The 121,896-nt window shown below is 54.7% G+C and overlaps 1 protein-coding gene across 1 annotated transcript; it reads left to right on the plus strand.

The window, feature by feature from the left end:
* The first annotated feature begins 20,924 nt into the window (after positions 1-20,924).
* RXRA (retinoid X receptor alpha) lies at positions 20,925-105,289 on the plus strand. Its single transcript, XM_088525330.1, has 10 exons — positions 20,925-21,094; positions 69,750-70,015; positions 75,291-75,441; positions 76,434-76,613; positions 89,782-89,951; positions 94,623-94,752; positions 99,028-99,160; positions 100,236-100,327; positions 101,537-101,642; positions 104,921-105,289. The coding sequence occupies exons 1-10, from the start codon at positions 21,067-21,069 to the stop codon at positions 105,066-105,068; spliced, it is 1,404 nt and encodes a 467-aa protein (XP_088381456.1). The 5' UTR covers positions 20,925-21,066; the 3' UTR covers positions 105,069-105,289.
* Positions 105,290-121,896: the final 16,607 nt, after the last annotated feature.

Genomic DNA, 121,896 nt, shown 5'->3' on the forward strand with positions numbered 1-121,896 from the left:
AATCCTTATCAAGCTAATAGAGCGTCTTCGCGGAGGTGCGTGCATGAGGCAACATGTTACCATAATTAACGAGCAGCTGGAGCTGGCACCGGGCTCTGCTGCAGCTGCTCCATGCGGCTCCCAGCTCCTTTCCCAGGGCTTCAGAGCTGGCTTCCCGGCAGGATAGCAGGGAATGATGCTGTGCAAGGCTGGTCCTTGCTTTGCAGGGGATGGTGGTTGCCTCCAACCACTGCCTTTAGTTGATGATGCCTCTCCAAAGCCCAAGCCCTGCTGGAAATTAGTTCCTGCATCTGTCTCTGCTCGGCCTCTAGCAGAGCCTCTGCACAAAACCTCCCCATCCCTGCAAATTGCCTTGACTTAGCTGGGGTTGGAAAGTTAGGGAGCTCATCTCAGCAGTAGATGTTTGTACCATGACCTACATTGCTATTGGGTTTTAAATATATATATTTTTTACTGTGATATATGCTAGCTTCCCACATGCAAATTGCTCTGAGTGAACCATTTATCTGGGAAATAAAGGTTATGTTCTCAAGAAGACATTTAGTTCCCTTTCTGAATGATTGAGCTAGTTTTCTACTGAGAAAACAAAGGTCTTTAGCACAGTCCAAACCACTGACAGGGGAAATAGGTTCAGGTAAAACCCCTCTATTTATTTAATGCCTCCCTCTCCTCATCCCTATTTACAAGTTAAAAGGGGCTCCATCAACCCATTAGAGCTGAAATACATGTCCTGTCTTCAAGGAAAGTAAATCCCATCTGGCATCTCTGGAGGAATATAACCTTAACTCCAGCTTAATGCCACATTAGGGTATCTTACAGATTCTGCCAGAGATTTACCTGCCTTAAAGGGAGATTTATTTTGGAAGTAAACAGTCTCAGGTGACAAATCTCCTTCTGCAGGTGATGTTGGGGAGGAGACGAGGGTTATCCGTGTCTTCCTTGGTCCCAGCATCTCCATCCGGATGCCTGGGAGACAGTGCTGCTGGGGGATAGCTTGGGGGTCTCGGTGCTGTGCAAGGGGATGGAGAAGGTCTTGGTGGGTGGATGTGAGTCCCAGCTGCCATGAGGGGTGGGATGAGTGGTGTTTTTAAGGAAAGAAAACCTACTTCAACACCTGTCCGAGCAGTTGCACTGCCTGGGACATTGGGGAGTTTTTGGTGTCCGAGTCAATTTGTAACCTTTGAATGTGCCAAGCTTTGGGTTTGCAGCTCTCCGGCGGCGTGCGTTGCAGCCGTTGTGTTTCTGCAACACCTTCAATGCACTGGCAATAAATTATACTTGCAATAAATATTGCTGTTATAACTAATAACATTTCACCCGTGGTTAGCAATTGGTCTATTCTTGTTGCTATGCAGATGTGTGGGCAACTGCACATCTCCTTCTGCGTCTTGTCATGCTCCAGGGCTGCAGAAACCTTTGTGTCCCCCAGCAGCACCCCAGGAGAAGCCACCTGTGTGGCATGGGCTACCTGTGCCCGTGTCACCTGCAAGAGGCACGAGTGGGGGAAGCTGCAAATGCAACTTGTCCCCAAGGGGCATTGGCCCAGGAGGCACTTGGGTGGGTATCGGATGAGATCCTTGGCTCTTCCCTGCATTCCTGTTGATGCACAAGGCTAGATGCGTGTGGCATGGGAGGGATGCAGGGGGAAACTTGTTCCCATGGAGAAAGAAAAACGAAACAAAACCAAAACAGGCACTTTGGCAGCGGATTTTGAGACGGGGGTGCCTGCTTGCAGCGTCACGGATGCCAGGAAGGGCGCAGGGCCCTGTGCTGTGCGTTACCTTCCTGCATCTCCTGGCGCCGCGGATGCGCGTGGCGGCTCCGGGTGGAGAGACCCATCTCCTCGCCACTCAACTGGCCTGCCCGACTGGTTTGGTATGATTATTTCTTATTCTGTCTCCAGTTAGGCAATACACTTGCCTGTTAGAAATTTTGCCCTGGGCTGCCAGCTCAGCGAAGGAGAAAAGTGTGCGTGTTTTTTTTTTTTTTTTTAACCAAGGGGAGGTTTGGGAATTGCCTCCTACCCCAGGGTGGGCACCTGTCCCCTTCCTTGCAGCTGCCCAGACCCCCAGCTTCAGGTTACTCCCTCCACCAGGGTCCTGGGGTGAGTGTCCTTGAAGGGGGGTTTTTAATGCATCCAAATCCCGGGCATTCGCAGCTCTCTCCAGCCGGAGGATGGCTCGGCAGGGCTTGCCGAGCTGGAGCCGCTGGATTTCAGCCCAGCTGGTAGTTGGGGATCATTAACCATCAAGGTGCCCCTGGGAAGAAGCAAAAAGGTATTTGGGAAAATTTGCTAACAGACTCTAATGACTTAATAATCCCTGCCGGAGAGAGCGCGGCGGGTTACGTGAATGTCAAGTTTGTTTGCTTTGCAGCCCGCCGGCGGCTGGTTATGTAAGGGGAGGTGTGACCTCCCGTGCGGGGGATGAGGGATGGAAAGGAAAGTGCCGGAGAAGCCCCCGGGCTTCCCGGGAGTCCTGGTGGAGCCGCCACTTCCAAGGAGCTTTGCATCCGCCGCTGTGTCCTGGCACCGGGATGCAGGCAGCGGGCGCTGCCTTTCCCTGCGCCGCTCTTCCCGGTCGTGCTCCGGGTTGCACATTTGCAAACAGAGCCCCGGGCCACGGGATAAAAGGGAATGTCCCTTTCTGAACTGGGATGTCCTGGATGTTGGAGCTGCTGCAACCGGAGGAGAAAAGGCAGCTCTGGGATAGTGTGCAAAGCACGCCTCTGAAAAAGGAAAAAAAGGAGAAAAAAGGAAAAAGGCTTCTGAGGCTTAGAGATGGATATTTATACACTCAACAAAAAGGATATTTCTGCATTGAAGTAATAAGCGTGACTCAGGAAACCAATGGGGAAAGGGTATTCCCTTTGCAGCAAAACCTCAAAAGATCAAAGCGCGTCTTGAGCGGTTTAACATTTCGAATGTTGAATGAATCGGTTTCTCCTCCCTCTCCCCTTCACCCCTGCCTGAAAATTTTGAGGAGTAAATGGTTTAATTTAGGCTGAAAGGGAGCGCTTGGGAAGTTCAGGCAAAGTGCGGAAGCGCTCCCGGCACGCGTGGGCCGGCTTGGCGGGATGCAGGCGTGTTGGGTCTCTGTGCTTGTGTTTTTCCTGCTGATTTATGGTAATTTGTCATTTTTTTCCCTTGCTGGCACCTTCCAAACCTGTCCCTACCTGCCCAGGTCGGAGGTCTTCCCTTCTACCCACGTAACACTGAATAAGGGGATGCTCAAGTCCTGGAAGTGCAACTTGCGTGTCCCCCCTTACAAATAGAGTCTCTGGGAAACATTATCCTGGATTTCATAGGGAAGCAGCACTGGGGGGGGCTCAAGGTGGGGGGATGCTCCAGGGCTTCTGACCATTCCCATTAATGCACGTGGAAAAGTTCAGCTTTAGGCACAGTGGAGCATGCTGCTTGGCTGTTGTTTTGGTGCATGTGAGCCCAAGGCTTGGGAATATGCTGGAAATGCTGGCAAACGCTTGGGAAAAAACATGGGAAAAGCAGAGCATTGGACCCCAGTGAGCTGTTGTCTTTGGAGAAGCATCTCCTGGCATTTTTTTTGCATGGAAGCAGCAGGGTTCAGGGCGCGGGGCTCAATGGAAGGAGCCGTGTCGGCGCCTCCCGCACCCGCATGCTGCCGGGATCGATAGTCTGGAGTAATATATAGCAGCAAGATAACAAATCACTTCGCTTATTGGGTCTTAATTAAGCCTCCTTTATCTCTGTGACAGCCACGCACCTGGGTTGCGGCCGTGGCGCCGCGGTGGTGCCGGGGACCGTCCCCTGGGACCGAGGACCGCACGGAAAGGTGGGTTTATCCCTGCAAGGGCCCCGTTTGGGTCTCCCGGGTAATGGATACAGTTGTTAGAGCCCCTGACAGCGCGAAATGAAGACCTACATCACCGTAACGCGCCGGGCGCCCGCGAGCGCACCGCGGCCGCGAGATGAATGAGGGCAATATCGCTGCCGAAGCCGGGGACGCCGCGGACGGGGCTTTCGCTCCCGGCGCTTTGTGCAAAAAGGCATTTTTCACCCGTGACGCAGGGGGTGGCGGGTCCCCGCGGCGCCGGGCTGCGGGTGGGAGCGCTTAACGAAGGGCCGGGATGCTCCCGCGATGAGTTCATGCGGCGGCGACGTAGCCGTGTCCCCGTTTCTCTGCCAGGCAATTTATGGGACTGGGGCTGGAGAGATTGGCACGGGTTTCCGGAGATGTGATCCAAGAGGAGAGAGGGACCTGCTGGATCCGGGTCCAGCAGGAACCGCGTGTGTGCGGTGACACGTTGCATTAGCTGAAAGTAGGGCAGTTTCTGCTCTGCCGTGTCGCTGCTGGGGCGCCCACAAGGAGAGCTGGGCCCGAGAACCAAGCAGCACCGCTTCCTGTGCCCAAACATTTCGCTGGAGCCCGGGATGCCGGTCGGCTTCTCATGCAGCAGCAATTTGCAGCCTTGTAGTGTTAATCGCTACAGAGCAGCGGGACACGTCGCTGCTGCTGGGATGGGCTGAGCGGATGGTGCCCACGGCCGCTTCGGCCAGCTGGGCTTTTCAAAGCACCTGAGATGTTTTACCCTGGCAGCTGGCACAGCGCTGCTGCTTGAGATGCTGAGAAACTCAGGATATTAAGGGAATACAGGTGGTGGGATTTTCCTCTCTATTTTTGCCCAAATATCCTCCTCTCATCTCAAAAACACCAGGTCACTGGGAGCCTTTGGCATCTCCTCCCTGTTGGGTCTTGGCATTTTCCCACCATTGCGCCTCTCCCTGAGGATGTCCCATCCAGGATTTGATGCTCCAGGCAGCGCAGCACCAGCCAAGGGCGGCACCTGCAACGATCCTACCTGGATCCCTGTGCCAGGAGGCAGCCGGAGCAGGACCCGGCATCGGGAAGCATCGCTCCGCTCCCGTTCATCAGCACCTTCCAGAGAGGATCGCTGCGCAAGCAGGATCTAATTAAGCAGGCTGCTCTGAAGGAGGTACTACATCTCCATGGAAAACTGCTTCAGTGAGGCTGCTGTGGATAATAAACAAAGCACTTGGGCAGATGATAGGGCATTTAAGTGTTTACTCTTCAGAGCATTAAGTGCTAAATTTGTTTTTAGCTCCCTTATGAAAAGCCCTTGCAGAGTGGAAGCGCACAAGGGTCTCAGTCATACGGAGCGGACGCATCCAGCCTGGCACCGCGGCTCTGTGCCCTGGGGACACCGGGATGCATCGGGCACGATGGTCCCCAAGGGTCCCCAAGGTTCAGTGTGACTGCGAGGAAAGGAAAAAGCAGGAGAAAAAGGGTTTATTCCGTGAAGGGAAAGGGAAGGGGCAGCTTGCAGTATTATATCACCCACTGCAAGGAAAATCGGAGAAGGAAGATGAGACCATGCACGGGATGTGCTCAGGGCTGGGCAGTTCTCCTGCCCTAAGAAACGGAGTGAAAAAACAGCAGAAAAACTTGCCCTTTGCAAAGCTCGCGCCCCAGCAGGCCAGCACAAAGGCAGAATTAGCAGCCAGCGAAGAGAAACCCAGCACCGAGGAGCCCACAAGCTTGTGGATCTGGCGGGGCTTTTTTAAACCAATTTTGGCATATTGGAGCCCGTGCAGGATGGCTCCAAAAACCGTTCGGATGGGGCTTTCTCCAACGGGAAGGGAAAGGGCAAGGGAGTAGCTCTGCTGCCCGCGCGTGGGGCCTTTTCAAGACGAAAGCTCCGCTTTTAGCCCAATTTGGGACGTGTCTGAGCACGCTTCCTCTGCACATCATGGATTCAATTACGCCGCGCCGCGTTGCAGATTTCTGTTAAATTTTAACTCGTTTCACATGGGTTGCGTGAACTTTGCCTGACATTTGGAGGCAGGCAACTTGTGTCATCAGGTTACGCTCACACTTATCTCTGCAAATATATCCCTTGTACCCGGCGCAGCCTCCCCCCGGCCCGCGCACCCTCCTCATCCTCCTGGGACGAAGGCTTTGGAGCACGTGAGCGCGCTCCGGGCTTGGGCTGCGGGAAGTGGCCGGCCCCGCTGATCAAAGGCCTCGCCACTGTTGTTTTAGAGGTGACGTGAACATTTAAGGGGCTTTTGAAAGCCCCGTCTTGCCGTAAAAAGCCAGACACCAGGCACTGAGCGACTCCAACGCGGGTTTCGTGATAATGAAACAGCCTTTTGTTCCTAAATTCAAAGAAGAACCACAAACCTATTTATAGTGTTTATAATAAAGCCTGCGAAACCTTTTACACATAATCCGGTAAACTGATACCTGCAGGCTCTGGTGTTGCCGAACGATCCCCAGAGCAGGCGCGTGTGCTGCTCGCTTGGGTTCTTGGCCGCCGCCAACGCTTTTCTTGCTGACGGAGCTCGACTTTCCCAGAGCCTCCCGGGTGTCTCCGGAGGATGCGACCGATATCGAGCCGTGCTGCAGAGCAAGTGACGTGGCATGGTTTGGCCTGGCTTGTCATGGCATGTCTCGACATGGCTTGGCACAGCCCGGCATGGCATGGCACATCTTGGTATGGTTCAGCATGGCACAACATGTCTTAGCATTGCTTGGCGCAGCTTGGCGTGGCTTGGCACAGCTCAGTACGGCTTGACACAGCTTGGCATGGCATGGCATGATTCAGCATGGCTTGGTACAGCTCAGCATGGCTTGGCACACCTTGGCATGGCAATGGCATGGCTTGACATGGTAGGACATGACTCAAGGTGGTAGGACGTGGCTCAGCATGGCTTGGTACAGCTTGGCATGCCTTGGCACAGCCTGGCATGGCTTAGCACAGCTCGGTACGGCAATGGTAGAGCTCAGCATGGCAGGACCTGGCTCAACATGGCTTGGCGCAGCTTGGCATGGCAATAGGATATCTCGGCATGGCAGAACACGGCTCAACATGGTAGGACATGGCTCAAATGGCTTGGTAGAGCTTGGCATGCCTTGGCACAGCTTGGCATGGCTCAGCACAGGTCGGCATGGCAATGTCACAGCTTGGCATGGGAGGACATGGCTCAGCATGCCATGGCATGGCACAGCAAGGCTCAGCACAGCATGGCACAGCTCAGCATGGCACAGTATGGCTTGGCACAGCTCGTCAAGGCTTGGCACAGCTCCATACAGCTCAGCACAGCCAATCCACCCACCCTGCTCCTCATCCTGTCATGTCTTAGAGCATCTTGGTGCCTCCCATTCCCATATTTCAGGGCCTGGCCTGGGTACCTGGAGGCACCAAACCCCCATTTGCACCCCGGGGCTCCCAGCACATGCAGGGCCCGGACACAGCGGCCACGCTCCGACGGGCGCTCCGCTTAGAAACAGCCTGGAAAGGGGAGCTGGGCAGGGAGCCGCCGCGGCTGGATCCGAAAATCCCGTCTCCGGCGCTGCCCTGTCCCCGCCGCGACGCGCTCTGCTGTGTTTTACCTTGCAGCTCCGATAAAGGCAATTGCACGTGCGCTCTTTATCACACGCGACTGGAAACATCAAGCAAATTCCCTCGTTCTGGAAAGGCTTGGAGAGCCTCTGCCGTGCAAACGTGTTCGCATGACAGCGTGCTACATCAAAGATCTCTTCTTTCCCCTCCTCTTCCCTCCCTGATGCGGTAAATAACGCTGGGGCCTAACCATATGCATTCCCAGAGTGAGGGAAGGGAGCACGGATGGAAATGGGAGCTGGGTGCCTTCCATTTCCCTAGGGATGGGGCTTGGTACGTCCATGGGGAGAGGACCCGCTGTCCAGCATTCCCAGGTTCCCCGCCATCCAGCCGGGACCTCCCGCCCGGAGCAGGGATGGGACCCGGCGGCTGCTCTTGGGAGCCCGGATCAAGGAGAACTGCTCCGCTCCTGCCTTTTCCAGGGCATGGCCAGCTAAATAAATTAGGAATGGGAATGTGCGGGGGCGGGGGAGATGGGTGAGGGGAGAACTGGCCGCCTGGAAGTGACCCAGACCCAGGGAACAGATGCAACTCATAGCGTTAATGAGGTTTTTTCCTTTTTATTTTTCTTTTTTTCTTTTCTTTTTTTCCCTCTTCCAAAAGGCACCACACAGTTGAGAACCAGGGGCTTTCTATCCCATGGCAACACCGAGCGGGGGAAAAATGGGCCCGGCTTTTATTTCATTTTTTTTGTCCTTTACAGGAATCACCGGCAAACAAAAGCCTCGAACAGATTTATCATTTTTCTTTCTCCCCCACCCCCTCCTTTTCTTTCCTTTTATATTTTTTTAAAATAGGGTTAGAGCAAGATGGATGGTTCCCCAGGCCCAGGGAATGAGCAGAGAGAGGCAACCCTGTCGTCTTCGGCATCCCATTAAGCCGAGCTCCGGGAGGAGGCCGCCCCAAGACTTATTAAACCTGCCCCAGCCCAGACCCTGATCCCTTCTCCCGGTGCCTCCGGCGCCTTTCCCGCGCATCCCCCTGGGAACGCTGCCATCGGCAGGGACTTCTCCAGCCCGGCGGGGTGACGAGTGTCTGGCAGAGAGGAGGACAAAGGGGAAAAGAGGCAAAAAAGGGAAAAAACAAATAAAGGGAATGCATCAGGCCGTCGGCTGAGGCCGACGGGGACAGGTAGGACGGGGTCTGCCACCAGCGCCATGTTAACGCTGCTATTTCCACTTTAATACTTAACAAGGATTTAAAACCCGCCCATGGTCGGAGTTTGTTCTTAGCGATAAATTTTGAATAGCTCATAAATTATGGACGTGTCTCCGTCGGGGAGGAAGGGCCGCGACGCCGGTGCAAAGCCGGAGCAGCCGGCATCCCCGGAGCTGCGGCCGGATGCGGCCTGCCCGCCGGGATATAGCATTACCGTGGCGATAGGATCGTATCGCATGGCAAAGCACGGCCGCCTCCGCTTCACACCTCGGATAGGGATCGCCCGGGATGCGGGAAATCACAGGGCGGAATCGCAGAGCAGCCGGCGGTGCCATGGGCTCTCTCTGTCCATAAGCGCAATGCGTACACCTGCATGCATGCAAGCACACGCTGTGCATGCACATATATGTCTGTGTGCATATATTGATAGCCACGTGCACGTGTTTGCATGGAGAATATGCTCACATGCAGGGGTCGGATTGCCCTGCTCCCCTTGCCTTATGGTGACAGCCACCCCCTGTTCCCACATTCCCGGCCAAACACACGTCCCTGCTGCAGCAGCGATGGAAAATTCAGCTAAAAACAACCCCAGCGGCCGGGAGGCTCCATCTACCACTGGAACCCCTGTCTGCAGGAGGTGATTTCATCTCCCCACGGAGAGCACGGGCTGGTGGTCCTGGAAAAGCCGGGCGGATGCAGCGGGATCCCTCCCTTTTCCCTGGCGTGGCCGAGCAAGGTGATCATTACGTTCCAGCATCATTCACGCTTGATTTCCAAGCAGAATGGCCAATAAATGTGCATGAAGTTTGCATGTGTGTCTGAACCACGCAAAAACTGGAGGAAAATGGCCAGTTATCACTATGCTAATTCATAAACCAGGCTGTTACAATGTGGCTCCTTACCTCATTCATTATTCCTATTTACTAGGAAAAGTGATGTTTTTAAACCAAGGATAGGGCCCCCGTTGAGCCAGATTTAATAACAGAAAAGTCTCTGCAGGAGAGAGCACCGTAATGAAGTAACAAGCGCGGAGCTGAGCACAACCCGCGTCATTACTTGCAATAATATTTTATTTTGCCTTTCACTTTCACAACACTCCCGGCATCTCCAATTACCCCGGTTTTGCCGTGTTTATAAGGAAACCGCAGCTCCATGCTCGTCAGTAGGTTATGAAAAAAAAAACACCTCTCAAGACTGAAAAATAACATGGGCACCTGAGTGAACAGGGGCTTGGGTTGTGCAGAGCTGGGTGTAACGGGACAGCTTTAGCACAGCAGGTGCAAAAAGGTCTGGTCTGTTCTTTGCATAAAAATGATGCTTTTCATTTCACTTCATTTAATTTCATTTATTTTCACACCTTTGGCTTCTTCCTTTCCCCTGCTCCAGGCTTTGTGGATGCTGCTGGGTTAGTCCATCCTGCTCCCAAAAACTGCAGCCCTCAAATTGAACATCGATGAAACACTGAATAAAAAGGGAGCAATAAATAGGTGCAAAAATAGGTGCAATGGGAGCAACATCTGCACCGAAAGGGGATTTTGAGTGTGTGAAGGAACGATCACACACCACGAGTGCCAAAGCTAATTGCCAGTCCTCGACCTTGTGTGATCGGCTCCGGAGCCACGACATCCTGGAGCAGGGTTTGCATGGCAGGAATATCTGGAGTGATGGATCCTGGAGAAAAAGTGGAATAACCCCATGCCAGCTGCAAAATGGTAGCAGCAGAAGCAAGGGCAGATCAGTTGCTTGGGACTCCAGTGAGTCGCCCTTTGCTTTCCCACTGCTCAACCCGCTGCTGCTGAAAATACCTCCTAATGCACCAAGTTTTTTTACTGCTATTCCTGAAATTTCTTCAGCGCGATGGTGTTTCCTAGCACGGGGTGGACTGATGACTGGCATTTCTGTGGCCTTTGCAGCAGCGGGACCTGAAGGTGCTCCGAGCGGCATTGGAAGCAGATGTTCCCGAAGGAAGCGCTACCTGGGCCGCTCATCAGCCCGTGATGTGACAGTTCGGTGCCAAATGCTTCTCCGTTCACGTGAGCCTCGTTGAGGAGGAATTTGGGTCTGTCACATTTATGGAACGAAAACGCTGCAGATAACGTTACAAACCCTTCTAGCTCTTGGGAGGGTTAAGGTTAACCCAGAGGCTGAAGCCCTGCAAAGAATTGTCCCTCCACAGTAGCCAAGGCCCCTTCAGCCTGGGAAGTTGCTTCCAATGTCCCGTAGCGGAAACGGCAGCAGGATCTGGCCCCCACATGCGCCTCTTCCTCCCCTTTTTCTGCCATCTCTTTCGAAATGTTTATGTTGGATGGGCTCATCATTTACACTGGAAATCCGTGCAATGTGTGTCTCTCATTGAACTCTGCAGCGTCAGCAGCTGGTGATCCGAAAGCCCGGGCGCATCTTGGAAAGGCAGGCACGGAAGCAGGGATGCGGCGACCAGGCAGCTGGGAACAGGGGTTGCTCTTTGAGAGCAAAACGAAGCCCCTACGATCCTAAATGCCAGGGAAAGGGAGCACAGGGTCTCCCTTCCTGGCCCTTGGCTGGAGCCGAGGGAGGATTTTCTGGCAGAGTTGCTTTTCTGCTGGGAAATCCCAGTGAGCTGCAATTGCAGCATTGCACGGAAAGGCCTGCTGGGATGTGGGCTGGGATGGAGAAGGAAGAAACAGGGAATTGCACAGCTCAGCAGCCAGCATTCGCTTGCAGGCTGAGACCTGGATTTATTCACTCATGCTGAGCCGGGCAGGACAAGACCTCCTGCCTCAGGGTACATCCCGATCTTTCATCCGAAATCTAACACCTTTTCATGAGGAAGAAGGAAAGATCTCTGTTTTTTTTTGCCAGTGCAGAACAGGAGAAAATAAACTCTGTTTTGGGGATGTCGTGATTTTGCTGGGATCTTGCAGGGGAGAGTTTGCATCCTGCCCGCGGGGACGGCGAGGGCGCCGCCGGCATCAAGCCTGACCTACTTACAGGCCGGGCCCTGGGACTTTCCCGAATCCGTCCTCTTGGAAGCACAAAGTATGATTTGAGGGCACTGGAAATGCAGGCTGGGATCTCACTGCAGTCCCCACCAGGTCTCCGACTCCAGGATCCCTTGACCTGCCTCCGAGGGCGCTTGCCGCTGCATAGCAATGCACAGGCTCCATTAACAAATCAAATTGCCACTGATATGCTTCTCATTACATTTCAGGCCATACGCATCATTATTTCATTTAAAACACGGAATTTGTTTTCTCTTCCCTTAATTCGAGGCCCCAAAATCTCATTAGAGTGTTGCCGCTCGTTGCAATTTGGAGCAAATCGTGCCTTAATCCAACCTGCCAGGGAAGCTGATTGCCCTGCAAAAATCTCCTTGAAGTCTCCACGTGGAGGCAAGGCAGAGAGGGGAGAATAATAAAAAGACATCAAATTAGAAGGTGTTGAGGCTTATTTGAGGGAAGAAGAAGAGGCTGTGGCTATTGACAGGATAGCAATGCAAATCCCCTTTGGAGCACCCAAAGAATCAACCTAAACGGATTAATGCACGGACAGAGAAGAAACGACTTTAGCTGTTTCCCTAATTCAATTCCATTTGTTTTCGTACAGCATCTTCATACAAAGCATCTCACAGATGCTTCACCCAGAAGAGAAATAACAAAGAAACGTCATTCTAGCAGGACTGCACAGGCGTCTTGCATGGAGGAAGGAATAGGAGCGCTGGTCCTGAGGATTTGATTTTCCAAAACCTCTGGAAATCACAAGCCATTTTTGCTCCTCCCAATTTCAAAATTACTAATTTCCCTAGGCTTTCTTCAAGCCATCTCTCTAATATACTGAGACGGATTCTAATCTCATGCTGCTTTTATAGCACTGTAATTCTGATCTCACACTGGTTTTATACTGGTACAGTCCCACTTATTTCAACTGAGTAAATTGCTGATTTATGTGAGTGTGAGCGGCAGGCGGAACAGGCCCTTGGCTTTCCCAGGAGCGCCGCAGGATACTTGTGCTTTTTTTCCGAAAAAATGTACTGTATTGGTAAAATCACACATCTGAGGGAGAGGCTCATCAAGGAGTGGAGGTCAGGATGTGTGGCCACAGTTTTCATCCCGCGCTAACATTGGTAGAACTGGCAGGTCTCAGCCTTCATTCAGCTTCACTTAATGGAAAAAAATTAGTCTGTTCTCCCTAGCTGCTCCAGATCCAAAAGAGCCACAAAAGTCCATTTGTTACCTCCTTGAATTGCCCCCATCCCCTTGTCCCCAGGTCCGGTTCTGTCCACTAAGGTCCTGCTGCCTTGGATTAAATTGAAATGCGTATGTCCCGTTGGCTTTAAAAATATTAAAACGTAATCCCGAGGAGCGAAATCCCCTCGGACAGCAGCGTGATGGGCTGCCCGATGGCGCTCGAAGCGCATGCAGAGGGGATCCCAGGCAGGCTCCTGCACCAGGACACGGTAGCGCAGCTCTAATTAATTAATTTGTTAAGACTACACACTAACGAGCTGATCCCAGCTTTGCCCCAAGGTCTGGCTTGTCGGGAGCCTTTCTCCTCGCCTTGATTTGCGCTCTGTGATGCGCAGGGTGGAACCAGCATCACAAGCCCTCACTCAGGAGCTGCTCCTTTGCCTTGGACACGGGTAGGGGCACACGAGGAGTTAATTCCTGAGCTCGTTTCACAACACCTGATTGCAATCAGGCTGGTGCCTTTATAAGCAAATGCCCTGCACTCAGGGCAGTGCTGCTGGATTTGCATGAGGGTCCTTGTTATCAGCCCTGGAGGAGACCTGTGCTCCTGGATCCCTTTTGTGGTTTTGCAAGACTCACATGGGCTCTATCTGCAGGAACCTCTAGAGTTACTGGACTCTTCATCTGGGCAAGCCTTTTTTCTACCCACCGAGTCTTGCTCCTGGAGGAAAAAGGGGGCCTGATGTAAGTAATGTGTGGTGGTCACTGAGTGGCCATGGGCTGGAGTGTGTTTGCCCACTTACTTCCCCTTGGATGAGGCTTGGTGGGAAGATTGGGAGGGGAACAGGTTTGTAGCCAGGATGGATGGGGAGTTTTCCATCCTTGGAAAGTGATGGGAGGCGGTTGTCCATGCTTGGGTGCTGCTCAGACTTCATGGGCAGTGGTCTCCAAGCATGAGCTGGTCCTTCAGCTCCTGCCTGCCTCTGTGCTGTGCCTTTCATGAAGGTTTGCAATGGTTGAAGAGCAAATAATTCAGACTGTGTTGTCACCCCTAACTCTCCTGGGTTCTGGATAGGTGGGTGCTTGCTGGTGTGTGCAAAAATTCAAAGATCTTGGTTACAAGTGGCATCTCCCTGGTCATCCTTCCTCTGCCATGAAGTGATGCAAAGAGGAAAGTGAAGCTGTGATTGATCCTTCCAGGATCCTTCCCGGCTGGGCCGGCCTGGTGCACACACAGTGCAGGGAGGAGGATCCAGCCATCCTTGCTTCCCCCTCGAGCTGCGAGACCCCGGCTTGGGAAGCCCCGCGAGCGTAAATCAGCCCGTGCCTTGTATTTATGGGGCTGTGCTGATTTACGCCTGCTGAGGACCCCTCGCTGTTGCGGCGGAGGGAACAACGTTGCACATCCTGCTGGATGCGCATCCTGCCTTCCCACCCACAGACCAGGCGCTGCAGCCGCTTCTCCCAGCCCCTCTCCAGCCTTTCCCTCTTCCAGCCGGGAATGCACCACAGGTTCATCCCTCCTGGCTGTTCCCAAGTACTTGCAGCCTTGGGGCGGCTTTGACACCCCTGGGGCTCTGCAGGGACCCCCTCACTCACCAGCCCTCCCACATTTACCCAGCCAGAGTCTGGCCGGAGAGACCCAGGAGGCTGAGATGCCACAAACTGACATCAGCAGAATAAAATAAGGCCTTGGTGGTAATTTGATAGAACCGGATGGTGATTTTCTCTTTTGGAGGGGCAGAAGGGAGGAGGGGGGAAAGCAGGCACTGAAAATGCACTTCCTTTCAGTGTATTGCTGGGAAGACCATCAGGAAAACCACTAGATTATTTTTCACATTCTTCAGCGCAAAACTACTGCATTTTATGACCACTATCAATAACAGCTATCATATTACTAATGCTACAGTTGCCACATATATAATATTTAAATCACATTTGCGGCTGACAGAGACCTATGGATATTCTCGATCCCAACAGGCTATTACAGTTCATATCATGTCTGTCATATAAATATTATGAATCATTTCCCGCTATCTTTATGGGGGGCTACGCTGACATTGTCAAAAAGGCTCTGGGTACTGCCAGATACTGGCTGCATATTTATATACACCTTATGTATATGTATGTGAATGGAGGGAGATTTATACAACAATCGTCGGTAATAAATGCCCATGATAAAGCATATTATCTTCACACTTCATTTGCAAAGTGTTTTGTATGCAGGCGCTAGGAAAAGGCTAACAAGGAAGGTGCTGGTAGAAGGGACTGAGTCACAACTGCAAGCTGGTGTAAATCAGCTCGTGCTCTGCAAGGAGGTTGATTTTCATCCTGTTACAACTCCCACCAGTGGGTAACTGATGGGGCGGGAGCCTCAGCTGGTGCTGAAGCCTTGATCTGGTCTGTGCTGATCCACCTCGGCTGAGGGTTTGGCTCGTGTCCTGCTTGCTGCATGGGTGATGTTCCCCTTGCTTTCCCCCAAGAGCTGTAAATCTCCTAGTTCACATACTACATTTCATTTTCCATCAGTCGCTGCTTTCCTTGCTGGCTTCCTTGGCAGTCAGGGTTTGGTCTAGGTGATGAGAAGGAGCAAAGATCTCCAGGTGTTATAAAAGGCAGATCTAGGCTTTCCATTTGCGCAGCCTTCCTGCAAAGCAGTTAATTAAACTACTGTCCCTGCAAACCAGGTGAAACATGTTAAACCCAATCTGCCTGCAAAGCACAAGGGAGGAAACCTCTGCTAGGATTATTCAAGCCAGATCCAGACTAGAACCAGGTGTGCTGCGACCTCATCCCCAGACCTGTTTTAATGACTTGAACACTTTATTCAGACTTAGTCTATATGCAGAGACGGACAAGAACAAATGCAACTTTATGGCTTGGAAGTTAGGCGGTCTCTAATAAGCATTTAATGTCCTCTTCTGAAGCAGCTGATGGTAGAGCACAGTATTTCTGACTGTGCAATATGTTATTTTATCTGAGCAGCCTCCAAAAGAGGAGAATGCGGTGTCTCTCTGCCTGTCCTTGGCGTGGGAATGCAGCTCGCAGCTCCAGCAGATCAAATAAATCATGTGCATTTCACTTCATAAACAAATATCATCAGCCTGTTAAATGCTGCTGGGAAAAACAAAGCAGTGGCTTTCCCCCTCCGATGCTTATGGAAATGCCTCAGTTTTGAGTTTCTGCTGGTTTGCATGTGCAGTGCCTCCCCTAGGGATGGGGGCCCACCTTCTGCAGATGCTTGGGTTTGCAAGGATGGTTTGTGGAGCTGGTGGCAATGCTGGAGCTGGGGACTGGGTGCATGCTTGGGGACTGTCCCTGCGTGAGTAAAAGGCGTCTATTCCCTGGCTACATCCAGTTTTCATCTCACACAGGCAGTTGAATTGCTGAAGTCACCTATAGTCTCCTCAAGCAAGGATGATGGGGCTCTGAGCCTTGTTCCCATCAGCGCTGGCCCAGTGTGGCTGCAACCCTCCTTGCACCCCTGCATCAGGGTACCCATCTCGCCTTGTCCCCAGGGAGAGGAGCCTCCCTGTGCTGGGGAACAATGAGCCCAGATGCAGCCCTGGGAGCTTCTGCATCTCTTTCCTCACTCAGACTTTTAATTTACTCTTAAAATTGTAATAAAATGCAGCTAGGGAGGGAAATGCATGCTTTTTGCCCACTGTGTGAGAGGGTATGAAACAGCAGGGAGCCACAGCAGGTTTTGCTTTTGTCCCATCAGGTAAATCTGCATTACAGAAAAGAAGCTGGAATCACTTAGCAGGGAGGGAGGGGAGAGGAACATGAAGCTGGGATTTGCAGCTTCTCTTTTTGGGTGCAGATACCCATTTTTCACCTGCCTGTGCTCTCAGCTCTTGGTCTCCAAAGCCTCCCTCCTTCTGACACCCTCAAGCACCCAAATCCCTTGGCCCCAAATGCCTCGAGTGCCCATGGAGGTGATGGAGAGCATGGGGGTGGAGGGAGAAGCTTTTGCTGCTGTAAAACGCAGCCTGGGGTGTCCAGGCTGCTGCTGGGGACCAGCTTGTCCTGTGGTGTGCAGCAAAAAGCAGCGCTTCCAGGTGTGCCCATCTGCTTGGGTTCTCTGGTGTCTAGTAAGTCATTTTGTGGGTTCCACATTGCTCAGAGATGGGGGTCAGCAAAGGCATCCCCTCAGGTGGAGCCTGGCACAGGGGTAGGGCTGAGCTCACCCCACAAGCTGGCACCTCTGTAACTCATCTGGCTTCTACTCTGATGCAGCAGGAGGAAACCTGGTTTCTACTTTGTGAAATTGCTTTAGAACTGGCCAGCTGGGATCAAAAGCTGCTCGGATGAGGACAGAGACCCCCAGTCATGCTATTGCATGAGCTTCCTTTCCTTGGATCCCAGGCTAAACGGCATTTGCATTACTCAAGGGCAGAGAGAATAAGGGGCCACTTGAAGAGTTTTACGAGATGATGCTCTGAGGTGGTGTAGGACCTTCAAGTGTCCCCGTGTCAAGCAGAAATACAAGCCAACGATCTGCAAAATTTATCCTGGGTACCCCCCTGCGATGATGGAAGTCCTTAGCTAGGAAGCGCCACGCTGAAGTTAAGCACAGCATTAGGCAGCCTGGTGGAGCTTATTAAATTAATAGTGCATTAAAGAACTGGAGGGAGGTGGGCGGCAGGGGAGGAAGGGAAAGAAAAGGTTTGTAACATCACAGAAATATCCTTACTACCTTCTGGCATCTTCAGGAGACTGGAAATGTGGGACTTTATCCAGCTGCCTTCTCTGGGGCAAAATTCCTTTGGCTTCTGTGGGAGGTTTTACCCAAATAAGGACTGCAGGATCAGACCTGTTATTGTCACTGCAATTAACATTTAGATCCACATCTAACATGAACTGTTACAGGCTGGTTAGGGAGAAATTTAATTTGCTCTAAACAGCTTGATGGGAGAGGAGCATGAAACACACACTACCTATGGTAATTTCATGTTTTGGAGGCTACAAAGGTAGGTTTTCCAGCCGTGGGTTTAATAACCCTGATATCTGGTGTAACTATCAAGCCAGGCATGCTTTGGGATCCTGAGGTTTGGAGGCAGATCCCCAGCTCGTGCTCCGTGCTGGAGTAAGCTCTTTACGCCAGCTGGCAGGGCTATCGGGTTGCCTTGGGCAGGCTCCGATCCATAAAGATCTGGGCTTATCTTACACTGCTGGGGGACCGGTGGGTCAAATGGCACGGCTTTAATGCAGGGGGGAGCCTCAATCTGCCCCAGCAAAGGTGGGAAAGGGCAGAAAATTGCACCTTGATTATTATTTCCCCCCCCCTTCACATGCAACTGTGCTGAGATGCAACTCATGAGCTTTGGTTCCTGCTGAAAGTTTTTCCACCTTGTTTTAGTCAGGTAGCCCCAAGCTCTGACTTTAGCATTAAGGCTTTGGACCTGCTTTTTCTAACAACTCCTCCTTTCTTTTATATTTATGTATTTCTTCCCTGCCACACACTCTTCTCCTAGGACTTAATGCAGCTCAGCCATAAAAACTAAGCTGGAGATGAAACTTGGCATATAAGGTCCCAGCCCGGGAGCAAATGGAGTTACCAGTTATAAACACACACCAAAATCTGTTTGGACATGCTGAAATTACAGGAGCTGAGGATAAAAAGGATCCAAGATGTTTTATTTTGCTTTAACTTCAGCAGTTCTGCGTGAGTGTCAGTTTGCAGCCGCTCGCCTCTGATGCAAAATGGGCCTGGTTGGCATTTTTCTTGTTCCTATTGTAATTAAAGCCACTGAATTGCAATGCATCGTTACTGCCTGGTGTGCCAGGGGAAGAGGCAGGGGTCTGGAGCTGCTCCGGAGGAGGATCCCAAAGGAAAGGCCAGACCTGTCCCCTGGCAGATGCAAACAGAAGAGCAGGCAGGGATTGAGAGCAATCTGGGGCCTTTTCCTGGCCTCTCCTGCGTGAAGTGAGATATCACAGCAAAAGGTTGAGGATAGGCCCATAGGTGCATGCAGGGAGATGGCAGGGAAGGATAGTGAAGGGATTTGCTGGAGGAGGTGCTAGACTGCTGATATTCATGACATGAGACACTTGGCCAATTCAAGAATAAATCACACAAGATAAGGGGAGTCTCGGGGATGTTCCGCAGCCTTGTCTGCCACGTGGATCAGGACAAGGGGCTGCAGAAAAACCTTGTGCTTTGATGCAACTTCTCCCTGGTGTCTGTACCAAACCAGCGATCCTGGAGCCTGGCCCGATGTGGGGCATTGCTCCCCTAATTCCCCCCAGGAGAACAGGGCTCTGCTCAGGGCCTGTTTTTGGGAACTCCCAAGCCCTGATGTACTTCAGCCTCCCCTCTGATCTGCATCGCTTGCTCCTGCATCCTCGTCGTGCGCCTGCTTGTTATGCACGTTACGGCCGTGGCGAGCGCGGGTCGATATGATGTTTAATATGCTCCATGCATAGCAGAGTCGCTTTGCTCCATCAAGTCACTAATACGCATTCTTAAAAGGCCGAGTGCCATTTATTAAACGTGGGGACGCGCTGGGGAGGGGGCCCTGCTGCACAGCAGCTGTGGGAAGCGGCCGGCCATGGGGCGCTGGACGTGGGGTGGTACCTGTGGGGCTGGAGGTAAGAGTTTGCAGGAGTTGCTTGTTGCCCCTCACTTAGGGGAAAGGAGAGGAGATGCGTTGGGAGCAGCGAGGGGGCTTGGGGCACAAAGTGAGAAAAGGGGTGTGCGCAGCTCGGGGTGCTGGGGCCTCCTTTGGGGCCTGGGGAGCAACGAGCCGGGTTGTGTGGCTGGGGCTTCAGCTGGGGTGTCCTGGTGGGGTGCAAGGGCTTCCCCAACACCCCCTAAAGCAGAACCCCCAATTTCCCCCGTGTTCCCCCCCTCACCGGTGGGGTGCAAGGGCTTCCCCAACACCCCCTAAAGCACAACCCCTAATTTCCCCTGTTTCTCCCCCTCTCACCAGTGGGGTGCAAGGGCTTCCCCAACACCCCTTAAAGCAGAACCCCCCGTTTCCCCTCCCACCGGTGGGGTGCAAGGCCTTCCCCAACACCCCCTAAAGCAGAACCCCTAATTTCCCCTGTTTCCCTCCCCCCCACCGGTGGGGTGCAAGGGCTTCCCCAACACCCCCTAAAGCAGAACCCCAATTTCCCCATGTTCCCCCCCTCACCAGTGGGGTGCAAGGGCTTCCCCAACACCCCCTAAAGCAGAACCCCCAATTTCCCCCATGTTCCCCCCCTCACCAGTGGGGTGCAAGGGCTTCCCCAACACCCCCTAAAGCAGAACCCCCAATTTCCCCCGTGTTCCCCCCCTCACCAGTGGGGTGCAAGGGCTTCCCCAACACCCCCTAAAGCAGAACCCCCAATTTCCCCTGTTTCCCCCCCTCACCAGTGGGGTGCAAGGGCTTCCCCAACACCCCCTAAAGCAGAACCCCCAATTTCCCTCGTGTTCCCCCCCTCACCAGTGGGGTGCAAGGGCTTCCCCAACACCCCCTAAAGCAGAACCCCCAATTTCCCTTGTGTTCCCCCCTCACCAGTGGAGTGCAAGGGCTTCCCCAACACCCCCTAAAGCAGAACCCCTAATTTCCCCTGTTTCTCCCCCTCTCACCAGTGGGGTGCAAGGGCTTCCCCAACACCCCTTAAAGCAGAACCCCCCGTTTCCCCTCCCACCGGTGGGGTGCAAGGGCTTCCCCAACACCCCCTAAAGCAGAGCCCCCAATTTCCCCCGTGTTCCCCCCTCACCAGTGGGGTGCAAGGGCTTCCCCAACACCCCCTAAAGCAGAACCCCAATTTCCCCTGTTTCCCCCCCTCACCAGTGGAGTGCAAGGGCTTCCCCAACACCCCTTAAAGCAGGACCCGCACCCCCCCAATTCCCCGCGCGCCAGCCGAGGCCTGCCCGCGCACTCCTCTATCCCCCCCCCTCCCGTCGCTATTTACCGATTTGGATGTTTTTAACACCAATCCGGCGCTCGCTGCCGTTCCGGCCTCCCCCTGGCGGCGGCGCGGGCGGGCGCGGCGCGGGGCGGGCGGGGGCGGGCGCGGCGCGCGCTCCCCCCTGCGCGGGCCCCGGCGCCGCGCGGAGCCGACACAAGTGCCCGAGTTACGGGCTGCGGAGTTTGCAACAACTCGCGGACCCCGCCGCTGCCAGCGCGAAGCCTTCACCGCCCCCTCCTCCTCCTCTCCTTGTTTTTATCCCCCCCTTTATTTTTTTCCTTTTTCCCCCCCTTTTTTTGCCTCCCTTCCCCCGTCCCTCCCCCTGTTTCGCTTTGATTTCTCTCTCCTCCCCCGTGCGCGCCGTGTGTGTGTGTGTGTGTTTTTTTTTTCGCCTCCGCCGAGCTTCACCAATCCCTTTGGCATGAGTTAAACACCAGCTATGGACACCAAACACTTCCTGCCGCTGGGTGAGTTTTGTTTCGGGGAGAGAAAAAAAAAGAAAAAGAAAAAAGAAAAAGCTGCTTAATTCCTGCGGCGCGGGAGGAGGGGGGGGGAATTAAGGGGAAAAGAAGAAAAAAAAAAAAAAGGAAAAAAAATCGGCGTCCGAACTCCCCCCTCGTCCCCGGCGGTCGGGGGGGCTCCGGGGGGATGCGCTGCCCCCCGGGGGGATTCGCGGTGTCAGCGACGGGGCAGCGCCTGGGAAAGTGCGGCCGGGCCTGCCTGAGCCGCCCCGCTTTGTGTATTTTTATGTATTTCGGTGATTCTGTGTTTTTTTTTTTTTTCCCCCCCTTTCTCCGCCGCGGGGCTGGGGCCAGGGCCGGGGCCGGGCGCGCGGCGGAGGCAGCGCGCGGCGCAAGCGGCATTTTCAAACGGGGCACCGGGCGAGGGGCTCGGCCGGAGCGCCGGGTTTTCACCCCGCCTCGCTGCTTTCCCTGGGGTTTTCTCTCCCTTTTATCCTCCCTCGGGCTTTTTCTCCCTGTTTTCCCCCCTCTCCTCCGTCCCCCGCCGCGTGCGGGGCGCGCAGGGAGCCCCGTCCCCGCTCCCGGGGCTCGCAGCCTGCGGCCGCCTTGGCTCCCTCCCCCTTTGCTGTTTAGTTACATTTACAGTCTATTTCTAGCCGGATTTTGCCTTCGTTTCAGTGGCTCTGAGTCAAGTCTTGGCTTGTAAGGGCAAATGCCTCCTTGTGTCTTGGTTTCAGGAGTGATATTCCAGAGCTTGCGGGGATGGGGGGAGTTTTAGTGAAGTAGCCGGGTGCCAAGTGCGAGGGAGAGGGGGCCAAATCCTGCTCCCTGCATTGGTTCTCCTTCTTCCTGAGCCCCGCGACTTCTCTTGGCTTTAAACAGGCCCCCAACCTTGGGGCTTTATTTTATTTATTTACTTATTTTCAAGCCTTGCAGTTTAAATCGCTCCTTTCTAAAAGGCGCAATAAACACAGACGCTTTTGCAACCGCCCCGGCTGGCCCTGCCCACCGGGAGCGTTTCCGGCCCCGCTGCGGCCGGGGGGCTCGGGCTCTCCGCGGCCGTCACCGCTGCCTCGGGCCGCTCGGCCGCGCCATGGAAAACGCTGGGGGTTCCGCTTGTCCCGAGCTGCCGTCGAGGCTCGGAGCGTTTCACCTGCAGGGTCAGCCCCCGCATCCGAATTTTGAAGCCAAAGCGACTCGTTTGGGGGGGATCGAGCGCAGGTGTCTGGAATGGCCCCTCCGCCACGGAGCGGTTTCGTCTCGGTGGGGGGATACGTGATGTGTTAACGTCGACTTGGGGCTTTTGGGGGCAGAGAGAGCCCGAACGCGCGGTGGGGATGGGGCAGCTCCTGCGTGGAGCCCGCGTTTCCTCCCGGCCTCGCCGCGGATGCTAAATCAAACGCTGCGCTATTAGTCATGTTGACTTTGACGGGGGCGGGAAGGGGGGACGTGTGTCACCTTGCTGCGCTCTCGCGCAAGGATTTTCACGCTGGCGCGAAGGGAAAACAACGGGTTTATCTGCTCGCTCCGAAGTGTGTGCGTGGCGGGAGCGAGACGTTCGGGAGCATCCGGAGGGAAAGCAGCGCCGGAGGGGCCGGGGGCGCGGGTTGTAACTGAGCGTTATTAGCAGGCTCTGCTGCTCGGAGGAGCTGTTTAAAATGTACCATTGGGGCTGGCACTGCCTAAACTTTATCCGCTGGGTTTTGAGGGCTAGAAGAAGACTCTGGTTTTGTCATAGGGTCGCTGGCTGCAGCGTGCTCGGGTTGGTTCCCTTTCCCTGGCAGCAGCAGCTCTGGAGCTGGAGAGCTGGAGCAGACGGATTCTGGCTCTGTCGCTGTGCGGCACCGGCAAAATCTGCTCAATTTGGCCTAAAAAGGGGAGCGCGGGGGTTCCCGGCCAGGCACTGCCTGCGCTTCGACTCGGGTGACCCGGCTCATGTCACGGCTTCCGGCAATGTCTCCTCTTCCTGGCGCTTCCCGATGCGGGGGGCAGTGCCAGGCACAGGACGTCGTGTCCCCGTGTGTCCCTGGGGCTGGAATCGAGCTGTGTCCGGCCTTGGGACACCTTTCCTTGCTGCTTCCCGTTCTCCTGCCCATGTGGAGGTGGTGGGTGCTGAGGATGCCCTTCCTCGTGAGGATGCCCATCCTCGAGGGTCGGGCTCATGGAAGGGAGAAACAGCTCATGGGGCCTAGGTCATGGGTGGGAAAAATTCCGGGTGGATGGGGCAGAAATGGTAAAACATGGAGAAAACCGTCACCGCTCGCCTGAGCATCCCTGCAAGGACACAGGTTCAGTGACCCACATCCAGGGGAGGCTTCACGGCTCCTTGGGTCACTGCTGACACGTGGGATTTGGTCCCTTTAGGGGCACGAGGTGAAGGACGGGGAAGTTTGAGGCTCTGTGTAATGTGGGGCTTGACCCGGCCCAGCTGACGTGTGCCAAACAAGCCGGAAAGGAATTTTTGTCCATAGCCCAATCTTGGCTGTGGCAGTTGAATCCATCCTTTGAGCCCCCTAGTTTGCTTGGAGAGAGCTCCTGAGCTTCTCATCTTTAGGGCATCTTATTTATTTAAAAGCGAGCGGGGGAGAAAACCACAGAATTTTAGTTATTCATTGCAAATATTATTATTGGCATTTTGCTCCTGTTGGAAGAGAGAGAGAGAAAAAAAATTGAGGGGGAATCAAAACATTTCACTGGAAAATACACCCTGGCTCCCTTCCACCCACCTCTTGAATGTGAAAATAAATATTTATTAAGAAACAGGTTAAAAACCTTTCTGCTGGAGTATTGTTTTCCGGAGGCAGGGGTGGGTTCCCGTAAGTCAGGTTCCTGCTGCCCGACTGAGATTTATTTTGTTTTATTTTTGCAGGACAGGTAAGAAACCAAACAAACAAGCGGCGCCGCCGCGGGGCAGAGTGCTGGGCTGTGGGGCACAGCGTCGGGAGGCCCCGTTTTGGGCCGAAACAGCCCTGCTTTGGGCCTAAACAGCCCCACTTTGCAGCTCGGAGCATTGGTGCATCCTCCCTGTGTCCAGCCTCACCTCCGCTGGACAACCGTGGGATGAAGGGATGCGCTCCGTGTCCGGTCCATGGGGTGGGATGCGGCCCCGCAGCATTGGAATTGCTCCCCGGAAAGCCCTGGTGGGTGCTGAGATTCGGCCTCGCTGTGCAGCGATGGGGGAAGAAGCTGCCTGGGTGGTTTTATTTTAATTGGTGTTGTCAGGAGTTGCTGTATTTTATTACATTTAAAGACTAGACTCCGGAGCGACTTTGAAGGCTTGACATGCGCTCGGAAAGCGGCTTTCTGACGTCTTCCGCTTTGCTCGTCTCCTGTTTTATTTCTTCCCTCTCCTCCTCCTCCTCTTCCTCCTCCTCCTGCCATGCAGGAGGAGCGGGAGCCTGCGGAGGAGGGAGCAGCGCTCCCGGCTCTCCCGTGGCAGCATGGAGCAGGAGAAGCCGTGTTGGAAATGGGAATTCCGGGAGCTCCGGGAAGAATCCCGCATCGTTGGGTACCTCCAGCTGCTCACGGGTTTTCGGGCAGAAGCAGCTCGGCCTTGGAAAATGCCCTGTGGCTGAGATGGAAAGTGAGAACTTGCATTTTCTGTCGCTGTTTTGCTTAAAAAAAGGCAAAGCAGAGAAAATGAGTGCAGCAACCCGAGTTGTTTATTGTTTTGAACAGCGTGTTTACAAACGGAGGGGGTTTCCGAGCTGAGCGGGGAGAACAAACCTCTCGCAAGACAGGGAAGAAGCTCAAATTCAGCCCAAATGCGCCTCTACCCCCCTGCAATATTGTTTAATAGTGTTTAAGGGATGCACGATCCGGCGGGATCCGTGGGGGATGCTCCCCAATGCACCTCATCCCCGTGCAACTCTGCATCGCTCCCTGCTTGCTTAGAGAATTCCCTCCGTATCCCTTTCCAGGTGCCACGTTTGAGCTGCAGGATGTGCAAGACTGCGGCTCAGAGCATAATTTAAATGTTCTACCTGCTTTTCGCTCCCGTCTCTTTTTTGCTGCTTTCCCGGAGGTTGCAGCGGCTGCGGAGCAGCAGGGTGGCGGGGCGGGCGGCCCCGGCCTCGCGTGCGTGCGGCGCAGACAGCGAAATTGCACCCTAGAGTTATAAAGCAATTGTCTGGCTCGGTAGCAGAATGAGCATGAAATGGTGCAGAAAGCAACTAAATAAAATTGGGGGAGGCAGATGCGTGGAAATAACGGCATCTCCGTGCCGCCGTCAGCCGCACGCTCCCTCTCCCGTGCACAGAAAAACTTTTATAACGGAGCTGGTGTTTATTTTCCTGGAAATTGGGGTGCATTTCCACTCGATGTGAGTCCTCTCTGTTCCCTCCTGCCAAAACAGCGTTTGTGAGAGCCAGCCAGCCATCGTCCCTTTGCTTTTCCCCGTTTTCCCCTGCTTTTCCCCATTTCCCCAGCTCCTTTTCCCTTTTTATCTGTTCCGTAGGACTTCCATTCTCACTCAAACCCTGAAGCAATGACTTTTGCGAGTACGTTCCTGTCTGCTGCAGTGGCAGTGCAGGGTCTGGGGCCACCAGGAGCGGGTGGCACAAGAGGGATCGGATTTGGGAATGTTCTCCTAGCTCCTGCGCGTTTTCCTGCTTGCTCCGCTTATTTTTTGTCCCTGGGCTCAATTTTGTCAACTTTAGGACCCCAAACCCCGCCAGTTAGTGCGAGGCAGCTGGGGATCCCATTGCGTTGTCTGCTCCACGCTCATTTTCCATGGGCAAGCCCTGCTCCGGGCTGGTGGCTCCCCCTCGCACCCGGCCAGTTGTCCAATTCCCTTGGAGTGGCCGGGACATCAAAGGTGCTCCGACCCCGGGACAATTCCCTGCAGCCCCACTGAAGCTTTAGGAAGGCTGAGCTGTGATCCCGCCGGAGATATCCCGGAGATATCCCGGCTGCGGGCCAGCCGATACCTATTGTTTGTAAATGCGGAGACTTGATCCAAAGGCGGCTCGGGAGCCCCAGGGCCGCGTCGCTCCCGGCCATCCCTGCGCTCCGTGCGCGCTCCGGAGGCAGTTTTGTGCCCTTGGGTTTTGCCTGTGTTTGGGACAGGGCTGCGCAGGGGACGGGTGTTTGCGGTGGTGGCATTAGGGTCTAGCTCGCTTGCAAGCGGCCCGGGAAAAGGCCAGAACTCCGGTCGCTCCTTCTGCTTTGCCAAGGGGCAGGTTTGGCCTTGGGAAAGCGGAGGCTGAGGGTTTTGCTTTGGCCTGGATGCTCCCTTTGCCGCCTTCCCGCCAGGATGCTGTTGTTGGGAGGTTTGGGAGTCCGGCTCCTCTCCGATCCCGGCGCAATGCCAGGGAACCGGAGCCCAGGTGGGCATGGAAAACCCTCCCGGAGCTCCAGGAGGCCCGAGACTCTGGGAGATTCCAGCAGTGTCACAGGGCAGGTGTCTCTTCCCTGCTTCCCATGCAAGGATGAAGCCGGCGTGCTCCCAGATTGAGCGCACCTGGCAAGTTAATAAGGCAGAAGTAAATAAATAAAAAATCAGTGCGTTGCACTGCTGTAATTCCCAATGTGGGAATCGTGGGCACATCAGGGCTTGGAAGCAAGCGCTCGGACCCCGTGCCCTGTATCCGCCTGGGATGGAGCGCGCCGGAGCCCACGTGTGGCCTTGTTGGAGGGGCCCGGACCTGGGATCGATCCCATCGAGCGGCTCCGGGACCACCGCGATTCCGCCGGGTTGATCCGTGGCCATTCCCTTTAATACTAAGGTGGTAACAGGGTGGTTGACAGGGAGCCCATCCTGAGCATCCGCACGCGGTGGGGAGACATGGGAACAGGGATGGCAGCTCTCCCAGAGCGCCTGTTTGGTTGCAAAAAGGTGAAGTGCAGAACGTACCTAAAAAAGCATCAGAAAAAGAAAAAAAAAAAAAAAAACCAAGTTTCCATCCCGGTTCTTGGCCCCGCCGGTAGCTGTAGAGGAGGAATGCTATAAGGAGCTATTCATCACTGCAATTATTTTATTAAGAGTACACAGTGTGCTCGGGCGCTGGAAGGGACGGAGCTCTGGGATGTTTTCAGCATTATAAATACCGGTTGGTTACATCACCCCGCTTTTAAAAAATGGTATGTGTGGCCCTGGCGCGAGAGGCTCCGGGCGGCCCGGGGCCGAGCTCCTGCCCGGCCGTCTCCGGCGGCCCCGGCAGGGAGAAATCCCGGATTCCTGCCCTGGGCTCCCTGCATGGCGCAGGCTGGAGGCTGCGGAATGGGCTCCGGAGGGTCGTGCATCGCTCTGCAACGTCCCCCTTGGCAGGAAAGCGATGGCCAAAAGTTAAAAGCACCTCCTGGAGCCTGGGCTGCTGCTTTTTGGTGTCCTGGACGCCAGTTGTTTTCTCCCTTGCCATGCACTTGGTGTCCTTGGGATGTAATTCCAGCATCTTTGCCCTTATTCCTGCTCTCCTCTCTCTCTTTGCTCTCTTTTTTTGTGTTTTACTGTTTGCATTTTGGCAGTTTTTCCCGTGACTGGTTTTGGCAGTTCTGCCCCGCGCGGCCCTTGCAGCTCCCTCTTGCAGGGAGGGTCTCGGGGCATGTGCCCTGCACGCAATTCCCGGGCTCCAGAGCCACCAAGGCCAAAAGATCCCAACTTGTCCCCAAAAAACGACCCAAATGGCCACCGTGCCCCTGTCCTGGTGGGATTTTGGAGCAAGAAGGACTGTGCGCTGCGGGAAGTGATTTTGGGGTGCAATATGCCCAGTTCGAGCCCCTTTGCTGCTGGCAGAGCTGAGTCTGGGTTGTTTATCACCGGGAGCCTGGCTCTGCAGGTGTGATTTAGCAGGATTCAGGGTTGTTTTTTTCCCCTTTTCTTCTTTTTTTTTCCCCCCCGCAGTTTAATTTCACTTCCTCAAACTGGCAGGCCAGTGGAACAAACTTCTTTCGGATGATTTCCTCTATAGTTTTAAAGGGACGCCCCAAAATAACAGTGTCTCCTTTTCCTCTTTGGTGTCACTACCTCCGCGTGGTTGGGGAGGAAGGAGAAAAAACAAAAATGCCCGTAAGAAATGGTGGAAATGGAATCACAGCCTACCGAAACCCAGAGCACCTGTAGCTGTGTTTGACTTTGTTCTGCCCTGTTTTTCATTTTCTTTTCTTTTTTTTTTCTCTCCCTTTCAGCGAGCCGGGTTTCACAACCGTGTTCCTGCTTGCGAAATAGGGAGGTGGGATTTTGGCCGGGGCGTTTTTCCGGGGCTCGGCCTGCGGTGCAGCCGCGGCGCCCGCGGGATGGGATGGAGATGCCGCCCGCAAGGAATGGAGCCGCAGCGGAGCTTCCCTCCCCTTCCAGCCCATAAAAGCTCTGCAGGGAGAAGCAGCCCGCTAGGAAAAGCCTCCCCCTTTGCAAAACCGTGTGTCTAATCCCTTGGGAAAGAAAGGGAGAACATCGCGGCGTGTCCCGCGGCCGGCGCGCGCGGAGAGGCGGGCACGGATTTATTGTGCAAAGCAGGACCTCCTGGTTGGCTTTGTCGCTGTGGCGGTTGATGACTTTTTTTGCAGCAGCCTGTCTGGTGGCTTGATTTAATAAAAATCCACCCTAAAGGGCCGGGTTGAAGCACGGAGCGGCCGCGCTGCCCTGCGTCCCTGGTCCTGGCGGCTGCGCGGTGATAACCCGCAGCCAGCGGTGTCCTTGGTACGCTGCGGTTAGTTCCTGTTTAAAGACCAAAAAAAATCCTGAAAAAAATATATAAACAAAAACAGAGTTTGGGAAGGCAGTGTTTTCAGGGGGAAATCTGTGATGGGAGATGATGGTGATGGGGCAGTCTGAAAAACTGGGTCCTCGGTGCTGCTGCTGGAGAGGGCGCGAGGGCAGGGATGGAGCGCGATGGCTGCTCCGGGTGCTGCCGAGGGGGAATCAAGGAAAATAAACGGGAGCTGGTGCTGAGCCCCTTCCAGAGGCTCTTGTGGCAGGAGCCGCCGGGCACCGCTTGGATGCGGCGGGAGCCGGTGACTCACGGAGCCGCGGGATGGAGGCGGAGGGGAACGGGCTCCCGGGAAAGCCGGCAGCGACTCCGTGCCCGCAGTTCAAGTGAGTGTGACAAGGGACAAATTCCGCAGGGCTGGGGGGTCTCCCTGAGGCCTGTGGGTCCCTGCATCCCGCAAAGACCTCACGCAGCCGTGGGTGCAGCGCCCGCGCGCCAGCCTGGCTCTTTCCATGGATGCGGGCTCGGATGCGGGCTCGGATGCAGCGGCTGAGCTCGCCGAGGAGCGGAGCTTATTTAAAGCAGCCTATAAATAAGCCGGGGTGGCCGAGCGCGGGCGGGAGGTGACAGCAGCTCCCAAAGGGCCGCGCGATGGAGAGCAGGGAGCCCAAAGCGTCCGCGAGGTCCCGAGGGTGCCGCCGCGACCGTCACCCCGCGTCAGGCCTGCAGCTCCCGCGGAGCCGCGTCCGAATCTCGGGCAAACGTGCTGAGCGGACGGAAAAAAACCCAACCCAGTAACACCAGGAAGAAATGCTGGTGTGTCCTGGGCGGGTGAGCGGAGGCTCCTCGTGTGGATTCCTCCGAAGGGAGGTTCTCGCGCTGGCACCCGGCCACCAGCTGGGCCGGCCGCATTTTTCCCGGATTCTCTTACCGTTTGGGGACTGAACTTTTGCCTGAAAAAAAAGAACCCAAAAGTGTATTTTTAGCTTCGTTGTGCCCGAGGCTCGCCCGGATGGGGATCATGTCCCCGGAGTCCATGGGGGGGAAGGTTCGTTCTGGTGCAAAGAAAGGAGATTTTGGGGGTTTTGTCCCCTTCAGTCCAAAATAGGTGGTGGGGCAGTGCTGCTACAGTGGTGATGGAGATACTGAATGTGAGCAGCAGGAAAATCCAGCTTTTAGCATTGGAGCTGGGATTCAGCTGGGAATTCACAGCACTACTGGAGCGTGCAGGACGGAGGACCCGGCCGGGCGCTCTTCCCAGCACGTGCTCGGGAAGAGCCCCGCTGGATATCGCTTCCTCACGGAGCGTTTTGTCCCGTTGCTGCTAACGCTGCAGTTTGTTGTTGTTGGCTGCTCCGTGGCCCTGGGGAACCGGCTGGGGAGGGATGCAGGGATGCGGCTGGCGGGAGATACAGGGATGTGGTTGGGGGGGATGCAGCCGCCGGTGACTCCCAGGACCTGGCAGGGATTTTGGCCTGGGAATGCCGCTGCTGCCCAGGGAAGGATGCTGTTCTAGGGGGTATGGATGCTGCAGGGAGGGCACAGCCGTGCACATCCCGTGCTGCTGCAGAGCCCTCGCAGAGCTCGTGGCACCGATGCCCTGCGTGCCCGGAGCCGGCTCAGCGCCGCCAAGTCACGGCTCGGAGCTGGGCTTAGCAGGGCCAAGTCTGGCTAATGAGCGAGTGGCAATTAATTAACTCCTGGGCATTTTGCAAATATTAGCTAAGTGTTTTGCTGCGAGCAAGGTCTGCGCTGGCGGTTCCCGTGCGGCCCTGGCCTTGGGGAGCATTAACACCAGGATGCGGTGACAAACGGGGCTAATCCCGCTTCTCCGGATACCCGGCGCGTTGGGAACGGCTGCTCCCATCCCAATGTCCGCCTGGTTTCCGAGGGGCGCCGAGCGAGCCCCGTGGGCTTGCAAACCTGAGCATCGCCCGGGGCTCCGGCTCCTCTCGGTGCTGGCGATCGAGGCGTTTATGGAGGTGCATTTGTTAGTAACCCCCTGGAGCGGGCGGTTTGGGTTAAGTGCTTGCTGTTTATTTATTTATTTCACTTATTTTGGTGTTTTGCAAAGTTTGCAGGAGCGCTGCACCGGCGCCGGCTGTTCCGGGGGGCAGGCTGCGAGGCCCCCATGCGAACGCACCTTGTCTTGGGCGTTTCATCTTAAAATAGATGAGAGAGAAAAAAAAAGAGTCCTTTTCCCCGGGCCAAGGGGCTCTGGGGATGCAGTGCTGGGAAAGCAGCAAGTGGATGAGCCCCGGGCTCCCGGCTCTCCTTCTACCCCGCTCTCCTTTAGCTTTGGGGAAGTTTTCTCACCCTTGCGCTGGCTCCTCGCGGGCTGGAAACCATTTCGTGGAGGGCTCGTCCTCCTCCGAGCAAACTATTCCGGCTCTATTAAAATGCTTGGGATTTTCGAGCGAATCGAAGCCGCTCTGTGCGGTGCCAAGAAAAATTCAGCAGCCTCCAAAAACATCCTTCCCCCAGGATTGTTTGTTCCTCCTGCCAGGAGGACCGAGGAAAACTGGTAGGTTCAGGTGACTCAGGTGACCCGTGCGGCTGGACCGTCCCTTGCTGCGGGGACAGCAGCCTCCTGTGAGCAGAAAAGCGCCGGATTTAGGCAGATCTTCTGTCTTTTGATGTTTTTGCCCCCAAAATATACATGATTTTATTTTGGGAGGGGTTAAAGCCACTTTTGTGTCCCCATCCCCCTTTCTGCGAGGCTGTTGTCGGCAGCTCGCGCGCAGCAGGTCGATGTTTGCACTTGGAGGTATTTTTCCATATGCTTCCCATAGCTTCCATCATGTATTTTGCACATGGCATGCGAGGGAGAGGTAGGCTGCCTTAATATCATATGATAATATGAAATTAGATCCACTTTACATAACCCAAGTACACCCAGGCGCGGGGAGGGCTGGGTCGCGCCTGCCAGGGATTTCTTGCCCTCCTTCCCACTGTCTCGGAGCGTGTGAAATGCCGGAGGGCAGGATGAGCCCAGGGCAGGGCCCTGCGGATACTGGGTCAAACTGGGAGCCCTGTCCGGCTGTAGCAGGGCTAGGATGTGGGCTGGAAAGGTCGGGATTGGTAGAGGAAGGTGGGATTTGGTCTTTGTGGGAGAGGACATTGCCTCTTGCATGGGTCCAGCTCCAGAGGTTTTTTTTTTGGGATGACTTCCCTTGCCCAGGGTTGAATTTAATGGAGTCTTGGTGTTTTGGAGGAGTTGTGCAGATGGTTACCAGCAGTGAGGGCAGTTCCCACCGGCATTCCTGGCATCCCGGGCAAGGTGGGATTTCATGGAGGCACTTGGAAAGCCAGCAGGATGCCGGCACCCCCGGGGCAGGGATGGCATCCCTGGGATCCCGACCCCGTCCGCTCGTGCTCTTCGTGCTGGGGCTTTTCCCGCTTGGCTCCATTGCAAGCAGTGGGAGCGCTCCGGGATGTTTCCTTCCCGAGCATCCTCAGAGTGCCGCAAACTCCGCGTCATCCCGCGTGGGGCCGGAGGGAACCCGGGATCTGCCCTCGGGATCTGCTCCGTGCATCCCCGGGGGCTTTGCCTGGTAGAGATGTCGCCCACAGGAGCATCCGCTCGGATGCTTTTCCAGCCGGGAGCTTCCCGAGCTGCGTGCGGAGCTCGGAGCTGCCGGTGGGTGACGGCAGGGGAGGAAAAGGCCGGTACCCGGCAGCTCCTTCCCGTTAGCAGCACCCAGTCCCTATAAAGGGACATATTAATTGTCACTTGCTGCCTAAGCCAGCCTGCCGCAGCCTCCTAGAAACTGTTTGTTTTCATTTCCAGCGCTAATGCAAGGTCTGCAAGAAGGGCTGCAATTTCCAGACACTTTTGCTATTAGTGATAGGCAGGAGTTAACCATTTGAGCTTAAATTAATTGTGCTGTATGGGTGCTTTTTTTTCTTTATTGATGCATAATGTATGATGAGAAAAAGTGAAAAAATAATTAAAGTCTGAAGAGCGCTGCATGGATTCATTCATTATGAAATCTGGGTCAGCAGTGGAGAAGGAAAACAAGGCGGGGGGGCAGCTGGAGTGGAAAAACAGGAGTTCAGAAATGCTGCAGGCAGCAGAGGAATCCACGCGCGGCCCTTCGGAGGCAGCCTGGGAACACGCGGGCGCATCCGGACTGTTGGGATCGCGCGGGGATTCCCTCTGATCCGAAGGGATCAGAGGCCGAGGGGGTGGTCTGGGTGCTGCTCCCCACCCCGTGCAAAGCCGGGCTCGGAGCAGCCCCTTTGCAAAAGGCTCCCGGTGCCCGCGGTGGCTTCGCGCGGGGACGCGGAGCGGGGATGCTCCGTGCAAGCTTCGGGCCGAGCTAATTGAGTTGCAAAGCGCGTGGCCGAAACTTGGACTCTTCCGCCCTTGGCAGGAAGCGCAGACATTTCAAAACGTGCTTTTGTCCTGATTTAGGAGAAAAAAATATGGTACTTTCAGCATTTAATCGCAAAATGGAAATTCCCTTCTTTCCTCTCGCTCCGGCCGCAGGAAGCACGCTTGGAATGGATGGGGCTTTGCAAACAGCCGGAGTTCATCCTTGAGAAATGCCTTTGTCGTAAGAGCATTCATCCCGGAGAAATAGTTTTCCGACCGAGTCGGATGAAGTGCTCGTGAGTGCAGAGACTCGCCAGCCCCGTCGCTTGTTCAGCAGACGCGGTCCTGGCGGGAGCTCCTGGGCCTTTGCAAATGTTAATTATTGTAGTTAGACCCAGCCTCTTGTTTCATCCTCCCGACCGTGCGCGAGAGCCGACGGAGCCAGCGGTGCCGCCCGTGTCCAGTCCCCCGTGCGTCCCCGTGGGGCTGCATTCCCATCCCGGCGCTGTGCAGCTCAGGGCTCATCCCTGTGGATAATCCGGGTGGGTTGGAGGCCGCGCGGACGGCGCCGGCGCCGCTTCCCCGCGCCGCTGGCGAAGTCGCCGCTCGCTTTTCGCTGCCGGGATCTGGTTTCCCTCCTCCTCCTCCCTTCATCCAAAGGCCAATGTGATTTATTCCCGGGCTGCGCCAAGGGATGCTCGCGGGGGTCGGGAGCGCCGGGAAGAAAGCGGTTAAAGCAGAAAGCCGGGATGCTTTCCCACCCCGTGAGCAGTGGGGAGCACAGAGCGCCCATTGAATCAGAGGGAAGTAATAACGCTTCTAATTTTCCTGTGCGATTTAATAAAAATGTAAATTGACTTTGGCTGCATGACTCACGGTGGAGGGTGGGTGTCGATTGGGATTAATCGGCGGTGCCGCGAGCTCCGCTCGGGCTTTGTTCCTGCAAATGGTGATGCCTCCGTGCCCAGCATCCCGGATGGAGCGGGGGGACGCTGGATTTTGGGGCAGGATCAGGTGCGGCGTTGGCTGCCGTGGGGTTTCGGCTGTGTGGCCGTCGGAGCGAGCGCGAGCGTGCCAGGACACCGCACTCTGACCCGAGTTCAGCTCCGGACACTAATGGATTACAAATAACAATAATAAATTACAGGAGATGGGATAATCTACCTACTGTAATGTTATATTACCGTGACTGTTAGTTATATATTAATGCATAATTGTATTACATTAGCTACATATGCATAAAACCTCCTGCTCCGGGGCCTCCGCCGGCCTTTAACTCTCTGTGGTTCAGCGGGAAACTTCGGTGGGGGCCGGTTCCCGCACGGAGCCTCCCCGCAGCCGCTTGGCGTGACCGAGACCCAGTTCTGTCGGAAGGAATGAAGTGCGAGCCCTTCCCTTCAGTTATTTTTAATGCACCGAGCCCGGCGCCGGCTCTCGGAGCGCGCCGGGGGCGCTGGCGCTGGCGGGCCGAGTTGCTCCGTCCTCTGCTCCGTCCGCGGCCTCCGCTGCTCTTTTTCGCTGGCCTCGCTCCCCCTGGTCCGTAGCCAGGACTTTGGCTTTGCCCAGAAGTGGCGTTTTTTGCCCCTAGATGTTTCCAGAGGGGTTGGATGCGTTTGCAGCTTTGCGGGGCTGCCCGGTCCCGCGCGCCGCCCCGGGAGCCTCGCGCTGCTGCCAGATGGCTCCGAACGCGGCATCTGCAACACCCCATCAGGAGAAATTAGGGCCGAGTCGCTCGCGCTGATTAAACGGCCCGGCCAGCCCCGCTGCGACCAGCTGGGCGCCCAGGGCCCCTCGCGTCGCTCTCCCCAAGCCCTCGTGCATTTTTTCCCCTTGCAAAAGCAAGCGGAGGCGGTGGTGCCGAGCGGCACGAGCGTGCGCCCGCTTCCCTTTGCACGGGCACGAGCGTTCGCTTTTGCTTCCCGGAGCCCTCCGTGTGGTTTCATGCCTGATTTGCTGCCCTGGCACGGGAAGCGGCGGCCGGATTTCTCCCTAAACGCCAAACGGGAGGTTTCCGTGCTCTTAAGCACATGGGATCAGCCGCAGGAGGCAGCGGGGAACGCCCTAAATATCCCGGGAGCACAAGGGAGGCAGCTCCGCATGGTCTGGCATGGGATGCTCTTGGCCAGCGTTGCACCCAGCCAGGTCTTGGGCAGGTGAGAGGGGCCTGTCCCGTAGCAGGCACCCAAAAAAGCGCCTTTTCCACTCGCTTCCCACAGAGTTTAGCTGGAAGTTGTTGTTTCCGCTTGGTTCTGGTGGCAGGAGCAGCAGGATTTAGCAGGGGCTGCTGTTGGGTTTGCATGACGGGTGTTTGCACGGAGATAGATGAAGAAAAGGGCCTTTTTTGGAACAGAAAGTGCAGGACTTTTCTTGGGATGGGGGTGAATCCGCCTCCCCACGGTTCCCTTCTTCCCGTGATAACCCTGGAGCGCAGGAGCCTGGGTCGGAGGGGCGGAATCGTACACCTTGAGAAACATTATCCCTTTCCTTGCCCTCAATATTGCATGAGCAGATTAAAAATTTAAGCCCAAATGAGCCCTGCCATCAGAAGGGACCAGCTTGGTTTCAAGTTCTGTTTAAGTATTTTTCTTTATAATGTAGCTGTGTCAATTAGAAAATGACATTGCTATTTAAAAATGCTGTTCCGTGGCCCTCTTTAATTAAGGCAGCGATATAATACCTACCAATCTGCTCTCATTAATGAATTTTTAACAATCAAGATGAGAGTTGAATGACGCACGGGCGGGTTTTCAGCGCGAGGGTTTTCTCCGCTCCTTCCTTGGAGGAGGCTAAACAAACCCAGGAATTTCTTTGAATAATAATAATAATTAAAAACAAAAATAGCCAAGCGTGAAGGGCCTCGGTGCAGTCATTGCCGTGGCCTGTTGGGATGTGAACTTCTCCGGGCTTGCAGGGGGTACAGTGGGTTTTCCGCAAGCTGTTCCCTGTTCCACTGGGTGCTTCTCCATGCTGAGGATGATCCTTCATCATGCCGAGGATGAGGATGGTGGCAGGGCTGTCCCAGGAGGCTGGCTTTGCTCTGGCCATGTGATGCCACCATCCACGATGCTGCATCCATATTTTGGGATGCGGAGGTGGAGAAGGGCATAAAAATTGTGTCGGGGGCTTTGGGTGTCCCTTGGCCCGTGTCCCTGCAGGGGAGACTGCAGGATGCGTCTGCACCTCCCAGCCATGGAAGCTGCTTTTTTTTGGGATGCCCAGGGGAACCGCTCGTGACTTGCCCGTTCCCGTGCGAGGTGTCGTGACCGGCTCCCTGCTCCTGTCCCCTGTCCCCGCGCCGCATCCGCAGGTCGCTTCCCGGGCAGGGAACGAGCCAGCTCATCGCGTGCAGTTGCCGCGGGCTTCGCGCCGGGGCGTGGGAACTTCCTAATCCCGGGGATTCGACCGGCTCCGGCGCTGCCGCGGATGCGGGACGGAGCCGGCACGACGTCCGCCTTGCAGCGGTGGCCCTGTCCCCGTGCGGGGCTGGGACGCCCGGGGTGCAGCCTCTCCGTGCGGGGCCGGGTCCCTTGCGCCTTGTCCCCTCTCGCAAGGCTGCGCGCTGGCGGCTACGATGCTGATTAACACACTAATTAGCGCGTCTCTGCCGCTTCCGTGGGCGCCCGTGGGAAGCAGAGCGCGGGCGGCTCCGCTGCTCCGCGTCTTCATGTGCCCGGCGCCGGCTCCGGGAGACGATCCGGGGTTTTGCAACCCCAGGGAGGCTCCGGGCTGCGTTACCGCTGGAGCCGGGAAGGGACCCGTCGGGAAGGCGCCAGCTCGGGCTGGCTTGTGTGGCTCATTAGGGCGAGCTGGGAATAGCCCAGCGGAGGCTGTTGCATTTTGAAAGACGCCTATGTATTTTTATATATCTTTTTTAAAAGCAAAAGCTGCTGCTGGGGAGCACGTGAGCACGAGCCGTGACCTCCTCGCGACGCCGGGCTCCGTCTCCTCTGCGTGGCAGGGCTGAAATTGCCCTAAACGCTGCGATTTGTCTGCGCGCTCTCCGTGCCGGAGCGCGGTGCTCCTGCGCTGTCACGAAACGCGAGACGGGATAATTAAATTGCCCTTTCTCCCGGCAAAACGCTGCCGTCTCCCGCGGCGCCCATGCGAGGTGTGGAGCGAGGCTGAGGAGGAGGAGGAGGGTTTGGGGAGATGCTTCCTCTCCTGTGCGCGGGATGAGGATGCTCCAGGAGCCGGTTGTGCCCTGCGAGGTCCCGTGCTCTTGGCGTTTCCTTCCTCCTCCTCATCCTCTTCTGCATGGGGTGATGCTCCCTTGCTGGCTGCCGCACAGGGCTGATTCTCGAGCCTCCCTCCAGCCAAAGCTCCAAGCCTGCAGGTTTTCCGGCTGTTCCTCGCCCCTCATCCCTTGCTCCCTCTTCCTTTCCCTCCCTCCCCAGATCCATCAGCCTTATTGCTTTGCCGTGGGCGACGGCTCCCTGGGTCCCCCCAGCCCTCCCCATCATATTAATGCCACAAATCACACGTGGCAGGAGCTCGGCCCGAGCCCCTCTCGCCTCCGTGTGGGCTTTTCCGATTGTGACGGTGGCTCCGTGTTTTGGCCAGGGCTCCGAGAAACCCCCCTTTGGTTTCCCTTGTCCCAGGCCCACACCAGAGCCTGTCCTCCAGGCCCGGGAAAGCAGGCTCGGAGAGCAAACCAGCATGGAAATGCCGCAGGAAATGCTGTTTGTCCGAGATATCTGCCTTGGCCAGAGGTGGAAGGGGAAAAAAATAATGCAGATCAGTGGGATTTCTTGCCTGGCTGCAGGAACGGCCGCCGTTCGGGTGCACATTTGCAGGCAACTTCCCTGACTTTGGCCTTTTTTTCTTTTTTTGCTCATGGCAAACATCCGTTTCATCCCTCGGCGAGTCTATTATCGCCGGCTTAGCACACTGTGCAAACACGCGCGGCGCAGGGACAGGCGCAGCCGATGGTTCCCCGCGGTCCCTACCACGTTTCAGGCTGACGGCGAGGCCGGCGGGATGCTCGGCCCTCCGGGAAGGGGTGCGGATAGGGCGCATCCGTGCGCTCCCCATTGCTTTTCCCTTCCTATTCCCCCGTTATCGCCATCCATGGGGCTTTGCAAGCGTGTCCCTGCGTCAGCTTCATCAGAGGTGGGAGCTCGGGGCTGCACCGAGTGCTGGGGGGAAACTGAGGCCGCCCCTTGGAGAGGGCGGAAAAAATAATAGTCTGGGAGCCAGGAAAGCCGGAGCTGCCGGCAGCGTGTTTATCGCAGCGAAGAAAAGGGCTCTGTTCGAGGCCCTGCGCGGCGGCCGCTCGTCGCACGCAGAAGCGGCCGGGGAAAACGTTCCGCCCGTCCGCCCACGCCGCATGCGGAGCGAGGGCTTTCCGCGCCGCGTTCCCGAAATAAAACGCGCACGGAGCAGAGAGAGGGGGTTTGTGCCGGGGCCGGCGCGCGGCCGCTGCTCGCCAGCCCTGGCCGCGGTTCAGGAATTCCACATTATCTGCGAGCGTTTCCAGCTTCCTCAGCAGGGAACAGCTCTGCTTCTGTCTTCCTGCGGCCGCATCTGGAAAGCGTTAGGCGGGTGTCAGCCGCGGGGCCGGGCGCATGGCATGCGCTGCCCCCCGGCTCCGCCTGGGAGATGCCGCGATCCCTCCGGGAATCCCGCTGCTCCGGGCAGCTTTGGGCACCCGGGGCTGTTTGTGCAGCGGCCAAAGCAGCAGCGCGGCCCGGATTGCTGCTCCCGGCCACCGTGCTGCCTCGCGATCCCTGTGGATTTGCTCCACTGGGATTTCTCCGGGTGCAGCAGAGGGATATGACGCTTGGGTCGCAGCATCTCCTACCCCGGAGGTGGGGGGAGAGGGGGCTTTGCACCTTCCAAGGTAAAGCCGCGATGGGAGTTGCTTCCCAGAGGGTCCCCGGAGTTGACTTTGGGCTTTTTCCGTACCCTTTTCCTTTGGTTTTGCTTTTAAACCAGCTGGCCTGCCATTATGGGTGCTTTAAAATTAAAGCAGCACCCTCTCCACTGCCAAAAAAAAAAAAAAAAAAAAAAGAAAGAAAAGGCCGAAGAAGAAACCAGGCCCTGGTTTTATAGACCCTACAGATGCATCCGGCACCAAACTGATCCCAGATGCAACTGCGCTGTCAATAGTGTTACACGAGGGATCAATCCGATTCATTGTTTTATGTGGCCTCTACAGCATCATCAGCTAATTAAAGCTAATGGTTCCCAGAGCAGCACTGACAGTGCTGATCCTATCAGTGCGCGCAGGCGCTGGAGCTGGATGGGGCTGGAGCCGGATCCGGCGCTCCGGAGCCCGGCGAAGGCTTCTATTGACTGTGGGGATCAGGCTACGGATCAATGGGAGCTGCTGTTAAACAAACATTGCCGTATTAATGTCAGCTCCGCGGGGGAAGGAGGTCGATGGCTGCTAATTCGGCAGGGGCAGAGGAGGGGGGACGGGGACGCGTGTGGTGGCAGCAGTAGATGCAGAGGGAGCATCCGAGTGCCCTGATCCTGGTGACGGCCGATAAAATGCTCCATCTTTGACAGTGTCCGAGGGTTTCCCAGTCTTGAGCGGGTTTTTTTGCTGGCTGGGAAGGGCTCTTAGCTCCCAGTGCTGGAGAGCAGCTCCAGTGTCATCGCCTGGGGCATCTGAGGTGCCTGAATCCCCCTTGTTGTACTGGGGGGGACAGGGACCTGCTGGACCTTCCCCTGGGGATCGGATGGTTCCTCCTCTCCCTTTTTGCTCCTTTGCTGGTGCTTGGCACTGCCCAGGGAAGCTCTCCCTTCCCACATGCAGCCCTCCCCGCGTTGCAGTTATTCTCTTTTGGGCTCTCTTTTGCTTTTCCTGCCCTCCGAGGTGTCAAAGAAACAGAGCCACAGGGAGCTGGAGCGGCCCGACCAAAACGTGGGCAGGAAAGCTGGCCCGGCGGCAGCACCTGGGCTGCTCTTGCTGTGGGGCTTCGTACCCGCTTGGCAAGTTCATGGATAGGATGGCATCACCGGAGACCTTGGACGCTGAATTCCTGGAGGCTCCATGAAAATCCAGTTCCCTAAAATTAACTTTGTGTCCCTGTGAGGCAGAGTCCGGCCAGGGGAATCGTCAGTCACTTCTCGGTGCTCCGGGGAGCCGGGGCTGCCTCCCTGCCGGAGGCTGCAGCTCTCCTCGGAGCAGGTTGTTGCTCCTGGCGTTGCTCCCGTTCCAGCAAAATCTGCAGGGTTTGGTTAACAGCGAGCGAACGGGGCTGTCGGATCCATCCCAACTGTGTGTCAAAAGGCTGCTCTGTGCTTGGCATTGACCGTGACCTTGATGCTGTGACCTGGTCCGAGGGCCGTGATGGCCTCTCTGGGGCTATCGGGGTGCTGACCATCCTTGGGGCTTTGCCAACCTGCTGTTTCTCTTACTGCTCGGGACTCTGGTCCCCTTGGTGCTCCCTTTTTTGTGCTGGCCACCCAGAATAATGGGATCTTCCCATCTCCTGGGTGTCCAAGGCCCAGGAGGGACCGGCCGGAGGCCCTTGGCCTTATCCAGCGCCAGGCAGAGGAACAAGGAGGCAAAGTCCAGCCTGTCCAAAGGGCTGCGAGGGGCAGGTTCACAGCACAGCCCCGCGCCCCGTCCCATAAAGCGAGTTGATAATTAAATCCCGCAGCTTTTATATGAATTCCAGGGCATTTTCCTTGGGTCGGAGCCATGTGCGGAGCGCGCCCCACCTCTCCCTTTCGTGCTCTGTAGCTCTCTGTCCTTGCTCCTGGCTCCAGGGAGCAAATCCCTGCAGCTCCCGGGGACATGGAAGTGCTTCCTGGACGATGCCACCGCTCTGCCCGTTGTCACCGCGCGGTCCCCGCTTCCATGTCCTCGTCCGCAGGAAATGCCACCGGCTTCGCCAGCCTGCGCGTCCGCTCCGGCGACGCCGTTTTCTTCCATTGGATGAGGCTGCGGGATCACCCTTAGCCAGGGCTCCCGTCCAGCCTCACAAGGTCATCGCTGGGGGAAGTTTGCTGGGAACCAGCAGGATTTGCTGCTCTTTCTGCCTTTCCTTTCTCGCTTCTTACAGGTTTGGGGCCGTGCCAAGGGTTAGAGAAGTTCATCCCTATGCTGAAAACACGGACGCCACAGGGTTCCTGTGGGTCAGGGGCTGTGGCTCTAAGGAGGGTGTCATCTGCGTGTCCCCTTGGCCTCTTGTCCGCTCTTCCTCCTCGTGGAGCTTAGCAATGGTCCTGAGTGAGGTCTCCCCTCAGGTTTCCTTTTGGGTTGAAACCTCCAGGAATTCATGAGAGAACACAAGACGCGGGACCCTGTCCCTGTGCCACCAGCTTTGAATCCATCACCCCCTGCATCAGCTCGCTCGGAGGGGTCTCAACCAGGGTGCTCCCACTGAGGCTAGTGGGAATTTTGGGGAAGTTCTTTGAACTCCAGACTCAAAGGAGACGGTAGAACCGTTCCCTGGAGCTGTTATCGCTGCCGTCGCGGAGCTCCGCGGAGCTCTGGTGTCAGCGAGACGAGCAGTTGAAAGAGGAGGAGGTGGGAAGCCCCAGACACCTGCAATTTGGTTGATAAATATTTATTTGGAGGTGACAACCGCTCTTGTGGATGAAACGGAGCGAGCAGAAGAGGGATTGCGAGGGAGTGACAGGGTGTTATTTTTATTATTATTATTTTTTTAAAAAAAGGCTTGTTGCGGGGATGTTGAAACGGAACAGCTGATGAGCCAGCGTGTGTCGAAATGTGCGCTGGTTTCCCGGCGCGCGTGACGTCAGGCGAGGAAGCCGAGCATCCTCATCCTCATCGGCGCGCGGGGCGATCCGCCGGCGCTGCCCGGCTCCGGAGGGCTGAGCCGGACACGGCGGCGCCGGTCACCGGGGTGGCCTCTTTTGGCCACCCTTGGGCTCGGGGGTCACCAGTCGTGTTGGTAAGATGTGCTGGGCTGGATTGGAGCTGGGGAGGACGCGGCAGGATCCGTTATGGATGGCGAAAAGGCCAAGCGCTTGTTTGGGCATCGGCGATGCTGTGGGATGCGGGGTGGGTGGATTTGACTCTCTCGTGGTCCTTCATCTTTCATCCTCTGTCCGGTCCGTCCTGCCCATCATCTCTTGCACCGTGTTCCTCCCTCTTCCCCGCTCCTAACCCGTCGCTGTGATTTAGGGCTGCCTGGAGCGAGGAGCAGCCTTTTGGGGTTGGAAGGTGCTGTTAGGCTGAAGCTTTGTGTTTCCCTGGGGCTGGCACCCCTGTGCCACCTTCCCCATCCCGAAACCTTCCCCGAGGCTTCAGCCCTCGCTGCATCCAGCACTTTCAGTCTCCGTGTGAGGGCCTTAGCTGAGCGGGGGTGATGGGGGAGCTGGGGTTGGGCTCGTGGGGATCGTGCAGCAGTGGCCGGTGTCTCTGGTCCCGGGGGTTAAGAGCAGAAATGCCAGAATCCATTTTAGATGAGCGAGAGCCACTTGGCCCGCCACTTGGATGCGGAGATAAGCGGCAGCAATAGCCGCTCGTGGCAAAAGCTACTGGGCAGTTTGGGCAGCCGTGCTGCCGAATGGGCTCAAATCGCCCCTTTCCCCCTCAAAATCCCCCAGGCTCCCATGTAGGGACACGGCTCCGTGTCCTGCTGGTGCCCCCCGGCAGGGCTGTTGTCCCGTTCCCTTTCTCCACCTGCCTGAGGATGCGCACGTGGATGCGCCCGGCACTGGGTTGCACAACCGCGAAGGATCCGGGCTTAAGTTTTATTGGGCAGGTGGGTGTCCCGTCCTCGCTAAACCCTCCCGGTGTAATTACTGGGTTAAGGCCTGATGAGATAACATGCTGTTATATTCGTGCTGCCGGTGGATTAGAGGCGGGGGGATTTCTCCAGGGCTTTATCCCTGCTAAGGTCCGGGGTGGCCGGTGCGTTTGCACGCCAGGGAGAGGGATGCAGCCGAGGGGATGCGAGGCCCCGCGGAGCCGCCGCCGGGAATCTGCCTTTAGTGCCGTTCCAGCCCTATTAATCAATGCGTTTCTCCCGGCGGCTGGGAGCCAAAGGGAGGAGAGGAGGTGACACGTCCAAATAAACATGGAGGTGGGTGGCGCGGCGGGGCGCGGGAGGGCGTCCCAGGTGCCTCGTGCCGTGATTTATGGCCCGGGTCTTTGGGAGCAGCGAGCGGGGCCTTTGGGAGCTGTTTTGACGTCTCCTGGCCGTGGTACCGGCACAGGCTCCGTGTGGGTGGTGCAAATATCCCTGCAAAGAGCCGCGGAGCTGCAGGGAGCCCGGGCATTGCGGGCACCGATGCCCGGCCCTTCCGCGGTGTCCCGGGATGGTGCTCGCGGTGCCGTTCGGGTCGCCGCAGGGCAAAGCGCGTCCCGCTCCGTGGACCCGGCCCCGGGGAGCCGGAGCGAGGGAGCTGGCACCGGAGCCGGGAAGCAGGGAAGCAGGCAGGCTGGCCGCGGGCCAGGCCGCGCACTTGATCCAAACACAGCTGGAGCTGATCTGATGAAGTGAGAGGTTAAGAAGAGAGCATCTGTTATCTAAAGGGGACACGCAGTGGGAAACTGTAAGCTCTTTATTCCCCGGCTCCGCACGCCCCCTCTGTGCCGTGCACCGTCCCCGACTTGATTTCTGTGATTTATTAAGGAAGCCGATGCTTCCGGGGCTGTAATTAAGTGCCACTGTGTGAGCTTTGGATAGCGAGCGGATGATATCATGGGCTGCGCGCTCCCCGGCTGCTCAAGTGCTTTAGGATCTGGATGGGAGGGTTGGCTCGCGCTGGGCCGGGCGCTCCGGCTGCTCCCGGCGGAGCCGCAGCCTCCACGGAGGAAGCGGGGAAGGATGCGGCGGCCGCTGGGAGCGGCGGTGGAAACGCGGTTCAAGAGGGCATCGGTGACCCGTGGCGGAGCTGGGCTAAGGAGGGAGTTCACATCCTTCCTCTGGAGAAGAACATCACGGCATCGCCGCTGCCGGCGGCCCCGGGTCGCTGCTGCCCTCCTTCCCTCTTGTCGGGGCTTGGACAGGGATTGAGCTGGGATTGCTTTGGAGAACTTGGTCGTGGGGATGTGCCAGGGTCCCCGCGCGCTGGCACCGCGGGTTTCCCTCCGTGCGTGGCCAGAAGGAGCCCCCGGTGCCTCCCCGGCTCCTGGAGAGGTTCCAGCTCGCGCAGCTGCTGGAGGTACCGCACAGATTTAGCTGGGAATGCTGAACCCCTGCACCCCCTTGCACGGCCCCTGCGGGGAGGCTTTGCCGGCATCTCCCTGCACGGGCAACGGGTCCGAGTAGGAGGTATCGTTTCCAGTAGCCACGGGGAGAGTTTCTGCAGCCTACGGGGAGGCAAAGGGAAGGGGCCTCTGGTGCCTCTCAAATCCAGGAGCCTGCAGCAAGGGGCCCAGATTCCCTTCCCTGTGGACATCTCTTCTATGAGCCCCAGCATGAAGGACCCAGGCCCTTCCTTTCTTAGGAGAAATTATTTTCTTTTTAATATAAGGACTGTTTTTGCTGCATAAACAGGATTATGTTAGTGGCTTGGCTGGTGGGCACAGAAATGGAGAGCGAAGGATTCGTTCCTTGGAGAACCAGGCCAGGCCGCTGCGTTTCCCGTTCAGCTTCCGCCTGTGTTGTGTGTGGGAGGAGGAGGAAGGCATAAGGAAAACCCCCCACAACCCTACGTGTAAATAAACTTAAAAATAAAAAGTGACAGAGATTATTTGCCGCATAATGAGCTAAAACGTCCAACCTCCCACCGAGTGGCAACGTTGTTTATAAACTACAGAAAGGGCTTTATTTTAATGGGCAGTAAATCTCATTCATCCCGAGCGCTGGCAGTCACAAGCAGGCGGGATTAATAGGCTCATGCTACCCGGCCGGCTCGCTGCTTCCTCGCGCTCGGATTCCTTGGCTCTGGAAAGCACCTCGACTTTTTATTTTTTCCTTCCTTACTTGCATTTGCTGTTCTCCTCCCTTCCTCCTCTGCTGCTTAATCCCCTCTGTGATGCTGATAAACCGGGGGTTATCGGGCCAGGAAGAAGCAGGGATTTTGTCCCTGTGACTCCGCATGGCACATCCGTTTGGCGCCCGGGTTTGTTTATTCGCTTGGAAAATGTCCCCCCTCATCCCGGCCTCGCTCCGAAGGGGAATGACGGTGGCGGGGGCCGTGCGGACCACGCTCACCCGGCTCGTGGGAGCATCCCCGACATTCCCGATGGTACCCGGAGCCGAGCGATGGTGGGTGCCAAATCCCTATTGATGTTCTGCCTCGGGGGGATAATTGCACCGAATAAGCACAATCCTGCCTTGCATGGAAACGGAAACACGGGAGCTGCCGGGGGGAAATCTCGCTGCCTTTGCTTTAAAGGGACAGTGACAAGTTATTCCGAGCCAAAAATATCGCTGTTTAGGAGCTAATAAGGCAGCTTGTGCCATGTAGCTGTTATCGGGCGAGTGGGTTGCAGGAATGTCAGCTCTCCGGGCTCCCAAAGGCTTTGGGAAGATGCTTGTGGCTGTGGAGCGCTGGGAGCGCATCCCACGGCCGGGGGATCTGCAGGGAATGCGGATGACGGCGGAGCGGGGCAGCTGCAGGCCCTTGCTCGGAGCATCCCTGTTGTTTGCTGGGTTATTTCCTTAGCAGGGAGCAGCTCTGGGCCAGGTCCAGCCAGGCTGCAAGTTGCTTCCGTGCTGCTCCGTATGGATGCTGATACCTGGATCTACTGGGGAGCCTCCGAGTTCTCCCCAGGTAAATCAGGCACCTAGAAAACCCCTGGTAGTAACTCTTGGGGTGACGTCCGCCTTGTAAGGCAAGAAGGAAAACAGTAAGTTACCTGTTCCACTTGGAGTTTAATATCCAGAATCTGCCATTAATCAAATGAGGGCTCTAAGATCCTTACCTAGGCGTAATCAGTGCATAATGGGTTATCTACAGGAACTAACAAAGGGTAATTATCTATGCTTTGCAAGTCCCAATTACTGTACTTCTGTGATCAATTAATTCTGGTAGCAGTTTCCCAGATGCAGGGTGTGCACCAGCCCCAGCAAAGGCCACATGGATGCGGAGCAGCCCGGCCTCCCTTGGGGCTGGGATGAGGATCTGTGCGCGGCTCCTTGCTCCGTGCAAGCAGCTCTGTAGCATTTGTAGGTTCCTTCCATCCGGGATACTCATTGCCAGTCTTTTTTTGCGGTGCAGATATAGCAATCCTGCTTTTCCCTACCTTCCCATCCTATTTTTGTGCATGCCCAGCCCATCGACACGGGTCCCAAGGGACGCTGTCCCCTGCTTTCTTCACGTATCCCAGCCTGGCCAGCAAAGAAAACAACCCCCTGCTCCAAAGGCAGCTGGATTCAGTCACCTCCTCCTCTCCCCCTTCCCAGCCATTCCCCTTTCCTATCGGCAGCTTCTCCCGTGCTGGGCTGCAAAGTCATCAGAGTGTCTTAACGGAGGGGGAGGTATTCCAGCAATGCCTGTGCAGTTTTAGGAATGGCTTAAAATTACAATAAATTTGAGACACTTTACATGTCCACTTGGGGCCCAGCATTGTTATGGTAATTTGAAGCAGATTCAGGCAGCGCTTGTGGCAAATGGCAGATTTAAAGGGCTGTAACAGAAACCAGGGCAGGGAGAAGGAGAGGAGAAGGGAGAGAGGAGGAAAATGTGATTTGGGGGATGCTCGCGGGAGCTGCATAGCCGGACTTCCCAAGCAGCAGCAGTTCATCCCCGGACACCTCTTTTGATAATAGAGGCCTGACTTGGGGTGTAGAGTTTGCTTCTTCCTTCTCTTTTTCGTCCTTTTTTGATCTTCTGGACCTCATCCATTTTCTTCTGCTCTCACTGGATTTTGGGTGCAAGCCACGGGTGTTTGCACGATGGACAGGGAGGCACTGGGCACCCGGAGGGTCCAGGGAGCCGAATTACTGTCCCTGCTCCTGAGTTCCCAGTGCCAAAGCTATGGAGGTTGGATGGAGGGATGGCTCCTTGCAAGGGAGAATGGGAGAACTGGAAAACCTGTCTGTGTCAGGAGTGTCGGAGCCTTGATCCTGCTCGCGTGCAGATGGAAGGCCCCAAAAATCCCACTGGGAACATTTCTCTTTGATTGCAGCCTTTGCAAAGAGTTTCACGTCACTGCGAAGGCCCAGTTTGAAATGACAATTTGTTTCAATGCAGAACTTGTTTGTTTAAAAAATGTTGACATGGGATGTTCTGACAATTTCCATTGTTGTTCCCCCTCCTTTCCCCCCAAACTTGAAATTAATTCGCCCGCACCAGTCCTTTTCTGGGAATAGTCTTGCTTCCATTGACATTTTTGGTTAACAAGGAGAAAACAAACCCACAAAAGAAAAAAACACCCCCTGCTACAAACCCTTTGGGTAGAAAAAGAAATCCCTCTCCCAGGAACCATGTGACAACCACCGCTTTGTTCCCGGCTCCATTGATGTTGTTCCCATTTTGCACCAGGCCGGGATGCTCCCGTGACCTTGAGGATAGGAACCAGCTCAAAGCTCCAACCTCCCGTCCCTTTGCGCTCCTGCTCCGGCATTCCCGGGCTCTCTCCCTGCCCATCCCTGGTGTTCCGAGTGCCCATCCGCAGCAGGGAGGCACCGCGGGAGCAGACGCTCTTCGTGCTGGGGGGCGATGCTGCCGCACGCAGCCATTGCCGGCCCGACCACAGCCCGAGTTCTTTGGAGAACTTCATTATTTTCTTTCTTTTGTTTCTGTTTCTTGCTTTTTTTCGCCCTCCAAGCAAGCCACCACAGGCTCCTGCAGACGTTCCCCTGAAGATTTTTCTCCCGCTTATCCGTAATGCGTTTGCAAAGCTGAGGCTCCCATTGCTCCATCCCAACCTCCAGCGCCTGCTTTTCTTCTCTTGGCTCCCCTTCTGGATTGCGGGGATCAAGCCCGGACACGCCGGTCCCCATTCACAACATTTCCCTGCCTTTGATTCCACCTTTCTCCTGGCAGCCTGCGCCTGGAGCCGAGCTGCACAGAAGTGACTCAGTGGCTTGCGGGTGCCTTTGTGTGCATGGCTCCTAAATCTGCTCCATGGGGAGGTGAAAGGAAGGAGCCTGGATCCGGCTGGAAGTCCTGGTGGGAGGATTCCTGCTCGGAGCGAGTGTTGGTCCCCCGGGCAGCTCTGTCCTTCATCCATGGAGCTGAAGTCTTCCCTAGTTCAGCCCTGGCGACACTGGGGTGCGTTTGTGCTGTCAGGTAGTGCTTAGTATTAATTAATGTGATACTTCCTATTGCACTAATCATGGGCCTTACCTGGTTAAGAAAACAGGCTAGTTGGCACTGACTGGTAGAATTTGCAAAATGTGGATTCATGGGGTTGGCAGCAAGGCTATCAACTGCTCTGGAGGTAGAGCAGGAGTGATAGAGCAAGAGTTGAGCACTCTTAAAAACGTGCTGCCCATAGTGACATTGAATTTGCAGTTGAATAGTTACTTGGCAGACCCATAATAGTCTGTCCGGATTACGAAGCGTGTGGTTTGGCAGAGCTTGGCTTAGCACAGGTCCCGTGCAGACACACACACGCTGTAGAAGATCTTCGCGTTCGCTTTCTTGCTTTGTTTTCAGCTGAAACTCAAGCCTCTGCTCTGCGGTCAGATCCTTTCGGCGAGGCGAGTTTTGCCGTGCAGAAGTTGCTTAAGGAAGAGAGCGGATGCTGGATACGATGTAACGCGAGAGCAACCACCGTTACCACAAATGCTTTCCGACCTTCGCTAGCAAAACCGTCAGCCGCCTTTGCTTTGTTTCTCTATCTTCCACCCCTTTTTTCAGTGCTGTTATTTTGTAAGCCAGCCTTGCAAGCTTTATTGCTCCTGCTTATTATTTAACCAGCGCCAGGGGTGTACGCGGTGCTTTGCAAACACAGGGGAAGAAAAAGTCTTTACCCAGAGGAGTTTTTATTGCAATTTAGACGGTTGTAGCACAAGGGATTAAGCCTGGTGTGAGAGAAGGAGCAGAGGGCACAGGAGGAGGATCAGCATCGAAGCCCAAGATGTGGGTTGGGAGTGTGGAGGAGCCTTCCCGTGGCCTTCCCATTGGGAATAGCGATGCCGATCGTTAGGGAGGAAGGTGATGGGAAAGGCACCGGCCCTGCCATGCGCAGTTAGGCCGATGCCCCCCCGAATGCAGCTCTCTGCCTGTGACGGTGGCAGGATTCGAAAGGGAGAGAGAAAAGCAATCGAGGGCTTGCGCCACCCGGTAATGCACTGACCCAATTGTGCACTGCTGTGTGAGGGGAGAGAAATTCCTTCCTGACCCTTGTACTCATCAGCCTATGCCCTGAAGCATGAGATTTGATTTTCTTTATCTGGCTTTCCATAATTGCAGATGTCATGTTTGGTGCTCCCTGTATCCCACCCCTTGAAAACAGCATCTGCTGCATTTAACTCCGTGGACCTTCCCCCTTGGGAGTTTGATCCCGGCGCTCTTGTCCGGGTGCGCGGAGCTGCTCCAAGGAGCCCCGGTGCTGCGGACACACAGGCTTTTGCAAGGGGGTTCACTTGGAAAATGGTCTTTGCTGGTCGCCCCTGCACTGGGGGCGACAAGTGGCCCCCCGTGTCACCGGGCAGCCCTCGGCCTTCCCGCGAGGTTTGCCCAGGCTTTATTCTCGCTCTTAGAAAATTACGGAAGGAGCATAATTTCCATGTAGGTATTTCTAGGGGTTGCTCAGGGATTAGGATTGATCCCTCTGCTTGCTGGGGACCTGGGAAGAGGAGCGGGGCCACATCCAGGGCCAAGTCCCAGCAGTTTTCCGCACTCACGACGTGCCCAGATCCTGGTCCGGGGCTCAGGCTTGTATGTCCGGACCCCGGGGGCTCCTGCCTGATTTCCTGGACATTTTGTTTCCTGCAATGGGGCCCTCGGTGTTTTTATTTTAATTCTGGTTGTTTTTCCCTCTTGATGAGGAGTCACTTGAGGTGTTTCCTTGGCTTTGGTTTCTCAGGTGCTCAGTGGGGAGGGTCAAGGCAGCAAGTTCCCCTGGATGAGGATCTGGAGCCTGTTGCCACCCCGTTACAGAGCAGACAGGGCTCTTGGGCAAACTGCCACCTCTTGGGAGGATCCGGGGAATTGGGAGCCCTCATCCCGACTCTCCCAACAATGCGGGATGGGCTCTGGAGCCTGTGGAAAGGCTCCAAGGAAAGCAGAGTCTAAATCAAGTAGTTTCCCCAAAGAGATGCTCTCTGAACTTGATGTCGTGTGTTTGGGCATACCGATGTGATGGAGTCTGGGCTGTGGGCAGGAACAGCGCGTGTTGGGTATTGGATATTGGATAAACAGAGTAAAAGTGCTCAGCCAGCGAGCGCGGGCTCTGATTGCACCGATCGCTCCCCTCCGGAGCAGGGAGGGAAGCGGATTATTTGGGCAGAGAGCAGTGGTCAGCAGGGCCATGTTTTTCCTAACTGTCTTTTGCCAATAGTGAGTTTTATTCAGCCTCATCTCGGCTGCCAGAGGCGTCTTCTCTTCTACCAGCGCAGCTGAGGGTGTTGAGCAACGTGGTGCAAAACCCAGAGCGGCCCCGATCGAGCGGCATCGATCGCTTTTCGAGTTCCTGCTGCTTTGCAGCGGGCCGGGACGTTCCCTGCTCCCCTGCCCGGCAGCCGGAGCATCGCCGGGCGCTGGGCTGAAAGCCCCGGAGCAGCGAGCGGATCGACGGCACCCGGCGGGCGCATCCTGAAAGAGTTAAAGGCTCCAACCCCTTTGAGCCTGTGGAAGTGAAATTAGTCACGGCCTTCAGCAAAAGCGCAGGGCAGGTTATAAAAATGACTAATGAGCACAAATCAATAATGAAGTTAGTGCTGTCGGGGAACGCCGGGCAGAGCGCATCAGCGCGGGTGGTGCATGGCGCTCCATGAGGGCAATGTGCCCCAAAACGCCTGCGAGCTTCCGATGTTCCCGGGCTCCGGCTGCGCTCGGAGCGCTCCAGCGGCTCCTCCGAGCGTTGGCCCCGTCTCAGAGCCGGGAGGAATACGGGTCGTGTTTGGTTTAGCCCCATGGCATTGCTAACAGCAGCCCGCACGGCCCTGCATCGCGCCCGGGCTTGGACGGGGCTGCCACCGCCTGCTCCTCTAGCACCAGCCACCTCCAACGCAGCCCTGGGAATAACAGGGAATATTGATTCCAAATCCCTGGGGGAGCCGAGTGTTTGATTAACATTCAGGACACAGGGTAACGCTTCCACAGCCCTGAAGTATCTTCGGAGGCCAAGTTTCCTTCTCCGAAATGACTGTGGCATTTCGGAAAAGGAAGCAGGCTTCTAATTAGATGGCTTTGAAGTCTTTACTGTAGCTCATTAGTAATATATTAATCAGGCCATATTGAAAGGATTGCACTGCAAAATGGATATTATTATTATTATTTATTGTTCGGATATGAATGAGTTTAATCCCTTCCTTGCCTGGACCGTGTTCAGATAGTGACTTACATCCAACTGCTGATTCTCTAAGCTTCCCCCCTCTCTGTTTCTAGCGATTTGGGTTCTTTTCACCCAGTTATAGGTTACAAAAAAACATTCTTTACAGCTTTCTCCTTGTGGGAAATTGCCACATCCCTGCAGTGAGTTTATAAGCGGCTTTATATAATGCAGAGCGCTCAGGCTGGGTTTGGCCGGGCAGCGCGGGGAGGAATTTTGTGCCCAGCAGAATTGTTTCTTTTGTTCGGCCCCTTGTGCGTGGTGCTCATAGCCAAAGTCCAAGCGGAGGAGAGGCAGGGGTCCAAAATTCCCCATTTCCCTGCAAGCCTGTGTGTGCCCGGAGTGCATCCGGATGGAAGTTGTGCAGCCTTTGCCGCCTCGCTGCCGAGCTTCCCAACATCCCCAGGGGTGCCAGGAAGAACAAACACAAACTAAGTGTGAAGCCAGTGGCCTTCACCTGGTTCTGCATGAAAAGCCACCAAATTTCACGGTTTCCACTGCCGCTATAAACCTATCCGGGCCGTTTCACAGATTTTCTGTAAAACGATCGGACTGTGGCAACGGTGGCTTTAAAATGCATGAGCAGGATGGGGAGAGGAGGCCCAGGGATAGCAGGAGATGGGATGAGCAGGGGATAGTGTGAGGTTTGGGATGCGCTGGTGGAGCTGACAGTTTGGGCTTGCGGCAGGGGAGCAGCAGCACAGGAAGGTGTTGCATGTTTGCACGGCGCTTCGGGGCCGGTGGCTTCCCCGGCACATTAGCACATTTCTATAATTAATATAAACTTCCTTAAGCGGTTCTCCAAATGTCACGGATTGCCATCGCCCCCCGGGCGCCTGCTCGGGTCGTTGCGGATGAGGTTTCATTCTGAGCCGGTGCCCGGGAGCGCTGCGGAGCGGCCCCGCTGTCACCAGCGTGTCCCTGGGATGGCACCTTCACAGCCCTGTCCCCACTCTGGCCGCTGTGCCAGAGCCTGGAACGCAGGTGTGAAAACGCAGATATCGATCCAGCTTTGTCCTTTGCTGCTTGCAGTTGGCTGGATGAAGCCAGCAGCTCATGGGAGCACAGGAGGACCCGTTCACGTCGTGTCTCGGAGGGATGCAGGCACTTTTTGCACCGCCGCTGATGTTTCTGTAGCCGCTTTGCCATCTTTGCACGTCCTCAGCATTCAGGTGCCACCTTCAGAAGCCTCCCGAGCTGTGTCAGCTACTTTCCATCATGCAAAGTAACCATCAGCGAGGAGTCGGCGTTCGGAGAGCAAGTGCAAGGGGTTAATGGAGGATGAGGGTGATTGATACATGGGAAGGGCTCATCAGGGAAAATCGCGTTCCCTGAAGGAAATCGATAATGTGGGGTGCTTATGTTGCTAATTTGCAGGGGGTTTTCTTCATCATGCCTGCAGGATTTGCAGATGTGTGTTTGCACAGGCAGAACCTGCAGCTGTAGCTGGAGTTCTTAGCTGCGGGCACAGGCACACGTGTATTGCTGGTATTTTCCAGTTGAAAATAGTGGAGCTAATGTGAGCAGGTTATTCCTTCCTCCTCCCCCACCAATTAATCTCACAGTGTAGGTGAGAGTCTTACTGAGCTCTGAGCTTTTACTCCATCTAAACTGTTGGAGAACAGTGGATCCAGAGCATTCTTCAAAATGGACCTGAATTACGAGCTCTAACTCCAGATGTCCCAAGAACTGGATGTTTCTGGGCCCAAATTTTCCAGGTCATCTCCTGATTCCAAGATTGGAATGAAAATCCATTGCTAGCTTTATACCTTCCCCACTTTGTCCTCTCTCCATGGGTGATTTAGTGGCAACCATTCCTGAAGAGATGAGCAATGGGGAACTGGTCTCCTGGCCTGTACCCCAAATGCCATCCCCTGTGCACCAGGCAGCCCCAAGTGGCTTAGAGGTGACAGGCCACAAGCTGGGAAAGCAGCCTTCTATATTGGCTTTATTAAGAACAGCCTTCCGCGTAAAACAGCTTCTGGGGAGCTGGAGCAAGAATATGACCACGTACTTCAAAGGAGCTGCTCTTAAAACAAACAAGCAAACAAACAAACCCTCCAAACCCAACAGTTAATGCTTGGAAGGAATAAAACAATTCTTTGGCTTTAACTTTTGCCAGCTTCTCTCTGCTGTCATCGTTAATGCAGGTTGCTTTCCAAAGTGAAAAGCATGCACAGGAGGCCTGGCTGGGGTGCGTAGGGATAACAGCATTCCTGGGCTGTCCTGTTTTGGTTGGAGTATGGGATGGTGGGGGAGAAGTAGGGGTGAACTACGGTTGAAGAGAGGGTCCTGTTTTGGTTAGAGAATGGGGTGGTGGGAAGACTTTAGGACTGGCCGCTCCAGCTGAGCATTTTGTTCGGTGGCTTCTGCTGTTTTTCGGTGGTGTCTATTTTACTGCAACGTTGCCATGACAAAAAAAAACAGTTTGTTGTTTTTCAGGCTTTTCAGTTTGTTGCAAGGGTGAAAACCAGAGAGCGATCCATTAACCTGAATGCCACGGGCCTTGGAATTGTGCTAAGTGCAATTCCACCCGTTCCCACATGCACCTGGAAGCAATAGGCATGAGGCACGTCCCTCTGCGTGTTAAGGCATGTCTGGGCTACAGGTGCAGACAGACCCAGGCTGCCCCTGAGACGAGCCATGCTCTTGCCACGAGGCACGAACGCGGCTCTCCGGCTCCTGGAGCCCCATTGGGGTGATAGTGCAGCGCATTCCTCCCGCTTGGGCCTTTGCCAGCTCGGAGAGCTCTGCCCCACGTCCCATTGCAGGCTGTGGCACGGAGCCAGGCTCCACGCTAATGAGATGGCTTCAAATAAAAGTTAATCATTTGCCAGCTGAAGGCTGCTGGGGTGGATCTGAATTCCTCGCTCCTATAGACGCTCTGTCGTGTACTGGATTGTCATGCTCTGTCTGAAGGCCGCTGTACAAAATGTTTTGCAATAGAAACCCCAAACCACATGAAAGTAGTCAAGTTTCATATTTCACTATAACCCCAAATTCAGGTTTGCCTAGAGTTTCAGTAGTTTTATGAACCTTTCCCATGAACCTCCAGCAAAGCCTGCAGCTTAACCTGTTTTGGGTGAAAAACCAGGTGCAGCTCAGCTGCTTTTGAACAAGTTTTGAGGTTTGTGCAAAGCCAAAAAAATCAGGCCTGAAATTTGAAGTGTTTGAAGGTGGGGGGGGAAGTGAGAAAACCCCCAAATACATCAAAGCCAGCGAAACGCTTTGCATGGAGCCCTGCGTACGCTTTGGGAAAGCCACATTTTGCACATCTGGGCCCAAGCTGCAATTGCGTGTGTAGCTGCAGACACTGATTTGGGCCAATGCTCCCTGCACAGTGGCTTGGTGTGAGGGCCAAGTCGAGGTGGTCTCTGCATGGAGAAGACGTGGCCCAACGCCCTGGTGACGGGCTCTGCTGTGAACCCATTTCTTGGTGTAGCTGGTGCCCTGGAAAGTGTTGCAGACAGTAATGCCAGGTCGGGTTGGGAACAGCGTGGTGGCATCTCCCATTTAATGCCCAAGTGTCCACGGTCCTTTGGTGGTTTGGAGGTTTCCAGACCTCACTTTGAGCAGCTTCTTTAGGGCAAAAAACAGGCTAAAATCGGTGGCCCCCTGCGCCGAGCCCTGCTCCGCGCTGCGTCCCTCGCTCCGTCCGCACGCGCCCTCGCCTTTTCGGCAGCGCCGTCTTCCCTTTCTCCAGCAATTTCCTGAAATAACGTTAGGGAAATGTGAAAATCTTGAACTTTTGAACCTCCCAGGAGGACGGCGCGCAGGGGGTGGGGTGGAGGCGGCCGCCGGAGGGGAGGCCCGCGCCGGCCGCCGTTTATTTTGGCTGCGGGGAGGAGGAGGAGATGGAGGAGGAGGAGAAGGAGGAGGAAGAGGAGGAGATGGAGGAGGCGGATGAGAAGGGCCCCCCGGATCCCCCAAGTCGCCACCTCGGCGCTGCCCCTTATTAATGTCTCTCCCCTCAGTGGGGCGAGGAGGCAAAAGGAAGTTTTCTTTGGGTTTTGGTGGCCGGGCCAGGGGAGGGGGTGAATGGCCGGGGGTGATGGATGGGTCCGGGGGTTTTCGGCAAGGCGGCTCCGGCAGCTGAGGAAGAGCCGAGGGGAAGAGGAGCGAGGGGGGCACGGAGGCGGCGCGCCTGGAAAGTACTTTTCCCTCTGATGAACTTCAGCGCCGTATAAATCACTGCCAGGCCGCAGCTGCGAAACATGTGACCCTGGCAAATTAATGTCCCCTCGGAAAGCCGGGGCCGGCTCCGTCGCGCTCCCCTCCGCATCCCTTAAAGGCGCAGCCGGGATGGCCGCCATGAAGCCGCCGCCATGGCGGGTCCTTGAGGGAAGGGGAAGGGGAGGGGATGGCTGGGGCCCTTGTGATTCCCACCCCGGTGCCTGCCGGTCCTGTTGGGATCGGTCACCCGGATCCCAGCCAGCTCCCAGGCCACCTTGTCCTCTCCTTGCTCCTGCCAGCGGGAGAGGAGGGGGATCCGGCCATACCTGCCCCCAGCTGTGGGTAACTCAGAAACGGCCAGGCCACCATGAGGGGAGCCGAACTACCAGCAAACAACTCAAAATGACTGCATACTTCCCCAATATAATTACCCCCTAATATAATTATCCTATTTTCATGCTATTGCCTCGATCGCCACGGGGGCACGGCGGCGTGGCGAGGAAGACGGCCTGCTCCTAGCACACGGAGAGGTGCTCCCTGCTGCCAAGGCCCCAGGCGGAGGGGTTTTCCTCACGGAAAAGCAAGAAAATGGTTTTCCTGAGGTTGTCACCAGGGTTAAGCGTGAATAACAACTTGAGCCAGGTGTGGGGGTCCCCTCAAAGGAGGCTGCAGAACTGCTTTCCTGGTGTTCCCCAGCCCAATGTGGTTTTGTCGCCTGCCCATGGCTGTTTATGGTCAGGCCACTCTCAGGGTTGTGAGGCAGGAAAAAAGGAAAAGGAAAAAAAAAAGAAAAAAGAGATCCAGCCCATGTGGTGATTTACATGGCCAGGGGGAGATAAGTGGGGATTTAAAGAGAAGGGAATATCTAATTGAGACGAACGTGTAATCCGAGCGCGGACCCAAACAGAGAGATCGTAATCAGAAGTGTTAGGAGAAGCTGGGGTTTATTAATGAAACGTCTCATCTATTTGTCAGCTGAAGAGGAACAGCCTCTCCCGGGCAGCCAGGAATCGAGGGGGTGGACGCGTGGGGATTGCGCTTGGCATTCCCGCCGCGCGCCCGCGGCTCCGCGGCGGTCGAGGCTGCCATCTTCCTGCCTGCTTGGGCAGATTGATGGTGCTGAGGCCTGCGAGCAAAAGCAAAGGCTAAAGAAAAAGGGGGGGGGAAAAAAACCCTAAAAGCCAAAGCATGTGTTTTTCAGGAAGTTGGACATTATAATTTTCCTCTCTGTAATCTGTTGTAGAAGTCGGGAGCTGGCAGAGCTCTGCTGATGACAGCCCGAGCAAGGGCTGCTCCAAGCCTTGCTCACGTCGCCTTCCTCCTCTACATTTTGCTGCCCGTGCCTCTGCCCTCCCGTAGCCGTCTCCAAACCAGCCTCCCCACCAGTGTTACCTGTGGGACGTTTTTGTTTTCACCTGGGGGCCCCTACGCGGTGCCGGCTGAGGATCTGTCCCAGGAAAATTGGGCTGTTGGGAGGGAGGAAGGGCGAAGCTCGCCGTGCATCGCCTTGTGCAGAGCGTTTCTTCTATTTCTGGCTTGCCGCATTTGCGTAGGGGCCAAAATGGGAATATTTAGAGGGCAGCTTTGATTTCAAACATACGTCTAGTGATCCATCTGTATGGGGCTTTTCCACAGCTCCTGCTTTCTTGTGGGAATGAAGCACTGACACAACTAGAAGCCTGGGACCGAGTGCTGCCTTTTTGTCACGTCTGAGGACAGGCTCTGCTCTGGCTGTCCTGTCTAGCTAGTTTCTCAGACTGGCGCTCGTTGCGTCTTCCTTGCTGTTCTCCATAGCAGTAGCGCTTAGCTGCTCTCCGTCCCACCCCATGTTCCTCATCTGACTAAATCCAAGTTGTAATGCCCAGGCATGTCGGGGAGCTGCTGTGGAACATGTACTGGCAGCCTCGCTTGCTCGCAGAGCCATGGCTCTAACACACTCTCTGCTTTTACAAGATATAAAGTTGCTGGAGGTGGCCAAAGTCTACTGTAGACGCATCTAAGCCAGCTTTGGATGAGGTCTTGGTAGCCGTGCAGAGGGTGGAGCACATGCTGGACAGAACATTAGTATTTGCCCTGCTGCGTGGGTCAGTTTGGTCTGTATTGAGCTGTGTGCTGGGCTGATCTTGGTACTTAATGTGGCTCTTGGTGTGCTGGTGTCTCCTGGCGCTCCTGCTGGAGAGGTACCCGACATATAACCTGGAAAACATGCAGCATGAGGATCAAATTCTGATGATGAACCTGTTTCTCCTTCCATTTTTTGCATCCCTGGTTTGTTCAAGAACCGACCAGTAGGTTGGTGTCATTGGGCCTCTGTGTAAATGAGAGCAGACAGGACCTGCTGAGTGAGGCCGTCTCCTGTAGCAGCGCTACCGGAGACATCGGCAGTCGTCCTAGAGAAGGGACATCTCTAAATACCGTCATAAAGAGAACATGAGAAAATGAAAAGGCTAATGACAGCTCTCAGCTCTGCTCCAACTGGCTTTCTGCTCCAGCTGCTCCATGCTGATTAGCTGGGGGTAAATCAGCTGGAAGGGATGGAGGAGATAAGCCGTAATTGCTGCTGTCCAGGCCCCACCGTGCGTGGGGTGGGAGTTCCCTGGGCACAGTCTGCCTGGGTGCAAGTTGCAGAGGTCCAGCGAGGTTGCCAGCAGCTATTAGTAGGTGAAGTGTTGTGCACTAATCCTCTCCCAGGTTTCTGGGACAACTAGCTTTGGTTTAGCTATTTTTTGATAGCTGCTTGGCAGGGCATTTGGCTGATTTCCTCTTGCTGTATTGTTTTGTAGATCAGTTGAGCTGATATTATCTTCTGTACCATGTAACTCAGCAAGCAGCTAATTCTCTGAATGACACTGTGCAAAATGTCCATCAAAGCCTAGTAGATAGTTTCCCTGCTTTTATCCCTGTTCTCTTTTAGTTTTGTCCCAGTGTTATTCTCTGGGCATCTTCATCCATCATGAGCTTTCCTTGGGCTCGAGGAAGATGCTTGCAGTGTCCTCTGGGTTAATCTGGAGCTGCTTTGCTGCTCCAGCATGGAGCAGTTCTGTCCGTATGTGAAGCAAACATTTTTCTAGGGGTCCTTCCCCTTCCAGTCCCAGGCCTTGCTGGTTATCTGCAGGCGGACAACATGTGTGGAATGCAGAGACCCACTGGACGTTGACCTGACCGTACCGAACTCAATTAGCTGAGGCTATCTGATTGGACTTGGTGCAGCCTAATTAGCTCTGGACTCGAACCAGAAACTGAAGCCCAAAGGCCGCTTCCAAGCAGCGCATCCTTTGCTGCAGCCTGCCCGGGAATGGCATTCCCAAGCCTCTTTCCCTGCCTTCGGATGTGAGAACAACCTGGTGACCTGCCCGTCCGTCTTGGCAGCCGCAGGGCGAGTGGTTTTGGAGGGAAACATCAGGGTGGGATTGAGTTTTCCCTCCCGCCCAGCTCGTGTCCCCTAACCCTGGGAGGGTCACGTGAGGCCAAAGGCAGCTTCTCTTTAAAAACAGCGCGCGCTGTCTTGGCTTCCAGAGGGAACTTGCTTTTATTGAAGGCGAACTGGATCTGGCAGCTGCCTTCCCTATCTTGTCAGGCGTCTTCCTGCCGCACGTAGGCACCCGGTTCTCAGGCTCCTTCCCCTGGACCTCCAGCTGTGGTGCAAAGTGGGTGGTTTGGCCCCGAGGCGATCGCCCTGCTCCGGAGCGTGCTCCAGTTGGCAAGAGAGGAGCAAGGAGCTTGGATTGGCGGTGCTGCGGCTGAGATGGGAAGGGGCAGCAGTTCTGAGACTCCTTTGCCCATCTTGGGTTTCCAGCCTTCTATGCTCTTTAATTAAGTTTCAAGCATAAAAATGCTGGTGGGAGCGGGCTGATGGAGTTCTCTTGCTCAGCTTCCCACCTTGGAATGGGAGGTGGCCATTTCCCCAAGGAGGCCAGGAGCAAGGGATTCCCGTGGGAGAAAGTTTCAACCCTATGTGCCCTTGTACAGCTCCCGGTAATGAAGCTGTTTGGAGTGACAGCTCTTCCCAATCAGATGCTCGTGAGATGTCATCGGAACCGAGGACATCTTGTAGCCGAGCCAGGCCTGCCAGGTCTTCAGCATGAAGAATCAGGCGGGTCTTGGCCTTGTAGCCAGCTGCTGTGGTCCTGCATTTCACAGAATCCCAGAATGGTTGAGGTTGGAAGGGACCTCTAGGGATCACCCAGTCCAACCCCCTGCTCCAGCAGGGACACCCAGAGCACAGGGCACAGGGTGGCAACCAGGCGGGTTTGAAGATCTCCAGAGAAGGAGCCTCCACAGCCTCTCTGGGCAGCCTGTGCCAGGGCTCTGCCACCCTCACAGCAAAGAAGTTCTTCCTCACATGGAGATGGAACTGCCTGGGGTTCAACTTGTACCCACTACCCCTTATCCTGTCCTAAGGAGGACTACAGAAAAGCCATTATAATTGTGTGCGTGCATATATATGCATATGTAAACATATATATAGACGTGCACACAGACTAGCAAGGTCCAGACCCAGCCTTGGAGGCAGGGGACTCTTGTCTCGTTGCTCAGGAGCCCATGGTCTGCGTGAGGCAGAGGATGGGGCGGAGGAAGACGCTGTGTGTGGGTTGGGTGGCGTTTCCTCTTGCTGCTCGCGGCGCGGCCGGTGCCGAACGGCTTCAGGGTGCCTCGATGCCAGCTGCGTGCTGGTGGCGAGCGCTAGCGCCAGCCACGTTGGGTCGATTAAAGCCCATTATGCCAAGCAAATGACTGTAATTATCTCAAATCTGGATTAATGCGTGCGCCCAGCACCGGGATATAATCCGCCTGGCCGGTGCTTGGAGGCTGCTGTTCCTGAAAACGAGTTTCAGGAGGGAGGCCGCAGAACACGGTGGAATCTGCTGCCTGCCCCGTCCCTGTGCCAGCTCCGCGCTCCCCTGCTCGCGGTGGTGCCAACGGCACCAACCCCTTAACCAGGAGGCTGCGAGCGGCGCTTCTGCTCGCGGCGAAAACAGAAGTGCCAAGTTCCCCACTCATGGGGAACTCTCCTCGGCTGAGCTTGTCCCATTGATCAGGGGTTCAGCAGGACAGGGATGTCCTGCCAGGCAGGGACCCTTATGTCGGCTGCAGCTTTCGTTGTTGAGCACGGGCAGGGGCAGAGGAGCAGCGCGGCCGTGCGGAGGTGCCTCCGCTCCTAGCAGAGCCTCCAGTCAATCTCCACAGCGAGTAAAAATAGCTGAGGTTGCTGCAGCATTTTGTCTCCCGCCTCCCGGGGCTCCAAGATGCATCATCCGAGGGTTTAGCTTAGCTTTTGGTTTAGTTTTAGCTAAAACACTGGACTGGTGTGTTGGAGCCCTCGGAGCTTGGAGCCGGTGGCGGGGAGAGCTCCCCGGCTGCTCCCGCTCCCGGTCTTTCGGATTTGGCTCGTGCCAGATCTCTCCGAGGGAGCACGCGGAGAGCTCCTGGTTCTGCCTTTCCCCAGCTGCCGGCGGGGCAGCACGGCCGCTCTTCCAAAGGGTTAACCCTGCGCGGGAGCTGCTGGAAGCTCATGTTACCCGTGCGGAGCTCGGAGCACCAGGCACCTCTGCGGTGGCCGCCGCTGTAACCGATCTGTTTGCAGGAAGGCAGCCTGAGCGCGGAGACGAGGGGCCGAGTTTGCTCTCGATCTGTTCAATCAGGCCAGCTGGGCAAACCCTTCATCGGGGGACCCTGTGTCCTGTTTTACGTGGAAACTTTGCAGCATCCAGCAGTTGAAAGCCCTGCATGCTCTGGAGAAGGCGGAGGGCTGATTATTTTTCAGTGGGTCTCCAGTTCTTGCATTAGCTGCTTCCAGCCACATAAAGGTAGATCGCTGCTCTCTTCCCCGTTACTATTTAACATTTATTGTTTAATCTCACGAGCAGGGACGCGGGCTGAGGTCGCTCTGTGGCACGTGGGCACCTATGTGGCCACCGAGGAGCAGACCCTGGCCTAGAGCTTTTGCTCCGATTGCTCGGAGACAACATGGATTATCAGGCCCCTTTTGGAGGTGGAGGTACCCAGAGCTCGCAGCCCCCCTTCCTTGCGCTCCCTTCTTGCTGCTGTTTTTCCTGCCTTTTTTTGCAAGGGATTCGCAGCGGCTGGAAGCAAGCGGGATCTCCCGGCTGGGTGGAGCCCTCCCGTCCCGCCGCGATTCCCGATTCCCGGCTTGCTCGCGGAGCAGCACGTGCCACGTGTGCGGCTCCGTCCCGGGAGGCCCTGGGGGAGGCTCGACGTGAAACTAAACTTCTCTTTTCTGCTCTCCGAGCGAGCCGAATACTTCCAAGCTCCCCCTGTGTCTCGCTGGATCCTGCTTGGGTTTTCCTAGCTCAGAGCGTAGCACCCCCTCAAGGGCAATTAGATCACTTCCAATTTGCCCGTAAGCCCATAAAACCGCAATTGGATGTAATTAAAAGGCCATAACGAGCTTCAGCAACCTGCGGGACCACTGCGCTCTCGCCGTGCTTCTTCCAGAGGATGGGATAAAGTCACGGAGGATGCAAAGGTCAGCAGCCTTCGCCGGCGAGGATGAGGCGCTGATCTTCCTCCCGCAGGCGGCCTTGGCGGGAGCGGGGCCGGGCCGGACACGGAGCCGGCACCTTGGCACGAGGGACAGGACGCTCGGAGGCCGGTGCAGGGGGAGAAAGGCAGCGAGGCCACGATCTGGGCCACTTCCATGGCAGGAGCACGAGCTGGGGGGAACCGCGACGCTCCGTCCTCCCCGCTGCGGCCGGCAGCCCCCGGCCCTGGTAGCCGGCCCGACACTGCCCCTATTATTGCCCGTCCCCGCCGCGGGTTCCCAGCCAGTAAATTAGGGGCACTCGCCGAGGCGCTGACAGCAGAACAGAGCACATTGTGCGCGCGGGGCCGGCGCGGGCCCTCGAGGGCTGAAATCGGAGCCTGCAATTTCTCAGGGCTGTTGTGACATCTTTGCACAAGCGTGTGATTGAGTCACATCTGCTTTATCAGCAGAATCCTTGTTTGCCTCGCTGCGCCCCTCCTTCCTCCCCCTCCGCCCGCTCCCGGCCTCCGGAGCGGCCCGCGAGCCGCCCGCTCCCTCCCCTGCGCCGGCCCGGCCGCGCGCTCCGCGCAGGAAGCCGGAGGAAGCGGCGGCCGCGAGCGCTTCCTCCGCTCGCGCGGCTTCTGGAATATTCCCTCCCGGAGGCCTCGGGGAATGGGAATAGCCCCCGACGGCTTCCTTCCCCTTGTAGCGGGCTGCTGGCGCGAGCGGCCGCCGCGGGCCCGGCGGGCTCTCGGCTGCCCTCCCTGAGGCCCGGCCGCCCATGCGGGTCTCCCGCTCTTCCCATGGAGGCTCCAAGGCCTTCTTGGAAGCCCGAAGAAATAGGTGATGGGGTAGGGATGGAGCCCCCGGGGAGCCGCCCGGGCGCTTTGGGCAGAAAATGTGAGTGTTGCTAAGGCCTGAGTCACCCGCGAAAGTTGCATCAGAGGTTGCATGACACAGAGAGAGCCCCGAGCGGCGCCCGGCTCTCGTGAGCCCCAGCCCTGGGCCGCAACCGCAGGGTCACCCTTCCCCTTGGCGCTCGGGCGGCCTCGTTTTATCTGCGCCGCTCCGCCCAGCCCTGAGTTGTTTCCGGAGGACAGAAAAGAGCCGGAGAGGGAGGGAGGACCCGCGTTGGAGCTGGATGCACGAGGACCCAGACGGGGGGTCACGGAGGGGTTCCCAAAATGGCGCCGTTTCCGCGTCCCGGCGCATTGGTGCTCCTTCCCCTCCGCCCTTTCGGGAGAAAAGCGGCCGTTCCGCCGAACTCGGCGTTGGCCTGGGGGGAAAAGGAGAGGTTCACGGGTGGCAACGCTCCTCGTGGGCGCTGTAATTCCACACCCGACGACCCCGTAAGGCGAAACGCCGGCGGGAGGCGGCATCCAACACGGATAGCGAGGGGAGGCAGGAGGCCGGGCGAGCGGCGCGGCCGCTTTGAGGTTGTCGCTTGGTCAAAGCGAAACCCCGCGGCCGCCCCGGCGCGGCGGCCCCGTTTCCCAGCGCCCCTCGGAACCGCAGCGGCTCCGGCCAACGGTTCTCGGGGGAAAGTGCCGAGTGCGGTCGGCGAAAGGCGCCGAAATCACGAAGCGGCTTCTCAAAATAAATCGCGGGTTTTGATTTTTGAACGCCCACGGAAGGAAACATTTGCGTTTGCTCTCCCGGGTTAAGGCTTCAGCAGTGTCTGGAAGGGACGTTTTCAGGTTTTTCTGTGCGCTCAAGTCTAGAAATGAAAAAGAAGGGTTCACATAACCTTTGAAAATGCATCACTGCAGTAACCTGAAAGGAAATGCTGGGGCTAACGCACGTGGTAGCAGTACTTCTGTGCACCTTCCTGCGGCTTCTTCTGTGCCCACGATGGCTGCAAAGGGGAAGAAGCATCTCTTGCTCCATCCTCATCCCTCTGCGTGGCTGAGTCAGCCCAGAAGAGCTTTATTAGACTTAAAAGAGCAGCATGTTCTATGTTTTACGCTCCGAGCTTTTCATTTCATCCTTCTTTGGCTTCTCTCTCATGCAAGGTTTGAGTGGAGGTCGTAGACTCTCAAATGGGTTGGAGCTGGCAGCGAGTCCATCGCTTTGGCCTCTCCTTGCAGGAGGGGACTGTTTGCTCCCCAAAACCTATGGAAGCAGCAGGGATGAGAGAGCCCTGGGCTGCTTCCCGGCCGCGCTGGTACGAAATCGGAGCAACCTTGCTCAAGATTGCAGGCCAAGGGCTATTTGAAATAACAGTGCTGTAAACACATTCTCTTTCCACCCGCATCTTCGACTGGGGACAAAAGCGATGACCTGACCTCTTGTGGTCAATATATTCCCAGAGCAAATTTCTCAGGAAAATTGTGGTCGGACCCCCTTGTCCTGGCCAAGGGGAGAGGACAGCAGGCAAAAACCTGAGTCTCTGGAGGTTCTTTGGGTGGAAATCTAGGAAATCTCAGTGCCGCTTTGGGGGAGTGACTGAAAATGGACAGTGGTTTTCACTGGCGAGCAGAGTTAGAGAAACTCACCCCACGAAATGCCTCAAAAGAGGGAAAGGGGCCCTCGAAACGCATGGCATTTCCATGCGGATTCCCATGGCCTGCACGGCTGAGCTTTGCACCCGCTCTCACTTCAGAGCAGAGATTTCTGCTCCCTGCTGCCGCCTCCGCGCGCGGCCCCGAGCGCCGCGAGGAAGGGAGTGGCCGCCCAAATTTAGAATTTCCTGCTGGTTAATACCCAGAATTGATCCGCTTTCTGATTAAGGAGGAAGAGGTGCTGAGAAGGAAAAAAAAAAATGCAAAAAAAATATACAAAAGAGGAAGCGCCGAGGTGTGGGCAGCCTTCCAAAGCCGTGTTCGCTGCTCGCCGGGGAGCTGCCATCGCGTGCGGCGCTCGCGGCCCTCGCGATCGCGCTCTGTGCCCGGGGCCTTCTCGGGCTGCAGGAAGGATCTGCTGTGGCTCCAGAAAGGGGTTTGGAGCTCCCTGCCTCCGTGCGCCAGCGCCGAGCCGCGTCGCTTCCGCGTAAACGCTGCGGGTGCGTTGGGAAATGTTTACCGACAGAGCTGGGTCACCCTAGTTTTATTGGAAAAGCCTCTTAAGCATAAATGAAGATTATACTGGCAAAAGCTTATGCTGGTACAGTTTATTCCAGTACAAATGAGCTCTTCTGGGAAAAAGCACCTCTGGCCGTTGCAGTTGTTTCTGCTCTGGGGCATTTTGCTTGTGCAGAGAAGTTAAAACCACCCGGTCCTTATTGATGTTGTGATACCAGCAAAAGCTTTTGCTAGGTGTCAGGCTACGAATCACAGCTGGGAAAAGCAGCCCCTCTGGAAGATCCCGGTGCCCAGGATAGTGGGATGCAATAGGAAACCCCCACAAGGTGGTGGCACACGGGGACGTGGTGGCTTCCAGCACATGGAACTTTGTCAGTTCCAAACTGGCTCGGGAATTTTATCAGTCCAAAGTAGATATTTATGCTCTTGTCCCAGAGATTGCCACAAGGATGGGGAATACCAGGGAGGCTGCACGGGGACGTTCTGTACTTGTTTGCACTGCTCCGAGTGTCTAGTGCTGCCGCTTGAAAACGGGGACAAATGTTTTGTGAAGATGTTTTCTTCCTTTGCTTCAAACTAAGGGCAGTGTAAGAGCGCTGTCTGTCATGAAGCCAGAAGGAAGAAATATGGGGAAGGCCGATGCAGCAGTTGTGATGCCGTGCAATTCCCGGGATCTTTTCCCAGCTTTGGCTCCAGTTTCCCGCGTGACCTTGGCGAAGGTCACACAAGGCAGTGCTGGATTCGGGCTGCTCCCGGCGCTCCGGCTGGATGCAGCCGCCTCGGGATCGTTCTCCTGTTACCTTGGGAGCTGTCTTAAGGATTCCCATGAAACAAGGATTATGCCGCCCCAAAGCAGTATTGCAAGGCAGAAATGGTATAAAGGGCACGCAAGAAAAAGGAGAAACAGGTTCCTTATCTTTGAGGCCAGCTCCGGCTCTGCTTGGTGCGATGGTTGCGGCTGAAACGCGTTCCTGCACCGCGGGGGACGCTCCAAACCCGTCGCTTCAGACGGATCGTGCGGCCCTGCCCTAAACATCTCCGCTCTTTGGGAAAATTCCCATCCAAATTTTGTGGCTCGCGGCTGCATGGTTGAGAGAGAGGAAAAAAAAGCTTCCATGCAAATGGTTGAGCTGCAGAACAGCTCTCGTGTGTGATCTCCCAGCTGCCATGGGGCATCTTCTAAGAGATATAGAGGTCGTTGTGTTCCAACAAAGGGTATACAGAGAAAATAGCTGCAATTTAGGGGTGTGTCAAGAAGGGGAAATGCTTTGAGACTTTTTTTTTTCTCTTTTTTTGCATTTAGAAACAGGCAAAGAGTTTATTTTGGTCAAAAGATAGTCACACAAAACCGCTATAAATGGCTAAGTTACATAAGAAAAATGAATAGTCTCACATTGATTCAACTGAAAATGTGTTTGGAAAAATAGCTGCCCGGGCTGCTGCAGGCCAAATGGTATCCATCAGTCTCGGTGTTTATTTGTTTAAATTTGTTTATATTAAGGCTATTTTCTTAGTCTTTTTCTTTTCCTCTTTGGAGTTTATTTGTTCCCGGAGTTCCTCTAAGGTTCAAGGCCCGATAGGCAGCCCGTGGAGGGGGGATTTCTCGTGTCCAGGTCGGGATCCTTCCCTGGGGAATCTTCCTTCCTTAACCCCCTCGTGAGCAGGGCGACTCCAGCTCTATTTTTGAGCCTGGCTTTGGCCTCGAATGGGCTGTGGGTCCTGCAAGGAGAAGCTCATTCCCCCCTGGGCTGCTCATTTGGCACTGGGTGATGCTGAAGCTTCAATCTGCTCCATCTCCAGCAGAGCAGCGGAGGGCAGGACTTTTCTGGAGGGGCAATGAAGGGGTTTGGGAAGGTTCCCCATGGTTTCAAGCAGCCCTGGCCCCAGATCACATCTCCAGCACCTTCCAACAGCGCAGGATACCAAATCCCATGAGAGATTGGGGTAATATTTGTTACACGGAGGGAGCCAAACATCGCAGTGATAGAAACGTGTCCTGCGGCGACTGCAGAAACACAGCTGCTACCTGCAGCCAGAGGCACGTCAGGCTCTGAAGAGCTCCTTGGAAAACAAATGTTTCATCTTAAGTTTCCTTGTTTGTTTTCTTTTGGCTAAGTGACATTTTGGGTGAAATCTCACTGGATCTGGCAGCTGTAAACGCTTCCCGCTGCCGTCCCTCCCGGCGGTGACGTCTGCAGCGCTGCGCGGGGCGACGCTCGGCTCCGCAGCGGAGACTTCCCCGCGTCCAGGAGCTGCTCTGGGCCGGGCTGGGAGTCACGGATGCTCTTGAAGGAGTTCAGGTCTGGTTCAGATTTCAGGGCGTTCGGCCGCGGGCTTTGGGCTGCCCGTGGTGCCAACGGAGCGGAGCACGAGCCCGTGCCCGTCCGCGCGGCTCCCGACGTGCCCGCTCAGCGCCGGCGCGCTCGTCCCTCCCCTCCCCTCACTTTTTTCCCTTTTGTTTTTTTGCCTCCAGTGTTTTCTCCAAACCGGCCCTGCGAAACACGCCCGGCTGCTCCGTGGGTGCCGGGGAATGTGTCTGCTTGGAAAGCAGGAGCGCAGAGCGGGCAGCGCGGAGCGGGATGGGAATCCGGAGCGTTCCGAGACCCTAGGGTGGCTCATTCTGGGAGAAGAGCCGGGCCAGCGGCTTGGGTGACCCCTTGGATAGGCACAGGCTGCCCGCGGCCTCGCATGGGATATTCAGGATCTTGCTTTAAAAGCAAAGTCCGGCCAGCGCTTCCTCTCCGTGGCCGTCGGCTCAAGTGGCTGCTTCCCCCGCACATATCCCGGCACGGGCATCCGGGCGCATCTTCCCGGCGCTTCCGCGGCGCGCTCCGGAGCCGGGATCGCCCGCCTGGCTCCTCGTGTGCGTCCCGCTGAGCGGGAGGGCAGCTCGGAGCCGTAGGGTGTCCCCGTGGGTGCTGTCACCCCTCGGGATGGGGATACCGGGCTACACGGAGCTGCAGGGGGTAACACAGGGTCTTGCACCGCTGCATCCCGGGAATCCGGAGTGTCCGGGGCGCAGGGTGACAGCAGAGCCTGCTCTTCCTCTGCCCCCTTGCAGAACCAAAAAGCAGAGAGCCAGGAAGCCCCTTCCTGGTCTGCTCACCCCCCAGCAACAAATCCTGCAGCCTCAAGGAATTTCCGAGGGTTCCTGTTATGCCGCGCGCGCGTCACTCCGCCCTGGGTGACGCGGTGGCCGGCGATTATTTTATATCAACATCCTGCAAGTGCCAGCGCGGGGCCGGCCCTCCGAGGACCTCAGCCCCCTCGCCGGGAGCCGGGCAATGGGAGCTCCTTTGGTGCTTCCCGATTGGGAAGAGAGCATGGAAGAGGGCACGGACATGGCTTGGGGACACACGTCCCTCCCCTCCGCCGCTCCGAGCCCCCGGGATGCTCCGGCAGCCCCGATTTCCCACTGCCTTGGGCTGCCGAGCGCCTGTGCTGGGGCTGCCCGCTGGGACGGGAATCCCACGGCATGGGAGCTGGCAAGGCTTGGGAAGCGCCTAATCCCATTCCCTTTGTGCATCCCTGGCTGCCGTGCCGGCTGCCGCGGGGATCCGCATCCCGGCTCGTGCCTGGCAGGTTTAAGGCATTATCCCCGCGGGGAGCCGGCCTCTTTCCTCGCGTCTCTAATCCTGTTATGGCTACAAGTTTGGGAGCGCGCATCCGAGGGCGCGCCGGCTGCCCGGCACCGCGGGAGTCGCGCGGATCCCAGCGGGATTCCGAGCGCGGCCGCTGCCCTGGGCAGGGAAGCGGGGCAGGGAGCCGCTCGCCTGGCCCCCCAGCACCGTCGCTCCGGGGCCGGAGCCTCCACGGCTGGAAAGCGGGATGCGGGATGCCGTGTGGGCGACTCAAGGAGGCGATTCCAGGATTTGGGGGTCTGCAGCCAAACGCAGAGCCCCCCACCAGCAGCCCCCAAACGCCCCCGGCCGCATCGGTGCCTTCCCTGGGGTAAAACCCGGGGGCAGTTGCGGCTCGTGGGGCGTTCGGGACCGGCCGCCCCGTCGCCTCCGGGCAGCTCCGGCGCGGAGGGCGCGCGAGGCGCCCGCTTCCTCGCGGGATTGTTGTGCAGCAGCGTGACAGGATGGGGAGGAAACGTGCCAGGAGCGGCTCCGCGTCGCCTCTCCGGAGAATCGCCGGCTATTTTTAAACCCCCCCTTCCCGCCGCCCCCTCCTCCCGCTCCCGCGGGATGCGGAGCCGGGCGGACGCAGCCCGCGAGCTGCTGCTGCACGAGGCTCCCCGAGCGCCGCTCCGGCTCGTGCGGGGCCTGCGGAGCCAGCCCGAGCGTCCGCGATAAATCCCGATTTAATGCACGGCGCGGGGGTGGCGCGTGCAGGGATGAACCCTGGCCCTGCTGGGAGCCGCTCTGGCATTAACCTCCGGAGCGACGGTGCCTCCGTGCGAGAGGGTTTGAAGGCAGGTGGAGCGGGTAGAGCAAGGCAGCAACACCCGCATCTCGAGCTAGAAGGGCCTTGAGCCTCTGAGCCCGTGTCCGAGATGTTGTGGGCTCTCCAGCAGATGTTTCCTAAAGATTGACTTGCAATTGGAGGGTGTATCAGGAGTTTGGGAGAAAGCAAAGGTGCGGGGGCTGAAAAGGAGCCCTTTGGGAGGGCTTCGTGGGAAGAGGTGGATGGGCTGTGTCGAAGCCTGCCCTAGCCTGGAGTTTCAAGCCCGGGTGTTTCTCTTCTCTCCTGCAGATTTTTCCAACCAAGTCAATTCCACGTCCCTGAACTCTCCGACGAGCCGGGGCCCCATGGCCGCCCCGTCCCTGCATCCGTCCATCGGGCCGGGCATCGGCTCCTCGCTGGGCTCCCCGGGGCAGCTGCACTCGCCCATCAGCACCCTGAGCTCGCCCATCAACGGCATGGGGCCCCCCTTCTCCGTCATCAGCTCCCCCATGGGCCCGCACTCGATGTCCGTCCCCTCCACGCCCAGCCTGGGATTCGGAACCAGCAGCCCACAGGTAATGGGGGGGACAACAGGGGCTTTAAGGTACCTGGCCGTGGGAAAGGAATCGCTTCCCGCGGGATGCGGCGTGAGCCAAGAGGGGCGGGTTCCTGTCCCAGCTCCCTTCCTGCCGCATCCAGCCCCGGCTCCGCAGGGACCGGCAGCAAGAGGGGCTGGAGCCGCATCCAGCCCCTGGCCGGAGGATCGGCAACGGGAACAGCTTGGGGACACACATAGGAGCCAAAGGGAGGGCAGAAGCAGAAACCCAACAGGGAAACAAACATCCCAGCGGTGACTACCCCCGGGGCAGCTGAGAACTGGCTTTCCCGTGGCCTAAATTGAAGCAGGTTTCGGGCTGGCTGGAAGCGGGACCGCTTCCCGAGCATCCCCTCCGTGCAGGGCTCCCTGCCCTCTTCACGGGAGGAGGCTCAGCTGTTTGCTGATTGGAGATTATGTAAAAAAACCCCTCCAACTCTCCCGAGATAAGCTCTTTTTAAAAATAGCAGGATCGGGGAGAGCTGGCTAGCCCCCGCCACCTGTTGCTGGCTGCTCGCACGTTATATGTTTAGTAAAAGGGCAGATTAAGGAATTGGCTACCACCTGCCACTCACTGCTGGTTTATTTATTCCCGAGCCTTGCTGGGAGTCAAACACCTGCCGGCACCTTTATTTTTAAATATTGGCCTGATTTATTTCCAGAGATAACAGGTCTTCCTATGGGGTGCCTGGGGAGGGACGTGCTGCTGCGCTCGGGCTGCATTTAGCCCCGCGCCGGGGCTTGCCGAGTGGCTTTGCTGGCCCTGCAGCCGGTGCTGGCTCGTGTCCCCCGAGCTGTGACCCTGTTGTTGTGCTGGGAAGCTGCATCCCTGCGTCCGGGCTCGCCCGGTTCCCCGTCCCCAGCGCGGAGCCGGCGCTCGGGACCGGGTGGCAAAGGGAGAAGTGAAACAGGCGCCTGGGAACCGGCAGCACCAGCAAAATCAGCAAGAGAAGGGAGGAGGGCGGCCAGGGAAGCCACGAGCGCAGGAGGAACGGGAACGGGAGCCGCACGGTTTCGAGTGCGAGGCGCTAGGGATGCGCCGGGCAGGGGAACCGAAATAAAACCCCTCCACGGGGCAAAAAAGGGGAAGCAAGAGCGTGATCAGATGGCGCCGGCGCCGCGGCATCGCCCTGTCCTCACGGCACGGTGCCGGCGCCTGTCGTTTGCTCGGGGACTCGTCCTTAAGTGCTTTTCCTAGAGGAGACGGGATGTTTTCAGTCTAATGGCTCGCACCATCTGTCCTCTGTCTGGGTGCATTAAGTCCCTGCCCCGGCGGTGGGTGGAAGCACCTACCTGCTGGCAGAGGGAGGAGGAGGAGGAGGAGGAGGCCGCGGCGCAGGAATGCGGCCGCGCACCAGCCCGCAACGCGCCCGGCTTAATGAAGCGAGGGGCCCGAGTCGCCGTGCGGAGGTAGCGCTGATGGAAGGTGCTCTGAATCAGATGGCAGATGCCACTTGCCATCAGGCCATGCCTCGTTACCTCTGCAAACGCAGCGGAGCAGGAGCGCACGGCAGCCAGAGGTGTGCGCGTCCCGCGCTCCCCGGGCGCCGCGGCCCTTCCCTCCCACCGGAGCCTCCGGAGCTCCGGGGGGGCTCGAGGATGCTGCGGGCTCCCAGCTCCGGCCCTTTCCCTCTCCCATTCCCCTTGGCAGGCACTGGAGCAGGGGATGTGCCAGTGCTGCTGGCTGAGCTTCGCCAGGATTGCAGTGCCCATGGGGCAGCGCAGTCGTGGCCTGGCCGAGAGGTTGAACCTGCTGTTCTTGGGCTTTCAACCCTCTTTCCTAAAGTTTTTATTGGGGAGGAAATAATGGATTCTCAGTAAGAGATGAAAGGCAGGCAGGAAAAGGAGCTTTCCACCCCGGGTATTTCTTTCTCCTCCTCATTTCAGTGCATGGTGGGTCCCAGCTGCGCAGTGCCAGCCGCCCCCGGGCATCCCTGGCAGCAGCCTGTGCGCGATGCTGCTCTTCAGGATAACTGGGGGAGCGGTGGAGGCCCTTTTCCTGGGAGGCAGGAGAAGTGAAGCTGCCAGCGGGGCACGTTGTGGTCCCCGGAGCAATGAACTGGAGAGGAGGAAGAGGAAGAGGAGGAGAGGAGCCGCGGTGGCGCCGGGGCTCTGCGAAAGCAGAAGCGCTGCTGGATCCCCCCGCGCCTGCCGGGCTCCCTGCTCGGCCGCGGGAACCGCGGGGCGCACGTGGCGCCTCTGCGGGGGCTCAGCCCGGCATGGGAAGCGGAACGGCGGCGTCCAGCCCGCGGCACGGGCTGACTCAGCGCCGCGCGGCGCGTCCCGTGGGTGCGCAGGGTGTCCCGTGGGTGCACGGGGCGTCCCAGCGATGCACGGGGTGTCCCATGGATGCATGGGGTGTCCCGTGGATGTGCAGGGTGTCCTGTGGATGCATGGGGTGTCCCAACGATGCACGGGGCATCCCAGCGATGCACGGGGTGTCCCAGCAATGCACGGGGCATCCCATGGATGCACAGGGTGTTCCGTGGATGCACAGGGTGTCCCAATGATGCACGGGTCGTCTCATGAATCGACAGAGTGTCCCATGGATGCACAGGGCATCCCAACGATGCACGGGGTGTCCCGTGGATGCGCAGGGTGTCCCATGGATGTGCAGGGTGTCTCGTGGATGCACGGGGCATCCCAATGATGCACAGGGTGTCCCATGGATGTGCAGGGTGTTTCGTGGATGCACGCGGCGTCCCAACAATGCACAGAGTGTCCCAACGATGCACGGAGCATCCCATGGATGCACAGGGTGTTCGGTGGATGCACGGGGCGTCCCAGTGATGCATGGGGTGTCCCATGGATGCTCAGGGTGTCCCGTGGATGCTCAGGGTGTCCTGTGGATGCACGGGGTGTCCCAGCGATGCATGGGGCATCCCATGGATGCACAGGGTGTCCTGTGGATGCACGGGGTGTCCCAACGATGCACAAGTTGTTCCATGGATGCGCAGGGTGTCCTGATGAAGCACAGGGGGCTGCTAGTGCTGGGGAAGCAGCACCCCAAGGCCTCGTGTCCTCTGCCCTGCGCTGCGGACACGGCAGGTGCCACCACATTGAGTGTCCACCACGCGCGGACGCCGGCCCTGCCTGCTGCTTCCAGGCTTGCACGGGGCCAAGGTGCCACGTGGGGCTCGTCCTGGTGCCACCAGAGCCAGGGGAGCTTGGGGCTTTCCCTCCAACGTGGTGACACGTCCCGAAGGGAGAGGCTCGGCCGCGCTCTGGCCGGGCCCCAGCAGCGATGCCCTGGGGGCTGCAGGTCCTTTTGGCTCCCCATAGGAGTGTCACTCCGTCGCGGATTCACCTTGCTCCGCTCTGCAGTTATTCGTCATCTGCCTGCCAAGCATCCCCCCCGCTGCTGCCCGCAGCCGTCACAATCAGAGGAACCGCCGCGCTCCTCTAATTGACAAACCACCCGCTCGGGGACTTCCCTGAATTAATTTGTGACAAGTCCAATTGCTGCGCGTCTCTATTAGGGAAGAGGAGCACAACAAACCGCAGCAGGAATCCTGCAGCTCTGACCTGCAGCGGAGATTGGCAGGGAGGGAGCTTCTCCTTTGGCTGTGGGCTTGGAAGGCCCATTAGGAAACTGCAGCCCTGAAGTGTCCCTGGGGAAGTGTCACAGGGCAGACAAGGATAGTCCCTCCTGTCCCCTCTGCCCCTCGTGGAGGCTGCTGGCTTTGGGAGGACATCGTGACGGCAGCGGGGCTGGCTCTGCCCGAGGACACTTTGCACAGGGTGTTTTACAGCCCCTGGGCGCCTGCTGCAAGTCCCCACGGAGCACGAGGGGACGGAGGGCACAGAGATAAGGGCACTAGCCGAGGACTTAGAGGCTGGGGCTGTTTTCTGTCCTCTCCTGCACCTCTCCTCTGTGCCTCAGTGAGGTTATTCAGGGTTGCATAGGTGGTGCTGGAGGCAGAGCTCGCTTAGATGTGCCTGGCCCTCCAGCCCAGGCTGCTGTGAGCCTGGTTCTGCTCAAGGTCTTTCACCTCTCCATGCCTCAGTTTCCCTCCACGCACTGGGCAATAGTCTATTGCTGCATAGGGGCAATGTGAAAATAATCTCAGGTGCAGGAAGTGTTTGCTCAAGTAGCAGAGCACGCCAGGACCTGTGGTGCGAGTGCTTCTTTAATGGCAATTGCTCCGCTGTCTTCACTGATTCTGTTGGGGACCATATGCACAACAGGGTAGGCAGGAGAGACGTGTAGAGAGGCTGCTGGAAGGCCATAAATTGCAAGCAAGTGTCCCACGCAAGGCGGTTCTGGAAAGCCAGGCCCTGTTGCATCTGGGATCTATTTATTTGCTGTGAAGCTTTCCTTTGGAGAGATAATGCTAAAAGGATATATATAAATTGCTGAGCTAAAGCACCAGTGTCCTGGCCTTCATCATCCATGCGAGCTCTCGCTCCCAGCCAGCAGCTCTCCCACGGATCATCACCGCAAATCATCTTCTCTGCTCTGCATCCCGGGTGGCGTGAAGCTGGGAAGTCTCCCGAGTGCCTTTGGATAAGGGCTGTCCCATGGAGGTGGGCGGGAGTCTGGCAGCGCGGGAGGAATTTGCCTTCCTATTAAATCATCTGTTAACGTCCCTTGCGGGGGCTCTTTAGGCAGCGGTGTCAGCTCTCTTGGTGGGGTAGGAGGGATGGACTATCCCCTTCTCCTTCCCCCCGGGGCTGTATAGGAGGGACGTGTCGTGTCACGCTGGTGCCCAGCTCTGTTTGCTGGCAGCATTGCAGAGCATCACACTTGCACTTACTCCAGAGCAGCACATGTAGCGTTCGGCCCTTTCATCTCTGGATGCACCCAAATCCTCATCTCGACTCAGTATTATGGACACTGTCATTTTTAAGCCGTGCTTGGCCCCATGAGAAGTCATTCCCATGGGTTTAGACCCAATGAGGGTGTAGAACCAAGGCCAAGGAGAGCAGGTTGCAAGCCAGGATGGGGTTGGTGAGGTTGGAGTGGGGACTGGAGTGCCAGCATTAGCAGGATGCTCACATGGGAAGGCCTGGGAGCTGTAGCACTTGGAACTTATTCCTTCCTCTCTCTCTCGGCCCTCTATGTCTAAGAACACAGGTGGGCCCTGCTGTGGAGGTGGCTTGACCCTTGTCCACACAGTTCTTGGGGGCAGCCTCAGCGTCTTGTGATGGTGGCTGAGCTTGACTGAGCTTGACCAGGAGGTTGGGTGACGTCCTGGGTGTGTTGTGACTCTGCTCCTCAGTGACCGCTGCTCTCTGCGCTCTTGTCTCAATAGCTCAATTCACCCATGAACCCTGTCAGCAGCTCAGAAGACATCAAACCACCCTTGGGGCTCAATGGGGTCCTCAAAGTGCCAGCACATCCCTCAGGAACTATGGCCTCCTTCACCAAGCACATATGTGCCATCTGCGGGGACAGATCTTCAGGTAAGACTCACTTCCAAGCCTGGAAAAAACCACCAGCCTGCAGTGTCAGGGCTGGTGACCTGTTTTTCGTGGGCTGTATTTGTGTGCAAACTCCCTAGATGAGCACAGAGAGGGGGAAGAAAAGACCTTTCAAAGGGAAGCACCCTCCAGCCTGTCTGATCTTGGAGGCAGCTTCTGACAAGAGCTGGCTGAAATGTGCCCAACTCAGGTCTTTGACTTCTCAGTTCTTCATCGCGCTCTGAATTTAACAAGAGAAGTAGCCGATGTGCCCTGGTCCTCAATATAGCAAATGCCCAAGATCTCTGCGTAGCAGCAGGGCTGTATCCTGAGCCCTGAGCAGTGCAGCTAGTTCAGTGTCCCTCTCCCTACCCCGTCCTTTGATCCGTAGCTGGTCTCGTCACATAGCACCAGATAAAAAGATGTGCTTCACATTGAGTCATTCCACTCTTGGGAGATAAAGATGTGCTATTTCCCTTTATTCTTGTGCTATTTTAAAAGCTTTCCACTCCGTAAGTGCTCTGGTCATCTAGTTTTTGAGGTCCTTAAGGACACCTCCTGCCTCCCGTCAGGCTCGCATGACTGGAAAAGGAGGAGCGGGGAAGGTGCGTAATGGAAATCCAGCCAAGACTTGATTTATGGCAGGGTGAGTTCAGGCAGGTCATGGGGAGAACAGGGAGACTCTCCAGGATGCCCCCTGTTTTGCTCCTGCGTGGCATATCCTTTTGCCTATGGCTACGGAATGGTGAGGGCTTTTTCCAGATGGAAGTGTAAATAGTCCAGGTAGGGTTCTCCCAATTTTATGGACATCAGCCACAGGACAAAGCCACCGCTAGCTCATTTAGCTCATGCTCACTGCTCCAAGAAACCTCTGCTTCTGCCAAGCACTGCCACAAAAGGCCTTGGGAAGCTTGGAAGATCTGGATGGGGAGGGAGAACGAAGTGGGGAGCCTGGACACTTGGTGAGTCCTTCTAAGCCGTTGCACCCCCTCCAGGTAAACATTACGGGGTCTACAGCTGCGAGGGCTGCAAAGGCTTCTTCAAGCGCACGGTGCGGAAGGACCTGACCTACACGTGCCGAGACAACAAGGACTGCTTGATTGACAAGCGCCAGCGGAACCGGTGCCAGTACTGCCGGTACCAGAAGTGTCTTGCAATGGGGATGAAGCGAGAAGGTAAGGCAAAGAGAGAGGCGGGCTGCCCTGAGCACCCATGGGTGCTGTGAGCCCTGCAGGGACTTTTCCTTCATCAGGAGGCTCCTGTGTTGGGCTCTTGTGTTGGTGCTTGGCAGCACCATCTGCACCAAAGCTAGCAGGAATCTCCTCAACGTGTTCATGCTCCAGGTCACCAAATCATGCCATTCTTCCACTGCTTGGTTGCTCACACTTTGGCTTTGCACCGTGACCCAGAATAGAAGTCCCAAAGCAGTACAAGGATGGGTGGTTAATGCATCCATCCTCACGGGAGTGCAGAGCCTCGGAGCAGCCGCACGGCTCCCGGGGCCGCGGCGGTGCTGGTGGATCCTTTGCTGATCTCCATCTCACACCCCTCTTAGTGTGGCTGCCACATGGCTGGAGCAGCGGTGACAAATCCTGCCTTCCTGTCCCTGCATCCTGCTCCTCGGTCTTACAGCCCTGTGCAGGGGTGTGACGTGTAGCACAGCAGGATGGCAGGGGACCGTCCTGCTCAATTGGCACCGTTGGGAAGGGCTTTAGCAGGAGGCACAGGATCAACCTGTCTGTGTACGTGGGGCAAGAAAGCCTCCAAGTCCAGAGTCATGTTCAGAAGAGGTAAACAAGATAAGGAGCAGTAACAGGAGATAAGGATTTTTTTGTTGTTGTTCCCCTGTTGAACCCCTTCTAGGTGAGCCTGGGTTTAACACAGTAAAAGGCTTTCGGGGTGAGATGTATTTCAGGTGACAAATGCTGCCACCTGGCTTGGCCTTGCCTTTTCCATGCAACACAGAACGTTGAATCCTGGAAAACCAGAGCTGATAAGGGAACACCATCAAGATAAAGATGCCGTGTTTAATGTGCTTGTTACTAATCTGAGTGCTGTGAGAAGGTGAGATATGTGTGTGCTTCCCAGTTGCTCTCCCATTTCTATTTTGCATCTCACTCAGCATGAGTGTGGAAGCAGAGAGTTCCCTTCCCTCTCAGCAAAGGCTGGGCCTCAGGCATGGGCTCAGAGCATCATGTTGCTCTAACTCAGTAGTATTTTTTTTCTTTTGGGGAGAAAAACAGAAGTTTAGTCTCATAAAAAAATATCCCTACCCTTCCTGGAATGCAAACGGAGGATCTAAACACCCTGGCAGTCCCTCTTTTAAATGCTCTTTTTAAATGCTGACAGTGTCTCTTTTAAACTGCTGGCAGAATAGGCTGTTAGGGGACCTGATGTGAAAACGATCCCCTGGTCCTGCTCGGTTCTCTGATACCTTCTTGCCTTACATCTCGAGAGCTGCAGTTGCTTCCCTGGCTGGCACGTAAACCCCTTCCCTGGTGCCGCGGAGAGCCGAGCTCCGGAGCGGGTCTCGTTGCGGAGCAGTTAGTCTTGTCCTGTCTGGAGCTCTGATTAAATAGGGCAGTGCCGGAGCCGCATGCAGTGTTTAACAAACCCTGACACGCTCCATTTACGGGGTTACCTAAGGACCCACAACATGCAGATTCTTCAAATGTCAGAGCCATCTCCGCTCGCGGTGCTGGGAGATTCCGGCAGCCGGCGACCCGAAGGGCAGCCGCCGTGGCGGGATGCTCCGCGCCGCCTTCCCAACGGGATCGCCCTGGCCTCGCAAAGCTTAACCCTTCGGTGCTGGGAACGGAGCCTCCTGATGCCGCGGTGATGGGCTGCATGTGAGGAGGTGGCTCTGCCAGCTGGGGCTGCAGTAGGAACCTTTGCAGTAGGAACAGGCTGCGTTTTGGGAGCAGGATAGACCCTGCAAGCTGCAGGGAGCCCCGTCGCATCCCATGCTCTCCCCTGAGCCCGCTCACCGTGTCTCCCTTCCCAAGGAACCTGCGGAGTCGCACGCGGGGTCGCGGAGCTGCCCTGGAGAAGCCGCCAAGGATGCGGATGAGGAGAGGCATCACGGAGCGCTGTCACGTAGCATTAGGAGCAGCCGTGAGATACGGGATTTTGCACGAGATAAAAAGTTGCTGGTTGGAGAGAGGTCACAGCTCTTCAGCTTGTACTCACTGAATTGTTTTATCGAGAGACTCGAGTGACTAATAAGGCAAGAAATCTCCTGTGTGCTCAGCAGCAGCACGTTTCAGAGGAGGAATACAGATCTATATTGATGTAGAGCTTTCATTTACTCCAGCTTCCTGCACAAGGCTGGCTCTGCCTTTCCTCCTTGGAAATTCTAGTTGACATTTGTAAAGAAGGTAACATCAGCAATAATACATTAAATCTATAGGCAGCAGGGAAAGTAGAGAGTGGAGGAAGTCTGATAAACTGCTCTAGGAAAGGTCGAGCGTGGTGACATCCAGGGACAGGGCACGCGAGCTCCAGGGTCACCCTTTGGAAACATCCCCTCGGCTGTAGCCTGGCCAAGGAGGAGGTGGAAGGACTGGATTGAGCAGGATTTAAGACTCGACAGGAATTACCAGTGGTGGAGACAGAACTCCCTGGGCTCAAGTGGTGGAAAGATACCTGTGAAGAGACCTGATGGTTGTAGCATCACAAGAATTGTGCGTGGTTTGTGTCTCTCTCCAGGATGGTGTCATGACAGTGATGGGGGAGGACACGCAGCCTTAGCTCACAGAGAATGGGAGCAGCCTATGGAAAGGGCACCTGGTGCCATGCTCCTAGCTGAAAGGAGAGCAGGAATCTTGATGTTGTGATCCTCACCCCAAGCACCATCAGGAAGAGGCTTGTCTGAAGGACAGGTCCATGGGCAAACTCTAGGGAATGAGCAAACTGATGCACTCCAGAGGCTGAGGACAGAGTGAGGGGCAGCAGCGTCTCAGCCCCGAGTTAGGACAGATCCCAACGCACAGTAAAATCAGCTTGGACAAGAACAGACTGCCTGAACTTGGCGTTCACTCATCGCTTATGAGTCTTCTGATCTTCTTCCCCTTGGCTTGACTGCCCTGACATCGTGCGAATCAGGTAACTGCTTCGTGCCTGCCATTAACTGTGATTGCATGGGCAGCGCCACTAAAATTATAGGTTCATTAATTAGTCTCTAAATGGTGGTGCAATTCCCCAGGGAGCGCATACAGTGTGAGGACTCTATTAATTCATCTTGATTAACATTATCACAATGAATACCAAATGAATTCATAATGATCAGCCAATTATTTAACAGTGTGACGGATGGGATCTTCATAACTCCACAAGTGCACTCAGGCAGCACCGGCTGATCTTCTCTTGCAGGGGTTGTGTAGGGAGAGCTTTGCAGAGGGCAAATCCAACGCATTAGCAGGCAGGAGATGCTGGAAGCGAGGAGCTGATTCCAACGCCTTGGTGGGTCTCCAACAGAACGTGCCAAGACCTGGAGGGATGGACCAAAGCCTGGCCTGTGCAGACCTGGCAGCGTATCCGTAGGGATGAGAGGTGCTGGGTGGCTGCGGGTGCTTTGAGGAGGAAGGTGGGTTGCTTCTGTAGCATGAAGAGATGGGATCTAAGGGATACTGGCTGAAAGGCTACGGAAGTGGAAGATTTCTTCTAGTTCTTCTGGGTGAACAGACCTTGTGGAATCTGAGATACTGAAGCTACAATAAATGAGCACCAGAGAGCATTTTTACCCCTGTAAGTTATTGCCAGCTGTGTGAGGCTTTGTGTTTTTGTACTCTGTCTCCCATTAAATACCAGATAGTCAACAAAATTAAGATTGTCATCAAGGATCTTGACTAATGCAGGGATTTTTCTTGTGTGGGTGGCTGTTTGTCTCCAGGAGTGTAAGTGTCTCTGCTTGATCTGTTACTCATTATGGTTTATGGTGGGTCTTCATTCTTTGAACAACTTCTGAGCCTCCATGTATCAGCAGACTTATATTAATGGAAAAAGTAGAACCTGCCTTTGAGTTGGCTCCGGGTAGGAAGACTTCTTATGAAGAGGTTGGAATAAACATGGAAGATTTGGGGATAAAGGCATTTGGTGTGCAATGCCTTTAGCTGGGGTTACTTCGGGGATGACCAGGGTCCCTTGCAGGGCACTGATGTTAGCAGTGGCTCGGATCTGGGCAGCAGTTTAACAGGAGGGATCTTTCCTTGAGCTGGGGTGATAAAATGAGGTTGATCCCGAGAGATTAGAACTGCTGCCAGGCGGAAAATCCAGTTTCCTCGCAGATGTTGGCAAAATCAGCATCAGAGGCTCCCAAACTCCCCTCCCCTGCGCTGCTGCCTTGTGCGATGTTCTCCCAGGCCGTCCAGCGCTGGAGAGTCCTCGGCGATCACACACGAGCAGGAAATTCCAGCGCGGAGCCCTTTCTCATGCTCCCTCCGGCAGCCTTGGCCGGCTCGCACGGCGCAGGCGTTGGGAAGCGGCGCGGCCGAGCTCCGCTCCGGGAAGCAGCGGCGAGCGGAGCGCCGTGCCCGGACATCGGCGGCTTCTCGCTCGCGCCAAACCGGCGCCGTCGCCGAGCAGAGCCGACCGCGTGGGACACGGCCACCTCCAGCAGATCCCGGTGCTGCAATCCGAGCCCGCTGCCCAGTGTTGTAAGCAAGTGGCATTTGATGCCAACGGGGGGAGAGGTGGCTGCAGCTCAGCGCACGGGAGCATCCCGCTCTTCCTGCTCCACCAGGAAGCTCTTGGACCATCCAGAGACCGGACACGTGTCGTTCCCCAGTGACTGATGTCCCTGCTGCATGGTTGACCCCCAGGATCACTCCCTGAACCCAAGCACAGGTAGCAGCACCACAGTGGCCTCAGCACAGTCTTGCTTTGCTGCCATGACACGATCCAGTGCTTTGGGGATCTGGGATGTTCCCCATCCTGTTTATGCCTGATCTCTGACTCCAAGACTGCACTAAATTCACTCTCTAAGAGAATGCTTCCTCTTCCCTTGTATTTGTGGATTGTTTTTCCTGTTGTTTGCACTGCCATCAGGTTAAGCTCCAGCAGGAGTTAAGCCTGGGATGAGTTTAGCTTGCAGCACTGCAGGAAGTTACTGTTGCCTGCAGCTTTGAGACCTCGGCTTGTCTCCTGGGAACTGCTCGGATAAATCACTTAGTCCAGAGGGACGAAGCTTCCCCCATGTTTTATCCTCAAATGACTTAGTTGGCGCTCAGCTCCTGCACTAATGCAGCCGTCATTGACCTGTGCCAAGTCCTGCTGGGGCTCTGCATCCTCCCATGCAATGCCCAAAATCCAGGGAGCTCCCCATGCCACCCCCATCTCATGGAGCAGGGGAAGAGGAGCAAGAGGAACCTGGGGAGAAAGAGCAAGAATTCAGGTTTCCAATGCACTGTTCCAAGGGAATGTAAATGCAGGCCATACCCTAGTGAAGGGGCAGAGTTCAGGAGCACAGTTATTTTTAGCAGTAATTTTGGAATGGAAAATGCTTTTCAGCTTAATGAGTTTATTTCTTATATCCTTTTAAAGGGCTGCTCTTTAAGCCAGCTGGTTAAATGATGTTTTTAAGGATACTGTTAGGTTGAGAAAAATGGGTTGATTTGTGGTTCTCTCTCATTGCTTTAGCTCACCTTCTTTACCAAAGTTGCTGTTTGCTTATACTTTGCAGCATCCAGGTTTTGTTAGTGAAATGAGCTAGTGATTTTGGCTTTTGTTTTCCAGAGCAGTTTTCCTTGTGGATTAACTGCATGGAAGTGTTTCAATCCACTTTTTAACACTCCATTTCCCTGATTTTACATGTTATTTTTAATCACAGCAGTGTCTTGCCTATTGTAAAAGAAAAACAAAATGCATTATTCAACTGAAATGTTAAAGAAAAGGCCACCATTTATTTCTTGTGTCTCAACTTTTAGAGTTGTTTGCAGTAACAGAAAGCTTAATCTTTTAAAAAAAGGCATAGTTAGATGAAGGCAAAGCAGAAGAAATACTGTCTGAATTAGTTACATCAGGTATCATGGCATTTTTGATATATACAGGTACCTCAGGCATAAACTCTTCAAGATGTCTATGATATATGACTAAAATGTAGCTTCATAAAAAGGCAGCGGAGCCTAATAAATTCCACTACTCGTGCAATGGAAATCCCCAATAACTCTCCCCCTGCCCTCCATAAATGCACACACGTGTATCTGAGCATCCCTTCTCACAGAGCTGTTTTTCCAGCAGGCATCGGCTCAGGTCACAGCACCTGGCCAGGGTTTAGGCCACCTTCCTTCTCTCTGTACACAGTGCTTATTTGAGGAGGATATTTAAACAGCACAAATTCCCATGTTAAAAAAATCACACTGCCTAGCTCAATGTGTTGTCTGTAAAGAAGAGAGCAAGTTTGGATCAGAAAACCTGCCCGTAGGCTGTTTTGAGGAGACTTTCTGTAACTCTGGCCATTACTGGCCCGGGAGCGAGGCTTTTAAAACAAGTGTCCCAAAGCTAGGAAGGCTGTTTTAAACCTAAGGTATTGGAGTGAGCCTCTGAGTCATTAACACCTGAATCTTTGCTCAAAGTCTCTCTGTTGCCAGCAGGAGCTGCCAAGCAGGTAGGTCTGTGGGTGCATCCTGGAATCAGAACCTCTTTGGGGCACGTGGCTGTTTTTGGTGGGGGATAAGTGGGGCCTTGCTGGACCACAATTTATCCTGCTTTGCAGAGTGGAGCTTCTGACCAGTTGTGAGCGCTGGGCTCAAGGCTGAATCCCTTCCCCAAAACAAAACCCATTTGATTAATGTTTGCCAGGAGTGATTTTCTCTTCCCCTTCCTCTCCCCTACGAAAAGAAATAAAGCACGGCTATCCATCCACTTTATTATTCCTGGAAGGATAGATTTTGGTCTCAGAAGCAAGTGCTCATCTGTATTAACACGGGGTAAGTGGTAATTACAGGCTGCCGTAGCCTCCAGCTCTGAGCAAACAAACAAGGCGCTGATCTTCCTCCTGATGGAGGCTCTCAAAGGAAACCCTTCGTTCTGGCAGCCACATCGGTGGCAAACCGTGTCCCTTTTGTCCCTCCTGCTTCCCTTGTTAAAATTCCTTGGACACAAAAGTGCTGTGGCCACGGAAGGGTTCTCAGGGCGCTGCAATGAGAGGGACAGCAGGTCAACCCCGACATCCCCACCCCAACACCCTAACTCAAAGGGGCTACTCAGCAAAATATTGCTGAAGCAGGGGGAGAAATATCACGTGGCCTTTTTTCATTTGTATCTGTGGCCAGGCTTTAAAAACAGAGTGTATGTTTGATTATTTATTTTTGTTTTGTTAACTAATTAGTCTGCAGCTCAGAGTATCAGGTTTCTGTCTGCAAGCCTGACACGTAAAAAGGGAAGGAAGCTTTTGAAGGAAGATTGAGGTTTGGGGTATTCACATGACTCAAAACACAGGGCCTTCGTGGTGCTAATCATGAGGCCTGTGACGAAATGACAGGAATTGATGATGCTCTAGAAATTTCCTGGCAATGGCTTCCTCCAGCCTCAGTGGTCACCTTGTTCTCCTCCTGCAGTTGCCAAATTCATTATTCAACCACAGCTAGTTTGATGCCACACGCTCTAAAAGGTTGAGGCAACCTGAGCTAGGTTGGGAGTTCACTTGGTGATGGACTCGGACCCGCTCACGTAGCCGTCGGTCTTAGGTGTAGAACCCAGGAGCAAAGGCAGCGCGTTGGGTATCGATCCACACGCTGGCGCTGGACAGAAGTGACATTTTGTCACATCAGCCCTCGGGCCCGGGCAGTTGAAGTTCATCTGCAATGCGTGGGATGAAGCCCTCTTAAAAAGAGGGATGCCAGTGAGAAGTGGTCTTAACACATGGGGCTCCATATCTCGCTGTACCGTGGCCTGGGGAAGTGCAGATGGGCTTGAGAGCTCTAGATGAGAGATGACAGCAACCAGCCTCAGGCAAATACAAGCCAAATCAAGCAGAATAGCACAAGAGCCTCTTCATCAGGTGCCAGGGAAAAGAGGCTTCTGTCCTTGGCTCGGCTGAGACGGAGCTGGGGGAGGAGAGGCTGCCTCTTAGAGCTCCCTCTCTGCAGCATCTTCTTTCTCCTCGAGTGGGTTTCAAGTTTTAATGCTTCCCTTGCATTAAGAAAATCAGACTAGCAACCTTTCAACCATATGAATCTCCTTGAAGGAAAATGAAAGCACTGGCACCGTCGTCAACACGGAGAAGAACATGCCGAAGTTGAGCTCTGAAAACACGAGGCGTCAGACAGGCCTGGTGTAATAACAACTCGGAACTGCTTTGCCTCGCACAGGAGTATTTTTGGGGATGAGTTTCAAGCAATATGTCTGCTTCACCAGCTGCCTTCTGGATGAGCAGAGCCTTCCTGTTGGTCAAGTGCTGGGTCATCCCCATGGCCAGAACGGCGTCCCCATGACCGGGAACGTCACCGTCTTGAAGGTGGATCCCATCTAGTGCTCACATGGGAGACAGCAGGGAAGGACATCGGATAACCAAGAATATTTATTGTTTTCTGGAGGGAAATGTGTACTGATCCTGCCACCAGAGAGAATTTGGGTTGAAGAAACAACTCACAGAACCTCTTTATTTTTCTGTCTGCCTTTGCTTCTTGTTACACCATGAAGGCATCAGGTAACTGCACATTGTGCAGTTCTCTGTAAAAATGTATAGTTCCACTGGGATTCCTGAATAAATCCTTGTTTTTCCCCCTGTTGCTCAAAAGGAATTTCTCCCTACGCTCAAGAGAGGACTGTTATTAAATGGGAACAAGACAAACCCTGTAACTTTACAACTTATGTGAAAGAAGAATCCCCCCCATAATGCAACAGAAGCAAACAAACACCAAACTATATAATGATCTTTGTCTCTAAATTTTACTGTGTTACAGGGATGGAGCACCATCCATCCCGGCCCACAAGACATCTGGGAAGCCAAGAAGAACAAGGTATTCCCATTTCGGTATTACCTGGCAAGCTGCTCTGCAGCTACCAAGTTTGTAGTTCCCTTTCTTTTTAAAGATAAATGAAAAGAGAAAGCAAGCCAAAAAGAAGCCTAACTCCCAGAAAAAAAAAAAAACCCTTTGAAAAATGTATTTTTGTCAGCTCCACCATCGTTTTCTTTGTGACTAATCCCTGGTGGGAGTGGGGAGTGGATTCCAGAGATAAAGACCAAGGTCTTTATGGAGAAGGTTGTCCTCGCTGCTGAAGACTTTCCTTTGCACCCACATCCCATATTGCATGACAAAAACCAAAAACCAAACTTGTCCGTTTGTTGCTCCTTCTTTCTTTCCGCCACCCCACCTGCTATTTTTTTGCATCTGTAAAAAACAGATGGTCTTTGTCATCTTCTGGAATGGGGATGTCTCCCTGCAGCCTGGATGTCCCCTCTCTTCTGCTGAACTTCTGAACATGAGGCCAGTGGATGCCGAGATTGGTGCATGGGTGTATCCCGATGGAGTCTTGGAGTTCAAAGATTATTGGTCTTGAAGGCAGTCTGCAAATCCTTGATTTTTTTTCAGGATAATGTGTTGAACATGATACCGCTGGAGCTGTAGCAATAGTCTAGAGTCAGTCTGAAAACAGAAGAGCAGAGAATTGCTGGAAACTGGTTCAGTCTCTCGATCCTGAAGACAGAATTGGAGAGAAACGCAAGTGAAGCAGCGAGGTGACAGTGGGAAGACCCCCCGAGGGTGCTGATGAGGGGTGTTTGCATGGACAAGATGTCCTGCCTAAACCTAAGGCCAGGCATAAATCTGTTGCAGGAGAGGATCTGTTGATCTCATGAAGAATGGAGCCATTCCTGCTTTATTCCAAGAGCTGCTGCTTGGGGATGGAAAACAAGGGGCTGAAACGTGCAGAGCAGTTGCTGCCTCACTGATACCTTCAAAGACCTTCAAAGTGCCACCAAAAAACCAGGGCTTGGGTGGTGCCTTGATGCTTGGTGGTACCGTTTCCAAGCTAGGAGCAGAGCGGGTTCCTAAGCCCGCTCTCCTCGAGCTGATCCACCTGCACGAAGCCGGGGGAAGCGGAGTGGCTGATCCCTGCTCCTCACGGTGCCGACGGATTAGAGCTCTCCTGCAGCCGCTTCTTGTTTCCCGCTCGGAGCGCCGGAGCGGGAAGGCTTGGAATGACCTTTCCGTGCAGCCGCGTGGCCTTTCCAGTGCACGTCGGATGCGCCCGCTCCTCTCCTTCCGAGGTGACCCGGCACTCAGGCTGCCTTCTCGCTTGGCAGGCAGGCAGCGAAGTCCCAATTAAACACCCGTCCGTGTTACCTCCCGGCTGTCAAATCTGTGGCTTCCTGTTCTCGCCGCGCCGAGCCCTGCAGAGGAGGTGACGGGAGAGCAGCGCCGATAAAATCAGAGCGCGCTGCGCCGCCGAGGTGCCTCGTTCTCAGGATGTGCTTGTGGTTGGAGGGGGAGAGGAGCCTGGTAGCGTGCGGCTTCGGCCTGGGCTTTCTTCGGGAAGGAAACAGAAACTGGATGTTTTGCTGCAGAGCAAAGCGGGACAGGGGCTGCCAGTGCAAACCAAGATGAAATTGGGTGCCGGGAGGGCAGACAGCGACGCTTGGAGAGCAAACGGGTGCTGCTTTCATGCAGCTGGGGTGCAGGAGAATGAGTTTGCATTAAGCATTGGCAGAGAGACAGGAGTAAGGGCTGGATAGAGATCGGTCTTGCTTCAGGGGGGTCACAGGAGATATCAGGTGTTTCCCAGCTTTGCAGGGATGCTGCAGGCGCCAAGTAGCAGAGCAGGTAGCAGTTTCCCTGGCGAGGGCTTGGTTTGCCTTTGGACCTGGCATATTTTGGGTGAGGCTCTGCCATCTGCTCTGTCTGCCGTGTCATTGCTGCAGGCAGCCAGCTGGGCCAGGCAGAGGGCCGGGGATTTCAATATGGGCTAAGCAGGCTCGGATGAGTCAGCTTTCTGCTGACCAGCCCCATAGCAAACAGCGGGACAAACTTTCTCATGTAGCAGCTCGAAACGCAGGTCGATAAAAATGAGTGCTTGGGCGTATAATCTCTTTCCATCTGTCTCCTCCGTCTATTGTTTATATCAGCAAGATTCAGTTTAATCACAAGCAAAGCCTGTTCGAATGCCAGCATAACCCAAGTTGTCCTCTGAGACCATCTCTCCCCATCACTGCCCAAGGGTGTCTGGTTTCTCACATCTGAGGATGCTCCGGTTGGTTTCGTTGGGGTTGAGATCTGTAGATTTAAGGCTATAAGTAGCCACCATCCCATTTGACCTCTGCAGAGCTCTCCGAGGAATCCCAGTGCTTGTAGCTGAGCGAGGATGTGTCTTTCGGAATAACATCCCTTCCTGACGGATTGGCCCCGGGCGGCAGCGTGGTCCTTTTGCGGTTGTTTCTCCGAGCGAGGAACCGCGCGTTGTACCTTTATCCTTGAGACCTGCTCTAACTGTGCATCAGATCTTTGGCATTTAAGTCGTTTTGTGAAATCCTGCTTGCTGAAGGTTTGCCTTTCTCTTAGGCTTTTCTGTTATTTAATAGCTCTTTTATCTCTCCTAATGTGCCCAAAGGAGTTCTAGGGCATCTGCGCAGTTGAAGGAAGGGTTGGCATTAAGCAAAATTTTCTAGCTTTCTGATGATTCTGAAGAGTAGGGGTGGGGACAAGAAATTTAAGCAGGGTTTTATGTTGAAAAGTACCTGAAAAAGTAAATAGAAGGATCCAGACAGCTTCCATATGGGCAGAAGCCTTGGCACGAATCCGTGAGTTTTGACAACAGCAATCTACGTGGGGCTGATAAGCCAACCAAGAAACAGTGTGTGCCTCTGTATCACGGTGAACTTAAGATCTGTTTTCAAAAATAGCCTCTTATTTTCCTGCATAGCAACTTTCATATTGAAGGTGTCTAAATGCTACAGAAAACAAAATCAGGCCTGTTGACTTGCAGCACGCAGCAACGTTGCACTGCCGGTTACTGCAGGAAGGGGTTAGAGCTGTGAAAATCAGCCCCAGGCCTTCTCATGCTGGGGTGGTGTTGAGTTAATACGATCAGAGTCCATATAGGATATTTTTTTAGCATGTATGTTTTAATTTCCTGTATTTTAAGAAATAAATCTTATGGTATGGATTTTGTTTTCGCACTTGGCATGGAGCTGGTTTCACTGATTATCTAAAAGGCCTGATTGTGTTACAGGCGGTTCTGATTTCGCTGGAACAGTATCTGTGCCCCTGCTGTTTTCTCTTAACGTCACATAACCAGGTTCAAATTCAGCAAAGAGGTAGAGCGTTAGGATAAGCAGTGGCCCCTCTGCATTACTGAATGTCTCATTCAGTCTTGAACAAAGAGCTGGAGAAATTAAAGGAGTCCTCTCTCATGCCAAGAGACAGAAACACCTATTGCTTGAGCTGTGTTAAACTACAGTGTGCTAAAAGGTACTGTGGGAAATGACCATGTGGAGAAGAGCATTAAATTTAGAGGATTTTGCATTATAACTTAAGAAGAAACTACAAGAGCAGCTATCTACATGAAGCTGCTTTCTAGGTTTAGTGAAACTGTGGGTTTCAAAAGAAGAGAGTTAATAGTGTTATTAGCATCTAGGGAGCATTTTTCATCTCTGTGCTCTTCAGACATGAAGTCATCAGCATGTGACATGCTTCTGGCTACACTACTCCTGCTGCAGGGCATTTGGGACAGGTCTTTCCTGTCTGTGTGGAAAGAGCTCTGGGACAAAGTCTCGATCGTGGTTTCTGCAGAGCACATGACAGCAGCTCCCTGTTACCATAAGAGCCCACCAAGAGCCTTATGTTGGTCATTAGCATCACGAACAGAGCCAAGGAGCTAGAAGCACTGTGTGAAAATCGTGCAGCCATGGAAATTCAGCACTGGCTGGATCAAAGGATGGTCAAACTGTGAACTCGTGTTTTAAACTGACCAATTTCTCTTCCTCATCTTATCACTTCACATCTTTTTCTTCCTCTGTATCAGTGCCCAACCACTTCCTTCTCCTGCAGCAACTTGCTGCGTTGCTTTCTTTGCTTCTCATTATGTGTCTTTAACCTTTTTTGTTTCTAGGACTTCTGCCTCTGTTAGATGGGGACCTTCCCAGCAGGTCTGAGCTGGAGCTGTGTCCTTTGCTGTGCTCCCATGTACACGGTGGCTGTCCTCAGCTGGGGACTGCATCCCACTGATGCTCTTGATGGAAAAGTCAGGATGGAGGAGAAGGCGGCAGATGGTCCTATGGGCCATGAGGACCACGATCGCTTTAGCTTTTCCAGGAGCTTCCGACCCGTGGAGATGAGGGATGCCCACCCAATGGCACCGTTGCGGGTCACCCAAGGCTGACGCTGTCCCTTTCGTGTCCCTTTGCAGCGGTGCAGGAAGAGAGGCAGAGGGGCAAGGACCGCAACGAGAACGAGGTGGAGTCCACAAGTAGCGCCAACGAGGACATGCCTGTGGAAAAGATCCTGGAAGCGGAACTCGCCGTGGAGCCAAAGACAGAGACGTACATTGAAGCCAACATGGGCTTGACGCCTAGCTCGGTAAGGGCCCGTTTTGGGAACATTTCAGAGTCTTAAGTAGAGTTCTGAAATGCAGCTTCTTAACCCTGCTTTAGACTCTGTGGATGAGTTAAATGAAAGCGTGAGGAAAGCAGCCCTGCTTCGAGGTGTGACCTGCCATGCCAGGGCATCTCTCTCACAGCTGAAGGGACGGGTACTGTTCCCAGGGCTGCAGAGAAGCACGGATATTGTAAGGTGTAGTTAAAAGGGCTCACGGAGAAGGGTTTGTTCTAGTTGCAGCCCTTAGTGCTAAAAGCCAGGAAGACGCTCTGTGCTCCGGAGAGCTCATAGTCCGATCCAACCAATAAACCCACCTTTGTAACCAAAGTGCAAAGAGATAAGAGCTGTAAAATCAGGGCGTGACTTTTCAAACGCTGCGTTGTGGTGCAGCTTTGCTCTCACAGGGGAAAACCTCGTAAAGAAGTGAGCTTTTCATTTCCTTTTGTGATCAGAGGCTTGTACGATCCCTGAGCCTGCTAGAAGCACTTGGGCTCTGAGAGGACCTGGTCCGAATGGCAGGTAAAATAGGGGAAGACTGAGAAGCTGCAAAGAGGGAAATCATCCTCACCCTCTCTTCATATGAGGCTGAAGGACTCAGTAGGGAACACGTTATCTGGCAGGGTTTGATAGGGGATCTCAGATACAGGCTGTTCCCTGTAGGGGCCCAAGTCTGGGATGCTCCGTTTGGCCTTTACCTACCAGGGTACCTTATGGCTAACTTGCTAAGCGAGGCTGTTAAAGTTAATGTACTGCTAAGGACAGAGACGATTCCTAAATTAAACTCTCTAGGAGTGGATAAAGGGGTGTTTGCCTGTGCTTGAAGCTCAGGTAAGTACCGCAGGCCACGAAACATCCCAACGAAGCAGCACAGGGTCCCCATCCCTATAAAGCTGCAATTGGCTTTTGGGGAGGAAGCAGCAGAGGCAGCTCTGCTGGGTTTAGTGAGGAGGTCAGAGCCCCTCCGACCTGTATCAGGATTAAAAATACTTAAGGGGACTTGTAGCCAGCGTTGTGCCGCCTTGAAAGCAAACCCTGGAGAGGGAGCTGAAATAAATGACTTCGTCTGGCACTGCGTCTCCTCAGCCTCTTGGAGCAAATTGAAAGCTGGTTCCTGCATAATTCAACACGCATTACTGTGAACAGGGATGTGTGTTGCATCTAAATAGAAGCAGGAGGCTTGTTGAAATGCCCTATTATTGTCAAGCAGCTTCTGTCGGCGAGGTGACATTTGTAGCAGGTTTAGCAGATGTATGAGATCGGCAACGCGTGGTGACGAGGCCACCGGATGAGGAGAGGGGAGCTGGAGCCCTCCCGCCGGCCTGCTCGAGAGCTGCTGTGGTGGAAACGGAGGCAAATTCAGTCCTGAATGACACAGGCTAAAACACGAGCTGCTTCCTATTAGCCTTGTGTGTTGGGCCTTCGATTTGTGCCCCGTGTGTTGGCACTTCAGCGCTGCCGGCGGGTTAGGCAGCTCCGGCTTTGCCAGGACTTTTCCACGGAGCTGTGCCAGGCTGGACGGAGCTGGCAGCGCTCCTGGGAGTTATTGTCCCCTCTCCCAGATACTGTCATGTTTGTGACCGTCCCCTCCCTGCCGCGGTGCCCCGGCCCGCTGCTCTCAGCCCTCAAAGCCTCCGTTTTGCCAGGCTCTGATTTATTGCTACAGCCCAGGGCACCAACCGTGGCGTTTTGGCTCAGGTTTCAAAGCTGGTGACAGGGGAGGACACTTGGGTTGTCCCAGTGTTTAGCCATGGTGAAGCATGGGGGTTTGTGCAGGGGACTATGGAGTGAGAGCCATGGAAGGCTCCATCAGGCCACCTTGCTGTCCCCCCAGCAGACGGGGCACGGTCACAGTTTGAAGGGTCTGATCCTTGCAAGGTGACAAGGTGCACAGAGGGTCTGATCCTTGCAAGATGACGAGGTGCAGAAGAGCAGGGCTCTGAGCCACGCAGGCAGCAGCTCAGGCAGAGCTGTGGGAGCCTGCCAAGACTTGGCATTTCAATGACTGCCACTAAAACACTCACTTGAAATAATTGCACCTGGGAGCCCTGATAACAGCTCTTCAGCCGCTGCAAATAATGGCTAATTGTGACAGCTGACAGACTTGTGACAGTAGCAAAGTGGACAAGTCCTTTGGGAGGTTCTCCCAAGTGGTGAGTGGGCATTTTTGCGGGATTCCTCCATGGCCTGTGCCCAAGGAAGCCCTGAAACCCCTGCGTGCTCCCCTGCCCCTCGAGAGCGGGATGCAGCTGGATGCTGTCAGTGCATCCCACCTCTCTCTCAGCAGTAAGATGACACGCAAGGATGTATTTGCCACCCAAGCCCGTGTCCCCAAGGCCCCGTGTCCCAGCAGCTGAGAAGCTGGGCTCCTGCAGTATAAGCACCACCTTGCATGGGCTCCTGGCCACTGAAAGGCAACGCCGGTAACTGAGAGGTGTTATCCCCATTAGCTCTTAATTGGCCTTTGAGCAGCTGGTTTCAAGTCACTCTTTTCTGGAAGATGTCTCCAAGCTCCTGTTTTCCAGAAGGATCAGGTGCCCGAGTGTCCTTTCATTCTGTCACACGCCGGCACCGTGCCCTTGCTATTTACTGCAGGCGGGGATTTGCTTACCAAGCATGCGGAGGGTTTCTAGCCCGGCTTGGTAGACGCCTTCTCGGAGGCGGGCAAGGTTCTTTGAGCTTGAAGAAATAATACTTTCAGCTGTCTCTCCAGCTCCAGTGATTAAAATTCTGGCAGGAAACACCACCAGGGTTCCTGGAACTGCAGGCTGAGGGGTAATTCAAGCATGCCCAGGGGCTTCCTGAAGCTCCTGACAAGCTCTGACTTTGCAGGCTGCTGTGAAGCACCAGAGGCTTCAAGATGGTGCACAGAAGTATAAGCCTCAATAAGAGCTTTGGCAAAAGCATCAGGTTGTGTTAAAGGACCCATTCAAACAGCTCCAAACGCTGACTTTCCTCTTGTTCCCAATGAAATACCTAATCCCACAGAACTCCTCACACCTGGTTTAGGCGATCCTGGTGTCCAGAGGAAATCCCAGCTTGATTTTCTCCCTCCTCCTGCCAGGGGACAACCCAGTCCCGCCTGACATCTCCCTTTTGGGAACAGCACTGGCTCCTGGGGCAAAACTCATCTGCCCTGAGCCCATCAGGGCTGCAGAAGGGTCAGAGCCAGGAAGGAAAAATCCCCTTAAGGAACTCGCAGCTCCTCAGCAGCAACACCGAACATGAGCCCGGGCCCATCCATCTCTGCAAGCAACAGGTGAAAATACTTGGATGCCTCGGAGCTTGCCAGATGCTGGTTATTTTAAGCCCTCAAGAGCAGCAGCCCTGGCCATAGGGGCACTTGGGCAGCGTTTGCTGCCAGGCAGCTGCAGAGCAACCCAGGCAAAGGGTCCCTGGGGTGGCTGTGCAGGGGTGCAAGAGCAGAGCCCTCGCTGGGGCAGGGGCTTGGACCCTTGGTGAGTGACAGCAAGGGGCTGCGTTTTGCTGCTGAGCTTGCACCCTCTCTAGAAGTAGCATTTCTGCATTTCTTAGGAGTGTTTAGGCAGTTCCCTGTTCAAACAGCCAGCAAGAGATGCAAGAAAAAAAGAAAAATAATTAACCTCAAGATGTTTTTGCTGCCTGACCCCGTTCCTTTTGCTTGCTAGCTTTCCCTTCCAGCCCCTTGGGGCCAGGAGCATCCCCAGGGGTGGGACTGTGTGAGCTCTCCCCTGGCATGCAGCGAGAGCAGCAGTTTGGGGTGCAGGACAGGGCATGGGAATGCCATGTGTAGTATCCGTGCTAGGCATGTGCTTTGGAAAGCTGCTGGATCTGGAAAATAACTGAGCAGACAAGTGGGAGTTCAGCGGTGCGGCTGGTGGAAAAGAGGCAGGTGAAAAAGGGGAAGAAGGGAGCTAAAGAGGCCATGCGGTGGGACATGGATGTGTAAATTGTGTGGCTCTCATCAGCTTGATCTAGGGGAGGTAATTGTTATAATGGAGCCAACTCTCCATGAGGAATGGCCTTTTCCTGCTGAAATTGAGACTCTTGAAGGAGGGAGAAGTTTCGCTGGCGTTGGTGCGTGCTCCTGCCTCGGCCCTGCGGGATTCACACCCCTTCCCCGCGCGATCCAAAGGTGACATAAACACTCCTCCTCGTCTGCCTTTGAAACTGCTCTTTTAAGGGCATGGAAGGAAAAGTAATTGTACAATCAAAGCTGCTAGAAAGCAGTGGGGATTACGGGGGGCTGTGCAGAGGGACTCATACATCCCTGTCCAGAGGGGTAAACCATATATACACACTTGTGCACCAGCAAGGTCTTTCTTCAGCAGGGTTAGACAGTCTCGTCCAGTTCCTAATCACAAGCCCACTTGAGCTGTTAGCAGTTCCTTTAAACAGGGATTTGTTCTGTTTAGGCAGACTGTCCTCGTTGAGAGCAGATGGTTTCTGTTACTGGATAATATTTCAAAAGAAAGGGGTTTCTCCTTTTCTGCAATGCCCCCATTATTGCTTTTTTTTTGAGTCCTCTCCCTCCTGCCTTTTTGCAATTTAGCCTGAACACCAAATAACATGGTTAAACACAGCACAGAGGCAGGATCCCCTTCGGCTGCTTGTCCGGGCTCTCCTCCTCTTCCCACTCCCTGTTTTCTCAACTTTTGCATCTCCTTCTCTCCGCAGCCCAATGACCCGGTGACAAACATATGCCAGGCAGCGGACAAGCAGCTCTTCACACTGGTGGAATGGGCCAAGAGGATCCCCCACTTCTCCGAGCTGCCCTTGGATGACCAGGTCATCCTGCTCCGAGCAGGTGAGTGGGAAGTGTCACCACATGGGGACCAACAACGAGCCCCATGGGGGCTCTAGTGTGGTTATATCTTAACTTACATACAAGTGAGAGGTATTAGGCTTAGATTTAGCAACTTGAAAGCCATTAGCTGTTTCTGAATAATAGCCCCTGATTATTCAATTGCCAAATAGGTTTTAAGAAGCCCCAAGGGATGTGTTACTGAATGTGCTCCAAAATGTTGCACCAGCTGCCAATCAGCTGAAAAACAGCCCGGCTTCATCTCGGAGGCTCTCGGAGGTGTGTGGTGGGTTATTTAAATCAAGGGAACCATGCACTATCTTCCTCCCAAACAGAAACTTGAAAGAGAAGTGGGTTTGGGACGCCGTGAAATCTCATAGAAGATGTTTGATCATAATTAAAAACAGAAAGGGGAGAAAAACATGTAGCCCTCCCTCTCCCACCCACCAAGATGAAAATAAAATTCTCCAGGCTTATTTTAAATTTCCTTGCGCTGGAGGGAGTCTGCAGGGATGGAGGCTTGGGGAGGTTAAAAGCAGTTAGCTGTGAAAAGGGCCTTCTTCCATTAAGTAAATTCAGGCTCCTATTGCTGGCAGATTATGCACAAAGACCAGGGAGGGCAAAAAATCAAGGGCAGAAGTCGACAAGGCTGTGTTTTAGGCATGAAGCTATTTGCATAGCTCCCATCGTCAGAGAAGTGATTAAGCAGGCTGCGGCTTGACACGGTGGAGGATTTTTCTTGCTTAAACAAAGGGGAATTCAAGTTGTCGGTGGGACATGTGAAACCACTTCCATTAAATGGCAAACCTGATATGAAGGATGAAATCGGGAGAGGAAATGAAAAGGCTCTGACAACTGGGTGTGATGCCCAATTCGCAGCTTGGCAATTGAAGGCAAAAAAACCTCTGGACTACTTGAAGGCAGGAGTTAAATGGACTTTTTTTGTTTGTTTTTTTGAATAGAAGTGACTCGCCTTCTACTTTTAACATTTCTTGTTTCCCCCAAAGTCATTTTTATAAGGATATTTAGAAGGGGAAAACCTGCAGAGTGTGTGCTCCTCTCTGACCTCGGTGTGACGGCCTTTATAGAAGAGCGGTTGCTGATTTACTTTAATGCCAGTATTTCTGATTTCTTACTGTTTGGAAGCTGTATGTCACAAAATAGTTGCCTGTGCGTTTGGGCAGCAAAATTTATTAAGAATCAAGGCCCCAGGTGTTCACTTCACCAGAAAACTGAGAACTGCCAAAACAGGCTAGTCCATGATCTATTTGTCCAGGTAGTTGCAGAAAAAGGGAAAAGGCCTCCAAAGCTCGAAGATGTTGGGATTGCTGTTTTCCTCCCTCCTACCACATAACACTAATTGTCACTCTGATTTTTATTTTTTTTTAATTGAGGATGACTGTAGCCCAAATGCATGAATATTGATATTTCTGCGTTTTTTTTTTCATTGGATGTTAGCTGTCATAATTGCATATCCTGACCCTTTATCCAAATATCCGGTTCCTCCTGGAATCCCAGTGAAATCCTTGGCCTCAGTGGTTTCTGGGCAATGAAGTCCCTCTATTTACTGGTGTAGAATTTCCACTCCTCTAATTTGCTAAAATGCAGTGCTAAAGTTGCGTGTTTTGTCTCGTGGTTGCAGCAGTTGTCTGGAAATGGGGAATTTGGGGGGTTTATTACCCTTCTGCATGAGCTGAGAGCCCGAGTCCTGTGTTCCCGCTGCTGTGGGTCCCCTGGCACAGGGCTGGGTGCGTTTTTGGGGCTCTAGAGCTGCTTGTTGAGAATGAGTGGGAAGTATCCAGGGAAATCTCTGGCGTGAGAGCTCTCTGCAAACACTGCAAGGAGGAGCCGACCTCGCACGGAGAGCTGCGTTGCACTCGTGTCAAATAGGAACAGAATCCACAACAGCAGTGCAAGGTTTTGTTTTCCGTGTAGAAAGCAGCTAATAAATTCCAAATCCGAGCCTTGATGACCTGATATTCTTGTCTTCATGTGGTTGCATATTATTTTTTAAAATAATTCCCTGCTATTTTTTTTAGCTTGTTCCATATCAAGCCTATCTAGTGCTGAAGTCAAGGCTGCAGCCCCTTTTTGGGATGTGTTTGTACCCGGGCAGGGGCTCCGGGGCTGCCTGATGGGGAAGGGGGCTGTGGACCTGCCGCATCCTGGTGATGCATCCGCTGCCGTGGCCTCCGTGCCGGGATGGGCTGCAGCCAGCAGGGAAGAACACCGGGAACAGTCGGAATGGGCTCGGCTGGGGCCTCAAATAACCTCCCTGCAAAGTCTTTTAACCGGTGGCTCTATCTATTATTAAGCGCAGAGAGCGGCCTGTGGAGAACAGCTGCCCATGAAATATTTAAGTCTTAAAATTTAGCTAAGAGCATTAGTCAGGTTCATTCATGCATCCTCTGAGGCAAAATGAAGTGGGGCGCACGGCTTTGGATGTGCCAGCACTGGCTTTCCTTGGTAATCCTGAATCATTTACAAATCTTTGCTGTGGAATTTTTGAAGGAGAAGGAAACCCACCTTTTCCAAGCCTGTTTTCCTCATGTTCCCCCTTTTCCCCCACCAAACCTGCCACGATTGAGGTAGTTACCTGCAGTTAGTTTACTAACTCAATTTGCTACCTGTGGTTGTACTTAAATTTCCCCCTGCTTCCCACCCTGTCCCTTCAGCTCATCAGCCCTTTGGGACAGGGATTCTGTGCCAAAAAGTGCTGGATTTGGGCTTATTTCAGCCCAAACGAGCTGCAGGGCGGACCTGTATGTGGAATTGCTGTGGGTGCACCTATATGGACAGCGGGGAAGCACCTAGAGCACCTTTTTGTGGTCTGGTTCCAAGAGGAACCCAGCTCAGGAGGCTCCTCGTGTCCCGTATCCTCCGGCTTCTCCCAGTATTTCACAGTGCTGCAATCCCTGTGGAAGTGCCAGGCCCCACCTCGTGAACAGCCAAATAAATGTTCGCTTGATTGGGGTGGAAACGTCCTGTAGCCACTTAGGAAGGAGTGAACTTTATTCCTTGTCAACATTTCTAATGGCACAACCCATCCCTGCGCCAGTGGGTAAACACAGCACACATGGACCTTGAGTTTATTCCTGTGCTACAAGTCTCGGGCAGCAAGAAAAGGCAGCAGGAGAGTTTCTGCAGCTGGAGAGCAAATGAAGGATACTGATGTCTTGCTTTTCTAGCATGGAAAAAAGGCAAAACAAAAAAATCGGATGTCCTGAGATTCCTGGACCCAGCCTAGCAATTTTTGTCCTGGACTTCAGTGTTTTCAGACCCTTATATCAGCCCTAGGAGGAGTGAGAGACTCTCCAGGGTTACATAAAATCTATCTCGTCTCATCGCAGATGCCTGCTTGGAAGTCATTGAAATTTCAACCCTTTGAGCTGGCTTGTTCTGAGTTTGTTTCTGACACTTCTGAACTCAGCTGGTAACAAATTAAAGAAATTGAAAAAGTGTGAAGTTTGAATAGGGAACTGGGAGGGAAGTCATTTCTTCCTTCTCTTTCCAATTTGTAACTAGTTCAAGCGACTCCCTTGGTGTCCAGGCTTAGGGGCTGTCTGAAGTGACACATGCAGTAACAAATAGGACAAATGCTGCTTTTCAAGCAGCTCTGGAAAGCTGTTGGTGACTGTGTGGGAAGGACCTTGGTGGACCAGGCCTGGGTGTAGGACCTCCGTGGAGCAGTGCAGGGCAACCATGGGCCTGCAGATGGGATTCACGGCTGAAATAGGTGGCCAGAGGAACCAAATCTCAGCAGGAGTTTGCATGGTCCATGTTTACACGGTTGAGTCACGGCGAGTGAACTTGTGTGCCTCGCTGTGGCTTAGAAATAAGCCTAATTAACTTTTAGAAAGCATTAATAACTCCTTAACTGCTACCAGGCACGGAGTGTAAGGTCAGATCACGGGTACAAGGCCCCACACCCACTTCACAGGTTGATATGGAGAAGAGTGGGGTGGAGAGCTATTTGCAGTAGTGCCTGCAAGGGCTATAAAGGAAATCACTTCCTTTATTATGTTTTTAGTGCTTTGGTTGCTTACGGATTCCTCTTCCTTTCCTAACATCCAAGGAAGGGTTGGGTGTCAGGGAAGGTTCTCCCACTTTCCAACATCTAGCAGCTTCCTTTGGCCTGTAGCAAGGGCAGGTTTTTAGTGATCATCTCCTCTCTCCGTAGGGAAGAATAGTGCCAGAGAAGTAACCCTGCTGATCCCCTGCACCTCCTGGCGACCCCGTGGCTCTAACCCGCGCCCTTGGTTGTTTTCTCCTTCCCAGGCTGGAATGAGCTCCTAATCGCCTCCTTCTCCCACCGCTCCATAGCCGTGAAGGACGGGATCCTCTTAGCCACCGGCCTCCACGTGCATCGGAACAGCGCCCACAGCGCTGGCGTCGGGGCCATTTTTGACAGGTGGGAAGATGATGGGGACGGGTGGTGGCACCTCAGTCCGACTTAGACATCTCTGGCCCTCCATGGGTCTCCCCATGGCATGTGCTGCCCGTTCCCCATCTCACAGCCTGTTGGGGGGCCAGGTGGAGGTGGGTTGCCCATAACATCTTGGTCAGAAGAGCCCAAGGTGAGGGGTGTCCATCCACAACGTTTCCACGTTTGCTGCAGGCGGGAACATTAAACATGCAGAAACGTACAGCCCAAAATAGTCACCGAGAGGAATGCCCGGTGTAAATCAAAGCCCCTTCATGGGGTCCAGATGGCTTATAATGTTATGATTAGGCCACTAATTTATTTCTTTTCATCTTTAATTGGATGAAGATATGGTTATATTTTCACCCAGAGTACCCAGCGGGTTCCACATGCATGTGCCAAGGGCTGCTTTTAATCTTATGCTTTGGAAAAGTGTGTCAAAGCAGCAGCTTCCAGGGTGTGTGACCCACAGTGTGGCTCCAGGCACTGCTTAAATCGTGGCCGATTTCTTTAGCCCAGACTCATCCTGGGCCTGGCCTAGTTAAAACCAAAGCACCTCGATTCTTTGCTTTGCAAGGAAATTGCTCTTCAGACCTGGGTGACATCATTTGTTTTCTGTGAGGTCATGAGTGCAAGATCGTGACTTCACTGCAAGATCTAACAGGAAAACCTGGGCAACGAGTGGAAAATATTTCAAGACCAGCACCTGCAGTAAGAGCAAAGGGACTAATAAAAATTACCGGCAGAGGAAATTGCTTTTAGATACCTGTTTTTTTTTTTTAATTTATTTTTAGGTACTTTCTCTAGTGCCAGGGCCTCTTAGTGAATGTATGAAGCCAGCTCATATGTTCCCTGTTGTATCTCACAGGAACTATTGATGTTCCTAATTAACTATTTTTGATACAGGAGGAAAATGAGGGCGTTTTCCTGAGCTGGTAGAAATGAGCCCTGTCCCATGACTTCATTAAACACATCCCAGGGGACCTCTCTCTGGGTCTTGACACCTGGTTTTTCATTTCTTTTTAAGACTGACACCTGTGATTTTTGTGTGTGTGCTTTGCAGAGTACTGACAGAACTCGTGTCGAAAATGAGAGACATGCAGATGGACAAGACAGAGCTGGGCTGCCTGCGAGCCATCGTGCTCTTCAACCCCGGTGCGTGCACTTCCCTTCCCTCTCCAGCCCTTCTCCCTGCTTCTCCAGCCCTTTCCTGGTGGATTCCGAGTCCTTTGGGCTCCTCCTTTTGTTACCTCCAAGCCCCTGTAGGCACCAAACCCCAAGAACAGGGAGAGGCAGGAGAGGTGGGTGTGAATAGTGACAAATGTGACTCCAAACTCTTTTTTAAGACAAATCTGAAATTAGGGCAATGTTAGAGCATGGATATTATTGTCCCTATTTCCCGATCTCAACATCTTGGAGACTTTATTTGCTGGCTTTTGCGATCAATCGCCCGAAGAGCCTGGAAAGGGTGAAGGTTACAAAACAGACTCATAAAATACACAAGGTGACAGGCAGGAACCTTTTTGTCCACAACTTGTAACTTTTTTGCCCTCAATTCTGTAAAAACGGTTTCACATGAGATCATTAGGGTACCAACCTTAGAATCTATGGCCACCTCATCTACCTACACCCTGCTCTTTGCAGGGAGGATGTGTTGTGCATGGATACTGTCCCTTCTTTGCTTTGTTCCCACCCTGTTGAGACCAGTTTGTTCTTGCAGGATGCAGTGACTGCTTCTTGTTTTTAACTTTATTTTTATTGCAATCAGCAGTAATTTATCGCCTGTAGTTTGGGAGTAGCCTTGTATGGTAAAAGAAGGGGAAGCTGGAGCGTTTCCCATCGTGCCTGGCCTTGGGGATGCCACTTGCCTGTCCCTTGCACCCTACTAAAAACAGCCCCAGCTTCTCCTCCCATTGCAGCCCCACTGGGAGGGCTGCAGGGGATTAGGATTGCAGGTGACACCAAATCATGGGGGAACTGCCAGGACAGGGGCTTTTCCTTCAGCCCTGCCATGGTGCTTCAAGGGGGAAATTCCACAAGCCCATGACTTAGGAGGGAGCTAAAACCTTTGGCTGAGGTTGTGCAGCCACTGAATGGGCCAGAGGGGTTTGGGATTTGTCCCATCTGGTGAAACAGAACAGGGCAAACCTGCGGGGTCTTGAGGGGTTAGGAGAGTGCCCCAGATAACGTTGGGCTGAGACCTTCAACTGCAGAAAGGCTCCATACCCTGGTCTGGTTGGTGGCCAGCAGGGTAGGGGTGGCTGCACAGTCACCTGGCCGCGAGTCCCGTCCTTGCCTTTGCCTCCCCGCAAAGCCTCCGAGTTCCCATCCCTTTCGGCTCACGGTCTTCCCGTTGCTTTGCAGACTCTAAAGGTCTCTCCAACCCGGCCGAGGTCGAGGCGCTGCGGGAGAAGGTGTACGCGTCGCTAGAGGCCTACTGCAAACACAAATACCCCGACCAGCCCGGCAGGTGAGTGCTGCATCCTCGCCAGGGCCTCCTGCAAAGACTTGCTGGAAGCTCTGCTGCTGCTTGGCAGGGCTCCAAGGGCCCATCTTCCAGGTTATAGCCTGCTGCTCCATGCCCATCAGCACTGGCCCCCTTATATTCCCAAGCCGCCTGCGTGTGGGTAGCGCTCTGCAGAGAAAACTGTTTGTTTTTACCTTCTTCTGCTGTGGACAACCTTGGAAAACAGTGAAGGGGAGAGATGTGTTAGTAAATGGCAGCGAGGCGCGGGGAGCAGTGCAGCTGGTCCAGCAGTGAAGGCCACTGGTCAAGGCATGACGAGACCTGGAGCGTCCTGGCTCCCGCTGCTGCAGCAGTGGGATGAGCACATGGGGGAATGGGTATCATTTCCCTTTTGGAAACCACTGAGAACAAACCACAGCAAAAACAAGACACACACGGAGTTAATTTTCAGTGGCAGATGAGCATCATTGCTGGGAAGTGAAAGCCTCAATTGATGCTCTCTTCTCCCCTCCCCTCCTCCCCCAATCCAGCTGGGAATGGGAGGGGGAATTAGGAATGCTTTCCTGGACGGCTCCGAAGCTGAGTGGGCGCATTTTCCCAGTTACAGCCCGAAGTTGGCAACTGCCAGTTAAGTTACTGACGGCCTTTTAAGAAACCAAGCAAAGCGCTGGAAACTGCTGCTGGTATCACTGCCGAGGCATAAATTTTGGGCAAAACAGCCCAAAGCAAGTAGGATTTGCATCTCACCTGCATTCCTGGCCTTGCTTATCGGGATGTTCTGTTTCAAAGGCTGCTCTTAGAGAAGGGAATTCAGATCACTGCCCCACCACTGTGCACGTCAGGGTGCTGGCAGCCGAGAGCAGACTGTTGTTCAGGGGCTTCTTGGACATTCACACTTGGGTTGCATGGAGGAGAAAGCTGGGATGAAGATACCTTGGGTGTTTCTGTTTTTTTTGTGGCTAGGAGGGGAAGTGAGTGATGGTCGTGGTGCATAGAGCAGGGATGATGACCTCTCCTCCCTCTTTAGCTTGCTCAGATCCCAGGCCAACTGTAAAGCTCTTCCTTTAAGGCATTATTAAATTGCTCCTCCCAGCACATCCAGATCCCGACCTTTGGCCGTTTGGATATTTCGGAAGAGCTCTGCTCCCCTTTGGGCTCGGAACGCGCAGCCAGCCGCAAACGGCACAGGGAGAGCTGCGTTTGGAAATCCAGCCAGGAGCTCTCCTGGAATATTTCCCCCGTGGGAAGCGCTCTCAGCTTTGAACAGGCATCCAGTGTCCGTGGCCGCATCCCGCGGCTCGTGCAGCTCCTGCGGGCTGGGATGGGACAACACAGGGACGAGTCCCGGCAGCGCGTGGCCCCTCCGGTCACCGCTTCCAGTTGTCCCTGCTCTTCATTCCCAATCCATCACGAAGCGGCCTCGCAAAAACTGCAGAGACGGGGTCCAAATCTGCTCCCCTGCGTGCTCCATCCGTGATACAGAGGGGAGCAGCTTCGATCCAGCAGCCTGGACGTGGGCTCTTGAGGGATCATCTCCCACTGGCTTTGGAAGACCCTGGGCTGGGCAGCTTGAGCCTCAGTTTCCCTCCGTAAAGGAGTCCCGTGCCCCGTGCTCTAGGTGACCCTGCGTGTGCAGGGGGTTGGACTAGATGATCTCTAGAGGTCCCTTCCAACCTTAAGCATTCCATGATTCTGTGATCTTGACACCTTTTTGGCAATGGGCTTTAGGGGTGGCGCAGTCGGGCTGTACCCAAGAGCCCCGGTGAGCCCCGGGGACACAGGACAGCGGCGGAGCCAACCCGGCTGCCCCGGGAGGGTTAATCCGCAGCCTGGGAATCCGGAGTTGCACAATAGCTGGAGGAGGGCTCCCTGCATCCTCCTGGGCTAATGGCACAATGTGATCACCAGCTGGGGCTGGAAACGAGCTCTTCCTGCGGCGGAGCGAGCGCGGGGTCGAGCCGGCGCCGCTGCCCGATCTCCAATGCCCTTCGGAGCAAAATCCCAACTAACTAACTCATGATTGAGGGCTTGCGAGCAAAGTGTGAACACGGGGGCACCCAAAACAAACTCATCCGCAGCAGCGAGACAAAGGAAAACATTCCCAGGACAAACTGCCGCCCCCGGCTCCTCGGACACGGAAGGGTGTCCGTGACGCGGAGCAGCCGCGGGGAATCGGGGCCCTTGGCTGTCCTGGCACGCTGCGCTGCGGGCTGGTTATCTCACAGTTAAATGTATCCGAGGGCTGGAGCCATCATCTGGTTTGGTTTAAAGTGAAACTTCCTGAATGGGATGGTAGGACTGATTTGTTTTTCCTGGCTCTTGTCCCACTGTTCTCGCCAGCTCAGCAAAAAAAAAAAAAAAAAAAAAAAAAAGAAAAAGAAGGGGGTAAAGAGAGAAGTGTCTGCATATCTGTCTGTATGTTTCTCTCTGCGTATATATTTTTTGAGCCCCCTTCTCCCCGTGCTGGCCTGGTTCTGCTGCGTTGCTTATGTCCAAGCCGTGGTTGTGCAGCGGGAAAAGCAAATCCAGGTGCCCTCGGTGATGAAGGGGCCTTTCCTGCCCTCGGCGGGTGCTGGAGCAGCAGCCATGGGGACGCACGGGATGGGGACACCCCGTCGGGGTGCGGTGGGTGCAGAGCACCCCGTGGGATGCAATGGGTGCAGAGCAACCCGGGGTCCTTTCCGTGCTCCTCAGAGAAAGGGCTTTAGTTCGTGGGGGTTGGCCGAGCCCGGCGCCCCCAGGGACACGTCTGCTTGGAAGCCGCCGTCCCCCTTGGTCGGCTTCGTCCCCGCGGTGCCTCCCGCCCGGATTTGCGCCCTGCAAGCAGGCCCTGTGCTCAGCGTCTCCTTCATCCCTCCTCATCCTCGGGGCTGGCTCCAGCTCTCCCGGACCGGGCTGGAAGCGATGCCAGCCGCGTGCACCGCGGGATGTGCAGAGCCCGGCCCCGCGGCCCTCTCCGCTCCTGGGCTGTGGCACAAGGAGCCTCCAGGTGTTTCGGGGTGTTTGCCGGAGGGGCCGGGAGCAGGACCCGCTCTGCAGGGAGCTGCCCTTAGCCCTTACTTTACTCTCCCAATTTTGCTTCCAGCTCTGTTTTGTGAGCGCCCTCTTTGCCACCTCAGCCAGATCCTCGCTTTCCTCACGCGTCGCTTTCCTGGCTTTATCCCCTGCTTTTGGTAGCAGCAGAGGTCACCGCAGCCGTGCCGGGCCCTTGGAGCCGGAGCGCTGTCGGAAGCTCCGCGGGTCTCGGCCTCTCTAACCATGCTGTCTCCTGCCCTCCCCAGGTTTGCCAAGCTCTTGCTCCGGCTCCCTGCGCTGCGGTCCATCGGGCTCAAATGCCTGGAGCACCTCTTCTTCTTCAAGCTAATAGGCGACACGCCGATCGACACCTTCTTGATGGAGATGCTGGAAGCGCCTCACCAAATGACTTAGAGAACTGGCCCTGGGTCAGCGCCCGCACGGGGCCTCCCGGGGCTCCTTCCTCCGCTTTCCTCCTCCGCCGCCCCGGCCCCTTCCCTGCCTCCCGTTCCCGATGCTGGAGACACCGTCTGCTCTTCTCCGTCCGCTCCCGGGGCGGCACCCCGAGCTCCTCGTCACGTTCTCCCCCGTTCACTTGCTCTCGCTGCTGCGCCCGAAGATCCGGTAGCTCTTTCCCTCCGGTAGATGTTAGGGAAGCGGGAAGGGAGTTTTGTCACCGGCCGTCGCGGCTCTGCCCCTCGCCCTTCCTCGGGGCTCGGGTTTTGGGACCCCCCGGGGCTGGCGCTGGGCACGGTGCCAGCTTGGCCCTATGGACATCAGGGCTCGCACGAGCTGCGGGGGACGGTTTAACTCGCTGGATTGCAGCTGGCTATTTTCAGAAGATGGAGTTTTTGAGAGAGGAAAAAAAAAAAAAAGAGGAAAAAAAATCTATTTTTGGTTTCCAGCTATTCTTAGTAGTCTGAGCAGTTACTTTTCCGAGGGAGAGGCAGCCCGGCCGTGCCCCGCGAGTGAGTCACGGGGCTGCCCATGCTCCTGCTCCCGATGCGGAGCGGAGGGATCGGGGTTGATCCTGATCCCCCTGCGCAAACAAAGGGCTGGACGGGAAGACGAGCAGGGATGTGCACGGACGGACACACGGAGCCCCGGCGCGGAGGGCAGCGCGGGACGGTGGCAACCGCGGAGGCTCCGTTTGCTCCGGGGCTCTCGGGATGGAGCCGATGGCTGCTCCGGGTCCCCTGTGCCGCAGGGATGCGGGAGGCCGGGATGGGCAGGGAGGCTGTCCCCGTTTCGGGAGGCTGCTCCCGTTTCGGGAGGCTGCTCTCACCCACGTGCAGCAGTTGCCGTTCGCAGGTGGCAATTAGCGGGCGTGCTGGGCCGGGGTATTAATTGTGCACGTTAATGAGCGGCAAAGCAAGACGTGGGACCCCCCTCGGCTGCTCCATGGGGCAGATCCGCGGATGCCACAAGGTCCCGAGTGACCCCAGCCCTTGACTTGGGCCCTTTAGTGAAGCAGAGGGGCAGATCCGGGGGCTCCCCATGGCCGGGTCCATCTTGCAGCAGTCGGGACCGTCCGCAGCGCCGCGTCCCGCTCGGGCGCCTCTTGCACCGCGGGAGCGTTTCCAGCGTCTCGTTTTCCCTCTCTGCAGCCCTCGCGGATGGACTCGGGAGGAGGAGGAGGAGGAGGAGGAGGCGGCGGCGGCCTCGGCCTCGCGCTTGGCTGCGGCCGCCGCTGCCTCCCGCGCTAATCCCCCACGCACGTCGCAGCATCGCGCCCCGCGGGGCAGCCCGGGCAGCCACGGAGCCTTTTCCCCTTTCGCCTCGCTATTTCACTTCAATCCGGCATCTCCAGAGCCCTCCTTTTTTTTTTTTTAATATTTTAAAAAAACAAGTTACGAGACAAAGCAGAGCAAACAATGAAGGATCTTGTCGAGGGGTTTATGCCGCTCTATCCCAAGCGCCGTGGAGGAGCTCGGAGCCAAGCGCGAGGTGCCTGCGGTTGGCTTCACACCAAGGGCTTCCCCACCACTGTTTTTTTTATGATTACTATTATTTCTTCCCCCTATGCTTTAAAAAACACGATAAATTATTAGCTCCCAAGTGTATTCCTGGCTCCCCGTGGCTTGCAGCCGGCTCCCAGCCCGGGCGCAGCGGTGGCCCCGGCTCCGTCCCCCCGCCGTGACGAGGGCCATCTCCCCGCTAAATAAATACTGGGGATTTCAGGTCATAACTTTCCCTGAGGCTGGCCCGAAGTGGCAAATCCAGCGAGGCGGGGAGAGCGTTTTTGGCCGCCTTTCCGCGGCAGCCTGCGTGCCGCCGAAAATATTATTAAACAGCTTCACCCGGGAAGAATTTGCCAAGAAAACGAGGCAGGAGAGATGAAATAGATGCCGGGTGCCAGTAAACACGAGCAGGCGGCTCCCGGCCAGCCCTGCGCTATAATAAACCTGCGCTGTTGCTCGTCTCCCTTGGGTAGAACCACTTTTCTTTGCAGAGGAGGGTTTTGGTGCGAGGCTGAGCGGCGTTTTGAGCTCTTTTCCCTGAGTTTTAGCCCATAATCGCTGCTCCGTTGCCCTCGGCTGATTCCCAACAAACCCCGAACCCCCCGGAGCGGGGAGGCTCCCGCTCCCGTCCGCAGCCTTAAAGCACCGCGTTCGCGCATGCGTTTGAGCCGCTCGCTTGTGTTCTGCTTCGTTTGGGGCTTTTTAATTGTTTTTTTTTTTTCCTCATCATCATAACGATAACTAAACTACGCGCTTGTTCGGAGAGCTGAGACGCGGGTAAATGAAAAAGGAAAAAAAAAAAGGCAGCACATTATTCACTAGAGAGGTAGGACTTTCATTTAACCAGATCTTAGTACCCTTGCAAAAATCTGGTTTGATTAGGGTGATTTATTTGCTTTTTTTTGGGTTTCTCTCTATTTGGTGGGACAATCTTTAATTTTCTAAAGATAGCACAAACATCAGCTTTGCAGCCGCCCGTCCGCCCCCTCCCCGGCTGCTCCGCGCGCTTCTACGGAGCCGAAAACCTCGGGATGCTCCGGCCGGAGCCGCGGCGGCTCCGTCACCCTGTCCCCAAGGTGTCCCGGCCGTGGCTCCCAGCTGATGCTGTCCCCACCTCGCCTGCATGGCCCTTTTCAGTTGATGCATATGTGCGTGTGTATACATGTATGTACTGTAGATATATACACTGTATAAATTATCCTCACTCACATATACGTATATATAACCATAGCAATTACAGGCTTTTTTTTGTGTTTTTTTTTTTAAGTCAATTCTTTTTTTTTCCTGTTTTGTTCTTTTCCTCATACATTTTTTGCTTCATGTAAGCGAGTACTTTGTATCCGAACCCCTTCTCGAATTGGCATATGCCAAATCCGGATCTTTATAACTCGAGGCAAAGGAAATGCATCTATTTTAAGATGCCTTTTTTGTTCTTTTTTTTGTGTGTTTTGAGCAGCAGGTGGTTTTGAGTAAAATAGCTTTAGCAGTTCCCAATACTTAGCGATGGATGCCTTGGCTATGGGGTGCATAGCTAAAAAAAAAAAAATACGTTAAAATTTAGAGTGACAGAAAAAAATAAAAAAAAGAGAAAAGGAAAAATATCTAAAGCATCAATAAAGTTAAAATCTATTTTTGTACAAATGTAATTTTATCCCTTACGTATTCTTGGATATTTTCTTTTCTGGATTGTTTTGTTTCTTCTATAGAGATTGTTATAAACTCTCTCTTTTTCTCTCTCTTTCTCTTTCTCTCTGTAAATGTTCAACCACAGGGACAGGGATCTGGAGAAGAGGGAGAAACTTTTGACCGTGTTTTAAAGGCTTTATATGAAACGTGTTTCGAAATAATTTTTTTGAATGAACTTTTTATTTTTTCCCCCACTTCCAAAATCTTTTTTTTGGGGGGAGGGGGCGGGCTGGTCTGGGGGTGTCTTTTGTCACGTATATCCGGCGTTCCCGCAGGTCTGTTTTACTGTGAAATCACTACCGTATATTATTATTCACTTAAAAAAAAAAAGGAAAAAAAAAAGGAAAAAAAAAAAGAATTGCTGCTGGAAACGCCAGTATTTTGATGAACAATTGTATTAGAATTGTGAAAAAAAAAGAAAAAGAAAAAAAGAAAAAGAAAAAAGGCAAAAAAAAGAAGAAAATATATGAGCATTTTAAAATATAACTCAGTGCAAGTCCTCTTCTGTTCGTTACGGTGTTGGGGGAGTTTTTCCATGCTGAAGTCAGTGGGAAACCCTCATTCTCGAGGGCCAGGGACAGGCAGCAGCGCCCTGACTGCCACTGCAGGGTCCCATTGCCCCGTGGGTCCTGTCCCACCACAGGGTCCTGTCCCGCTATGGGATCCCCATCCCACCATGGGGTGCCCATCCCACCATGGATCCTGTCCCACCACAGGGTCCTGTCGCGCTATGAGATCCCCATCCCACCATGGGATCCCCATCCCACCATGGATCCTGTCCCACCATGGGTCCTGTCCCATGATAGGATCCTGTCCCGCTATGGGATCCCCATCCCATCATGGGGTGCACATCCCACCATGGATCCTGTCCCACCACAGGGTCCTGTCCTGCTATGGGATCCCCATCCCACCATGGGATCCCCATCCCACCATGGATCCTGTCCCACCACAGGGTCCTGTCCCGCTATGGGATCCCCATCCCACCATGGGATCCCCATCCCACCATGGATCCTGTCCCACCACAGGATCCTGTCCCGCTATGGGATCCCCATCCCACCATGGGGTGCCCATCCCATTACAAGCTCCTGTCCCACCGTGGTGGTCACTGTCCCTTTTCCTGTAGCCCACAGCGAGCCCCGAGCATGGCCAGCTCATGCCGAGATGATCTGCATGATCTTGGACCAAGGGGCTCCTGCTGGCAATGGGGTTTTAGGAGGGTTTTGTCACCTTCCCTGCGAAACACCAGGAGGGCACAGGACGGACCGGGGCACCCTGGGTGTCACGGCGGTTTCACACCACACCTGAGCGCTCCAGCGGTGACAACAGTGTCCTGACACCCCGTCCTCAGGCAGGGACAACACGTTGTTTTCCAGCCCTTTGGCCTGCCGGTGCAATCGGGACCATCGCGGTGCCCGGAGGAGCCGCGAGCCCCTCGCGCCGTGGGTGCCTGAGCCGGAGCTGTCAGCGGTGGCCTGAGCTTAACCCGGACTTGTTGCCAGGTACCAACAAGATTGAACTCGCTCCTGCGTTTGCAGGGGAGATAAATCCTCCCCGGCGGCTGCCGAGCTGAAACGGAGAAGGAAAAATAGGAGCTTCAATTTGGTTAGTGACGATCGCCACGTTTCCAAGCGCGCCGCAATATTTTCTCATTTGCGAAGCCCTGGGATGCAGCTGGCGAAGGGGAGGGGACATCGGTGGCCGCTGCCACCTCCCCAGCCCTGTGGCGAGGCCAGCGGGTGGCCGGAGCGGGGGCTCCATCCGTCCATCCGTCCATCCGTCCGTCCGTCCGTCCCGCGGCGGGCCGGGGAGGCCGCTCGCCAGCCCCGCGGCTCGGCCGGCTCCGCTCGCTCCCGTTTCGGAGGCCGCTTATTTGTCTTGTTAACCTCCGGGCAGCAGTCGCTGTTTGGAGAGTAAATATTTACCTCCCTGCCCCAGGGATTTTTTTCCTTTTTTTCTTTCCCCTTCTCCGGGGTGGAGCGAGCCGGGAGCCAGGGATGCTGCTTTCCAGCCCCATGGGCTCGAGTCCCTCCGGCTCTGCAGGCTGGGCCAGCACTTGCCATGTGGGTGGCCACTGCCAAGGGGATCAGAGCTCTCTATTTTACCCCTTCATATCCCTCTCCTTAAAGCTGGGGATGTGGGAGTTGCAGGATGGAGGATGCTCCGCGGCCTCCCGGGGAGGAGGCCGCTCCTGCAGACGGGCCTCCCTTGGTGGCCCCAAGCCAGAGGTGTCCGCAGGCCGTTGGGAAGCGCGGCCTCCCCTGCGGCCTCCGCAGCGGCCTCCCCGCGGCTGCCTCCGCGGGGCCGAGCGGGGGGCTCAGCCCCTTCGCAGCGTCTCTCCCCGCGCCGGGGGCCGCAGCGGCTCCGCGCTGGCCTGTCCCAAAGGCAAAGAGCTGCTGCCACCTCCCGGCCACCCAAATCCCCCCCGGCCCAACTCCCTTCCCAGGGCCTTGGGGAAAAAACGCACGTTTTTTGGATAAACAAAAGTGCCCCCCGACTTTTTCATCTTCCCTGCCGCGATCCAAGGCCTTTCTAAGCCCATCCATGAAGTGTTTCTGCCTTGGTGCTCCAGCCCAATTTGCTGCATCTGCTTCGCACCCACTCAGAAACTCCCCGCAGCATCGATCAACCCCCTCCTGCACTAAACGCTGCATCTTAAGGACATCATCGATTTTTTCCTCCAACAAACACAAGTTTCTCCCCCTGCCCCTCCTCACAGTGTGACGGGGGATTAAACAACTCGCTCCAAGCAAAGCATTGCCTAAAATGAGTATCTTTTTCTTCCAAAGAACTTGAGATCCCAAGACGCAGGCGAGAAATACTAGCCACAAAAATCCTGCATCTCCCTCACAGCTCTGGCAGCGAAACCTTGTTTGGCTTCATATGCAAGATTTTCCATGCCGGGCTCCAACGCAGCTCAATTCCACTAAGCCCACATCTTGTTTTTCTACTGACAAAGTGAGGTATGATTCTTGGCTCGGTGATTTTCTGCTGTGGAAGACTAAATGAAAAGATGCTTTTAAAGCTCATTCACTCAACACTCAACCCAAAACCCAGGGGGAGGGTCAAATGGAAATTCGCTGAAGTTATCAGGCAGGCTTTCTGCTGTATTTCTTTTATGGTGGGTATTAGGCTGGAGAAAATTAAATGAAGACACAAGTGTTTGTTAGGATGCTGCTGAAGGTTGAGCCGACCAATGAGTAAAATGGCTAAGTCATTTAATTTATTTTCTTGCAAAAAGCTTGTGTTTGAGTCATTGTGATTCCTGAGGACACCGCTCTCCATGTTCATTTTGCCTGGACCTTTTAATTTATAGCATAAAAGCATCCTACCTTGTAATAAGTGCAGCCACATCCATCTCTGCGGAGGGAGTTAGCAGCAATTTTCTTGCTCAAGGTCACCCGCGGTGCCGGGGGATGTTGTCACCCATCGCTGTCCCCCATGATGTCTGCGGCTCGTGGAGGTGACTTCGTTGCTCCCTGCATCTCCTGCCTGTTTCTCCCCGCTCAGGGGGTTGCTTTGCGGTTGTCCTGGTTGCAGAGTTCGGGTGTTGTCACCGTGTCACACAGCAGGCTGTTGGGGCACCGTGGGGTGTCATCAGCCACCAGCCTTGGCCAGGCTCCAACACAGCCCTCCCTGCTCCAGCCCTTCCCTATCCAACCCATGGGGAGCAAGAAGGACCTTCCCTGGGCTTTCCCATCCTGGGGTTATGGAATCATTACGGTTGGAAAAGACCATGGAGTCCAACACAGCGTGAGCCGCTGCCCGGGATGAAGGAAGCTGGAGCTTTGCTGCACAAGGAGCAGGTTGGCAAAGCGGCTCCGAGGAGTTTGCAGCCACCAGCGTCGGCCCCCATTGCTGCCTGAACAGGCACATCGGGACTTGGGTTCCTGGGCGATCCGAAGACATTACCTAATCCTTTGAAACCAGATCCTCCCGTCAGACTCCAGTTGGATGAGAAAAGCTTGCTCTGGCCTGTCTGTTCCTGCTCCAGAAACGCTTCCCTCCTCATGGCAAAGAACGTGCTGGGCACGGTTTCCTGCTATCTGGAAGGAGGAGGTGGGTCCCCAAAGCCCCCGCGGATTAACCCCTGCTTGGGAAGGCCAGGCCTTTACACACTGACATCCTTGGCTTTTATTTTAGAAGGATGATGCATCTGCCATCTTCCTGCAGGAAATTCCTGTGTCTTCTGCCCTGTGGAGTCAGACTTGTCCCTTGGAAAGAACTCACAGGCGGGAGATGCCTGGATGCAGCCCAGGAGTGTCTGCTGGGACTTCCAGGTGTGTTTTCCACACCAATTCGGCTCAGTTCAGCCTTTAACTCCATGTCCCCGGGCACAAAACAGACCCGTCTGGCTGCGGCAGAGCAGCGTGGACATGGGATTAGCTCTCAGGGACTGAATCCTCCTTATTTTCAATGGATTGGAAACATTCCCTATGTCCAGAGCCACTAGCAGCATCCTGTGGCCGTGGCTTCCCTGGTGTGAGGGATGGGAGAAGGTTTGAAGGAGACACAATTTGTGGCTGCCTCTTCGCTGCTGTCACTCCAGCCATTTCACCTTAAGAGACAATAAAGATGAAAGACAATAATAAGCAGCCAGCCACCATCTGGGGGGAAAGGCTATAATTTCCTCTGCCAGGGCTGTGGGGAGTCCATGTGAGGCTGGAGTTATTGACAGGAAGCCTATATGGTTTGTTTCTTACAGTACTTACGTGCGTTTGCAGCAGTTGAGGGTGACATTTTTAAAATCTAAAAATATACAGCCAGTAGCAAACTCCCAGCAGCACGGAAGGCAGGGGAAGAATTTATGCCCGGAACGGTCTGAACTTTAAGACAAGCACATTTGCAGGAAAGGCTTTAAGAGAGATGGGAGCCGTCCCTGGCTGCTGCTGTCTGGGTTTTCCTGGGGCTGCCGGGGTCTCCCTGTTGTGCTTCACGGAGAGACGTGGTCCTGGGGTCCGGCTCTCATTTCTTTACGGGAATTTCAATCAGGAACAATTCCATCCAGTGCAGGGGCCTTGCAGCCAGATCAAACAGCAGCAGAGGAAGGAACTGGGGGTTTTTGTGCAGTCTCGAGTTGTGATCACTGAACCACCCTGCGCCTCCACTCGGACCCTGGGATGGGGTTTCTGCTGCTTTTATGTCCCTTTAGGCGGGAACATCCTCCAAGCAGGTGCCACTGCTGTGCACTGATCCTACAGACCTGGAAACCCAAGGAATCTCTCCTCTGCTGGGATCCGAGGCATTTTGTAACCATTTTTTTTCCCACAAGGGGCTTCAACATCTTCCCTTCTCCTCTAGACTTGGCCTCGTGGGGGTGGGAGGAGGTGGCTGCAGGAAACGCAGGGAATGACTCATCCCTCCTGCCTCTGCCAAGGGAGAGCAACCAGCCAGCGGGGACGGGGACGGCAGCGGGGCAGGATTTATGGCCACGGAGCCGGCACCCGCAGTGAGAGCAGCAGCCCCGCGTGAGGCTCCACACGTGACATTTAGCGGGTTGCACGGCCCTCCCTCCTGCCCAAATTGTCCTGGGGCCTCCTGACCTTCCCCAGGGGCTTTGCCGTGTCACTTCCATGCCCATCTGTGGGACTGCCCTGGCACGGTCATCCCTGCGCCATTCCCCCATTCCGATCGTCCCCGGGAGATGGGACATGCACAACACCCACGTCATCTCTTCACAATACCCATGTCATCTCTTTTTGTATTCTTATTGTCTCTATCTTTACAGCACTTTCTCCCAGGCAGTTTTTCAGGCCAGTGGGAAGAGGACGATGAGCACAGAGATGGGAGGAGAGGCTTCCTGCAGCGGGGAGGAATGGAGTCCTGCTTTCCCAGCTGGCTTGAAGCAATCTGCACGTAACTATTAAAAATGTGATCTTCATCTCTGATAAATGCCCATCCCAGCTATTCAAAACACTTTGCTGCTTGCCAGCCATTGTCATTTAGGCCCTTTCCCATCCTGCTGGCATTTTGCTCCCATCTCCTGATGCTCCTGCCTTTCTCAGTGTCTCCACGAGGGTCCGTGTGGGAGGCGGCCACTTTGTGGGACACTGGGGTCCCCGGTCATTGGGGAATCTCTGTTCCCCTCTGAAAGGTAGTGGGGTCTTTGAAACCACTTTGCAGGGGAAGGCTTGAAAAACCGCGACCCAGCTGCAGTCCTGAGGGTTCAGACAGGCCCAAGGAAGGAGGACACGTATTTTCTGTTCTGAATCTCATGATTTAATAATGCTCTCATGGTTTGGGGATGCTCAATTTTGAACATGCTGAGCTGAGGGCTCCAGAGAGCAGCTCAGATTAGCAAGCCAGGCTCCTTGGCGTGTGGGGATGCTGTGATTTAGCTGCTGCTGGGGTACAACCCCCTGCTGCTCTGTCTGCATTAGGGAGCGGGAAGCTTGCAGTCACCTACAGGAGCGTAATTACATTTTCTCTCTGACGAGAAGCGAAGGAGCACCCTGGAAAACCCTTTTCCTGCTGCAATAGGCACTCACTGTGAGAGAAAGCGCCGTGGCCTCTGTTTTCGGTCAGCTCCGTTCGTGCGCTGTGATGGATGGGGCCCGGGGACATGCGATGCCTGTAACAGCCAAATCACTTACCTTGAAAATGCAAACCTTATGGAAAGAGAATCAATAATTTCTGGGGCCTCGGTTTTGCTGACACGCGGCCCGAGCCCGCAGGAAATAAACCCTTTGTTAATCTTTCTCCAGAGGCGCACAGGCTCCTATAAAAAGCTTCTGGAGTAAGTAACTAATTACAGCCTGCGCGAGGCTCCAGTCTGTCACCCCGACAGCTCTGTGGGAGAAGGGGCTGCAGCCGCTGCCGGCCGGGATGATGGACGAGTGTGCAGGAGCTCTTGGCTTCACTCTGAAAGAGGAAGAATTAATGGGCAAATAAATTACAAATCAATTATTAAACCTCAGCAGCATGCAGGGCCCTGTTCAGACTGGGTATCAAATATACATTTCTAATTAACTCCACAACTCTTCTCTGGTGGGCACTGGGTGCTGCCTACTGCTAGAAATATGATTTTTTTTTTTGGTCACAAATCTAGATGCAATCTTTTATTTGCCTCTTCTTGCCTACTGAAAGAGCTTCAGCCTCACTTGTGTAAGAAGCAGTTTTTAGGCCTAGGCAGAGCTGAGACCTCTCCTAACTTCAGGCTGATTCTCAAGGCTCAGCTTCTGGTCCAGCATAGACTCTCTTGGCTCTGGGCACGGATGTAAGCTGAGATGCAAAGGAGCCAGAATAGCTCACCCCAAATCCCCAAATAAAATAGAAGTCCCTGCTTGCTCCGAACTCTGTTGTCAACCAGAGGTTTTGAGCGTAACCATCACCTCGTACCTGTTCCGATGTCTAGACAGAGCCCAGGGGAGGTTCTGCTTGAGGCGCTAAGGAAACAAGAGGCCTCGGCAGATGGGCTGCTGCAGTTAAACGCCCACCTCTGCTCTCCTTGGATGAAACGTGTCCTCGAGTTATCAGTGCTCTCCCAGTTTCAGAGCTCTGCTCTTGAACCACGTGGAGGAAAAGCCCCTCAGGGACTTGGCTGCCACTGGCGTGTGGAGGGAGGGTGATTTCCTGGGTTTAGGAATGGAGTTAATGCTGGAGTCACTGCACTGCCAGGCCCCAGGAAGGAGCTAAAGCCCCGCGAAGCCCGTGCTCTGGACCAAGGCAGTATTTCTGCAGCTCGCTAATCAATTATAATCCTTAGACAAGCTCCCATATGGCACCTTTATAAATCATTCTCTGCAGTTATCAAGCCTGTCTTATTTGCGTGACATGAGCTATAAGGAGGGTACTTTTAGGCTAGTGTTGACTCAAGTGCACAGAATATGATTTATTTATATAGTTTTATAAAAGGGTTTAAATACCAAGATCCAGGTCCTATGGAGCTAAAAAAAAAAAAAAAAAAAAAGACTAAAGACTGGTTCTGCAGCCTCTGCCTGGCATTTCTTCATAGCAAGCCCTGGTCACGCAAAGGCTTCAGATGTCCAGCCCTTAGGCAAAGGTCCTGTGTCATGGCAGGGTGTGGGCTGTGGCTCCAAGGGACACTCTGCTCAAGGCGCCTTGACGGTGGATACCTGTGACATCTGCCAGGAGCAGAGATCCCTGGGGACCGGCAGGGACACTTAGACTGAAATCTGAAGGTCTAGGAACTTAAAAGAAATAGAGGAGGGCAGACAGAGAGGACAAAAGCTCTGAGGAAAAAACAGAGCAAGAGGAGCTCTTTGCCTCCCCCTGTGAGTAGAAAAGAGCACGAGGTTTTTGAGCATGTAGGACTTTATGGGATACATTCACTCTGACAGTACCCCCAGTGCTCTGTTCACTAGGTTTTGACTCCCTTCACTATGTATTTGCTGTTGTCACTCTTGTGCTGCTGTAAGCTTTCACAATTTACTCTGTTTTTGCCTATGACAGGGCTGATCTATACTAATTCTCTCTACCCTACAGAGAGGCCAAGCATTTTGGTGCCAGGTGCTGTGCATTTTAGCCCTTCTCCCACACAGGTTTTTTTCCAGCATCCTTAATGCCAGGAGTGGGAGGGGGCCTTATTTCCACTGCTGATAAAGTTGAATACACAGCAATCCTTCTTTTTTTCCCATGGGAAAAGCTCAGTCTGAAGTGAAAATCCAGAACATCAACTTGGCATTATGTGAGAGGAGGATCTCACTAGGCCTGGTGTGTTTATATAGTTTATACAATCTGAAGAGAAACCAGAGCATGGAAACCAGTGTTATTAACCTGTGTTATGGACGGGTTTCTCAGGAAGTTGGCAGTGCTTTGACAGCGCGGTTGTCATTGACCTGTGCGAACAAGTGAGAGCTTGTGCCTCTCCTGACACACTTTGAGAAGCTCGAGAAGCAGCTTGGTAGCGTGATGGTGAGTTCACACCGGGGAAGGGAGCTTTAAAACTTGGATTGTAGGTTCCCAATGATCTATGGGGAAATAAAAGGGGGAAGGAAGGAATTCTCTGTCCGCTCTGCGCGGGGGGATCGCGCTCCGCGGCTGCCGCGGGGCCGTGCGCGCCGCGCGCCCGCCGGGTGGCGCCCCAGCACCGCGCATCCCGCGCCGCCGCCGCGCGCTCCCATTGGCTGCGCGGGAGCGTCGCCATGGCGACGCCCTGGCAACGGGTCCTGCGCCACCCCCCCCCCCCCCCGCCGCATCCCTCCATCCCTGTCCCTTCGCCCTGGGGTCACCAGAGGGATCCAAGTGACTCTTTTCCTTTCTCCTTTCCCTCCCTGGTCCCCGTCCCTGGGGGATCGGCAGCCGGGAAGCGCCTGAGCGCACAGGCGTGTCTGTGGGGGTGAAAGCCCACGTGGAGCAAAAGGAGGAAAGGGACATGTGTGAAACTGCTGCCACCCACCCTGCCAAGTCAAAATGAAGTGTAGGGAGGGTTGTGCAAGAGCCAGTACTTCACTAATGCTGCCTTTGCGACTCTCCTGCTCCCAGACCTGAATATATTCTTTTATTTACTTATTCTTTCTTTCTCTTTCTGACATTTTCCCCCCACCATGAAACTCCTGGGCTGCTGTGCTGGCAATTTCTGCATGCTGTGTGCACTGCAATGCCCTGCCTGGAGTTCAATCCCTATATGCTGAATTCTCTGAGGAAGAACAGAACATAGAGGCTCTATTGTATGTGGAAAGTGATGCCCACAGTTATTGGTGTGGAGGTGGGCAGTGACCTATGATAGTAACATCTGGTTGGCCTAAAATGAGAAGCAAAACTAAAGATTATCTAGAATCTCAGGGTAATATTCTAGAGGCCAAATTTCCTGTCTATACTCCAGATCCTCCAGCCAGGTCTCATTCTTGTCTTGGGTGGAGCTAGATTTCCACTCTGCTGGGAATGGTAAACTGTGTTGAGGGTAGAGGAGGCCTTTCAAACACCTTGGCTTTAGGATGAAGTGCAGGACACCCCAATGTTGGGTGCTGTTCAAATGAGATGTGCTCCCACGTGGATTTCATTTAACCCTTTCTGTGCCTGTCTCCCTTCCCTGGAGTGAATATTACAGAATTAAAAAAAAAAAAAAAAAAAAAAAAAAACCCTTTGGCTAAACAAGCCTGCTCAGAGGAGGGAGACAGGATACACTGCACGGGCTCTGTCATTTCTAAAGCAACTCAGAAATAGCCTCAAGGGGTTGCAGCCAGGGTCCCTCCCTCCTTCCAGCAAGGGCAGAACATCTGGAAAGGGTTTGGATGAACTACATTTATACTCCTCCGCAGGAGACTGGAAACCACCCCCTCACTGTAAGGAGTTTGATGCTATGAAAGACACTGGATATGACTTAATTTTAAGGTCTTTAAGTTGATTCAGAGATGAATTTGACCCAGACTCCCAACACCACTTGGCTGGCTGCATCCCTTCCCATCCTCTCAAGCTACTAGTATGAGAACTAAGTTCTCTAGTTCCTAAGAAATGCTTCTGGTAAACTGTAGCCATCTTGCTCCCTCTCAACTGGGGCTGGCCAAATGGCCAAGTGGCATCGTTGTGGCATCCCTCTGGGGCTCCCACCCTCTGTGTGCTGCAAGCCAATGGTGCTTATGACTCTGTGGGGTGCATCGGAGCAGGGGGAAAGGTTGTTCCTGGAGATGTGGCCGCCCTCGTTTCCTTACAGCCCCTTGGAAGCTGCAGGGAACACTGCCGACTGGGATTTCTTCCCTGGGAGGGGAAACGAGACGGATCTGTTCGGTTACAACACATACCCCAAAGGATGCAGTTCATCCCAATCCCCTGGCATTGCAGCTTTTCCCAGCTTTCTGCACGGCCCCTAGTGCACCTGGCAGGCTCATCCCATCCCGGCAGGGTTAGTGCAGGGAGAAGGAGGCATTTCCAGCGGGCTGTGACCCCTGCTCGGTGCAGAGGGAGGTGGCGAGAGAGGAGGCCGGGTTGCAGACACCTCCCGGGGAGCTTGCGCTGCCCTCCTCCGTGCCAGCTCAGCAAATTACAGCCTTAATTGAAACCATGCCCAGGCTGGGCTCACCTAAGTGCCAGGGGGAATGTTTCTGATTGCACTAAGGCTGTTTGCAGTGATAGGGGAGCAATTTTGGGGCAGCATGCCGGGCCGTGCATTCGACAGCCCATTCGGATGCAGATATAAATGTTTTTTTCACCATCTATCCCACGTGAGGATGAGTGGAGGTTGGAGGCCTCCTGTGCTCGAGTCTCATGTGAGGTTCTCCAGCTACAACCTCTCCTGCCAAGCCTAAGGTCTATGGATGGCCCTCCATGAGTAAATTGGCAACCCACAGAAGTACTGGTTAATTGAAAAGTGTTCAGAGTCCAGGAAGAGCCTGGCGAAGGCTCTATAGGGGCCCAAAACCTTGATATGGGGGGTATGAGTGAATGAAGAAGGTGGTCTGGGTTATAATGCTGCAAGAAGTCCTATATACCTATGGGATTTCCTGGGGGGTGAAGACCGGCCGTGCCAGGCCCTGTGTTGATGCTCAGCATCCCTTGCTGAAGCCCACGGCAAGCAGTGACTCCAGGGCACACCTGGGCTTCCAACCCTCTATCCAGGACCCTTCTCCTTATCCAGGATGAAACCTACTGCAGGGACGCTCCTCCTTGGGGACCGCGGTGGCCTGGATGGAGGTGACGGAGAGGCTGGACCACCTCCCAGCTGCTCCAGGACTGGGGGGAATGAGGTGGGATGGGGCAAGGGTGGCCGGTGCAGGGTCCCGCAGGCAGCGGGTGGCTCTGCCCTGGGACACGAGGTGCTGCCGGAGGCTGATCCAGGCGGCGGTTCCGGCTTTCGCCTCTCTCCTCCCCTGCCCTGGGAGCTCCGGCTGCCACGTGGCCCGTTCCGCTCCTCTCCACCCTGCTCTTAGGATCTTCTTGCTCTTTTTCCCTTTTTCCTTTTTTTTTTTTCCCTCAGGAAACATCTGGAAGCTGAGTGAGAAGTCTTAGGAGGGCAGAGAAAAGGAAAAGAAGAGAGAAAAAGGAAAGTAAAGGAAAGAAAAGAAAGGGAAAAAGGCCGGGGGAGGGGATCTTGGGAACACCATATGATTTCACTTTCCTAAGACAACTGCAATTATGCCTTTGAGGCTTTACCAGTCACTGTAGATTCAAACCATGTTGGATGATGTAAGTGGGAAAGTATGAAGGACCTACTGGCTGTTTAAAAGGGGGAGGGGGTGGGCGGGAAAAAGATCAGTTTCTGGCATTTTATTTAATGTTGTGAATCAGAAGGGCGCCGAGCAGATGGGCTTTCTCTTTATTGCTTTCCTAAGCTTCGCTGTGTCTTGCGGATCTTCTCAGAGAGGGAGAAGTGTCTCCCGGGTCTAAATGACCCGCTTGTCTGTCCATGTCCGTCTCCATGCCTCGGAAATCCAGCAAATTCCCCATCGTGGCGGAACGGACACACCGAGTTCAGGGTTTTTCTCCATCCGTGCAGATAACCCCGGCCTCACCGCTTCCTGTACGCTTCCTCCTCTCCCACATGGCCTTTAGGGACTTTTTTCCCTAGATAAAGCTCTTAGTGGTCTATTTGCATAGCCCTAAAGCCCAGCATGAATATTTCTTGTTTTAATAGCCATGAGGATTCCTGTTGTCAGGCTAGTTGATCTTGCCTGTTTTGCTGCTGCTTCTTGGGAATTTGGGGCTGTCTGTGTGTGCAGTGGAGTCTGGCTCTGGGACAGAGTCACTTGAAATGATGCTGCCATCAGGTTTAATAGCATTCTCGTTGGAAATAAAAGGCAGGAGGTTGAAGGAGAGCTGAGCTTTTAGCTGACAGGGGTTAAACTGTCATAAAAGAGTCCTGAGAAATGATTAAAAAAGAAAAAAAGAGGAAAATGTTACATGAGGCAGTGAAAGGAAACCTGTGGAATAGCCGAGCGGGGCCTCTGTTTCCCAGGAAGATGGGCTTTTCCAGCAGAGATGGGGGCATTTTGGGAATGCAGAAAACAGTTCCTAATCCTGCCAGGAAGCTGGTCCTGAGGCTCTGGGTGGGTGAGAGGGGCCAAAGTGCAGATTCCATCACTGGAGCTCGGCCGTGTGACTCCGGGCTCCCCTTCTTGCCTGGAATAAAGAAGAAATAGTGGATTTTTTTTCACTCTTGTTTTCCAGTGCAGATGGGAGTGTACCTGAGCCATGCAGGCATGTCAAAGCCTTGCTTTCATTCAAGAAAACTTGGGTGATTTGGAGCATCCTGCAACAGGGGGTTTGGAGAGAATAAATGTATCGTGATGGGACATCCCTGAGCTCGGCTGGGCTGGGTGTCCTCTTCTCTACACCATGGAATCCTGTTAGGAAAGAGCCACGGCCTGGGCTGAAATCACTTTATTTAATGTCTGGGAGGAAACCGATGCTGCTGATGCAGACGCTTGCATGAAAAGGTCTCTATTTTAGAGGAGGTGCGTGTGTTTGCTCATCACTAGCGTGGGCAGAGGAGATTCTCTGGGAGTTTTGGCAGAAAAAGGGATTATTTCCTAATCTTTTGGCTACCGAGGCTCAGAAAACATTAGTGTTCAGCTGGAATTTTTCAGCTCACCGCCACCGAAAACACAGACCCTGGTTGTTTCAGTTAGAAAAAAGCAGGGTTGTTGGAAGTGAAACGCACAGTGAGGAAACTTGGGTTTCATCAGAGGTTGTCAGGATAAATT

Source organism: Tinamus guttatus, unplaced genomic scaffold (assembly GCF_059628265.1).
Source record: "Tinamus guttatus ecotype Peru unplaced genomic scaffold, ASM5962826v1 Tinamus_guttatus_pri_ptg000226l, whole genome shotgun sequence".
Taxonomy (NCBI): Eukaryota; Metazoa; Chordata; class Aves; order Tinamiformes; family Tinamidae; genus Tinamus; species Tinamus guttatus.

Excerpts from the sequence above, each read along its gene's own strand:
- RXRA (XM_088525330.1), top strand. The coding sequence starts at position 21,067 with ATGGACACCAAACACTTCCTGCCGCTGG. Across the intron at positions 89,952-94,622 it reads TGGGCTTGACGCCTAGCTCG|CCCAATGACCCGGTGACAAA; the intron begins GTAAGGGCCCGT and ends TTCTCTCCGCAG. Across the intron at positions 94,753-99,027 it reads GGTCATCCTGCTCCGAGCAG|GCTGGAATGAGCTCCTAATC; the intron begins GTGAGTGGGAAG and ends TCTCCTTCCCAG.